Below are 121,896 nucleotides of genomic sequence, written 5' to 3' on the forward strand. Positions count from 1 at the left end.
AAACAGAAGGAGCTTTCCGTACAGAGGATATACTGGAAAATCTATTTCAAGTATATGTGACAATAGAAGATTTGGAACAGAAGAACAAAATGAACTGTCACAAATTTCCAAAACTAAATGTAAAGTACTCACTAGACTTGAAAGAACACACCTCCAAAGTAACTAAATAATTAGTGCAGATGTGCAACCTTAACTCCAGTGTTTACCAAAGCAAGTTTCCAGTATACATGACTGGGTTCCCGTTCTTTTGCCCTGAGTGGGAGACCAGGAAACTAGCTAAGCACTAGTTCTGTTTCCCACTCATTTGCAGTCTGAAAACACTACAAATGAATTCAGTTCACTGTGGGAAAACTTGGAGACTAGAACAGCCACAGCAACAAAGATATGTGAACATCAAATGCCAATGAACCAGACAATTTTATTAAAATAATGATTCTTGCAGTATCTTAGAAAATAACAAATCATGTGAAAAAAATAAACACCCAAAATCAATTATTTGGGTGTTTCGATTTGGCCACCCTCAATCCTGAGATTTAGTTATCCCATTCTCTCACACCTATTGCTTTTGTTATTGGTTCAGATTGAATTAATACTGTGCCTCTTACTTAACTATTAAAATCAATTTAACTGCATTATATTTCTTTTTTTTTTTTTGCATCAATAGGAAGATTTGAATTGTATCACCCATTACTAGAGTTCCAAGATGGAGCTTAGATAGCTTCACAAGTAACTTATGGTTGCAAAGTAATCCGTAGAATGGAATACATGGAAGTGAAGAGAGATAAGGAAGATAAACAGGAATGAAAGAAAGTAGAAATAAAATAAGATACAGGCAGGAAACAAAATGAACTGTCAGAAAGAAGATAATAGTTATTGTTACTGGATACTCAAGAAAAGATCAGAAAATGGAGTGCCACCTTTGCTCACCTAAACTTCAAAACAGCAAAATGGATCACAGAAAAGGAAAAGTTCAAAATACAAATATTTAATTGAGCAAAAGAATGGCAAAAATATTATTAAAAAACGTTAACCCAACTGCAAATTCTATACTTAGTGATCCTGGTGTACTCATTCTTCCTTTAATAGCAGAAGTTTTAATCATATCCTCTCAAACCCATGGAGTTATTAAAAAACAGGAACACGAAGCAGAAGTCCTACCGGTTCCCTTTCTTCAGATAAAATATAATTCACTCTGATTTCAAATCATGTTCAGTACAAATTGGTTATATATTATTAGACTCCACATGAACTGCAAATTATCACTAAAGAGTCAAATTATAAAGGGTAAGCAATCAGTATGATCAGTAGATGATTCACACTTTAAAAAAATCACCAAAACGCAATGAAGTATTTCATGGGGACACAGGAACCATGAAAGGTTATAAGAACAGGAATCAGTCTTGAATACCATAATAAGTTGGACTAGATGATCGCTGTAGTTCACTTCCAACTGAACAATTCTATTCTATTCTAGTCTATTCTACCAAAGAATTATAGATCTTGAAAAACGATCTTGTTAACATTTCTGCCCATGGATTGGCAAGATTTGCAGCCCAACATGGGATTAATGTCGTACCCAATTCCTTTAATTAAGGTACTGCACAGGATAAATTTACTGCAGACGTGCCAATAAGAAGAAAATTTAGAGATCAACCAGAGGGAGTTTTTAGCTGGAATAAAATAATTAAAGACATAAACACTCCTGTACGGGTAAGCAGAGTTGAACACTAATATTATAAAAAAAATTCCAACAACATAATAAAACGGATTAGAAAATTTATTTTAAAAATTTTGCAATACCTGTTTCTGGAGTTGACAAAACACCAGTTAAATGATTGGCTATTTAAACAGAAACTTGTCAAGAAAATGTGATGCAGCAGAGTCATGTATGTATGTCAAACTATATTAAAGGTTTATATGAAGCTCACATTGTCAACAAAACAGGAACTATGTATCTAATACCTGTCATTCTTGCAGACCTAATACCTCTCTTAAGAAGTGAAAGTTAATGTCTTAGCCAAAACTGAAGTTTGATATTTGAAAGGAGTTCTAGGAAAAGCATATGTTTAAGTTGCAGAAGTAAGGTAAGTATTGCTTGTGCCTAGTACGGTGTAAAATATGCAAGTAATTAGTCTTCTTCTGTTGGGTTCTGCTGAAGCTTGCATATAACTATATTTTTAGAAGATTTTAAAGATAAGTAATTTGAAAATTCCCAGAAAGACTTAAAGGGGAACATTTAACCTGCAGTTAATGAATGTGTCCTGTTAAACAACGTGGGACCTATAAAAAAAATACCCAATACCACGGGCTAGGGAATTAAACATTACTTAAGAAGGGAGTCGCAGTCCAGGAAATCCACAATCCAGAACACTCAAGAACATACCAACCACCTGACTAGAGGGACCACTGGATGAACTAATATCTGTTTGCCCAGCTGTGATTCTGGTTCTCTAGACACCACATTGCTCTGTTCAATACTCTCTCTGCTTTGACAGATAGGGTGTTTTTAACCTAGACTCTTAGAAGTTGAAAAAGAAATTATATTTTAAAAAAAGTTTTTGTGTGTCTGAGAATAAGACATTCTATCTTATTATCTCAAGCTGAGAGGAATATACTGGGAGAAACAAATGACTAAGTGAGCTAACATCAAGAACATCTACTTCCACCTCCTCAAGCTTCAGTGTATGAGATATGCAGGTTGTCTGTGCTTTTTATCTGAGCTCTGCTCTACAACAAAGAAAATATGAACAGGCTTAATTTCCACTTTAAATCACATTAGCAAATACAATTTCCTTGATAACTACAAACCCACTAGACACTGAAAGAAAAAAAAATAAACTACTTGTACATATACTGGAGAAGCAATCAAATACATTTACTGAGAATGTAAGAAAGAAACCTCTTCTCAATATCTGCAGTTGCTCAAAAGCTTAAGCAAAAACAAAGCGTAAGAATTAGAATGGAAGGTAGTATTATCAGTGTTCATAGGGACAACAGAACCAAAGGCGTATCTATACTAGTAATACTGATTTCAGTTCTAAGAATCATGTATTTAAAAAGAAGAAAATGGGAAGAATGCAGAAATAACTGAAAGGAATTCAGACAAAAAATTTCAAAAATAATGTTAAAAATATAAGGAAAGGTATAGAAAAAACTACCATATGAAAGGGAGAAAAAAATCCTGGACTCTGTAATTTAGAAAAGTGATGACTATGTAGGCTTATAAAACAACAAAGGATAAAATGAAAATAAACTGGGTTGCTATTAGTCAGAAACTGAAAAACGGTAGATTCAAAACTGACAAAAAGAAATGCTTAACCCTCTCCTTTTCTCAGCCTTGTGGTTCTTGTCTTGTTTACTATTAGGTGCTGAACATGCAGCTCTTCAGATATCACATAGGTCTCTTATCACAGTTACCTAATAAGCTGTGTATCAGGAAATGTAATTAACATCAACTGATATCCCCAAAGCCCCTTCCTTCCCTTTACAATACATCCAAAGTTGTCACTACACTCATGACAGACACAATTATATCCTCTCCTTGAAATTGTATCCCAAATTTTACACAACTTCTCCATTCTTGTTCAGGCTGTAGCCATCAAATATTGACTATTCAGAAGACACAGTCAGCTACTTGTGTAACTGCCAGTCTCTGGGTCTCTTTTCCGTCTATCAGTCTTTCTCACTGTTATCCTTTACCCAGCAGCACTAAGAAGTAACTTTTACCTTTCCTTCATTTTCTCCATCCAACTCAACACAGCAAAGTCTTTGCATATAAATCAAGCCTCACAAGCAGTCACTGGGAGAACCTAACATGAAATTTTCTTTATTAAGCTGATTATTCTGTAAATGCAACAGATTCTTGCCTTTTTCTCTGAAGAATGGGTGATCAACTCCAACCATAGGCTGAATATCAGAAAAACTAAACACAGCTTTGATCCAGTACAGCCATTTCTATGCTCTTGTGTCTGAAAGGACTTACGTACCTCCTAAGGAAGCACAACAGTTTTGTGTTAGCAACCATGTGCCTCAGTATAAATCCTGAGCAACAAGCACTGAAATAATAATCTGCTTGGATGTGGGCCTGTTAATACCCTTAAAAACCAGAACTGGTAATACAATGTTAGGATTGCAGACTGGAAATAGAGACACCAAAGAATGTCAGCAGATCAGCTGAACCTGTTTTCTCCATTTTTCTATTAATAATTTTCTGGATTTGGTTCCATCACATCTAAAACATTAAACTGTAACACTTGTGCTTTAAATAGAAGTAGTAATGAAAAATATGCATGTTTTGCATTGCTTCAATAAATTATCTGGAAAAGTGCACAACACTTATCAAGAGATCAAAAAACCCAATAGGCATTGAGGCTTCCCTAAAGATCCTCTTTCCTTAGGCATTTGACAATGAAACAGTGAGGTAGTAAGTTGTGCATTGCTGGAAAGTATTACACAGCTTCCACAAGTATTAAGCCAAACTACTTTGATTCTGAAATGAAACATGTTCCCTATTTACAGACAGAAGACAGCTCTGAGAGCCATTCTTCAGTCTCCTCCAGTGTAGAGCTACAACTTCACAGTTTTGTACCTCTGCAGCAGCCTCCTTGGTCTCTGAGCTAAGATGTGAACAGGCACAGGAGAGGGCACTCAGCTGCTACTCACTACTTGAAAGCCATTTGCTGTCCCCTGGAAGATGCAGAGAGCCATAGGGGAGCATCCTTAAGCACAGCCCAGCTTGTCTGCTGCTTGTTGGATCACAGTACACCTCAGTAAAATAATCTTAAATACGATTAACTACTGCTGCTGCCAAACAATTTGAACCTAGGAAGGATATGGATTCAAACATAGTGATAACAGTCTTACGATTGAAGTTTAGTTTGGTTCTCCATCTAAGTTTAAACTGGGTTGTAAATTGAAAATCCGTGTGTAAACCATATACACTTGAACAAAAAAGACACTCACAGTTAACTGATTTTTAAAAATATGCATAGATCTTAAAGCCTATAACTGGCTGTTTTTCTCTTTGCTTGATTACTTTTGTATACAAAAGTAATTAAGTACTTTTGTATGCTAAATGTATATAAATACTAAAGGAGCAAACAAAAATAAAGGTGCAGTCAAGTATGCAGAGAAATACAAAAATATTGATGTAACCATTTCTCATATAAGAAATGTCAAGTAGTTTCAAGAAAACAGGGCAAGCAATTTGCAAAAGCATAAGGTTTTTGGCTAGTTGTTAAGAGTAGTAGCCTTGATTTCTGTAAGGATTATCTATTGCTACCTACCATTGCAGCAATACAAAGATACATACTACAAATGTCTTTAGTTGCCCTGTACATGGATAGCTACTATGGCTGACAGTCTTTGACTTAAAACTGATGGGTGACAGCATATTGCTATATGTTATATTGTCAAGAAATCACACATCTGTTGATTAACATATGTACCAAAAAGTCTTGATTTCATAACATGAAAAAGTGTGTTCAAGTTTGAATCAAAACCTGTTCAAAAAGTGTTTTATGGCTACTAACTTACCTTCATGAGAAACTTAATTTTAAATGTATGAATCAGATCAGAAGTCTAAAGGTAAATTTGAAAAAAAAAATCTGATGTACAGATTTTTATGTACGTGTTATGAACAGTGCACCAAATTCAAAATATTATAATACAGTGCAAAACCAATACAATCCAGTTTATTGCTATAAATACACAATCTCTTAAAAACAATGGGATTAATGCACCATAATCTAAGGGGATATAATTCACAGGCAAAAGATGCAAGAATAACATAGGACTAAACTAGTTTGACTTGCACATTACACTTTATTTTAGTTAAAACTACAGTTGTCTTTTCAGCCCTCTGACAATAGCAGCCTAAACACTTGAGGTCTTCCACAGCCTCATTTTTTTTCTGGAGTTTTGTTGTCAATGCTAAACGTATGCCAAGTATTAACATTTTGATTCAGTAAAACTATTATTCCATTTTACAACACTGTAGATAAAAGATGAAGAAAAATTATACATATGTAGAGTACTGTAGGTCTAGTTCTGGTTTTCTCCATACTGATATTACAGAATTAATCTGATTTCACAGTAATATGTTTCCAATAACTACTCCTGAATTCATGTCTGAATTTGACCAAATAAATTAAATCTCCTTGGTACAAGGCATTTAGAACAGACAGACCAAAGATAGACCAATAATTTAAAATGGAATGAGAAAATCATATTTGCCAGCATTTCACAAGGAAGAAAAGAGATCTACTACAAAACCTGGAACACCTGGGCACGTGATTCTGGGACGTGCACAGATAGCTTGCCGTAAATTACAACATCCGAAATATCTTAAGATTTTTTATGCACACACAGATCGGTTGCACAGCACATGAACAGGAGGGATGACATCTCCTGGATGCATCTAGCTCACTCCATAAGCAGTGAAAGGCTGATCTGCACATTTGTCTACAAATGACCCAACTGCAGAGACTGTTGCTGCTCTGCCTGTTGTTCAGGATGGCAGATTATCCCAGAAAGTGGCAGGGTAGGAATTAACTTGCAGTAATTTAGCAGCACACTATTAAAGTAGTTAGTTGGCTTAAAGAAAAAAAAAAGTTGGATTCTACTGCTTGCTCCCTAAATTAGTGGTAACTGGTCAAGGTTATTCACATTAGTGAGCTTCAGATTAAATATTAAATTTAATTCACATCAAACTCCTTATCGAATCCAGACTATTTCACAAAAGCATGTATTTTACTGATTAAAAAGCTAAGAAAAATGACCATAAAGCTACAGATAGAAGTTGGAGAGAGAATAAACACAGATTTCTTTGTACAAAATCTGGAAAGATGCAAGGAGGGGAAAAACATCAAGACATAGACAATAAATTAGGAAAAATATCCAGCTCTGTACCTGACCTTCAGAGTAACTACTAGACACATAAGGAATAAACAGAAGCATGAGAAGATGAAATCACATGTAATACTAAAGGGACTAAATATGATAGTAGTACAAAACCACCTGAAAATTGAAAGTAAAAACTTAATAAGGAAAGAAGGAATAGGCATGAAAAACTTTTGGGAAGGCGCAACACATTTCCTAATCCTTTTATTTTGAATACTAATACTCTGTTTCTCTAAGCCTATTTGGATCATAGTGGACTTTTCTCCAAGGACTTACGTCACAGCTTTTTAAGTTAACTGCTGCATGTATTCCAACAACTTCAATGTTGTTATCCTCTTAAATATTTAAGCATTAAATATGGTCTAATCTCTAACTTTTCTATTGCACATTTTACACAGTTAATTAACGGACATCATATTCAGCTCGCAGAAGTGGCCAAGACTTCCCTGTCCTCTGCTTCATTTATTTCCTTGATGTTCTAACAGAAAATGTTATCAGGAGAGTAGCAGCTCTCAAAAATGAAGGAATGAAATCAGGTCAATTTCAAGTGGTTTATAATGGTCTTAAACATAGTGCAAAATGTCTGAACTCGCTTTAATAGGAAACATACATAGAAATTTTGTGTAACTTAGATGAAATGGTAAAAATAGCAATTCTGGAAAAAAAATAGCTATTTTAAATAATCAGATATGAAAAAAGAAAGATGAAGAAGCACAGAAAAAAAGGAGTGGAATGTCAGAAAAGAATAATAAAAATCTGACAAAATGCACTAGCTTTGGCAGGTTTAGATTGGCCTCTGTAGGAAAAAAAAAAAACACCAAGAAAGAAAATAAATCACAGGATAATGTTAGAAGCAAAATCGCTATGATAATGAGATGTGTCTCATTTCACAGTTTGCTTCAGTTTTTCCCTTCTGTGTACAAGACACCGGACAGTATCACTATCGAAAAAGGTTCATCTGGCATTATCTGCAGATAAACTAACATTATTTTTTTTTTTTAATGGGCATGTAACACCATAAGTGATACTGAAACAAGAAAAATGCAACGCTTAATACATCCAGATGAAACATTAAAACATAGTGCTAATTAAGAAGGACACTGAATCACCTTTGACGTTACATGACAATATAAAAAGAAAACCACAATAAACACTGGAGATTCTGCCAAAGCATGTAAAATGTAGTTGTTTGTTCATTCATTCTTACTTATTATGAAGCTTCAACTAATGTGTAACATTCTATTTTTCTTTAGAAACAAAATGGAAAAGTATTTTAAAATTTAAGCAGAAAACAACTAACTTCTGATAGCAATTTAAACAACTTTTTAACTTCCTTCCCCACCCAGCAAAAAAACAATTAGGCATTTTTTTCTTGCACTTATTTATCTCAGTTCTATTTGGATTTTGATTCTTTAAATACAAAAAATTGGGATGAAATAACACGCATATGTTGGAGCGTGAGTTTACTTCAGGGACACAGGTATTAATTATTTTAACTAAAGAAGAACACCGTGCTTGAAACTATTGACAACTATTCTGCATCTCAGTGTTCTATAAACTTTGTTTCTTATCACTGGGAAATTAATGTATTTTTTTTTATAGTAGCATACTTGTGTGTGAATTTTAGCCTGATTATAAGCTATAACAAAGATCAAAAAGACTTCCAGAGTTCATCAAACTTCAATTATCTCTTCGTCATTTCATACCTTACAGAAAAACATGTCACATTACTTTCTTTTCTATTATTTGATTTTATTTTATATAAATGTTTTACTTACACAAATGGAGTCTTTTAATCCATCTAACTAGGAAGTGCATTCACTGGTTAGAATAATCCAGGTTTGACATTTAAATCGGGTATTCTGACTGTACGCATTTGCCTGTGCATATCTCCTTCACTCCTGAGGGACACCTGCACAGTGAAGAACAGACAGATCTTGTTGATCCCTGATAAGGTCACAGAGGCTCAGCTATAATATAGCCTTGCTTAATCCTCATTGGTTTTGCCTACGGAGCACAAGGCTGTTTCCTTGACAACACAGCTGCAGTTGCCACAGCATCCAGAGCCACATGTGATGTCCAGGTTTAGGGTATGGCCCAGCTGAATGCTGTAATTCTAATAGCATTATTCAAAGCTATTTTCTACAAGTGATTGTAAGCTAAAAATAAAATCTGTGAAAATCTTCCACACATTCTATTTATTCTGTTAATATGAAGCTCTTTGCTATTACTTACTTACAAAGGCATTTCCTATATGAGATGGACACCTCTGAAACTTAGAAGGCATGACAATCCTTGTCTTGGTGAGCACACAGTCTAAGGTTATCCTTTATTCCAGGCATGTCATTTATAAGTGATATGCAAGTAAGAATTAACCATTAGCTTGTGATATAAGAAGACAGACAGAACTAGGAAACATACATAAAAATGCAGTAATAATCTGGAAAGTGGAAATATGACGAATGACATCACAAACAGAGAGAGAATTTTACTTTTTTCCACTTTTTGAAACGTTTTTTCAAAAAGGGACTGGCATACATTATATCCAGTGAACTAGTTTTGAAGTTGAGAATCATGCAAGATCATGCAAAGCCTATAATATTTTTTAAGCCTCACCTCACATCTTAACTAAGATAGTCAACTGTCTATCCTGTTGATCTAATGAGAGATTTGTCATCTAACAGTATCACTATAATGACTTGATATTAAGATAATTTATCAGCTTTTTTTTTGGCTGAAATGCTAATGCATTAGGAGAAGTGACCCAGAGAAGTTCCTTTCTGTTGTTTTATTATTACTGAATTGGAGAGAAGTTACTGGATTTATAAATGCTCACAGTGTGTTTATCAGTTACATGACATAGTAACCTTGACTAACTTGTGCTTTCGTTTACTGAATTCCAAATATTCCTGGAGGTCCTACCCATGACTGTAATCCATCCAGATTTAAGTACTTCCTGGAAATTTCAGAGATGAGATGGAAATGCTAAGTGTATATGTAGGTAACTGCTGAAAACCATCTTGATTAGCCCATGGGAAGTGGATACTGGGCAATGCACAAAGATTTCAAAAGCTGAAGTATGATTAGATCCTCTGGTTAGAAATTGAAGGTAGACAAATTTAGGACAGAAGTAAGGCGCACAAATTAAACATTACTGGCAATTAAGCACTGAAATATCTGCTGAAGGGCTATGTGGCATATTCCATGAATACTGGATGATTTTCTAGGATATACATTCGATTTTAAAAAACAATATATGCATGGAAGTTCTACAGCCCCGTATCCACAGAAAAGCTGATTCACTGATGATAGTATAATTCATTACGGGGGAACAGAAGTGTTAAGAATAAATTAATATACAGTAATCTTTTACACTGGCAGTTTTAAAGATACCCATATTATTGAGTTTCACAGAAATAGAGCACACTAGCCCAAGAACTATACACACAAGGTTCCAGTGATCAGCTAAATTAGATGTACTTTGTTTCCGTTAAATGCAAGGACACCTAAGATCTGTCTTCCACTGAGTTCTGAGCTTGGCAAGACATATAAAACTTGGTATGCAGAGGTTATAGCTGTACTCATAACTTAACTGTGCCCAGTACCACTGTTTGGCACCAAGACTAACTGCCCTAGAAGAAAAAAAGTCCACATTATTAAACTCGTTGTCTGCAAGCAAACTGCCAACTGGGAATGACCCACAGCCTGTACAAATTCCTAAACTTTGGAAACTTTCAGCAACGTCCTGCACAAAACTCTACTCCCCTGTACAGCTAATAAACCAGTATGGACATCAGACCTCCAGTGAGGGGAGAAATTCACTCGGACTATGGAATTTACTAATATTCACATAACCAAGGAGGTGAGACCTCATGTGGCAAAAACCTGACCTCAGAGCTTGCGAAGTTGTTGTGAGCCTGTATTCGCCTGTCAATAAAGCAATATCTTACCATTGCGAACAGCAGGACCAACCAACTTCTACTGAATTTAGAACTAATATGAAATCTAGCCTCTTTCAAGCATCAGAAAGAATAATAGTGGACTATGGTGTTTAGTTCCATCTAGAAACCCCAGAACAAAATGCATCTAATGGAATTTAAAATTGAGGAACAAATAAAAATTTTAAACCTAGAAACGCATTATTTGCGCGAATAGAAGCCAGAAATCCTCCATTATTTCAGAAGTCATATGTCCAAATTAGTGCCCTAAGTTATGATTAATCAGTTGAATCAGCTCTAGTAAAACAAGCAGAGGATTCTGAATTAGCTTGGAATATGAACATTTCACAGGAATTACTTTTTTTTTTTTCCTGAGTAGAAGCAATACTGCTACTGTAAATCAACAGAGCTACTGAGCCTCTTATATTTATCCTAAAAATATTTCAGAATGAGTATGAAATGCGGGTCAGCAAAAAGTAGCTGAGATTGTGACAGCTGTTCTCTAAAGCTATTTGTAATACCTGAAAATATACGGCTGGGAATAATAAATGAAATATATCAAATAAAGAACAACAGGAAAAGGTAGAAAAATAACACTTAATGCCTGACAAGTCACAGGAATAGACTACTAACTGACAAGCACAAGATGTTGCAGGCTGTAATTTATAATGTTCTGTCAGTTTCTGCTGACTTAATAAATTTCAGGTCTTCTCTGGGTACAGGATTTGTTCCAAATTATTAGATCTAGGTATTTGGATTAAAATTCTAGTTTCCCATTAAAAAAGAGCAAAACTACCATGAGAGATTAGAAACGGATATAGACAGGTGAGGAAGAAGGAAACAATGAATATAGTGATAAGTAATATAGGCTGCAACCTCAGCAAAACCTTGATCTAACCATTATGAACTCTGCACAGCTGGCAGAGCAAAAGTGATAGTAAGAAGCCATAGTATGTAAGGGGATTACTGAACATTTACATAAATTCCGATCAAGTGGGAAAGACAATATGAGAGAAAGAAAAAAAAATCACAATTTAAAAATATAACAAGTGGGCAATAATGTCTGGCATGGAAAGGGAAGGAAGGAGCATTAGGGGTCCAAAGTGAAAGGTTTAAGAACAGGATTAAAGGTGGATATAGAAACGAGAGGGTGACAAACTACACAATGCAGCAGGTAGAAAAATACCCATGGAATAAGGCTAAGTTTTTCAAACTTCAGAAAAATGATTTTACAATAATTAACATAAATGGTGAAATAAGAGAAAACCAATGTAACAGTTCTGTAGTTGTATAAGGAAGGTGTTCTTTTACAAATACTCTTCAGTAAGTTTAGACAAAAGAAAACATATAGTAAATCTAGCTGGATAACTTCTTGTACTTACCAAAGTTACATAGCACTACAATGCATAGAATAGATACTACACAAAACTACTTTATTGATTTAAATTTGTTCAAACAATGCTGACAGGGTAACTTTGTTTTGGCAGATTTTTATCAGACCACATATCAACTAACCTAATATATAAACAAAAAGTTGTTACAAATCTTTTCTTGTATGCACTTGCTAATTTGGCAGAAATGTGCGCCCACATGTTCTAACCCAACTTGCACTGGGCAAAGTCAATACTAATGACTGTGGAACAAGAATGGGCTGCAGATGGCATCCAGGCTCCAGTACCACATGACAGATGCATTGCAAGGATCAATGAAGCAATGAAGGCAAGAAACACGAGATGGGCATAAGTCTGAAGAAACAGGAAAATATTTGTTTTGCCCCCTGTTGAACTGTAACTTTATACTAGATGTTCACGGAAAGGTGTCTGAGTGATTTTAGTTTAGATGGAGCAAGACTGAAGTAAGTAAAGAAGCAGATAATAGTTTGACCTCATGGCTGATGGATTTGAGATGTCCAAGTCTGAATAAGGCATTGCAATGTACCTTGTGGTAAAAACACTCAGAAGAGAAAGATTTAATCAATTGAGAAAACAGCAGTTTGTTTCTTAGCAACACAGGTCACAAATAATACATCACTCCACTCATATAATTGTTTCCTATTGCATATGGTTCAATTTAACTTTTCAGTTTTTCCTTTCAAATATCTCAAGTGTACAAGTTTACATGACAGAAAAGATCAAGTTAGCACACTGTGAACACAACCTCCCATGACAATGTCCTTCCACCTTCAAGCACAGTGGAGCTGAAAATGTAAAGAAAATTATTGTGGGGTTTGGGGGGTCTTTGTTCAACATACAACTTTCTCAATATACAATAGAAAGTGTTCTTCATCTGTCCGGCTCACATTTGTCAATTTAGCCCTGGGAAGTCAGAAAAACTGCAAATTCTATGGTTTCAGAAGAAGATGTAGAATGTAAAAGCTGACTTATTTTTTTACAGGCTACATATTTAATAAGTAACTACTGAAGAAAATTGGGACCTTTGAAAGGATATAGTAAGAAAGACAACATGACAACAATATTTTGCCTTAGTCTTCACTGGCAACCTCTCCTCCCACACCTCTCAAGTGGACGGACTGCAAGACAGGGACTAGGGGAGTAACGTCCGTCCCAGCGAAAGAGAAGATCCGGTTCAAGACCACTTGAGCAACCTGACACATCTCATCAGGTCTATAAGACCTGGCAAGACGCATCCCACAGTCCTGAGGGAACTGGTTGATGTAGTTGCCAAGCCACTCTCCATGATATTTGAAAAGTCATGGCAGTCAGGTGAAGTCCCTGGTGACAGCAAAAAGGGAAGCATTGCACCCTTTTATAAAAAGGGTAAAAAGGAGGATCCTGAGATCCTCATTTTGTAATTTTTTCAAAACAACTCTTCTGTACTAAATTAACTTCAATTTTAAAAGAAAATGAAAATTTTCATCCTTATTGGTAGGGAATTTAATCAAAACAAAGCATTCCTAAAAATACAGAAAATAGTAAATTTTCATCACCTACAAAGGAAAAAACAGCAATAAAATGGTTAAATGACTTACATCATGTTACCCAGTCAGGAGCTTGGGCAGGAGAAGGACTTCACACTTCTTGTTTCAAAAACTCTATGGATTCTTTCAGCCTCCCCTATCTGAAAGGACAAGTTAAAAGGGGAGTAGTAATACAGGCACTAAAATCAGGCAGAAAATTCTTCATTTCCTAAAAACTGATGTAGCTTTCAGCATTACAGAATGAATTTTTTAATGGGATGGTGATAGATTTTTCTTTTTGTCATATTTAATGATGCCTTGTCAAGTGTGTTCAGGTAATTATCATAAGTCTAATAGCAAAATGAAACAACCCAAATTGCCATCATCTCTGTGTATCTGTCACACAAGTTTTCAATCACTGTAGCTCCAATTTCAATTTCTGTATCATAATTATCCTTCATTATAGCAACAACATTAAGACAAGTAATTTCCACTGATCTTAATTGTCTTACAGTACTAATTAATCTTAACTACCTGCTTGTCTCTGTATTTCTTGTGTATACTTTTCCTACATGACAACATTTTTTGGATTGCATAGTTATAAAGACATTGCATAATTGGTCTCTTTTCATTACAAGAATGATGTTTAAGATGTGGCCAGTACATCACACAAGGAAACACAAACATCTAGTGATATCTTTGACCTCACCTTTCTCCCAGTAAAGTAAGTTTTCTAAAAACTGTGCTCAAACTCTTCAGTGATGGCATATGCCATTTAAAATTTGTAAAATTTCAGCATCCTTCTAGAGGCAAATGGAAAAATAAAATATACACAAAGTCTTACACAGTCTGTAAAGTGTGGCAGACCAAGCAACTGTCTCTGGTTCTGATGGAATTAATCATTTTAGAAAGCAGTACTAACTTAGAATAATTCAACTGATTTCAAAAATATTCTGTATACAATGAACGCATTTCAACACTAATCTATTACAATTTCCTATTAAGAAATGAGAATGCTTCAGCAGTATTAAATACTTTTATCTTTTATTTTTCAGAACTAATCCACAAAGAAATTTCAAGCCAGAAAATTTATCTTATTTAACTTAACAAATAAGTTATATTGAGATTGTTAGTTAAACAGTATCAAATGTTTAGAAAGCCCAGGAATGTAATGTCATATCTATCAACCAACTCTCTTTACCAGGCAGTACATTATTACCTGAATACACTCAAAGAATCATTAGTCACAACAAATTTGTGGATAAAGTCTGCCAAAATTATAATTAGTAAAAGAAAGAAAGAGAGAAAGAGAGAAAGAAAGAAACAAAAGAAAAGAATGTGGTTTTTTTCCTTTTCATTCTATAAATGCGAAGCCAAAATAGCTAGTAGCTTGATAATTATTTGCTAATCACTTAATATGAGTTTCCTGGTGAGAAGCTTTCACATTGGTTTCAATGAGAAATAAGATACATCACCAAGAATGAAAAATATTTTAAAAGCCATTTCAGATGACATCCTGATCATTTTCCAGAATTCTTAAGACTCTGGTAAACCAGCATATTAACTGCACACCACATTACACAGTCCAGCTTTGCAACATGCAGTGACATCTGATGCAACTCAGTAGTCATTCACTTCCATCTAATAACCAACAACCAACAACTTGTTTATCTAGTTTTTTGTATATTTCTATTTTCTTATTTATTATTGCCATCTAGGTTCATAATTCTGATGTTACTTCCCTTTGAGTCTTTCAGAAATTATGAAGTTTTCATTAACAGTTTACAGGAGTAGTTCAATGACCTGAAATCGTGTAAAAGACCTCCTAACGAAAAATGCAAGTCTATATGAATGATTAAAAAAAAAAAAAAAAAGACAAACAGGTTTTTTTTTTCCCTATTTTGCTGCGTGTGTAGCAACTGGATTTTCTGTAATCTTGATGTTCTTACTGACTGTAAAATTCCAGAAGTGATAGGATCAGAAATACTGGAGCTAATATATCTTCCAACAATACATTTGTTTTCTGCTTCAGTCTTCTGAATGTTATTAGACATAGATGATCACCCCTTCCTAAGAAGAGGGATAAAAATATTTATAGCTGGTCAGTAACTATCTCATCTATAAGAAGCTGGGTGGGCCTAAAGGTAAGACACACCGTGATAAATTACACAATGTAATAAGAAATTGCAGTTTTCTCATCACGATGAAAAAAAATAAATTTTATAGGGATTTAGGAAAAGGAAAATCTTATTATGCTCTTAAGTTAATTACAACAGGCATCATAAGAAAATACATTATTTTCACAGTCTCTTTGGCTAGGCTGTTCTATTTCAATATCCACAACCAATATAAATCTGTTTCTTACCCCCTTTTCCCCGTTCTTCCACCTCAGTTATTGTTGTCTACACCCGTTCACTCTGTCTAGCAAACCCTAGCTTCTCTATTCTTCCAACTTTTATCAGTGCTGACACTCTCTGAAACCAAGTGACTCTACTATCCTCTGGCTTCCTCCTCGTTGTTTCCTGCCCCCTGCACAGCTCCTAGTCCTACCCTCCTCATTCACTCTTTTCTTGACTATAAAATCACCATCACAATTGCATGGAACCGTTTTTTTTAGCAGACAGAAATGCTACACTTTTAATGGAAAGTGGCTTAACTTTCACTTTTTAACTATAAAGCGGCAGGATACCTCCTGCCTTGTACAATAAGTTTAGTATGTGCAATACATATATTGTACTGTCTCAGCACAGGTCCTTTTCATATATTTTCTTTTTAATTTAACAGTAAGAAGTGAAGAAGTTAAGTTTTTAGCAGGCCTGAATTTTGCAAAGGTTTGCAACAATGTCCAAGTTAACAAAATTGCACTTCCAGAAGTATGCAAAGACATGGCTTCCCTGTCACGGGGATCATTTTACTGGAATAAGTACCAACTACCTTGAAAGAAGGAAGGAAAATGTTAACAGAAAAGGATACATTAATGGAAAAACCCAATGAAGAAGCATGAAAGGAAGAAGTTGCTCCTCAGATCCCTTCTTTGTGAAGGGTACAGAATAGCACATTTGCCATGTTGCTGAAGTAAGTATTTAACAATTTTTCATATCAACTGGCTAGAACATATCATGGGGCTTCTATTGCCTTGGGAAAGAAAATTTTGACTCAATCAGCTTTAAGACTGACCACATTACTTAAGCCATGTAATTCTGACAGCTATCAGCCAAATTTCTATCCCAATTACATACATGGAAGTGTAACGATGATCAATCTGCTGTGCAATTCACCCACAAACTGTCACTATTTGGTTTATCTATTGTGATGTGATACGAATGCAAATCGTATTATCTGATAAAGATGCACAATTTTTCTCATTCCTGTCTCAAGGACAGTACAAGCTTAAGCAACCTAGAATTCAATTGACAACAACTAATTAAAGATTTAGTGCTCACATGTGCAAAACTTTTGGTTACTCAAGCTGGTGCAGAAAATCTTTGCTGCACCTCAAGATTCAGTTGCTGGCACAGCTAAAGTAGCTTCCCTTCTTTGAACCATACACTAGTGTCATCAGCTCTCTGAGGAAACAATACAGGGATTTGAAGCATATCCACCCAACCATGCTTCGTATGAATTGTATTTTCTGTATCTATAACATCAGCTTCCAAACAACCACATTCACCAGTCTGGTAGATGAACAGCTTATCTGTGTTTGCGGCCAAACAACAACAAAATTTTAAGCAATTCTGCTGCCTTGCAGTTCAGTTCTCTGTAACTCCTCCATTAAAAAAAAAGACAATGTAAATGTAAATTTCCAAGAAAATCTTATTATCTCACACAAGCTTCCTTTTTAGTTCCCTATGTTTGGGCCTGTATTTGTAGTCAATTTCATAAGCTCTCAAAACTTCATGTTAAATATTCTCAATATTCTTTAAAAATACTGTCCAGATTATATCTATCAGTGACTGGTTACAGAAGTTTCAATTGTACTCAAATTAACTCATTTGTTGCAACCTTATTAAGAATACTGCTGGCAAATTATATGTGTTCTTTTGTTTGAGATATTACAATTAATTTCTACCATCTTGAAGCAACACAGGCAAGCCAAATGGGTTACTGCAAAAAGTAATGAAAAGAATAATGTCATTAATGTAGTTAGATGAAAAGCTGCACTAGACTGACAAAAAAACTCTGAAAAAATTAACCAGGTGCAAAGTAAGATATAGAATACAGCCAAGACAAGCTAAGTTGAAAAATACTTTGTAGAGACAGAAAGAAGCTTAATCCTTTCGAATGGCAGACTACCAGAGCCGACGGAAAAAGTGCAGCTGTTTGTTTCATAAGGAAATCTATAATCAAATGGAATTAAGGATTTGAACTAATATGAATCAGTTCTAATATTAACTGTCACAAAGCTTTAGCCTAATTAGTATCTGAAGAGCAATTGCAATCATCTACAGAGCACTATTGATATGATTAGCATACCAATAATTTGTACTAAAATTGCTAGAGGGGATTATTTAAATTATACAATTGCTCCATATTCCCTTTTTGGTTCTGTTGTTACTCCAAGTGGATTTGAAGAAGGCAAAAGGAAGGAGTTGAATTTAGGAAGAAAGCTATGGTTGTACAAAGTAAACCGTATGTGTTACACAGAATGTGCATCATAGATATCAAAATCATTGTTGGTTTTACACACACCTATTAAGGCTTTCAGTGTTTCTGAAATAACTCTTTCTTGGTACATTGAGTTGATCATCTAGATGACACTCCATAATGCTTTGTAAGTCTTCCGAGGCAGCTGCTCAAGACATAGTCTATCCATATTTTGATACGTCTCTTTAAAATCCAGATCAAATACTTCAGCAACTGAGGTTGTCATCATGATGCTTTCCTATTTTCAAGTTTGGTTTTGACTTCACAATTGCAAAGATAAGTTCTTCAGCTCACTGAATCTCAGCTGATTGCAAGAACAAATTCTGACTCATCACACACCGTGAACAGTTGGAAGTGCAGCAGCAAAACTTCTCTTACCGGTCAGTACTTTATTCACACACCCAGACCTGGCTATTCATGCTCTATTATCAGTCATAAAAAAGCCAGTCTTAATCCTGACCAGAACTTGCACTTTAACTCATATCACAGGCCACCAACTGCTCTGTAAACAAAACAGCTCAAAGCCATTTAGACCTGACCATAGAGTTTCATGTTACCATCTACTTTGTTCATGTGGACATGGAGTGAGGGGGGTCAAAATAAATTCCTTGTATTGACTTATATTTCTGTAGTTTATCTTTACATTTTGAGATTGTATGGCTTTGTATGTCTAACAGGAATATTACTTCCAATGATTGGAGGAGAGTGGGCTTGGAGGGTAGGAAATAGAAACTTTGCTTAGAGTGCAGGAAGTACTAATTATGCCTTTCAGGCTCAGAGGAGGGTAATCCAATAGTCTTAGAGGTATACTATTCCTTATGCATTTAGAAAAGGGTCATTTTTTATGGCTGTGTCTGCAGCAAGGTTTACATGATTTCAAAATCATTTATCCCTTTTCAGAAAAAAAAATCATCAACAGAGAGCATCAATTATCACAAAGTTCACACCATTTCTTAGAGCAGATTACTGTTCCTCATACCCAGTTAAATTACACAACACCAAGCTTACTAACTTAAGTTAAAATATTTAAATGACAGTAGAGGACATTATTTCTTTCCTATATCAATACGGTATTATTAAAAAAACAAGTTGGAAAATAAACAGACTTTTTATGCCAGTTCAAAATGTCTTCCCCCTCCACTTTTATTGCTCTTTCCTCTGTTGACAATGACTACTGTTAAAGTGAAGATAAAGATTTTGCATAATGTCAATCCCATTTTCATTTTTTAAAATTTATATTTTGAAGTATGTCTTTCTTATGCACTATGCAAAAGCCATTAAATAAGGTAGCAATGGTGAACGTTTTAGTATAATTCTATGGTACACATTTATAAAGAGATAGCTTCATATAGAAGGGGTAATACTATATATGTATATATGAGAGTTACATATGTTTACATACATATATACACACACATTAAAACAGATATAGTCACTATACACTGAAATATATGAAAAAAAATCCTGTATGTGATCTGTCAATGTTTTAAAAAACCCCACAATAATGCAAATACACATTTACCTTTACAATCATATCACCTGCTTCCAAAATTTAAAGTTATGTATTCAAAAAGTCCATATTCTTGAAGGAACCAGATAGTTCATGTACTTCCCATGCCAGAAAACCAAACAAAAAACAAACACAAACCCCATACAAAGAATATGTAAAAATATGTCCATTCATAATAACATTGAATTTAGCACTTAACATAAAAACATTCAAAGGAAATTCAGAAACCTAAGGTAACTACAATAACTAGTTTAACTGCAAAGTACAGGTAATACGTTAAAAGCTGTATAACTAAACAATTCTCTTTCAGACTGACTGCTCTGGAATCAAAGTGAGAAATAGATAATACAGAAGAAGGGACAGAACAGGAGAGCACTAGACTGATAATTTCTCTTATCGTTCAATTTCTTTTAAAAGAACATGTTAGAGTCTAACACAGAATTATAGAATAGATAATTCTTGCCCAGAGAGGTGGTGGAAGCCCCATCCCTGGAAACGTTCAAGGCCAGGTTGGACAGGGCTCAGAGCAACCTGATCTGGTTGGAGATGTCCTTGCTCCTTGCAGGGGGGTTGGACTAGACGGCTTTTAAAGGTCCCCTCCAACTTGAACCATTCTATGATTCCATGACTCTAATATTGCTTTAAAAGTCTGCACCACCAGGTCCACTTTCAATGCCTATTAAATATCAAATATTTAGAAGACATGCCTGAATTAAAAAAAACTTGTCATTCACTGTCTCTATCAGAAAGGACAAAGTATTTTGATGAAATGATAACAAACATATTAAAATTAAGACTAAAGAAAACGTTGTTGGTCAACAGTAAGACCTGCAAATTAGCACAGTTTAGGTAGCAACGAATATGGTCTACATCTCCTAGTTTAAGCTGTGGTGACTTCCAGAGATTGTCCCTCAATTAAATGATAGACTCCACCATATTTTCATAGCGACAATAAAGTAAGTGGATAGCACAGTATCCAGCTGTGGATAGCACATGGAGAATTAGTCCCGAGTTATATTGACAGGTGAGCTGCTAAAAATAAAACACGTTTAAAGTCAAATGCTAAACTAACACAGAAAGAGAGAAAAGTCCCAATCTAGAAAACGTATTTTTAATGTTCACCTTTTACATGTTCTCAAGCACCATCATCTCTTGTGTTTAAATCCTATCATAAATGGATTTCTGAATCATGGTGAGGCAATAAACTGTAATTACTGGAAATAACTATTAATTACAACGTATAATTTTCTACTCCATTTAAACATACAGTCCGCCTGTACAAGCCATCAAAGGACACACCTGCCACAAATGAGATCCAGTATATTGATCATAATGTCAAGCCAGACTGGTTCCTAATGATTTAGCAGGCTGGCGTGTTGTTATGAGGACTAGTGCTTTGTGTCCCAGAATTTTATTTTATTAAAAAAATACCTGAAACTGTTAAAAACATTCCCTAAAAGGCACTGCTGAACAGAGGTTCCCAAGGCAGCTAATCACAGGAAGCAAGCTGCAGAATTCCAGAAACTGAATTACATGTATCTTAGATTCCACATATCACAGTAAGCAGTAAATAATTACATTTTATTTGTATGGCCTATACATATAAATGAGAGTAATTTGACACTGTATAAGCAGTAAAGTCTGTTCCGTATACTTACTTCTTGTATATACCTAGACTAACACTACTTCAAACTCAGTGAGGTTTCAGAAGAGGCAGGAATAGAATGATGCATTCTGGATACTGTTAATGATTCAGTCTGACAAATGCCACTGCTGTGCCACTAAAAAGAAACTTGTCATTGATTTTTTTGGGGAGCACTCATTCTCCTTAAAAAGTTAAACACACTGATGACTAGCTGATCCTAGGTGAGCAAGCACCTTTTGAAACCCAAAGGCAGAAAAAGATGTGCCAGACTTCGAACATAAATTGTGTAAAATAAATTAGAACTTTTATCATACATTCAGAATAAGGCACAATATACAAATGAACACAGGCATAATAATGCAAATTTGAAGATACGTGATCAATGGGTTCCCAAGATACCTGGGAAACAGATATTCTCTCTAGTCTTAGTCTTTTTTTTTTTTAAGCTGGCATATTCACTTGTGCACATCTGACAGTCCAACCATGATTTTGCTTGGTTTTAACTTTAAATCTCATTCATAGAACAATTCTCTGGGATGCAGTAGGACATCTACCATCTTTCTGGGGAAGGAATTTCAAAACTGTAATATGCAAAAACACTAAGCTGTCTAGATAGGCATGTGCCAAACATCCATATACCAAGCAGCTTACAAAATACTCGTACAAAAGGAACAGCTGAAGGGTTTTTTGGCCTACCACTCTTCACCTGACTCAAACAGCCAAAAGGGACAAACTCTTGCCATTGAACCTAAAAAGTAATTCTAACAGTTTCTACCATCTCTCTGGAGACTGAGGAGAAAAGAGAATAATCAGACTTGTTACAGTAAAAATTTGACATAACACATATTCAGAATGTGTATAAATGACTTTGAAAACAAAATGCACATCTGAGCCTTGGTAGGAAAGAAGGATTAGGGCAGTAGATGAAAATAAGAAGAAAGATACATAGCCAAAGACCTGAGGAATATGAAGAAGGAAATAAGTGGAAATACATGGGTAAGAATAATTCTGATTGCAGGAGAGAATAAGAATCAATGGAACAAAAAGAGCTGGAATTGAGAATAAGTGGTAGGATAGCTGAAGAAAATCAGAGGCAGAGTAGCACACTGTTTTGTAGTCTTACTACTGGTTTGAACATACAGCATTCTGCGTTGTTATGGGATTTGAAGTGATCCATCGGTAACAGTAAGGCAGTCATTGCTCCACCATGCAAGTTCCTAACAGTTATAATTTCCACTATTATTTTAAAACCCTTATTCATGCCACAACTTAAAGCATTAATATTTGGACAGCTTTTTTGCATCTTTCCCTAGTGCCTGTGTTCAGTCATTCTATATTAAGGGCAGATCATGCCTGATGAATTTGGTGGCCTTCTATGACGGGGTTACAGCATCAGTAACTGATGTCACCTACCTGGACTTGTGCAAGGCATTTGACACTGTCCTGCACGACATCCTTCTCTTGAAACAGGAGAGACATGGGTTTGACAGACAGACCACTCGGTGGAGAAAGAACTAGCTGGATGGCTGCACTCAGAGGGTGGTGGTCCACAGCCCAATGTCCAGGTAGAGACCGGTGTCGAGTGGCGTGCCAAGCTGTGTGGTGCCGTCAACATGCTGGAGGGAAGGGATGCCATCCAAAGGGACCTTGACAGGCTGGAGAGGTGGGCCTGTGCAAACCTCATGAAGTTCAACCAGGCCAAGTGCAAGGTCCTGCACATGCGTCACGGCAATCCCAGGCACAAATACAGGCTGGGCAGAGAATGGATCGAGAGCAGCCCTAAGGAGAGGGACTTGGGAGTGCTGATGGACGAGAAGCTCAACATGATCCGGAAAAGTATGCTTGCAGCCCAGAAAGCCAAACGCATCCTGGGCTGCATGAAAAGAAGCGTGGCCAGCAGGTCAAGGGAGGTGATTCTGCCCCTCTACTCTGGCCTGGCGAGACCCCACCTGGAGTACTGCGTCCAGTACTGGAGCCCCCAACATAAGAAGGACATGGACCACTTGGAGAGAGTCCAGAGGAGGGCCACAAAGATGATAAGAGGGCTGCAGCACCTCTTCTATGAGGACAGGCTGAGAGAGTTGGGGCTGTTCAGCCTGGAGAAGAGAAGGCTCCAGGGAGACCCAACAGTGCCCTTCCAGTACCTAAAGGGGGCCTACAGGGAAGAATGGGAAAAACTCTTCAGTAGGGCCTGTTGTAATAAAACAAGGGGTAATGGTTCTAAAATAGAGGGAGGTAGATTCAGATCAGACATTAGGAAATTTTTTTTTACAATGACTGTGGTAGAGCACTGGAACAGGCTGCCCAGAGAGGTGGATGATGCCCCATCCCTGGAAACATTCAAGGCCAGGTTGGATGAGGCTCTGAGCAACCTGATCTGGTTGGAGAAGTCCCTGCTCCTTGCAACTTTTAAAATGACCTTTAAAATTACCTTTAAAGGTCCCTTCCAACTGTAATGATTCTATGATTAAATTAAACTCTTTTACAGAATTTCACTTATTTTAAGGCAGACTGTTCATTCACCTTTAAATCTTCTAGTCAGATTGCATGTAGTCAAAAAAGAAACTGTTTATGAATAAGACAATGATATTGTTATATAAAATTGTATTTCAGTAGCCATTAAGCACAAGCCCAACGCTATCCCTATCATTATGAGCAACTCTTACGTCCAAGAAGAAAAGAAAACATCTACTAGAGTCAGCCTAAGAACAAATTTGTTCTGGCGTAAGATGAAAGAAATGTGCAACTTGAAAGATAAATTATTACTCTGAAAAACAAAGTCTACTCATTTCTTCTCCTTATAAAATTCAATTCTGTTTACTAACATTATCATGCCATGATTTATCATGAATTTATTGTTAAAAGGAGCAAGTGAGCATGTTAGCCCATCGTCCCTCCTTAGTCTAGCCACATCAACATCACTTTAATTTTTTTAACTATTTACATAATCAGTTTTACTCTAATTAGCTAACAACTGTGGATTAAACAACTATTGCAAAAGCCTGATGTTCTACCAAGAACATTTCCAGTGTACAGTATGCTTGATCAATGTTCTCATTCAACATAATGAGAAAGAACAACTATACACAGCTTTTAAGCGCTGGCATTAGCTGCAAGGATGCTAGCCAAATTCCAGATCACTTAGTTACACTACGCTTGCTTGCACTGCCTCTCCACTCCAGACCAGACACATAATTCTTCATTTCATAACTGAAAAATATAATTGAACAGAATGATTAGTGCACAATAGCCGTTCTATTTCTAAAAGAAAAAGCCATTGCATTTCAGTAACAGCCAAAAAGATCCTAGTTACATTACATACATTCTTAAACACAAGACAAAAGCTACAGTGAAAGAACGTAAGACAAATGGTGCACACTTAATGAGCACTTATTGAACGACAAAGATAAAATACTAACTGATGAGGCCCTGTGAGTATTCCAAATAGTATTCAAAATACATGAGGCCATTGTACAGAAAGTAATGCATCCATAAAATTATAAACTCACATTTTGTAACTGTCTGGAAGAGTCTAGTTTTATTAACTTCATTTCTATCTCACAGAAACACTATGCCAGAGACTGAATTCAACTGTGCATGACAAAAGCGAACCATCTGAACTTTCATTACTACTTAGCTGTCTTCTTTTTTTTTTAACAATCAACTGGAGAGAACTTTTCCTTCATCCACACCAAGCACACAACCATTCTGTCTAAAAGAATAACTACAAGTAAAATATTAATGTAATTGAAGATCTAACTGTATTATGACACAGACCTGCATGTGGATGTGGGCAAATACGGGGATTGACTGAAAACATCCTTTGACAGTATGTCTTACATACAATTTCCTAAGGTAGAGAAATAGTGAGTCAGAATTTCAAGGCTCTGTTCCAATTATAGAACTAAGGTGATTTGTGTCACCCTGATCCCCTTTGTCCCAGGCCTAATGGAATCCTCTTCTTGGCTAGCTATCTGTACCAGTCGCATTCCTTGACAAATCTTTATCCAATTCCAGTCTCAAATATTCAACCTCCACCCGTTGCCTACTGCCTTTCCCAACTACTCCAAGTGAATGTCCCACTAAGGGGTCACAGCCTGTATCCCTGAAACTCCACCTTTCTGATGGAAAAAATTTACCATACAGATATTAAAGGAAATAAATAGTTAATAAAAATGAAAATAAACTATTAAGAAGAATGAAATGCTTTAAAATGGGTAATCAATTCAGTGGCATCACAGTGACCTCTTTAAAATAAAAACGTCCTTAATTCCTTTGTTTTACACACTTGCTTAAAGCTGTACCTACATGTACTGCTAATTTCCCTGTAATTTACTGTGTCCTTAAGACATACGTGTACTGATTATTCAGATAAGTTCTAAGGAGCTTTCTACTTCCTTTTATTTTGCTTATGTGAATTTTGTCATAGTTCAACCCTGATCGGGACCAGACTACGCAGTCTCTCTCTCGCTCCCCCCACCCTGCGAGAGAATAGGAGGAGATGATATAAGGAAAACGGCTCGAGGTTTAAGACAAGGACGGGGAGAAATCCTTAAAGTTACCGTTATGGGCAAAACAGACTCAACTTGGGGAAAAACATTTATTTATTTCTAAAACTAGCAGGAGAATGAGACAGGGAACAAGATAACCTCCCCCCACCCCTCCCTCTTCCCGGGCTTAACATTATCTATACTACCTCCCCTCCCGAGTGGCACGGAGGGGGGGAAAGGGAATGGGGGTCGCGGTCAGTTCATCACGCGTTGTTTTACACCGCTGTATCATTGTCAGGGGAAGAACTCCTCACATTCCTCCTCTGCTCCAGCGTGGGGTCCCTCCCACGGGCCACAGTCCTTCGTGAAACTGCTCCGGCGTGGATCATCTCTTCCACGGGGTGCAGTCCCTCTAGAACAGCTGTCCCAGCGGGCCCTCCACGGGCCACAGCCTCCTTCAGGCCTCTACCTGCTCCGGTGTGGGGTCCTCCACAGGCTGCAGGTGGATCTCTGCCCCTCCGTGGACCTCCATGGGCTGCAGAGGGACAACCCGCTCCACCATGGTCTTCACCACAAGTTGCAGAGGAATCTTGGCCAGGAGCCGCATTACTCCTCCCCCTCCTTCTTCACTGACCTTGGGGTCTGCAGCCGTTCCTTACAACAGGCTGGCAGACGCCTCTCAGGATCCTTTTTACATCTTGTTCACTTCTCATCTCCTCTCCACTTCTTGCAGTTGGGCTGGGCCGAGTTGGGCCCAGTCAGCTGCCCAGCAGGAGGCCAGAGGGTGAGGCCTGCAAGGCCCACAAGGCTCGCGCCTCCCCCTCTCTGCCCCCCGCTCAGCTGCTTCACATCTCTCTGTTTTTTTTCTGTTTTCCCCTACTTAAATACATTATCGCAGAGGCGTTATCACGGGACATTCTGCTACCAATTGGCTTGGCCTTGGCCAGCAGCGGGTCCGCCCTAGGCCTGGCCGAGTCCACTGAACAAAGGGGAGCAATTTCTAGCAGTTTCCTACAGAAGCCACCACCTTAGGCCCCCCCTCACTAACAAAACCAGAACAATTTTCATACTGTTAGGCAGTTTGTTTTTTTATTTCCATCACTTAGACTCAGCTTTTACTGTTTTCATGCTTTCTGTATGAAGTGCTCCTTTGCTTATGAAACGGTTAGGAAACTCTTGCTACATTAAAGCCACAGAATCTCCTCCAGAACTTTCAATGAAAGTCAGTAATTCTATACACTTAAAAAAAAAAAAAAGCTAAAAAAAAAGCTGCTTTAGTAAGTCTCTAAGTATTCTTACAAATGAAACAAAGCAGTATCACATCACACTGGATACACTGAATTCTCACCTGAAGCTGAAAAATTCTTCAGACCTTGGCTTAAATGTGCAAGTGCTATAACTGAACTAAACTGAACCATATTGTCTTAGGTACAACAAGCGACTTGTGGTTCTGTGCAATAGGTTAAACTATCTTCTTCCTGAGTTGGTTACCAGTATGGAAAACATCAGTCAGCCACAACACTACACTTGTTCCTCATACTGGGAATATTTTGGTCTGTTTCTTCTTCATAGTGTCAGAACTTCTCTGCAGTTCTCTCACCTTAATCTTGTCCAGTAATTTACTAAGATTTATTCAAGTTGAACCTACATGCTAATACTCCACTTTGCAGTACAGAAAAAAATGCACCCAGTTACAATATTTTCCTACACATAGCATACCTGTAATTTTCCAGAGTGCACCATACAATCTTATCAGTATTTGAACACAGGTGACAGATTTGTTTAAGATATAAAGAGGCTACTTAAGCAGTAACTGCAGTTCTTGGATATATATTGTACGTAGGCACACTAGAGTTGCCAAGTGTTTATTCTAGAACTACTTAAACTGGAGGACTTTTTTTTTACAGTATTTACACAGTACACTCACATCTTAGCATTCTTCATGCAAATAATAAAAAGAGCAGAATATGCCATAGGAACCACAGTTCCTTTCCAGAGACACAGCCCCCCAACCCCAAAACAGGGAAGGAGAGAGAATAAAGTACAGTAAACGTACATAGAAAATACATCTATTATACAACTATTGAAGCAAGATACGCTTGAAATATCAGTTCAACATGCAAGTCAGATGCCTAATGTTCTTGTTCAAAAATAACAGAACTACTAGAGCACTGAAAGCAATGAGCAGAGAATGCAGCTTCAAAATACACAAAATGTTGTACTTCATATAAAGAAGAGTAATGTAATTTGTTCATATACAGCTAGGTTAAGCTACGGAACTCCTTACTACAGGCCACTGTCAATGTTAAACATTTACACAGATTCAAAACTGTGTGCACTGGTTCATGGAAGGAAAAGTTAATTGTAGTAGCTTATGTGGATGCAGAAAGTCCTTAGTCCTTTACCACAATGAACGGTGGCTGGGAGACTGTTCTGTAAGATATCTTAGTACATGCTAACAGGTCTTAGTATATGCTTTTCTTCCTCAGAATTTGTAATTTATCATTGTCAGAGGCAGGAGACTGGACTAGACAAACATGTGGTCTGAATCAATGCAGCCATTGTATTGCGGCAAAAAGAGAAAACCAAAGCAGAAGTCAGGACAGAGATCCTGAGTCATGATGTTCTAAATGTCAGTATGAGCAATGGAACTGAGAGACGTAGCTAGCAAACAGCTGTGGAAATATGTGATGAGCAAAAACCTCAAGATCATGGGGTTCTGTCCTCAGTGCAGACATAAGGATCCAGGTGAGAGGAATGTATCTGTGCAGGATTAATACAGTTGAAGCTAAGTTTCAAAGAGAATGTGATCGTTTGATCATGCCAGAGGGAATAAATAACATTAAGTAAAATGAATAATCAGACTAGAGAGGGAAACGTGGAAAAGCAGCCCTATGAGAAGTGGAGGCTATTTAGCGTCTTTGTAACCTCCCAGGAAAGAGACAAGGCAAGCAAACAATAAAGAACATAAGAGTACATCAATAATCTTAGCGATGCAGCAACAAATTCTGGTGCAAAAAAAAACCAAAAATGCTGTATCAATTTAGTGCTACTACTGTCTGCACAGTTTCAATCTAAATGCAATTTAATTTAACAATTCAGGTGCTTATACATTTGACTCTTCTTAATCTTGGTTGTATTAAGACAAAATCATTCCTCCTAATTAATTCCCCCTTCAGTTTAGTATCTTGAACATTTAGAAGTATTTTAATTGCCCTTTTGTGATAAAAGCTTATGTTTTTTGATAACAACTTTAAAAACTGGATTTTGCCCTTTTATTCTCTGTGCATACCACTATTACGTCCATGGTATTCATAACTAATATACACAAAAGGTGTAGGCGTGATTATGTCATAAGCTCATTTTTGTTCTTCATACATGCAGTTTCCTTCAGGAGGGCAAAAAGAATGAAATGTAACAGGTAATCCCTGGCACTCCAGTTTCTGTGCTCAACAGATTGCTGTTTGATATCTTCTATTCCTTTGACCACTATAAATACTATATAGACAATTCCCTCCTCTTTCAAAGCAAGTCCACAGGAAGATGCATGAAGTTTAAAATAAAAACAGAATTTTAGGTGAAAAATTCAGATGCATTCCACAGCCCACTATTAGTGTCTAAAAGCCACATTACCCAAAGGACAGTATCCTGTGGAAAACCAGTTTGGAATTTCCAGGACATTACCACTGGCATTTCTACTGGAGAAGTAAGACATTAACAGAACATAGAATAAATAACCTTATTACTTAAAAATACTGGTGTTTTAGGCCAGGGTAGAATTAGGGAAACAGTTACCTTATTTGTTGTCTGCAAGTATTTTCCTTCAAACACTCTCTGGACTCAGCTATCACAGTGCAGAACACAGACATTTTTCCAAGTTCTTAAATTCAGGAAAAGAATGAAGTAAAAATTGATTACTGCATTATTTCACCACTAGTCAGAATTCTGTAAGAAAGCTACATTAATTTGTTAAGAGCTAAGATGGATGAAACAGCTAACCACTACTGAATTTAAATATGAGAGAAATTCCACATCTTCTTCACAATTCTAGCTTGTCTGAGTAAGATTTTATTATGTCCATCTCACCAGACAAAACAAGAAATGTTATTTTTAAACAAAATTAACTGTTTAGAAATCCATTGAATATGATAATGAATTTGAAGGCATACATTCCATTAAAAATTGTAAAGATACAGGAAGTATCAGCTTTTCAAAGTCAGGGGTGATACGGAAAGAAGATCTAAACTTAATATAAATCAGGTATGGTTTACATTTTTTAAATCAACATAAACTTCTGTTAATGACTACTTACAGCAACATTTATCCATATACGAACATAAATACACATACATTGATTTCTGGAGCTGAGGAAAAAATTCCACTATGAAGCTAAAACAGGTTTGTTCTTTGCCCTCTGACATAGCAGAAATACACTCTAATGGTAGATACTCCCACTGCAAACATTTGCATTTTAAAAAAATACCCCTGAACTGTGGGTATTTTTGTAACTTAACCTATAGACAAAAATTTATATTCTTAAAAAGAGATAAATATTAATTTAAACATCTGCCCTAAAAGTACTTTCCATCTCTTGAAATTTCCTGTTACTTGATTCATTCATGTGCCACTAATTCCACAACGACCTTCTCAAGATATAAATGACTGGCCAGTTATACATTTACTCTTACAAAAGTCAGTAATTTACTTCAGTTTAAAGCAGACTCTTTGTAAAAGCACAGAGATTTAATCTGAAGACTTCCAGAGGAACAGAATCCATAATATTCCAAGTTGTTTAAGTCAACTGTTAATCATTGTCACTTTTGAAAACTGTGGTTAGTTTGTTGTCTGCCTGTCATTAACCACTAGAACCTCTTGTTCCTGTCTTTTCTAGATTAGATAATCCATAAGGATTTTGTATTGCACTGAAAGGTACTTGAAAACCTAATTTCCAGGAAAATAAACTGGCCAGTTTAAATTCCCATGGCGTACATTGTATTTTCGTGATGTAGTTCTCTTCTCTATGGTCTACATTTTTGCAACACACTCTTCAAAACGGGGGCACGAAAACTATGCATGATTATTTCAGCGTGATTCTAAACCAAAGATGACCTAACACAAACAAAAGCTGAGCAAAAACCAGTATCAGTGAGGCTTATTTCAAACCAAGCTCGGATCCCCACACTGCCTTACTGCAGGGCCACACGACCAGCTGTACTGGCACTCAAATGCTTCTGAGACTTTTTACACAAACACTGCTGTTGAGAAACATCCCTGCAAATGTGCAGCAAGCATTTAAACTGACAAAGCTTTTTTTTTTTTTTTTTTTGCTGTCCCCTACCCCTTTCATACGGTGCTAACACAGTGATTTGTGCAGTTATGTGAACTGATTTGGGGAAAAATATGCAGGATTAATTTTCTTCTCTTTTTTCTTTTTCCTGCCAGATTGTTCTTCAGGCTGAGGGTCCTCTGCTCTACACCACCTCCACTAGCACGAGAGCAAATTCCACAATGAGCTGCGTACGCTGGGGGTGGAAGGGGGAAGTAGTGATTTAAGCACACACCAAACGAGCAGCGGTGGGGCGGGCAGCTCCCCCACCGCCAGCCGACGCGGGGAGACCTGACAGACAAGGGCAGAGGGTGATCGAGCAGCGGGCTGAACGGCGGGTGGCACCGACCACGTGTGGCCAGAAGGACCCTGTCGCCCCCCGCCACATCCACGAGCTCCCTCGTGCTCAGCCGCCCGGTCCTCAGCCCACGGGCAGCCCGGCCCTCGCCCCCTCAACGCCTGACGGCCCCGCCGCACAGGCTGTTGGGTCGGACAACGGGCCGGTGCGCGCCGCCGCCGCCACGGGCACGCGCCCCTCCCCGCGGCGGGCTCACCTTCCTCCTCGCCTCCCCGCCCCGGCCACACCCGCGACCCCGCCCCCCACCTGCGGCGCATGCGCAGCCCCCTCGGGGCGGCGGGCGCTCGTGGGGGGGTTGGCCGCTGGGGCGAAGGGGGGAGCGCTTTCCCCCCTCCTCATCGCGCATGCGCCGGGCCCCGTCGTCGTGGCAACAGGACGCGGTGTCAGGCGGTTGGGAAGGCCAGGGCCACCGCACCGCCGCCGCCTGCCATGTCGGAGATTTTGTGCGAGTGGCTGAACGAGGAGGTGAAGCTCTCCCGGAGAGTGGGTGAGTGGCGGCCCTGCTGCACTGGGAGGGGACATCGGCTCGCGGGGCTGCGGGCTTGGCTGTCAGCGCGGGGGTCTGCGTCGGGGTCAGGCCCTCGTCCCCCCGAACGGTCGCGGGGGACCCCCGGGGCGAACTCCCGCTGACCTACCGACCCGAACCCTCCCGCTTCCTCGCGTCCAGGCACAACGCCTCCTCGGGTCCATTTTCAATCTTCCTGTGCGAGACAGTGATTTTCGAGGTGAAGTTGATTTTCCTCAAAGCACAAGTGCTCTCAGGAGGTATGAGGCACTCAAGCTTCACCTGCTAATAAGGACTCCGGAGGATAAAAATATTTTAATATGTTTGCAAAGCAGGGCTTTGCTGTGGGTAGCAGGTGGCATGCTAGCTTTGGAGAAGCATTTGTTCTGCAAGAAGGGAGCAACTTTCCATGGAAGAGAAGCACATGAGATCTAGCTTTGTTTACATTTGCTTTTTTTTTTTTTACAGAAAATTTAGTAATTATCATTTACAGATATCGCCATGATCTTAAAGACAATTATGACAATGTTTACTTTTATCACTGAAAATGAGAATTAAATGACTACCTGAATCTTATGTTGCAAAATAACTACATTGAAAGATTTATTTGTGACTTGAAAACTAGTTCCTGCTAGATTAATCTCCTAAAATTTCTTTGAATTATTTAATAAAGTTTGGACTTAATTTTGTTATAAAAATAATAATGAGTTGCATTAGTTGTATTAATCCTTTTAATTATTTATTTTTTTTAAACAAACAACAAAAACCCCAACTTAGTTCCAGGGTCATTTTCGGAAGAATTTTCTACTGGCTACCTCCTAGGAGAACTTCTACACAAACACGGTCTTCAGGATGACTTTAATCAATTTTCACAGAGCAGGTTAGTACATATGGATATCAAGTCAACAAGTCTCTTACAGAAATTAGACAAAATAATTATTTTTCAGTTAGGATTTGCTAATGCAGAGTGGGAAAGATCTAGACCTTATCAAGATCTGATACATTTATCAATAAGTCAAAAGCTACTTGTATTTGACGCACAGATTAGCTTTATATTTTCAGAGAGATTGATCATACTGCTTCTGGAAAATTATGCATTTGGGTTGTAACTAAGGTAGTTACAGTAGCAGGCTAGACCAAAAGTCCAACAAGCCCTTCAAGGATGTCTCTCGTACTGGAATACTGACACTGTCCCTGTGGGCTGGGTAAAGCCAGGAATCCAGAGGGCTGGTGTGGTAGTGACCAATCCATTTTCACTAAAATGAAAATGGTAGAGATGCACTGTGTGGCTCTGAGTTAAGTTCTGGTGGAATACCCCAGTTTACCTGTAAACTGAGGTAATATCCACAATGAAGAAGAAAAAAAAAACAAGGAAGTTGAAAAATCTACAGATTTTATGATGCAATTCATGGGGTTCCTTGGCTTACCCTCCATTTTGACAACAGGTAGGCCTCACTGCACGTGTGAATCAAGTGTGCCAAGCTGTACATCCTCTTCCTGTTTCTTCTGAACCTCTTTTTCATGTTCTTTGCACTTCTTATTTATTTATACTCTTTCTTCAATTCTGGTGGTAAAGTGGAAGGGCTCAATAGGGAGTGGATAGATTCTACAGGTCAACAAGTGGTTGTGCGGCTGCTGGCTACAGAAAAGATTTGGTTTTTACAGTCATGGGATCTTCTTTGAAGAAAGAGGACTGCTAGGAAGAGATGGGATCCACCTGACTAAGTTGGGTAAAAGGATCTTTGCCAACAGGCTACTGAAACTGATGAGGATAGTTTTTGGAATGATGGGATGGGGAGATCATGACTCTCAAACAAGTGAGGAAGTGATGGCCTAGACTGGCAAGCAAGAGGTGAAGGTGATGTGAATAAGAGAGACAAAACAATGTAGAAGGCTGCCCCCCCAAATGTATGTACACAATTAAGGAAATGCTGAAAACACAGCATTATGGGAGAGGCACTTGCACTCTTTTCTGGGAAATCAACACAACTGGCTGCCTCTCTGAGGTGCTTGTATATGGAGAACAAAGAGGAGGAAGGAGAGGCTTGTGTGCAGTTGCAGAACTATGTTATCATTGGAATCACCGAGAGGCAGTGGGATAGCTCGCACAACTGGAGTGCTGCCATGGCTGGATATAGGCTCTTTAGGAAGGACAGGCCAGGAAGGCGAGGAGAAGGAGTTGCCCTTAATGTGAGAGAGCAGAGAAAATGCATGGAGCTCCTCCTTGGGATGAATCATTAATTAGTTAAGATCTTATGGGTTAAGATGAGAGGAAAGACTAACCTGTGATGTTGTGGTGACTGTTTGCCACAGACTGCTTGAGCAGGAAAAAGTATATAAGGTTTTCTTGAGACAACTGGAAGAATTCTCATTTTCACATACCTCAGCCTGAATGGGAAACATTAACCAGGTTGGTATTTGCTGGAAGAGCAAAACCACCAGGTACAAACAATCTAGGAGGTTACTGAAGTGCATTGATCATAGCTTCCTGAGACACGCGATTGAGAACCTGAAGAAGGGAGATGTTCTGCTAAACCTAGTACGTACAAACAAGGAAGGTCGGAGGCAACATTGACTGCACTGAGCATGAGATGGTAGAGTTCATGATCTTGACAGGAATGAACAAGCTCAACAGCAGCATCACAACTTCAGAAGAGGAAATTTTGGCTTGTTCAGGGATCTGCTTGGAAGAATCTTATGTAAAATGATCCTGGAGAGAAGGTGCAGGAGAGCTGATTTTTTTTTTTTTTTTTTTTTTCCTCAACGATCACCTCCACCAAGCTCAAGAATATTCCATCTCAATGTGTTGACGTGGAAGTAACGGACACTGCTGACGACCAATATGATCAAGCAAATGCCGATTTATTGTTGATACATCCCGGTTAATATAGCCCTTCTAATTCCGTATCATGCGCAAGCTCTCTACTAATTGGTTAACTATATCATGCACGCGCTCCTAGCTAAAATATGATTGGTTAAGTCTCTTTGTTCACGCGCACGGCTCTCTCCACCTGCACCCTGTATCACGTTCAGCCCCCAGTCACGTATGCCAGCTGTTTTCCTTCTTCTCAAGGTTGCTTCGTTTACTTTCTCACAGGAAGCTTCATTACTTTCTCACAGGCGGCCTCATTATTTTCTCACAGGTGGCTTCAGTACTTTCTTACAGGCAGCTTCAGTACTTTCTCACAAGCGGCTTCAGTGATGTCCTTGAGGCCTGCTGCTCACAAACATAACAATTCCATTCGGTCTGGATTGTTCACTAAGTGCCCCTGGTACTCCAGGTATCCAACATCAATGTGATGCCTGAGCACAGGCAGCAGGAGGTGTGAATGGATGGATAAGGTGCTACTGACAAAATTCAAACACAAAAAGGAAGCATAGAAGATGTGGAAGCAGGGTCAGGTGACCCAGGAGGAACACAGAGACACTGAGTGTGCAGGGATGGCTTTATGAAAGCCAGCGCCCATTCAGAGTCAAAACTGGTGAGGGACATAGAGGGAAATTGTAAGAGCTTTTCAGGAATCTCCATGGCAAAAGGAAGGCTAAAGAAAACATGAACATACTGGTGACTGGAGCAGAGGACCCAGTGAAAAAAAACCCATGCAAAAGGATGAAGTACTTAGTGCCTTCCCAGTCTTGCTCTCTACTGGTAAAACTTGCACTCAGGAATCCAAAGCCCTTGAGACTAGCAGAAAAGTCTGCAGCAAGAAAAGCTTAGCCCTGGTGGAGAAGGATCAGCTTCAGGAATATTTAAATAAACCAGAAATACACAAGTTTGTGGGACCTGATGGCATATACCCACACATGCTGAGGCAGCTGGCCAATGTCATTGCTAGGCCACTCTCAATAATCTTTGAAAGGTCACAGTGACTGGGGAGATTCCCTGGGATTGGAAGAATGCAACTGTGTCGTAGTTCAGCTCCGCTCAGGACAAAGCTACACAGTCTCTCACTCACTCTCCCCACCCTCTGAGAGAACAGGGGAGAGAAAATAAAACAAAAAGCTCCAGGTTTGAGATAAGGACAGGGAGAAATCATTCAAGTTCCTGTTATGGGCAAAACAGACTTGATTTGGTGAAAACTGTTTCCATTTATTAATAACAAAACCAAAGCAGGATTATGAGAGAGAAAAAGAAATCAACTCAACTTTTCCTCTCACCCCTCCCCTTTTCCCAGGCTTGACTTCATTCTGAGTTATCTCCACCTTCTTTCCTCCCCAAGCAACACAGGCCGGAATAGGGAATGGGGCTGTGGTCAGTTCATCACATGTTGTTTTCTGCCACTCCTTCCTTGGATGAAGAATTCCTTACATTCTTCCCCTGCTCCAGTGTGGGGTCCCTCCCATGGGCTACAGTCCTTCACAAACTGCCCCAAAGCTGGCCCTCCACGGGCCACAGCCTCCTTCAGGCATCCACCTGCCCTGGCGTGGGGTCCTCCCCGGGCTGCAGGTGGATCTCTGCTCCTCCGTGGGCCTCCATGGGCTGCAGGGGCACAGCCGGCCTCACCATGGGCTGCACCACGGGCTGCAGGGGAATCTCTGCCGGGAGCAGCGTTACTGCTGTCCCTCCTTCTGCACTGACCTTGGCGTCTGCAGCCGTTCCTCTCACCAGAAATTCTTCACAATGGGCTCAGGCAGACGCCTCTCAGGTTCTCTTCACATCTCCTCTCCTCTCCACTTCTTGCAGCCGGACTGAGTTGGCCCCAGATGGCTGCCTGGCGGGAGGCCAGAGGGTGAGGCCTGCAAGGCCCACAGGGCTCATGCCTCCCCGTCTCTGCCCTCACTTCTACTTCTTCTTTATTTTATTTTCCTCTTCTTAAATATATTACCACAGAGGCACTATCACTGTTGCCAGTCAGCTTGGCCCTGTCCAGTGGTGGGTCTGCCCTAGACCTGGCCAGGTACACTGGACAAAGGAGAAACTTCTAGCAGCTTCTTGCAGAAGCTGACACTGTAGCCCATCCCCGCTACACAAAACCAGCACAAACTGTCATTCGTCTCTTCAAGGAAAAGCAAGAAGCAGGAACTGGTGATGTACAAGCCCATCAGCCTCACCTCAGTCCCTAGGAACTGATGGAGCAAACAAGCATGGAAACCGTCTCCAAGCATATTAAGGGCAAGATGATGACTGGGAGTTGTCAGCATGAATTTAGGAAGGGGAAATCATGCCTGGCTAACCTGACAGCCTTCTACAACAAGGTGGCAGGCTCAATGGTTAAGAGAAGATCAGCATATTCTGTTTGTCTTGATTTTGGATGCTGTCTTCCTTAACATCTTCATAGACAAACTGATCAAGTACAGAGAAGGTAAGTGTACACTGATATGGACTGAAATCTGGCTTAACTGCCAGACTGAAGGGGTTCTGATCAACAGTGTGAAGTGCAGCTGAGAGCCAGTGATTAGTGGTGTAGCCCCAGGGCTGACTCTCAGGCCATTTCTGTTTAACATCTTCGTTAATGATCTGCTTGGTGAGACAAAATACAACCCTCAGCAAGTCTGCAGACAGTGCAAAACTGGAAGGAGTGGTTGATACACAAACAGTTGTGCTGCCATTCAGAGGCTCCTTGATGGGCTGAAGAAGAGGGCTGACAAGAATCTCATGAATTTCAGCAAAGAGAAATGCAAAATTCTGCATCTGCAGAGAAAAACCCTATACCTTAGTACTAGCCAACCAACTATCTTGACAGCAGCTTTGCAGAGAAGGGCTTGGAGGCCCTGGAGAACAAGTTGACCATGAGCCAACAGTGTGCCCTTCCAGCAAAGAAGGTCAAGAGCATCCTGGACTACGTTAAGAAGATATGGCCCTGGTGAGACTGTATCTAGGCTGCTGTGTCCAGTTCAGGACTCCCTGAAAGAATGTGGATGTGGATGTATTGGAGCAGGTACAGAGAAAGGCCCTGATGAATACTCAGGTCTTCGAGTATCTGACATATGAGAGGGAGGGGGACTGTACATGGTATTCTTTACCATGGCACTCCATGGCTTTGTAAAGAGAATTTGATGTTTTCAGCTTTCTTCATTATTTCCTGTTCTAATAATTACTGACATTAATCCTTTGAAAACTATTGAGAATTGATGCAATATTTTCTCAATTCAAAGGTGTTTCTCCTGCACATTAAAAACAATTGTTACAGTGCAATAGGCATTGTACAGTTCTGGAATCCCTCAAGAACCTGTGCCTGCCTAATCTTAATATCTATAAAGTAATACTTTTAAAATTTGGAATGTGCTATTAAGGAAAATTCTGTTATTCACAGATCATTTGGTAAGGTGGAGTCACTTTAATGTGTTTTAGCACAGCCCAAAGCAAGATCATGCCTGTTGGCGTGATGGTGGGAGAAATGTAGATTCCTTTTTTTTTTGGATGAGTAACTGTAATCTAGAAGACACTAACAGAAAAGAATGTGGAATCATTGTGACTAACTAGTCAAGACCTACTTAGCTATATTAGCTGCTTATGTTACACAGCTGGACATGTAAGCAAGGGAATAATTGAGAAAGTGATACTATTTTAAAAGGAATACAACTGGAAAAGTTTTTCCAGTTTCGCTGTCCATACATGACAAATGAAATATTCTAATTTTCCCTGAACTCTTACAATGATCTTGAAATAAGATTTACATTTTTGGATTATGAGGCAGGTTTAAGAAATTCCATCTGATTTTAATACAGAATAAAAAGTTAAGTTAAGGTGTTATCACTGCAGTTTCTCCATGCATGTGAGGTGATTTCTGACAATAGGACTCACCTTAATCTTGAATCAATGGCATAAAAGTGTTCATTAGTTGTAAGCTGCAGTAGTGTATAATTGTGTAAGAAACAAGGCATCAGAAATTATAGTAAGAATAACGAGCTCCTGGACAGTTTCAACTAGGAATAAGGTGAACACTGTCACCAGAAGGTCTTAAGTTAAAATTGGACATTTTTGTAGAAATGATGTAGCTTGGCTGATCTCAGAAGCTTATTGGTTCATGTGAAGGAACTGTTGTGAACTCAAGTGATAGAGCAGTATAGAAAGCATGACATTCTGACTTAGCTTGAAGTTATGGATTTATTGGATGAAATTTGATGTGTTAATCGTGATACATTGATAATTTATTGTTATTAGTGCTTTGCCTGTATGTCTACAGATCTTGAATGCTTCTACAGGAGAATCTATGTATCAAGAGTAACATTAATCTGCAATATGCTAATTCAGTTTTGAACGTGAATTTTGCTCATTGAGAGCACAGTCTTTGTTTTCAACACTACTCCAACCCATGCATTCATTTCTTTTTACTGGGAAAAAATATGACAAGGTGTTGTGAGGGTTAATAGATTGTATAGGCTTTTAAAATAATATCCTATATTTTGGCTGGTTAGAGCTCAAATGGATTGATACAGCCAATATAGAAACTTCATTTTAATTCTTTGAACTTTTTGTGGATGGTATATGATTACCTGTAATTGAGGATAAGCTTTTACTGTCAGGTGCACTTTATGTGTGCATGTATCAAGATTTATATAACCCAGTGTGGTCTCTGTTTTTCGCAAAAGTTGTGCCTGGTAGACCAATGCACCTACATGCACTGCAGTGTAAAACCTAAGCCAAAGTGTGTACCACATTACTTTAAGGAAGTTCTCTGTGTTTCTTTTCATGCTTGTATCTTGGTATGAGATAAATGTCATGACCATGCTTATTGCAGCAAGTTGGAATTGAAAATAAGTTTATGTTCTGATTTGTTGTTGTTTTTAATCATATAGGGCTGCAAATGCAAAACTTAACAATTTTACTCGCCTGGAGCCCACACTTCACCTCCTTGGTGTACAGTTTAATGAGAATGTGGCCCAAGACATAATGACAGGACAGCATGGGGCTGCAACGAAGCTTTTATATGAATTGTATATTGCTTTAGGAAAAAAGAGAAAAGCAAAGCTCACTGGAGTAGCCATGGAAACAATGAGACCTCCAGCAACTGCAAAGCTTCAGTCTATTGAAAGTGTTTTGTATCGAGAGGTAAATAGCTATATCCATTTTGTATAAATACATAAGAAAAAAGGTAGCATACCTGCACATCTCAAGCATGTCACATACTTCCCCTCCCAACTTTTTAATCTCTTATTCAAAATCCAATACTTCTGTGGAAAAGGAGCAGTCATGTGCTATGTCTTAGGCATAGACAATAAGATTACAGTATTTATCTGTGACTCATGAGGATCATGATCATCTGTGATTAGCGTTCCTTTGTTTTAGCTCATTCTGTGTCACCTCTCCTATTTTTAAACTTTGTCCAGACTTCAAATACATATAGAAACAAAGGCTAGTAGTTGTTCAGCAATTGCCATCTTACTCATTTGGTCAGTACAGATTGCAGACTGCATTGCAGTCTAGGTATCAACCTAGACTGATTTCCCCTCCAGGAAACTTACTTAAAACTGTGTTGAGCTTTATGCCATAGTGGTTTGATTCCTTCTGTTGCATATCTCTCCATATATTTATACTACGCTCCAGCCTACAATAACCATATGCTGAATAATCCGAAGAGGAAAAATCAAAGAGGAAGTCAGTATTGATGTAGTAGATTGTGTTAAGGATATTCTTCTTGTCTTCGGCAGAAACTTTCAGCATGTGCAGGCCATAATTATATCAGGCTGAACAATCTTTAAGAAGCTATGTATCGTGAATCAAATTGAGCTGGGTGAAATTTCACATTTTTTTCTGGCATGCTTTCTGAAAAATAGTCTACAAGCAGAACGTTTACGAACAAGAGCAAGGGTAGTACCAAACAGTTGAAAAATCCTTTCACCTATATATGGATAGCTTAAAGAAGATAAAGCAACTAAGAGTAGCTCCTGTCAATAAATATATTCAGAATGACATTTGAATTGTACAATAGTTGAGGTTGAAAGTGGCCTCTGGAAGTTATTTAATCCATACCCCTGCTCTAAGCAAAGTCAGCTAGGGCAAGTTGCTCAGGACCTTGTTCAGTTGGGTTTTGAATATCTCCAAAGACTGAAACTTCACAGCCTGTCTGGGCAAATTATCACCCTTTCAGTAATTATCTATTGTTATATTTAAGTGGAATTACCTGCATTTTGGTTTGAATATAATAGAATAGTTCAGTTGGAAGGGACCTACGAGGATCATCTAGTCCAACTGTCTGAGCACTTCAGGGCTGAGCAAAAGTTAAAGCGTATAAATAAGGGCCTTTTCCAAATGCCTCTTGAACACTGTTAGGCATGGGGCACTGACTGCCTCTCTAGGAAGCCTTTTCCAGTGTTTGACCAAGCTCTTGGTAAAGAAATGTTTCCTAATGTTAAGTTTGAACCTCCACTGACACAACTTTGAATCATTCCCACATGTCCTGTCACTGAATATCAGGGAGAAGAGCTCAGCACCTCCCTCTCTACTTTCCCTCCCTAGGAAGCTGTAGAGAGCAATGAGGTCGCCCCTCAGCCTCCTTCTCTCCAAACTAAATAAAGTTTGGCATTGTTTGAATTCAAACCTGCATGTTCTTTTCGATGAAGCTAGTCTTGTTTTTCTGAAAAAATACTCCACTATGTTTAGATCTTGTTCTGTGTACATTAACACAGAAAACAGAGTTTTAAATTATTATTACAAAATAACCATATTTAAATATGTTTCTTACTGTTTCTGACTCTTCATTGCGTGATGTTTAATTTTAGCGTTTGAAAACTTTAACACCACGTCAGGTTGATTTGCAACTACAGCAGATTTCAGAGCATTTTGAAAAAAAATCTAAGGCAATAGAAGATAAAATTGCTCGTATACGTATTGCAGAACAACAGAAAGTTCAGAAGCTCCAAGAGAGACAAAGAGCCCAAGACATTGAAAAGGTGAGTATTTACTTTTTATAGACTTCTGAAGAAGTATTTTCTTAACATCGTGTACATAATGACTTAGTTAAAGCCAGTGTGAATGCTTGTTAATTCTGTACTATACAGTCATGTTTATACAAAAACAAAGAGAAGCAGTATGCATGGCAATCATTAATATGTAGATATAAAGCCAGTATACTGTTATAAGACCCTTAAAAACATTTATATTTAAAAATCATTTAATATTACATTAAGAGTATTTCCATATTGCCGTGCATGGAAAATATTTATGATTTGAAGACAAGGTGTATATTTTACAACTGTAGATGTTTAAGTGTCCTTGTAAAAGAGGTTTGTGACATTCTTCATTTGTGAAGAAAAGATGAAGCATTGTTCAAAAGCAGGAAAAAGACATAAGGAAGGAGACTATAGTGGGTGTGGCTTCAGAGCATCTTGTAGCTCTGTATAGCTGTTCTGATAAAGTAAAAAAGAGGAACTAATTTCTTAAGATATGAGAACACTCATCCAAAGTGCAGCCTGTAGTTTATATAGAGGAACTGGCCACCTATCCAAGGGGTGTTGAACCATAATGAAAATTAAGTTGGCTAGTTTGAGATGCTTTTTGTATGGCTAATTAAGGGGAGAGAGTCTTCTTGCGGTTATTTAGCCGTTCTATTGCCACAGCATGAACAAGAATGAAAAAAAAAAAACCCTTCATGTATCTAGAAAAGAAAATACAAGCAGTACCTAAAATATTTTCAAAATAAAATTGTAAAATACAATTTTTTATGTCTTATTTGATATCTACATATTTATTTTTACATTTTCTTTGACTCTCTGTAAAAAAAAAACCCTTTTTTTCCACTCAATTCCACCTTTGACTGCATGTATCTGTAGTGTACTTTAACTAATGTAATTTAAATGTTTGTTACTTCTTGATCATCTGAGACTCATTGTCCAGTGCTAATAGTACCTATCAGTATTCTCAATTTCCGTACCAGGAAACTGGTATTCTCAGTTTCTGTGCTGAATTCTGACCTGAAACAGGTACCATACTAGAGCTAGAATGTAATACAAGCCCTGAACTGCCTATTAGGCACTGAACACAAATTGTTTTTCTTTACAGATGTGCTTCTATTGCACACTATTTGTTAATGTGGGCATAGCGTATATAGACGTACCATTTTCTGATAATGGTACTGAAAAAAAATATTTCTTCATCCTCAAATATTGAGAACATACATTAGCATATTGCTAAGCTGTCCAACTATTCAGAATGTAGAATGATACTTTAATTTCAAGTGCATTTTACAACATCTATTTCTTGTTATTAAAATGGTAATTTATGATACAGTGGCTGAGAATATTCTTAAGACAAGGTTTAATTGTGAAGAAAAGACAAATAATTTTTTGCTTTCATGGTGTTTTAGTGATCCACTTTAAAAAAAGTCATTTGCTCAAGCCTGGAGCCCGATATGCTCTTTTACTTTCTTCCCAGAAGATCTTTATCCTTGTGGCTTAATTATATTTACTTCATAGATGTATAGGTAGTATATTAGGATCATGTGGTGTACTTTGTTTCAACTCAAGTATCTGAACACATGATGTTGAATATTCAGCATCGCATAGGAAGAAGGAGACAAAATGAAATAATGGCCAGGATTCAAGCAGCCGTTGTACAGGTTCCAAAGCCACCACCAAGCCGCACCATAAAAGCTATTGAAGCGAGAACATTCTTAAAGAAGAAAAGAGAAGCAGAGGTAACTATCACCTGTATTATTTTGTTAATTATATGAACTTGCAAAACATAGGATGTTCTGGAAGCATTTACACTTACAAATACTGTACTTGTGCCATCAAAAATTTGCTGATGTAACTATTAAAATGATACAGCGGACTCAACCAGTGAAAGTTTGGCTAAGTATTATTATGATTCTGCATTTATTACTTAGGAAAAAATTGTTTTGACATAAGAGAAAGTTCTTATTGAATAAATATAATAGGTAGGTACTAATTTAATTGCTGACAGTATTCTAGCTTCTAGTCTACTGAGTAGAATATGTGAAATGAAACCATTAGTATTTCGTACTCGTTTGTGCACAATGAAGTTTTGCACCATAATGTATGAACTCTTCTGTAACACACTATAAAACTGTCTGCTTTATCAAAAATGTTAGTAACAGCTGAAACTGACGGTAGTCTCAAATCAAGTCAAGAGATGGTCGTAATACAGCAGTCAAAAAAAAGTATTCCATATTATCTGGTGCTGAAGAGTACTTGGATTGTAATCTTACAGTTCATGGATCGTATTGTCATCAGGAGTCCAAATATTACCACTTTTTTCAACTGTACAACTGAGGTAGATGCTTTTAAAGGTAGAGTGTAGGAACACAGTTGCTTCAGTAACTATAAGGAATGAATTCAACCTAGTAAATCTAAAGCAGGTCATAGCCCAGAATATGTTTTTTTTCATATCCCTGAATGGTGGGATGCTAGAGTCCTATGTAAAATAAGAATTATCCTGCAGAATGAACAGCTGCAAAAATGTAGGATTTTCTGTCTGGTGGACATAGGTACAGCGAAGAAAAGGAGGGAGGGAAGGAAATGAAGGGTAGAAGAAGGATATAGTCTTGCTTTTTTTATTGATCTATCTGATGCTTAATATATTTTCTGTTATATTAACATGACATAAAAATAATTCCTTAACACTTACTTTGTTGAAGCTTCTTTATGATGCTTTGTGAAGAGGAAAGAAATACTAAATTTTATGTTATTCTTTCAGGACACATACAAGGCGATTAAAAAGTTTGAGAATTCTATGGCAGGAAATGCCTCCGAAGTACACAGCCAAGTCACTGACAGGTAATATTTGGACATTAGATTGTTAAGCTTAGGCAGGATCCTACCTTAGGTGCCTACCATCTATGTAGACATCTAGTTGAAGAAAATGTTATAGCTTGTTTAGCTTAAACTGTGATTTTTCTTTGAGTGACTGCCCCACAAGGACTGCAAATATGCCAGCTATCCTACAGGGTTTTTTTTACCTTACCTATAGTTGTAGAAGGATGACTCAAGCTTCCTTCTCTCCTTTTTGCTGTATATGCAGCAACAAAGGCCACAAAGGGCATCTCTTCTCTGTTCATTTCAGCCATTAAGTCTGTAGGCTCAGTTAGACTTGCAGAGAGGAGAGAATGGTTGTGGTTGTACATACACAGTAACACATTTCAAATAAAATAGAGAGAATTAACCTTTCCCCTTAGAGTTATGTTATCTGTATGTTGATTTATTTGTGAATAATTTTAAGTTATAGCCATTCTATCCCCTTTATATACATGTATATGTATTCCATACTCAGAAGAGGTGGCACTCATGCTTACTACTATGGATACTTCTGTGTATAAAAAACCTGTGATTCAGAAGAGGCGGCACTCACACATACTACTACTTCTGTGTGTAAACAACCTGTGATTAATAATTCTGCAAAACTGCACTCAGAGTGTATGGATAGATTGAAGAGTAGCTCATTTTTCTTTCATATTCTGTAAGCCATCTTAATTTCCTGTTTCTGCAGAATTTGCCTTCCTATTAGCAAATTAACTAATTGACAGTTGGCTCAAGTCAGTGCTAAGGCCCCTCTCTGGACTTAGTGGTGATTATGGAGCACAAGGACATCAAGAAGTAGCCACAGTGCCTACAAAGAGTACTGGCCAAATTAATTCTGTTCTGCATTGGTCAGACTTGCACATTACTACACAGGGAAAACACTTTGAAGAACGAAAGTTTCTCTAAAGTCAGTAATCTTTTTTTGTTTAATCTTTTCAATCAGTGGTGTACAAGAATCATTGCAAACACAAAAATTGCAAGCACTAAGTCTAGAAACTACGGCACAGACAGCAACTGAACTGTTAAATATTTATTCAGATGATGAATATATAAGAAAAATTAAAAAACGTTTGGAGGAAGATACATTTGCTAGAGAACAACGAGAAAAAAGACGGCGAAAAGTGCTAATGGAACAGTTAATAGCACATGAAGCACAAGAGGTGAGAAAATGTATGCTGAATTGTATAACCTGTGCACAATAGGTAATCTAAAAATGTACTTACAAATATAAAAGAACAGTATTTTTGGAAGATTGAATAAAATTTGGAAGGGATAAAGGAGGTATATACACTTATATCTGAAAAGAACTTTTATGCCAACCATTGTGTTTCCTTGAAAAATATTGTGTTTCCTTGAAAAACATGGAAGATTGTCTGTTCTTTCTAGCCACCTTTATGTCATACTTCATCCTTATAAATCAGAAAAGATAAAATGAAGGCAGCAGAGCTAGGATTATTAAAAATCAGTTGAAGACCAGCCTTCTATTTCCTACCCTGCCCTCTGCCCCACCCAAAATGAACTTTAAACTAGAAAAAGATTTACTGGTTCTGAAGAAGGTATTCATTAAAAAACAGCAAGCATGACATTCCTCGGATGAAAACCTATATTTACAAATGTATCCCATAAAGTTTCTAATCTGGACTGGATGAATTGTGAAATGATTGTGCTTGGTGATATGAAGAAGCAAAACACTTACTTTGCAGATCAGAGCTTTGATTTTTGATATATTATGGAACAGAAGATGTATCTCGGGAGGATGTCTGTGTTATGTCCAAAAATAGATGTTGCAGGTTACTTGATTTGAATCCTGTCCTGTAAAGCACAAGTCTTTTCAGATCCCTTCTCAGACACTCCTCATTTGAAAAGCAACTCTTAGATTACTGACTTCACAGATCTTCTATTTAGTAATGATTGCATCAAACAGAACCTTGTAACTTACTAGGGTGCTGTGATTTCTAATTATCTTTTATCTTAGTATTGCACTGTGAGTCCTTAGCTTAGATCATATGTGTTGAATCTGGTATAGCTGAGCCTGTCTCCACTGCTGTTGCATGGTAATAACACTTAAGATGTGTGGCACCTCTGCAAAGGAAAAGTATGAAATTTTATATATATATATATATATATATACACGCATACAGAATTTTAAGCATTGGCATGTAATGTCTGGATATGTTTTTGGAGTTATTGAGAAAAAACTAGATTTATTGGGGTAAGCATCTAGAAATTAGATGACTTCCCAATATCTATTCCAGACCTATATTCTATGAAAAACTAAGAACACTTGTCTATCCACACCTGAACAGATGGCTTAGACCAAGAGTCCATCTATCCATGTAAGCTGTCTCTGAGCTCTCACTAAAAGAGATTCTGTGTAATGTTCTTGTTGATACTCATAGGCCATGAAGAAGTTATACAACCCAGTTGTCTGAAATCACTGTAGTACCAACGCTTACTCTTTGCCTGCTATCAGCTGTTGCAACCCCATCATAACCCCAGCAGCCTCGACTAGTGGTTCCAATAGACATGGCTATCAGCTGGCTATCAGCTGATGGCCATATGGCCAGTAGCAATCACTGGGGCACTAATTAAGCTCTAATACAAGTCGGAGCATGGGAGAAAAAATACTTTAAAATTATGTGATGCTCCTCTATGTGGAGGCCAGTCAGATTTTCACAGGAACAAGTTGACAGTGTTTGACAATAACATGGCTTCCTCCCAACTGAATCTTTGATTGCCACCATTTCAATAAAGTATTTGTTTTAAGTACTTGTTATTTTTAAATGCTCTGTTCAGATTTTATCTCTCTAAATTAAAAAAGTTGTCAGGAAAACATTATTGTCAGTAATAAATTGAGAAGATGAAAATGGGAAGGGAAATGAATTGTTACTAGATTATTACTTGTCAACCAAATAGATTTATGTATGCTAAGCTGTAAGTTTTGGTCATAAAGCTTAATGACTACACAACAGAACAGAATTGTTTCTTTTGTACTTAAATTAAATAAGGAAGTATAAAATAGAAAACTGTGATATAGTAATTATGTATGAATTACATAAAACATAAACACATTAGTGCTTGGCCACTGGATGCCACTGTTGTCTCAAGTAGGGAAACTGAAAAAAAAGTGTGTATTATGCTTTCTCAGTAGTAATTTTTCAAATTATTACTAAGATGTCCCATTTACGATATTTATGATTTCTTCAAACACTTCACAGTCCTTTGTGAAGGAGCTGATGTAAAATGTTAGGTTAAAAAATTATACTACCATTTTTGTTTTGTATCCTAGTATGACTAGAAGTTTCAAAACTTTTCAATGTTAGGTTTTAGTGCTTCATCCATTCCTGTTTGTATGAAAGGTTGTTACTGATGCTTTGCTCCTCTTTTCCATAAGCACCTGTTTTGAAATGATGTTTAGTGTTCTGAGTCCTAATTTATCCATTGAGGGGCTCTGAGTTAATTGCCTTTTCAGATATTCTTGTTTCTCAGAAATTGTGTGCTTGGTCTTTTTAGTCTTACTCACTGTGTCCAAATTTGACTACCTAGAGCATTGGAGTTCTCTACCCTTCAGTTAACAAAGAAAAGGTCTCTTTTGGGTGCTCTGAAATGTTCAAAAAGAGCATTTTCCTATTTCCTTGATAAAGAGTGCATTCACCTAGATAAGGTACCTCGATTAGTGTACTTTAAGTACTTCTCACTAAGCCAACTATTTGCACGATACAGTTGTTAGTTTGAGTATGATGACCAGTTTGTTAGGGTGGCTCCTTCAATGCTCTGTGAATTAGGATTTAAAGATCCATTTTTCCTCTGGTGGAATACTTCTTGTACTAATCCATGGTTGGGGATAAGCAGTTGCAACTAAAGAAAACAATGGGTGTTTACTTGTAATAGGGAAGCAAAGTCTGTGCTTCTACTGTTCTTTGAAATCTTAATGAAATACTGAGTCCAAAGAAACAGTAGATAGAACTGAGGCAGAAAAGGGCATCATGTCTCCTTTTATTGTCTTGATTTCATGAGTGTAAGAGACATGTGGACACATTAACTCTTCAGTAGGCAGTGCTATTGGAAAATTTTGTCACCTGAACTATATAAAATAACACATAGCATTAATATGAAAATATGCATATGAAATTTTTACTATTGCATTGTTTTCCATTTCAGTTGCACACATGATGATAATTCTGTGGACAGCAAAACAATGTGCAAAAAGTACACTACAAGTAGAGTACAAAAAACACATTTAAAATTAGATCCTCATTTTGTGATAAGCTTTGTAGGGAAACAGTATTGCGTGCAAGTGAAGCACTCTGGCATTAAAGCCTGAGATGATTGCATCTTTGCCATGAGAACTATCATGCAGTGTCATAAGATTCAGTGCTAGGAAAGGGGAGTGCCAAGCTCACATTTTGGCTAAAATAAGCAAAATATTGAGATTTTTTTGCATCAGCTTAGTCTTTTCAAGTAATCAGTATTTAACTGGAATGTATTTCACTCTTAGCAGTTGTAAAGGCAAAGGAACTTAAAAATACAGAAAGAGTTTTCTTTGAAAAATATTTTCTTTTCCTAACACCAACATTAAATATCTAAATTTATTAGAAAGATGTTCTTATTGCAATTAAAATAGCCATGCTTTGCAGCTCTCTGTTAGAAAACGTAGATGTCTTGATTGCATTGTGTAGCACAGATCCAGACCTCTTTGTAGAATTCTTTCATTCATATTAGTAGGATAATATGTAATAAAGTTTGATTTTTCATTTGTAGTTGAATTTATGTAATGTGTTCTACCCTGTCTCAGTCACAGGCAGCTGACGGAAAATAAATCAGATTGAAAGAAAATAGAAGTGATACTTTATTTTGGTTTGGTTGTCATACTAGTACTAACTGGCTTTACCTGTTCATCTCTTCTTAGGAAAATGAATTTGAACACTTCACATCAGTTCCCAGTTTAGGTCCTTAATTTGAGCTTACATTTCATAGCAGTTTTGCTACACCTGAAACAAATGTCCAGGGAATCAGAAGTTTCCTCTAAAATTCATCTGTACAAGTAATATTTGGCAATGGGCTCGAAAGGCAAGCTGAAGCTTCTGCTTAGAACTCAGAAGTATTGGACTGTGAAAGCAGTGAGGCAAAACTTTAGGTTAGGTTAAGCATTAGTTTAGTTACCAAGAACAGTATAGAAAAGTGTAGTAGTGAGAAGATACTATTGTGTTTTGTCAAGTACCTTGAAAAGTAGCAGTCCACAGCCTTCAAAGTGTCTGTGCACACTAGCTGTGCTTCAAGCAATAGCTCAAAATGGTTTTCTTACCGTACTGAATAGGTGATTCTATTCATGTCATAGTGAGAACACTAGAATTGTTATCTAGAAGTCCTGTATTTTCCTCTTCTGAATGCTTCCCCGTATTCCCAGTCTCCTGAATGAGAGAAATAATTACCCAAATCCCAAGAAAGAAGGAAAAAGTTCAAACCTGTAGGAGACTAAACTGATCAAGGATCCAGCAGAGTATGGCTCAGAATGGGGACAAGTGGAGAGCAGGGATAAGTAAGGGAAATTATGACTGTTTAATGATTTGAGGAAAAGGTATATCTTTCCTTTCAGAAGCAATTATTTGAAATATGCTGCAGTTTCTTTGCACACAGGAAATATCCAAGTTGAAATTGAGTTTATCTGAACAAGTGTATTTTCACCGAATATCTCAGTGAAGACATATTTACAGTTCACTTCCATAGTTCTAGAATTCTTGTATAGTTTACAAAAACAGTACGCATAAAGAGATATGTTGTTCTGGGTTTATGTATCAAATGAAAAGGTAAATGCTGTTATATGACTCCCTTCATATTTCTCATATGAGACACTGATTATTTGTCTATGCAATAGACAAGTTTGTTGTCTGTTTGTTGGAGCGGGTTCAGAGGAGGGCCACAAAAATGATGAGAGGGCTGGAGCACCTCTCCTATGAGGACAGGCTGAGAGAGTTGGGGCTGTTCAGTCTGGAGAAGAGGAGGCTCCAGGGAGACCTGATAGCGGCCTTCCAGTACCTAAAGGGGGCCTACAAGAAAGATGAGGAGATAGTCTTTATCAGGACCTGTTGTGATAGGACAGGGGGAAATGGTTTTAAAACAGAAGGAAGCAGATTCAGACTCGATATAAGGAAAACAGTTTTTACAATGAGGTAAGTTAGTGGAACACTGGAACAGGTTGCCCAGAGAAGGTGGTGGATGCCTTGTCCCTGGAAACATTCAAGGCCAGGTTGGACGGGGCTCTGAGCAACCTGATCTGGTTTCAGATGTCCCTGCTCCTTGCAGGGGGGTTGGACTGGATGGGCTTTAAAGGTCCCTTCCAAACCAAATGATTCCACGATTCTATGATTCTGTGAAACAGCTTATAAACTGTGCCTAATACTATGAATTTTTATCTTTTAGGAGGCTTACCGGGAGGAGCAACTTATTTACAGACTAATGAGACAATCTCAGCAGGAGCGGAGGATTGCTGTTCAACTCATGCATGTTCGACATGAAAAAGATGTGTTAAGGCAAAACAGAATTTTCAGGGAAAAACAATATGAAGAAAGACGACTGAAAGAGTTCCAGGAAGCTCTTGATAGAGAAGCGGTAAAAGATTATTCGCTCCATGAATTGCTGTAGGGCTGTTACACTACCTTTGTGTTATAAAATGGAATTTGTGTTGTAAACTGTTAGAATTAGGGACTTTTCTAGGGACAGAGTGATTTAACGAGGAATATATTGCATTTAGCTAGGTTCAAAGTTACAGTTAAGTTACTAAGGGATAAAACTGAGCAACTTAAAATCTAATTTTCATCTTTTCTTCCAAACTAATTTTAGTTTTGTAGGGAAGCATCTCTGTGTGCTGAGGTTAAAAGGCACAGTCTTTTGCAAGAGGCAAAATGACAAAAGACAATGAAATAAAATCTTGTTTCAAGAATATTATTTTTTCACATCCTTTAGATGTAATCTTTTAACATCCATTTTTGACAACTGCTGGAGGAGTTTCATTCATGAGCACTAATTTCTACCTGGGAGCTTGGAGTTGATTAATAAATCAACAGAATTCGTAATCCTGTTGGAAACTGCCAAGTGCTATGCCTGTAGTAGGCCATAATGTGATGCCAGCTATCTTACTTTGCTCCTGCCAAAAACAATTAGCAGCTCCAAATCTTCCAACACAGCTGGACTCCTATGTAATCAGATGGTACAGTTATTGATTACAATATCTCTTTCAGTACAATTTTGGCCAAAAGGAACACAACATCACAGGAAGTACTGATAACTTTCTACGAATGACCAGAGATTTTTTTGAGAAAGATCAGATAGCATCAATAATATCAAATTATTTACAGATCAGAATCTTAAAAGTTAAATTACTTGTAATGTATTCTAAATGAGCATTCCATTGTGGCTTCCAGTGGAACTAAGCCTTTGCCAATGCATCTACATCTGTTCCTCGGGAAGAGTAGATAGCATCATTTCACATTTCCCTGCCCTCCAAGCATTGAATATGTTCTTAATCTGGTTTTCATGAAAATAGTAATATATTTCTCCTTTATTTAATTACATATTAGCAGTTTGAAAGCAAACAAACTGAAACTTATAGAATGAATATAAATTTTTAGATTTTTGTATGTGTTAATCTGCTTGCTGGCTATCCAACTCTGGTGATAATCTAGCTGTTTTGATTTCCTGAGTTAAATGAGCAAGTTCATTTTTTTTTTTCCCCAGGACTGTGTACTTCTGCACTTTCATTTTCTTTGCAATCTCAAATTTACTCTTTAAAAAAAATTCTAGGCTCTGGCAAAACAAGAAAAAATTGATTATGAAGAAGATACTCTCAAAGAAAGAGAACGTCATGAGAAAATTGCTGTTGAAAGAGCTCAGGCTCGTTATAAAAAGCATTATTCTATATGTTGGGAAGTGATCGACCAAATCATTGATTTGTCAACAAAAGTAGGAGAATATCGTATACTGACAAACAAGTGAGTATGGTAGTTGTTAGACAAAACTAACATCTGTTAGGCAGCTGTTAGACTTCATTATTCAGACTGATTTAAGCACCAGAAACATCTTATTCTCAGATATCTTACAGGACAGCTCCAATTTGTTTGCGTGGGAAAATGATATTACTTTCATGTGAGGATTCACTGATGTGTAGTATAGAGTGAACTAATGCTAAAGCCTTAGCATGATTTCTTGAAAACTCAACAAAGTTTAATCCTTCGGAGACCAAAATGCACTAGTTCTACCAGTTGTGGAACTACTGACTTCCTTTTTTTTGTGACCAAATTCCTTAGTTTAACAGTTAAAAGCCAAGTGGTGCTCATCTCATTCTAGATTGTTCCACTAGCTGAACACTTCCTCAGTGTGATAAATTTGCTAAGACACATAAACATGCCTGGACTGTCCTAAGAGCAACAACTCAGACCAAAATCTTCCAAGCCTTACATGCTGTGATTCTCTCTTCCAATGTGCCCTAATTGCACAGTGTTTCTGAGAAGGTCCTAAAAGACAGCAGCTTCCAAGCGCCTGTGCTGTAGGAGTGTTTCCAAAATACAGAGTGGGGCATTGCTGCTGTTGTTCCTTTCACTAGTATTCAATGATTAGAGTATAGCATTAGAAAGTATGCCAAAATCTTCATTGCCTTTTAGTGTAACTGAGGGTGAAAATATTAAAACTGCAACTATATGAAATACATATGATTATATTTTATGGAAATTATATAAATTTAGGCCCAGTAGGTACTTGATAAAGTAGTCGACCTAGACACAGTTTAGTGATGACTAAATGATGATTTCGTACACAGTCATAGTTCCAGTGTAAGCTAGTGTCATGTTGGCTTGTACTGAGTGGTGCACAACAATGTGTACAGATACCTGAAATATCTTTCCAAAATACGTGTATCAAGGTTGTATCTGCATTTACTGCCACTACAGGTATGTTTTTGTGTGTGTTTCTGTGCACTTGGTTGTGCAGGATGCATACGATGTCTATTCAATTTTGAACAGCATGTGCTGACTTTACTTAAGGCTATAACACTCAACTGTCTACAGTCATTGCTAAAAAAAAGAAAGTCCAAATTGATGTAATCTTAAGAAATAAAAGAAACTTTCATTTTGAGCATATTTAGCAGCCATGGTATTTTAGTGTGAGTTATATCAGCATCCTGTTTGCATTTAGCTTGCTACTGTATGCAGTTTGTCTTGTTTCATGTGAATATTTTTCCTTCCTAAATGAAAAAAAAAAAGTTTTATTACTCATATAATCCTGAATTAATTTTAGCTTCCAGGAAAAAATTGTATAGATATTTGTTGAGGGGAGGCCTTACGCCACAAAAGGGAAGAATATTTTGAAGCAGGGAAAAAGAGCTGTAGCGAAACCATTACTACACAGCTCTGCCAGCCAAATACTGTGAAATTACACATTTGTGAAAATACTGAAGCCTACAAGTGCTCACTGCTGTTGTATAAGTAACCAAATGCTTATAAAAAGCTATAATAATTACAGAAAGCATTATAAACTCTGTCTACTTTAGCATATGCTTTTGTCATGATTGTGATTGTGAGTCTGCTGTTCTCAAATATCTAACTCCTTTAATTTTTCTTTGTTGAAACTCATTTTTTTTTCTTCTGCAGCAAAATTCCATTTAAACTGATGTGTGATTGGAAGGAATTCTTTTTTACCGGAAAACCAATATATGAACAAGCCTCAATTCAGCCTCTGCCAGATGAACCAAGCCCAGAACAACTTGTAGAGCTGAATAAAATGAATCTGTTGGATGAAAAAGATTATGATGAATACAAGGTACAGCAAACTGATCAGACATAATGGAAGATAATACACCTTGATTTTTCATAACCATAAACATTTTGTTGTGATGTTTCATTTTTTTGTTTTACTGATTTCTGGTGTCAGAATTTTATATGCATTTTCTTTTCATTGCACGAGGTTCTACATTTTATGTTAGTAGCACTGGAGAGCTGGTGAAATTTTAAAACTGTTACAGTTTCATCTTTGTATATAAATTGATTGTAGTTTTTTCGAGTTTGTAGGACCAACATTTAAATTGCCATACAATTAACTTTTAGCTGGCTGGAATTTCAAAGTGTAGTTAATGCTACCACATATGAAAATGCAGCAGAAAGTAGCCAGCAAAAGCAAGTAAAATTAAATACTGCATTTGTTACAACACCTGATAGTCTTAATTTCAACAATTTCAAGTGGAAGCTTTCTCACAAGATTTATTGGTTTGGGTGTTCCATTGATTTTAAGATAGCAACATTTGTTAAAATTATTTAAAATGGCTGACATTTTTGTTATCCTTCTGTCAGAATACAAGTAACTATTTTTCGTAGTGTATTAAATCTTTTCTTTGATTTTACAGTACATTATGTAATTTCTCACATGAAAGATGAAGATACATGTTTCCCTGTTAAAATGTATTGTACAATTTTTTACAAATTACATTAATTATGTTTTTCTTTGTGGGGAAAAAAAAAACCAACCTGCTATGTATTTAGTCTTTTAAAATAATCTGTTTAACTAGAATATAGCAAAATCATTGCAAATAACATGTCTTTGACTTGTTGGGAAATTGTAACTACGATATACACATACTTTTGTTACACTTTATTTTGCAATGAGTATAAACTTTGTTACGAGTTTCTCTGATCAATGCCTGACAGCTCAATTTACTTTGGTTTCAATCTTAACTTTTGTTTTTCTGATTTATCTATCTATAAGGTCCTTGTTCAGACCATATCAACTCATGTAATGAATTTCATGATCACTTTCTTTAGGTGAAAAAAGGCAAACAGGACAGACAGACAGGAAACAGTTACTGGGGAGCACTAATGAAAAAGTTTTTCAGTCATATTGCTGTTTTTATTACAGAAACACAGTAGTCTTCTCTTGGTATAGGGGCACTGAAGGCTGTAAACAGTTAATGACACATTTAAAGCCTTTTTCGTTACCAGTCTTTTTCAAATGCACATTCACATAATTAAACTTTTCCAGATGTTGTTAGTCATGCCTTTCTGCATCAATATTCATCAAAAGCTTGTGTCATATGGTGTGTAAAATTTGAGGCAAAAATTCATAGTTATGTCTTCTAAAAAACAAAGTGAGCAACTACTACCTTTGAAGTATTGCTTCTAGATAAAAGTGTATTGGTAGGACTTTCTGGCAAAGTTTATGCTGATTTTCTTAGCCCTGGAGAAAAAAAACGCTCAGCACAGCCAATTTAGCATCTCTCCAGAATAAGAAGTTTACATCAGGAACACTGACTAAAAGTGTCAAATATATTTTACAAAATACAAGAACAAAATGCAGTGCTATCAGTCCGTTTTACATTCCACATCAGATTGAGCTTGAAAATATTTGGAGTCTACCACATCATCAGTTGTAGCTAATCACATAAAAAATTAATGGAATCACCCAAAACAAGCATAACAGCGGGCATCAAATAATTTCAAGTTTCTGAGATCAAGAGTGTTGACCAGGAATTATGTAACTCTGAAATGGATACCTGAAAACTTGTTTCTGACAGGTAAGCAACTTTTAACCCAAGTAAGTACAGTCTAGGAATCTTCTGATTGAAAGGGCAAGAAGGGTGAGTACTTTGAGTGGGGAGCCCATTCCATTTGGAATTCATTTTTCTTACAGGTCTGACATAATTTGAAACAGCTGATTCATCTCTAATTATATGTTTAAGGAAGAATGGTTCAGATAGGACAACGATTTGATTTTTTTTAACTGTGTCTTTTCAATTACATAATAAGAATTATCTTTTCTTAGATATATTAGAGACAGGATATTGTGCAACTCAAAAATGTTTTTGTTTGGTTTTACTGATTAAAACTAGATAATGTTTTAATTTAGAGTGATAATAAATTACATTATGTTAGTCTATCTAATGCACATGTATTCAAAATCAACACTGATCAAGTTAAGTAGAATGTATGCTGTGGAGATACATCATTCATGACAGTAAGGTCTGAAAAAGATTGCATATTCTACCTGGAACATGAATTCAAAGCATTATTCTTCAGTAGAACTTAGAATGAAACTGATTGCTTCTGTTGACAATAAATAAATGTTTAATTTATAGAATGATACAACTGTTTAGGTTGAAAGGGATGTGGAGGCCATTTAGTTCAACCTCTTTGCTCAAAGCAGGGTCAACTTATGAGTCAGATAAGGTTGCTCAGCACCTCAGACATTTCCATTATTTCCAAGGATAAAGAGCCCACAGACTCTCTGTGCAACCTGTTCCTGTGCTTAACCACTCTCATTGTAAACATTTTTTTCCTTCATTTTTTTTCCTTGTTGGCATTTCTCTTGCTGAAACATTTGGTTTTGCCTCTCAACACTTTATTGTGCTCCTCAATGAGATGAGCATGAGATGACAGGCTAGAGCATGATTGGAATATTACTACTCCACGTATCTTCTACACAGCTATATAGTAGCCTGATACCAAATAATAAGTAATACAGGACTAGTGTTATCCTGCATACCAAAATGTTCTTGTTTAGCTTCTCATAGCATAAACTCTACATCAGGACTTTCCTAGTGTTAAAAGATCCAATACTGGTAGAGTATATATTAGAGTGGCAAAAGCACACTTTTGTTCAGTTCTGACTACATCCTTCCGTGTTCATCTTTCTCCCAATGTGATTGTAAGTAGGAGTATCTTTACTAGCAAAACCTCATTAAGCTGGTAACTCATACCACTGATAAATTTATATTGATCTCAGAGTAGATTAACTGGAAATTTCTACTCAGTATTTACTTCCCTTAGAATTTCTTGAATTATATGGTGGTTGATTTGGTTTTGGTTTGGTTTTTGTTGCTGGTGTTTGTTTTTCTTTTCTATTGAATGCATGTTAGGTAGACATATTTATTTGAAGTCTTTATCTGTAAAAATTTTCAAAGATTTGTGTGGGATACTGGGCAATAATTTTGCCTGGTTTTTAGAATACTGAATGCTAGGGGAGTGGGCCCCTATTCAAAAAATCTACTACTGATTCATTCTGTGGTACTAGTGAAATTACTTTTCATGTTTATGGAATTAAAATAATTATTTTAGCACCCTATGAAAGCAGTTGTAGGAGTACTTGTCTCTCCCAATAAAGTATTCCTGAATATCAATAAATGCTTAATTATTATGACATAATTATAACTTCTAACAAGAATCTATTCTAAAAAAATATTTTATTATTTAGTACTATTCAGGTTTGGTTATTGTATGTGTATTTATGTATAAATAGCTACATCTAAAAAGATGAAAGACAAGACATATTGACAAATTATTTGGTAATTTGTCATTTATACAGAGTATGACAGGGGAATGGTGCCCAGCTGAAGACAACAGTGAAAGCAAACCTCCTCTTAATAATAACATATTGGATCATGTGCTTCATAGACTGATGGAGATTTTCTATCCTCCAAAACCCAAATCTTCACCACCTGTATTTCCTGCATTTCCTATCAAGGGATGTATTTTGGGGAAACTTTTTAGTGGAAAAACTACCTGTTTAAAGTTTCTTGAAAAAGGTAGATATATTTCTTTCCCCTAAAATTCTTGAAAATGCTTATTTTTGTTTAAATCCCACTCTTACAATGAAAATCATTTGGACAAATCATTGCTTTACTAGTCCTTGAACATCAGATGCATCTGTATTTTTCAGGGGTTGGTTGCAAGTCATTAATTCATTATCCAAATAAGATTAAAATCACTTGAACTTGAATCGAATGTTAATATAGTATTACTTCTGCATTGAGAATTTAAAAATGCTTTTGCCAAACTTCTCTGAGCATGTTTGTTATAGCAGAGACTAGCAAGATAGCTATGTGATTGTGGATACACACTGTGCAGTGGTTACAGAGAAGAGAGAATGGAAACAACTTACATCGAAATCCCAAACGAAAGGAATGGTGCATTGCTTTACATGTAATAATGCTGTCTTGCCATCATTAATTGCCAGTAATAGTCTCTTTATATGTATGCTCTGCTCAAACTGTAAAGTTATCTAACTTCTTTTGTGTATTAGTTTGCAATATTCAGGTACTATCTATTGATACACTGGTTCAGGAGGCCATCCAAGCTTCTCTTAAAAATGAAATGGAAATTGAACACCATGTGATTCCACAGGAAGCAGAGAGTTCTGGGAAGCAAAATGAGGTAAGCATTTTTGTTAATTTGGGTTTTGGCTGCCACTGGGAGATAAGAGTGAAATATTTAAGGAAGAAAGCCTAATTATTTCAATTGTGTACTCGATTTCAAACGTAATTTTAAGTTTTGACTTACAAGACTTCAAGAGTCAGCTTCAATTGACAGGCTTGATTTTCCTGTAATACATAGTTTCCTTTTTAATTAATTTCCTTTCCTAATTGATACAAGCTCCAGAACAACATATCAGAAACAGCACTGGAAGTTCTAAAGGAACTCCAAGCAGAAACATCTACAAATGGAACCAATGGTGTGTATATATTTTATTTATATATGTGTATATATATTTATAAAATTTAATTTTAATTCTTATCTTTTTAGATTGAAATGGCAGTTCCTCTTTCTCTTGTACCTGAGTTTTCAGAGTAGTTTCCATTATGAATTTTCTGTTTCCACAAATTCCTAGTGTCAAGAAGCAGCAAGTGCAGGCTGCTCCATGAAGGAAGGTAAGCTAGGCGACGAGGGCAGTAGCAGAGCAGGAAGCGCCGACATTCATCAACAAAAAGTGAGGATATTGACTGAAGTCAGGGTCACTATCAGGTTCAGAGACATTGATCAGCATGAGCCTCAGCCTGGTGAAAACCCAGCAGTTCTGCTGATGAAGCAAATCTGAGGTCAAGCCAGGAACTCAGGTCAGCAGCTGCGGATCAGTGTTTGGAATCAAGGAGATAGAATACAGGATGCAGACATGACTGCTGCACAGCTGTAATGTAGTGCAGGCAGAGTACAGGATGAAAGCTTCAGCTTAAAAGTTGCTTCTAAAGGAAGGAAGGAAGGAAGGAAGGGCAAGCCCTCACCTGCCCTCACTTTACCTTTCTTTAGAACAGGTCTAATCAACAAAGGAACTGACCCTGGGCTTAGCCACCTAAACTCAGAATCACAGAATGACTGAGGGTGGAAGGGACCTCTGGAGATCATCTGGCCCAATCCTCCTCCTCAAAACAGGAGCACTACTGCATGTTGTTCAGGATCATGTTCAGTTAGATGCTGAACACCTCGAAGGATGGAGACTCCACAACCTCATTGAGCAACATGTTCCAATATTCTGTAACTCTTACAGTCGAAATTTTTATGTTTAAATGGCATTTCCTGTGGCTTTCTTTGCTGCAGATGTGCATTGTTGGCTCATGGTCAACTTGTCCTCCAGGACCTCCAGGCCTTTCTCTGCAAAGCTGCTTTCAAGACAGTTAGCCCTCAGCTAGTACTGAAGTAATGGAGTCACTGAGCCCGCCACCTCGTTGCAGAAGGGTGTCAGGTTAGGCAGGCATGATTTCCCCTTCCTAAATCCATGCTGACAACTCCCAGTCATCATCTTGCCCTTAATACGCTTGGAGATGGTTTCCATGTTTGTTTGCTCCATCAGTTCCCTGGGACTGAGGTGAGGCTGACAGGCCTGTACATCCCCAATTCCTTCTTCTTGCTTTTCTTGAAGAGAGGAATGACAGTGTGTTCTTCTAGTCCTAGTGATCTCCACAATCACCATGACCTTTCAAAGATTATCGAGAGTGGCCTAGAAATTACATTGCCCAGCTTCTTCAGCGTATGTGGGTATGTACCATGAGGCCTCATAAATTTACATATTTCCAGTTTGTTTAAGTGTTCCTGAAGCAGATCCTTCTCCACCTGCTTTTTGCAAATCAACAGGCCCACATTTTCCCTATCCTTCCTTTTGCTGTGGAGATATCTGTAAAAGCCCTTCTCGTTGCCCTTCTGGCCACACATAAAACAAGGCTTTTTCCCCATGAGAACTATCAAGCATGGAAACAGATTGCCTGGAGAGGTAGTGTAGTGTCCATCCTTGGAGGTTTTCAAGAGCATACTGAGTAAACAACTGAGCAACCCGGTCCACTGATGCCACTTTAAGCAGAAGGTCCAACTTGAACTAGATGACCTCCAGAAGTTGCTTGCAACCTGTATTAATCAATGATCCTGTAATGCTCACAGTTGTGTATACCTTCTGTATTGATTTGTTCAGAGAACAACAATAAGGCATGTACTTTTATAGTAATAAAATTGTCAAACTTTATCGTCTATCTATTTTAGGTAATTGTGCTGTCAAAAAGGATGTATCTGGGCAAGATTTTAAATCAGATGACAGTCAGGATGGCCTATCCAAGGTGTGTAATCCAATTTTATCTTCTACTTTATAAAGATACCTCAGTTAAAATGGTTACATTACTGAAATGGTGATACTCTTTCATCATTCTGAATTTATTTATTGACCTCACTGCAGGCATTTTCTGTATGAAATATGAAGAGTTGATTATTAAAATCTATTGCTATGTTGGTTAGAATAATACAAATTGTTAAAGTTTTATATCTTCTTGTCAAATCTCACATTTATGTAAGATATGCTAATTTCTAAGTCATTTCTGAGTTAGCAAAAATGTATTCCTGATCTTGCTGCTACCAAGCAGATGATTTATCCTATGACAAGGTTTCTTCTCTTTATGCTCAGAAATACTTAATTCTACAATGGTATCTTTGACTTTAGTGCTCTCACTGGAAAATACTTCAAAATCTAAGTTATAAAAGAATCCCTATAGAACTAATGAATTTAAATGTTGCTGTAGGTAGCCGTCAGTGCATTACGAGTAGTGAAAATCAGAATAAGCTTAGAACCAGGACATTTAATTTTTTATTTCTTGGCCTTCATTTCCTTTGTTTCTCAACCTTATTTCTGTCTGACATTTTCATATGTGTAATGATGGAAATCAATTGGAGATTTCAATTAAATTAGGCCTTTTTTTACATCAATTGAAGCTGTTCCTCCTTAATGCATAATAATAAATATTAAATACAAACAAAGAACACAATAAACATTAAATTTAAATATATTATTATATAATATCTAATATAAAATATATACTATATAATTAATATATAATGTGTAAAGTAGAATCATATTTTTTATCAGTATTGTGAACATTGTGAGCATATTAATTTTACACTACACTCTTTCACAGCTATCTGTACGTGCCCAGCTTGGCGCTGCATCACAGAAATTGTTGAAGAGAGGAAAAAGTATTCCTGATGAATTACTAATCGACATCCTGTTGGAAGCTATTAAGTATTAAATTGTTTAGCTCTTTTTCTTCATTATTTAGAACACAGTTATCCAGTTTGTAGTCCAGCTTCAGCCATTTCTCTTTATTGAGATATTTTTTTAACACTGGAGTCTTATACTTTGAAAGTGGAGATAATTGGTGAAGTTAGTTAATGCTCATTTTGTGCTAGCAGTAGAATACTAGCAGTAGAGAATTATGCAGACATTGTTGTACACTACTGAAGGTAAGTAAAAATATACACAACTATCATGGAGTCATTAAATATAACTAATGTCTCTATTTTGTTTACTAGATGGAAGCTATTCAGCATGTCCTAGTATTTCTTCTTTTTTTATTTTGTGAGATGCATAATCCAAGCATTTGTACCTCAGCTTATTTATTTTTATCTACTCTTGTTTGACAGAAAATTGTCTCAACTGCCCTGATGTGCAATTAGCACTTAAGTTCCCACATAAATATAGTTTAAGTTATATTATGCCCATTAGTATATTGTAAAGTTATAAAACTGATTTTGCTGTTTGTTGCTTCAGTGCAAGAGCTGGTAGACAGAATAGTGAAATTACACCTCTGATTGTAGAATCATAGAGTCACTTAAATTGCAGAAGACCTTTAAGGTCATAGAGTCCAACCACAAACCTAAAATTGCCTAGTCCACCACTAAACCATGTCCCTAGCCACCATGTCTGCACCTCTTTTAAATTCCTCCAGGGATGGTATCTCAATCATTTCTCTATGCAGCCTGTTACAATGCTTGATAACCCCTTCAGTGAAGAAATTTTTCCTAATACCCAATCTAAACCTCCCCTGACACAACTTGAGGCCATTTTTTCTTGTCCTGTCACTTGTTACTTGGGAGAAGAGACTGAAACCCACCTCACCACAACCTCCTTTCAGGTAGCTGTAGAGAGTGATAAGGTCTCCCTTCAGCCTCCTTTTCTCCAGCAAACTTATTGAAGGTGCACTTGATCCCCTTGTCCAGATCATTGATAAAGATATTAAAGAGAAATGGCCCCAATACTGAGCCCTGGGGAACACCATTTGTGACTGGCTGCCAACTGGATTTATCTCATAGTCTGTATAGCGATTGGTTTTGAAAATTGTATTTATCAAGGCAGCAAAAATTGTTTTGGTTTTGCTTTTTTTTTTCACTTTTAGTTACGCTTGATGTTATTTTCTTGTTTAAAATCCATTGCTTTACAAATTAAGTTCTAATGGTGTCTGTCATATTCTGAATTCATCAGGATATTTAATATACTCAATTCAGAATGTAAGACTACTAGGGCAAGCTGTTATTAAAAAGATGTTATTATTGTGCTATCAATTCACTGTGTAACTCTGGTTCTTCATTTACTTTTAGCCAAACACCACCAGAGAAAGGATGGATTGTAGATGGGTTTCCAATGACAATTAATCAGGCAAAGCTATTTGAAAAAGCCTATACAGGGATTGATCCAGAAGCAAAAGATGAAAATTCTGGAAAGCTCTCACTTGTTACAGATTCCGGAGTCCCTGACAAGCCTCCTGTTGCCTCACCTGCATTTGATATTTCTGTATTATTGGATATTTCAGACACTATGGTACTGAAAAGGATAGCTAACTTTAAGTGTGAGTTTCCAACTAGTTTTAACAAACTTAAATGAGAAACACATTCTGATGTATGGGGAATGTAAAGATTGTTGTAAGATTGAAATGACTGAATTCTCAGTACTTTGCAACATAATAGCACGTTGCATATTTTAATTAGAAATAATTATACAATATTAATATTTTCCTCTGATAATTATTAAATTTGAAATTTTTTTCAATTTCTTGACAGCTTTCTTCTTCATTTGTAAGGCCCCTTTTAACTTTAGCTGTCTAAAAGTACATGATTAACTATAAGTAACACGTTAATCCCAAACATTATTTACCGAATATACCTGTATGATGTACTTATTGGAGCAAAATAGCAATATTGCACCATTTCTCTACATCTCACAGTATCACATTCATCAATTGTGCATTATCATCTTGAATACTTCCAGATTATTTCAAATACTTTATTTGTTTTGGTCAAATGCAAATCAGAAGTGTGCAAGGGCATATGGATATGCTTTTTTGTATTTATACTGAATTCTTACTGGAGCTGAGATAGCACAGTGGCTGGTGTTAGACATCACATAAAAGAGCAGCTGGAAAAAACACAAGTTACAGCAGATGCAGAAATACATCTCATTACAAATGAGTATGTGTAAATAGTACTTTTCTCTAGGATACGCATTTGGAAAGTGATGAAGGAAAGAATTATCAAAGGAATGTGCCAACATTCATTCCCTGGGAGTGAGAACATTAATTCCCTGTTGATCACTGCCTTTGTCTTTTCTTTAGTTAGTCAGTGAACAATCAGAAATAGTAAATTTTGGTTTATTATCTGTTATTTTTGATGGCCATTTCACTTCCAGACCACACATTTTTCACTGCCCTTACTCACCTTGATGAAACATAAGTTCTTTTCATGAATGTGTCCCATATTGTCCAAATTATGAGGAGATTTCTCTTTGTTGTTTTCACTGCAGCACTTACATGGCACATAGCTTAAATTAAAGTAACACTTACCTTTAGCTTTTATGTATTGCTAGGATTGGGGACAAGGCAAAATCTTTAGACCTTTTGCTAACATTGCAGTGAAGATAAACCTATGACACTTGAAATTCTTGCTAATTTGAAGACTTTGTATTGCCAAAACACTTTGAAAATGTGATAATAAATTCTATAATCTCAGAAATCCAAACAGAATTCATTTCATAAGATGTAAATTGGTGATAGAAAGTCAAAAGAACACTGAAAAAAATCAGAAATCTATAAAAACCTGCTTATTTCTAATCAATTAAAGATTTGTTTTTAATTGAGAGAATACTTAGAGGGAGATAATACCTTATCTTCAGGTGCAGTGGAATATTTGCCCATTTTGAAAAGGGAGATTCAGATTAGACAGGGAAAATGCCTTCTGACTGTTAGAACAGATAAGCCTAAAATAGTCTGCCCACAGGAGCACTCCATCTCTACAACTGGAAATATTTCTGTGACTGCAAAGCACCCATCAGGAAATGTTAGTGCTATAATTGACTCTGCATTTAAACAGAGAAAGAGGCAAGACACTGTCTCCAGGTCCATTCCGGCTTTAATTTATATTTGTATTATTTTCTCTGACTTTTTCTTTCTTTCAGGAAGTTTGGCACCCAATTATTTAAATGAAGACATGTAAGATCAAGGAACATTTAAATTTTTCTTTTAATATTTATCTTATTTAGGGTAAATAACTACCTGCCTAGTTACCTCTTTCAGCATATCCTCATGTATGCTGTTTTCCACACAGCCGATAAATCAAAGTCATCTCAAATTGAACAGGACAACAACCAAAATTCAGATGCTGAAATGCTAGAAGGGAAGATTGATTTAGCCAGGGACCAGGTGCTACATAGGTATGTTATATGAAGTACAAAAGAGTTGCTTCTGCCAGATGTTTAAGCATGTAAATAATCATCTGAATCTCATATGTAGTACTGACATGCCAATGTTAAGTTTTTACTTAAGAGTTTCTCTAATGTGGAGCCTAAATAAGTACTTTCATTTTTGGCACAATATAAATAATCCTAGAAGATAAGACTTTGTGTGTTTTGCTTTTCCAAGGTATTCTTCCAAGGATAATTTCTTCCTCAGATACATATTGCATGAACCATATGTATTTATATATGTATATACCTATATCTATTCATAGATATATCTGAGATATGTCATATATCATGTGACTGCCCTTCAGTCAAATGCGCTTAGTTTGAGTTACAGATTTTCTAAAATGGCATCTTCCACTTTTACATTTATAAAAAGAATTAGTGTCTTTTTTATTGTATCATTAGATGTTTAACTTTATATAAATAGTAAAATCAAGAACAAGTTTTGTTTCTAAATATTTGATACTATTTTAGACTATTATATTATTGACTTATTGTTTTAGTTGTGATTAAGAAAGCACAGGTTTAGCTTATGACAGGAAAGAGTAAGAAATACATAAGACTCATTAATAGTAGGATTTTGAAAATTTTCCCGTGTTGAAAATGAAGGAGGTTGATGTGCATGGGGTATTATTTTGAAAAAAAATACTGTTTGGATTTATTTTAGTATTGAATTAGATATTCTGTTCTTTCTTTTGTTTATTAATTTAGGAAAATGTTTTATTTTCCAGTAGTTAGATTTTAATTTTATACATTAACATGACTTTTGTAGAATTTCAGGCTTTCTAGACACATGGCCAAAATTAGAGAAATGGTTTTCAGTCCATCAAAATATTCTAGTGAAAGTCAATGCAGAGACAGAAGAAAGTCTCCTGTGTGAAACAGTGAAGGAAATTATACTGGAAGAAATTGCCAAAAACCAGAATAGAAGTAAGTTTCCCTGTTCCTACTTTTAACAATTCAGTAAGAAAATACTTTGGGCTTGATAATTATCACAAATAGTGAATTTATAAAACTATATGGAAACACTCATTGTCACTGCCCCCCAAGACTTTGGGAATGTGTTAGTTAGTGAGAACTGCACCAGAACTCTCAACTTTTCTGTTATGTTTTTACCTTTTCAGAAGATATAGACTAACTTCAAATATCTGCAAAAGATAATTTGAGAAAAAATTTAAAATATTTAAAATGAAATGTCAATTGGATATATTAAATTCCTTGAGGTAAAGGATTACTAAATTCAATCCTTTCATCTTGGTTTAAATATTGCAGCTGTTATTTTCATGATATGGGATAGCACAATGGCATAGGAGAGTCTAACTTGCCATTATCAACATATGTTCACTTACCAGCAGCAGCTTAAAAGCGTGGATAACTCTGATTGTTTTAGACATCTGTTTTGGTGCCTGTTTATTCCATTTTTCCTCTTAATCACCCAAAAGGAAAGAATAATTTAAAAATAAAAAATGAAAAATGGTGAAAAATTAAAAAGAAATTATACATTAAGTAAACCAGGATTACTAGACTTGGAAAAAATTCTACCTGATTAGTAGAAAAAATAATAGTTATTTATAATTGTAAGAAGAAACAATTGTGTCTTCTACCAACAATAACAACAAAAAAGTATTCACTTGAAAAGCATGCTTAACAGTAAAAGTTTAGACCACTACTGTTGCACAAGGTTTCAAATTAATGGAAAATTCTTGGAAATATCACACTTGCCAGAAAATTGGAATAAGTGTTTTCAGAGAACTACCTGGTTGAAATGTTTGGGTTTTTTTGTGTGCACTTCATGTAATTCACAGCCCTGCTGGAATCAATGGCAAAATTTCTATTAATGAAAATGCATTTGAGATTTTTCTGGTTAGAATCCAGCTATCCAGTAGAAGTACTGTAAGGACCTTAAAATACTTAAACGGGGCTTATAAGAAAGATGGGAAGAAACTTCTTAGCACGGCCTGTTGTAATAGAACAAAGGGTACTGGCTTTCAAGTAAAAGAGAGTAGATTGAGACTAGATATAACGAAGAAATTTTTTACAATGAGGGTGGTGAATAAATGGTGTAGGTTGCACAGAGAGTTGGTAGATGCCTCATCCCTGGAAATATTCAAGGTCAGGTTGGACGGAGCTCTGAGCAACCTGATCTGGTTGGAAATGTCCCTGCTACATGCAGGGGGGTTGGACTAGATGGCCTTAAAAGGTCCCTTCCAACCCAAACTATTCTGTAATTCTATAAATGTTTACTCCCTCTGGAGAAATAATCCCTGTGGTCAGTTAATAATGTCTAATTTCATATTTATGTTGATAGATTCCAAGCTGTCTTACACGATTAGGTTGATAAGAGCAGAACCAAGGTGTGAGAATGTGTATTAATTTGTCAGACATCAGTAACATTCTAGGAGTGGTATGGCAAAGCAAAATCCAGAGGTTAGTTCTCAAAATATTTATCAGAAGCTGAAGTAGCTGGAGTATTTTTTGGTCAACAGCTTTGTTCTTTTTATAAAGTTAACTCAGGAGAATGATTACAGTTATTCCATTGAAGCACTGAGCAAGACAGTATTTTTCAGAGGCAGACTTGTCACACTTAAAGTAAAACAAAACACATCTATTCTTTAAATGTTAAGATTCTTTCAAACAAAAAGACAAGACTGTTACAACAGTGGTTTAATTCAAGCCTTTTTATTTTCTTTGAGTATTTTCAAATCGATAACAAAGCTGGCCAGAGTGCATACACATGATTCTGAGCAGTTAATTAATGTTAACTAAAAAATCTAGTGGTTGTAGGGTCCTTCTACAGTCACTGAGGAGAAGCTGATTTCTTTCCCGAGGTCAGTTCAGATGCTAGGGTTGAATCATACTCTGAAGCTACTAACTACATTCAGTATTATTTTGCTATACTATAGGTTATCAGGGTTAGTTTTTCACTTCCTTGTTTCTCTACCACATGATCTTTTCTGTCACTTTCTTTTTTCCCATCTGTCATCTTTCATACTTCTCAGCTTCTCCTCAGAGTAAGGTGTGTTTTCCATAGTAGGCCAGATTTAGCTCAATTTATCCGTTTGTTTCTTCTTCAGTGTTTGTTTTTCTTGATTCACTCTTTCCCAAGTCTAGCATGGAAGCTATAATTGTTTACATCTGTTCCTTAACTGAGCAGGGAGTTCTTGAAATCACAGTAGATATAATAAATCTCAGAATTGTATCAACACCACTGTCCTCATATGCATACATACATATATCATACATACATATATGCATACATACATATGCATCATTATATTCCTATTTCTCTCACACTGATGGTTTTAGAAAAGTATCAGTCCTCCAAAATATAAGCTTAACTGGAAAGTGATTTTATAACTATGGCATCACTGATTTGATTAGTGTATATTTTGATGATTGGCACCTAAGTAATGAAATATTGAATCTGTTCCAATATTTTGAACTTGTCAGAGTAGCATACTTCTATTTATTGATATTTAAAATACATTTGAAGGTACTAATTGTACATTCATATGCAAGGGTCTGCTCAAGAAAAATCATCAGGGGAAAAGCTTTTACCAGTTACGCCTCAGGATCCGCTTCCTGCCGTTCCTGAGGCACCACCACCGATTGAACCAGGATCGGATGAATATATTTATGTAGATGAACCACTTCCAAAGGTACATTCATTCATGATTTAAAATCTTAGGTATCAAACTATATATTTTCCTCAGTATTTTGTGCATATTCTGCATAAACCTTTTGTCTCATTGCATGTGTGTACTCTTGAGTATTTTTTAATGAAATATACACTAGCACTGTATTACAACTATCTAAAAAAACACGTAACAGTTTCTACTCAAATATATAAAATAGGGAAACATGCTTTAAAATTTTGTTCATTGATTTTTTCTCAATTCTTCACAATGATGGTGAAGAATAGCAGATGGATGCCAAAATAACAATACTTCTTAATATTATGAAATACAAGCATAGACCTACTGGCTCAGTTTCCTGTCTCTGACAAGGGCCAGTTGTGCATCTTGTAGAAAGAATGTAAGAATGGGAAGAGTGTGCACTGATCTTTCTCCTAGGATAATTTTTTCTAACACATTTTCCCTGAGGATATCTTACTAGCTTATAAGAAAGATGATCTGAAATTCAGGAGTTTCTTGAGATAACTTTATATCTGTATCTTTGTGTTTAGTAGCTCTCAATAAACTTTCCTTCCATGATAATGTCTAGTTGCCTTTTTTGAAGCAATGTACTTTTTCATCTCTGTGATATACCTTGCATGATTATACTCTTTCTGAAAAAAAAAAATTCCTGTCTCTTTGCTTTAAATCTGTTGTTTGCTTGGGTCATTTGATTGCCCTAGTTCTTGAATTGTGAGCTACACTGAATAATAATTCTATAATCACTCTCTGAAGGTATTTAAGATGTGATGGGCATCTATTACATCTCCCTTCTTCATTTTGCTCAATTTTGCTTTGCTTCTCCAATCTGGTCATAATCTGTGTAACTCTTCTCATGTGGAACAGTTCAGTATGTTCAATCACGGTTCTTGCCTTTCTGTTTGTGTTCTAGTTCTAGTGTAGATTTTTTGAGATGGGGACCTGGGACTGCATGCAGTATTTGAGATGTAGATTTGAAGGGTGCATAATAATGCTTTGTATTTTGTTCTGTAATTCCTTTCCTAGTATTTACCAGTTTTGCATTCAGGACTGCAATTATTTTGCATATGCTGTGAATCTTTTTCTGAGTGGCTAAAGACCATAACTCTATATTTTGGGTTTCCTCTGGCCATGAACTTTATTCTACGTTTCATGAGGCTCGATCAGTCAATTGTCACTTTTGCACCACTAAGCAGTCATCTTAGATTTTTTACTACCTTGAACATTTGTGTTCCACCAAATTTTGATACTTAAGTACTCATTCTTCTTCACTTAACTTATGAATATATCAAAACCCACAGATACTGGAGTATTCTGCTGGAATTTCCCATTCATTTGGAGTACTGCCACTTTTTTCCAAAGAAATGCACAGGATGCACAGGATAAGGATAAACTATGTGTTTGTACACTGTCTTTAATCAGGTGTATATAGTAGTAAACCATACAAATACATAGTGAAATAAATCAATAATATGATTGCACGGAATAGTCTTTCTTATATTTGCTAATGCTACAGCTAAATAGGTTACCAATAAATGTGTCAATTAATTTTGATCTTTTTAAAAAATTCATAGGAGATACCTGATTTTTTAGTACCTTACTGGGAAATGGTGGAAAATGCATATGTGAATACAATCAAAACTATACTTAGATGCCTAAGGGATGAACAGCACTCTGTGATTTATTACTTAGCAGATATTAGGTGAGTAGAAATAGTAACTTATTACATTAATATTTTGTCTTTTTCCTGTGGTATCCTATATGTCTTTTAACATCAAAATTATTTTTACCAAAATCCACAGAAAAAAATTCCAAGATTATTTGAAGCGTCCAGATCTTAAGCAGAAATTTGTATCTAGGTGGCAATCAGATTTTAATTCAGTTGCTGATGACATGCGAGAAGATGAGGAAACAAAAGCAGAACTACACCAAAGAGTTACTGTAAGTAAATGGTGAAAGTTATAATATACCCTAAATTGTATACAAACTTGATGTAACATGAATTTTATTATTATTAAATTTATTTTTAATTTTACTATGCTTAAACTATTTCACTTCCTCTTATATATAAAGTGTTTTTCACAGTTATTTCTCTGATATTTAGCCATATCTTTCTTATGTCAAGCTTCTTTTTTTTGGTTATACTGTTGTATTCTGGCACATTGTAAAATAGATATTTCTCTTTCTTTTTCTGTATGTTTTATGGTTTTCAGAGATTTTATTCACAAGTTTGGACATTTCTATCACATTATAACAAATCTTGGCAGTCATTTAGTTTTTCCATAAATTATATATGGTAATATAAGTCTTCTAAAACTGATGCATACAAACAACAAGGGAATTTCTTTGAAATGGTTTGACTCGGGTAGATCTCTGCTAGGTCATACATGTCCTGAGAGCTCTTATTCACAAAAATCCATAAGACTAAGCATCCTAACAAGTTCAGAGTCAGATTTAACGTAGGCAGGAAGTAGAGCTGTCTTTGAATTTATCACATTCCCACTTCAGAACAGATATGATTTTTAGTTGAAATCATATCAGGAAATGCTCCCAGAGAAGGGGAAAAAATGCTGGCAACATTGTAAGTTGAAGAGAACACTGGCAGAATCATGGATGAATTCACTAAGATGCGAAAAGCATTGGACTTCCTCTTCTATAGCATTATTTCAATTGAATGAAATAAAGAACTTAAAAATCATCATCCGTATTCCTAATTTCTACTAAATGGAATTATAAAAAATTGCAATCCCTCTCTGGAGGGGAGCCCTATATTCTACAAATGTAAAATTTTAAATATTTGGCCTTTCAATCATAACAGAAATCCATGTTTGATATTGTACATTTCAAGTTACCTTAGGAGGAGGAGTTAGTCCCATATGATGCAGAGAGACTCACATACTGTGATAAGACTAAGCACAGCAAGTAAAGGCAGTTTGGAGTAAATATATGACTTCCAGGATTTCTGTTTCTGAATGACCTATTCTAGTTCTTGTGGATCCCAAACCTGTGGGTGAATGTGAAGTTGATAATTCCCCTATGCTTTTAAGCGCTGCCCATTGTACTTCCCTGAATGTGAGAATCATGCATCCTTCATGCATCCTTCCTTGGTGCTAGAAAAGGAGAGAGAGTAATAATCTGCAGAATCTGTGGAATATTTTTCCTCAAACATTTCAGCTTTCCCAGACTGTTCAAATCTGTCTTCTCAGCTGGACCCTTTCTGAGATACTGTCCACACTGGAAGCTGCCAAGCTATGAAATCTGAAAATCATATTTATCTGATATCAACTGGAAAATATACATTCCACCCAGTTTTGCAATGGGTGAAAAATCCTTCAAAGGCCTAAAGCCCAAAAGGCAGCCAAGGCTTTGGAGTCCTAAGATCCAAACTTGTAATAGAATCACTGTGGATAACATCTGCTTCAGCAGCCCATCTCTGTCACTCTGTCTTTCAGCAATTTCTCCAGCTTCCCTCTCATTCCATCACTATCATCAAACATGGTCTGTGGCTTGGTCTCATTACCTCTCTTGTTCTAGACAGGAGAGGACTTAGCGCATACATCCATTTTTCTTTATTCACCCACTTGAAAACAAGGAAAGGGAGAGAGAAGCTACATGACTTTGAAAAAAGGAAGAGTGATGAGAGAGAAAAAGAAAAGAGCTGCATAAAACATGCTTTTAGCTTCTTCCAGAGGAAGATACCTCACTGTGTCCCTCTCCAGCTATTTCTACTGCTTACAGTAAATCAAAACTGTAACTTGAATAACATGAGGACAAAGAAGAAAATCCTCCTCCTTACATGTCTCAGGAAGGTACTAGAAAGAGCTGTACATCAGTTTGTACAAAACATCAGTTTGTTTTGTTTGTATTGTATTAGGTTTGTGTGTCAGGATTTTGGTAGCAGAGAGGCTGCACAGGTGACTTCTATGAGAAGACACCAGGGACTGCCCCCATGTTGGGCAGAGCAACTGCCAGCCAGCTCCAAGACAGACCCACTGCTGGCCAAAGCCAAACCAATCAGTGATGCTGCTGGTGCCTCTGTGATAACACATTTAAGAAAAGGGTAAAAAATGCTGCGTGCCAGCTGTGAAAGAGGAGTGAGAAAACGTGAGAGAAACAGCTCTGCAGACACAGAGGTCAGTGAAGGAGGAGGAGGTGTTCCAGGTGCCAGTGCAGAGATTGCCCTGAGGCTCATGGAGAAGACCATGATGAGGCAGGCTGTCCCCTCGCAGCCCATGGTGAATCATAGTGAAACAGATATCCACACTGCAGCCTCTGGAGGACCCCACATCGGAGCAGGTGGATATGCTCCTGGCAGGAAGTGTGGGCTGTAGAGAGGAGCCTAACCAAGAGCACGTGTTCTGGCAGGACCTGTGGCCCATGAGTGACCCACGCTGAAGCAGTCTCTCGCTGAAGGATGGGGTAGAAAGAAGCCATACTGGACCAGTTCATGAAGAACTGCAGCCCATGGAAAGGACCCATGTTGGAGAATTTAATGAAAGATTGCATCCCATGGGAGTAACCCCTCAGTGGAGCAGGGGAAGAGTGTGAGGAAGAAGGAGCAGCAGAGATAAAGCATTATGAACTGGCTGCAACCTCCCTGCACTGCTTAGGGAGGGGAAGAAGTAGAAGTGTTAGGAGTGAAGTTGAGCCTAGGAAGAAGAGGGAGTGGTGGAAGTTTTGTTTTATTTCTCACTATTCTACTTTGTTATTAATTGACAATAAATTAAATTAATTTCCCTAAGCCAGGTCTATTTTGCTTATGATGGTAATGGGTGAGTGATCTCACCATCATTATCCAGACTCACAAGATTTTCCATCATATTTTCTAACCCTGTCCAGTTGAGAAGGTAGAGTGATAGAGCAGCCTGATGGGCACCTGGCAGTCAGCCAAGGTCAAACCACCACTGCAAAACAGATAAATTGTATGCTTATATCTTTTTTATTCAGTAGTGTATCCTTATGTGAATATCCTACAGTGTGAGACAACTGTGAATATCTGATAGCCTTCACGCTGACTACCTTCTGTGCCATCACTGATGTGTTAGGTAGCCAAGGACTACTCATTTGTGAGCTTCCCTGTGACTCTTGTCCAATAGAGGACAACTGGGTTTGTCTGAAGTCTTTGGACAGGGAGGAGAGAAACGGGATCTGACATACTAGGCTGAGACTAAGACCTGGTGAATACGGAATCACTTGTCTCCTGAAGCCTAAGCTCCTCATTGCAAGGCTAGTAGTCTGGAACACTTTTTCTCTTTATCCCAAACAGGTCAGGTGGGTTAGAACTGCTTGGAGGCCAAGAGACAGCTCATCTGAGCCTACCTTAGCTCTGTATTTAATAGCACTCTTCCTATCTCCTTTTATCACATAGAGGCCTGTCATGCTACTTCCTTGCAGAGATCACAAAGGGAAACAGAAGGTTTACATGCATGTTGTATGTTTAGTAGGTCCTCAGTGCTGTCAGTGAGCCACATAGCGCTGCTGTTAGATGAAAAGCCCTTAGATACAAAGAAGCATCCACTTTAAAGAAAAATTGAATGGAGCTATGCCAATTGGAAGAATAGTTGAACTCTGACATAGTTTCCTCAGAATTTTTCATATTGCATATTCCCTTAGAGTATTCTTTTTGTAAGTGTATTAGCAAACCATTCAAGTGGAAATTGTTGGTGCAATTGGGAGCTTAGGTATTCATACTCTCATGTCTTTGTCTAGCTTAGATCTCTCTGCCTGGGGAAAGCAAGGCAGCCTAGTGTTGTCCTCTTCCTACGCGTTCATCTCTTATCTTTGGATTCTTCTATCTGGCACATTTATTAAGCTACTTTCTGTTAGCTCCCTTTAAGTGCGTAACTCATTGACCAAGCTTTGACATTTACAAAAATAAAGAAAAAGTCCCAAATGGGAAGGTGCCCTATGCACAGGCAAGCAAAACCTACAATTTTTAATAATAAATATTAAAATATATTTAAATTTCCTTTCATAGTTCTTTCTCATATTTAATTTTGTGGTTTAGGACCTAAGAGATCTTCTTTGGGATATCTGTGATAACAGAAGGGAAGAAGCAGAGCAGGAACGAACTGATATCATGAATGATGGCTGGTTACCAGATCACAGAGGGATTACTATGAACCATTTCTTTTCACTCATGCAGGTATGGTCCTACCAGCACTTATCCATAAGTTAAGGTTGGTATAGTAAGGAAATTATTAACTGTGTTTTCCAAGAGTCTAAATAATGCCCTAAATAAAGACTTAAGACAACCAACTCAAAAGAGAGGTCTAAATACATTTGGACTATATTTATATTGGACTTGATGCAAGTTGGACTCCATGATCCTTATGGGTCCTTTCCAATATTTTATGATTCTATGATAAATATCAAATGACTGCTGACTAGCTGAACAACATTCATCCTGTAATTAGGATATTTATATGACTGTGTATTTTTTAAAATACATCTTATATTGTATGCATAAGGGAGCTAAATTACAGTAATATTATGGAACGTAAATCTTGTATTTATTTCCTTTTGTATTCAGTTATAACTTTGCAACCCTAATTGTCTTCTAGCAGAATTTCATGGATATGTGTGAAGGCATCCAGAGGAAATTCACTATGAATCTAATTTGACCTACCTTATGTGGATAGGCAGAATAGCCATTTAAAATTACAAATACATCTATGACCCATAAATAAAGCTTTTTTTTTCCTAATGAAAGACGCAACATTTTTCCTTTCTTTACTTAGTATATAATGCCCCAAATAAATGAATTATTAATGCTAAAACTACAGAACTAAAAATATAAATACTGTATCTTTATGTTATGGCTTTGTTTGAGAAAGCCAAAAATAGGCTTCTTTGGTCTTGAGCTCTTTGTCTGTGGTTTTTTTCTGTGGGAAGTTACATATATTCCCCAGGTGTTTCTGTTACTGTATAAACATATAGATTTGATTAAATACCGTTTATCAGATTTCTTTCCACCTTTCTGTGTAAACACTGTTATACTAGAAGATATTTTCTCCTTAACTTATGGATAAGTGCTGGTTTACACCACAAGGGCTTTATCCTTTGTTTTGTGAATGTGGTTTTGTGCATTTTCCCATGAATATTTAGTACTGTTTTGTCAGTTAGAAACTAGCACCGTTCTGTATCAATAACTCAAAACATGACAGGTGTTAAATGTTTTTTGAATCATATTTAGTCTCTTCCAAGACCATTCACACAAAAAGATACTTAGATGTGTAAAGTCTGTTGATTTCTTTGGACCATAAAAAACTATATGGCTTTTAAAATTTTCTCCATCACTCATTTATTTTATGCTATTAAGGAACTGAATTATTTTGAACAAAAAGATCCCTATAATTTGTTGGTACTGGTATACTTGCTAGTATAGAAATACATATATATCAAAGCATATTGTAATGAGATTTAATGCATCAAACATTCCTATTCTAACAACTAATAATTTTATTAAACCTTAGAAATACTTGTGTGAAGACATTAAAAATGCAAGTAGAAGTATGCGTTAAATAAGCTATAAATTTTCAAACAAATATGGTTATGTTTGTTGTTCTCCTCAAACTATTAGAATTTAGAATTTTTATTTAAAAATAAAACAGACATTTGTTTTGTCCTGTTTTCAATTGCAATCTCTGTCCTTTCTTCTTGAGGTTGAAGTGGATCGTTTCCAAGATACAAAGAGACTTCTTCATGACTATTATAGGGCAATGGAAGGAAAAATTCCATCAGATGACAGTCAAGATTTTACTAGAATCCCATTGTTAGATATTGTTGATGTAGAGCAGAAAGAAGATCTAAACAAATCAAGAAGGTAGAAACATGTTATTAAATTGTACAAATATCAACAAATACAATGCACTGAGAGCTTTGTGGGTGTACTTGAGAATATATGTGTGTATATTTTAAAGGACAGGGAAATAAGAATTTTTAACTACCAGTTATAGTAAGATAATAATTCTGAGTCATCTTATAGGTTTAATTTGTCCCTAATTTTCCTATATAATTTTCACTAATGCATCTCTGAATTATAAAACATTTTAAAAGCTGCCTTAGATTGAAATCTGCTATAGAAATGTTTCCTACTTCCCTCTGTGTCGCTAACAGTTTCCAGCACAATCCTCACATAACTAAGGTAAATATTATTATGGAACATTAACAGGTTTAAAATTTGCACAGACAAACATAATTAAATGAGTTATATAATCACAAGTATAAGTCAAAGCAGCCTAGAAAGACACAGAACTCAATGCCATATTAAAGGAAAGAGATGCCATCAAATAATTTCAGAATATCAAATATATCAATAATGACAGCTGGTTTTTTTAATACTTATAGTTCATTTAGAAACCATCTGAGTAATCAGGCTGTTCTTCTACCTGTGTGGAATGTTTCAGCAGATCACAGAGTCATGTAACTTAGCTTTAACCATCTATTATTATTCCTTAGCTTCTCTAGTTAAACTAGCTGATTTTCTTGTCATCCACACATTTTACCAGTTTTGGTCGTAAAGTTCATCCATTTCGTGTTGCTATGGTAAATTTTGAAAATAGCACTCTCATTCTCTTAGTATATTCTCCAATATAGTTAAAAATTAACACTTTTTGCAAGGAGATGTGTGAATGATGCTTTATATTTTATTTTTAAGGATTCCTCTAGTTTCTTGGAAACTGCCTTCCCCAGAAATAAATATTACCAAGTCAAAAAGCAGTGGAACTCTACAGGAAAGTGGTAAGGATGAGAATTCTCCTGAAAATGGAATGTCCACATTTGGAAAAGATGAAAATCTTATTACTGATACATGGCAAACAGCAGTAACAGCAATATCAAATATGGTAAGGAATGTTTTGTTTTCTTAAACATTTCTTGATCGGACAGTCAAAGCCTTGCATTCGGTATGCAGCAAAAATGCACTGCCTTAACGCTGTGTATCTCAATTCCCTGTCTCTTGCTCTGTCTGTGTTTCTATGAGGAAAATGTTGGCATCTGTGTATTATCAGATCTCCAGCACCTCTGTATTTACAGCTGACCTCTTTATTCCATTACTGAGACAAATACTTTGAATGTTGACTCTATATAGAATCATAGAATAGTTTCGGTTGGAAGGGACCTTAAAAGGTCATGTAGTCCAACCCCCCTGGCAAGGAGCAGGGACATCTTCAGCTAGATCAAGTTGTTCAGAGCCCCATCCAACCTGGCCTTGATCATTTTCAGGGATGGGAAATCTACCACCTCTCCAGGAAACCCGTTCCAGTGTTCCACCACCCTCATAATGAAAAATGTCTTCCTTCTATCTAGTCTAAATCTACGTCGCAACAGGCCCTGCTGAAAAGTTTCTCCTCATCTTCCCTGTAGGCCCCCTTGAGGTACTGGAAGGCTACTAAAAGGTCTCCCTGTAGGCTTCTCTTCTCCAGGCTGAACAGCCCCAACTCTCTCAGCTTGTCTTCGTATCTACTTCTTCCACGATTAACTCTCCCCTTATCCCAAAACAGAAGTGTGAGAAGAGAGACAAGTTTTATCCTGTGATGCAATGTTTGCTCAAAACTTGAATAACCTAAAAATTTATGGTTACATTCTTTTTTGTAAATATCTAAAACAAACTAGGTGAGCTTTTCAAATTGTTAGTTTGTAAGTTCTCTTTTTCTTTTCTTTCCTATCATTTTAAAATAGGTTAATTTCTGTATCCTTACAGTGTAAGGCGCATACTGTTTATTCTTAGATTTCTCACTTTCTCCTAGACTACCTGTAATGGGTTACAGGAACTAAAATCACTATTTCCTTGTCTTACATTTTTGCTGTAGAGTTTTTTTTTTTATAAAGAATCAAAATGTAATCAATTTAATTAGTTAAAATATCTCCTTTCTTTTATCTATGCATGTATATTTCAGCAAGTACTTTCAGTACATATAGTCTATTTAAACAGTAGTTGCACAGTCTTGATATTAAGTACTTTACTATGTATGATTATGATTTCAAGGTAACTGCTGAAATACAGTCTAAAGAAATGGAGGAAGAAGAAGAACGTCGGCAGCTAGAACAGAAAGAAGAAAATCTGAAATCTTCACGGACAATGTCAGGCAAAGCTACTAGGAAAGACGCCAAAGATAAGAAAAAGCTTACTTCCAAATCAGCTAAGAAGAAAGGTATTTGAAATGCAGACTTTGTTTTAGCAGTGCTTGAAATTATTGAAATGTAAATATATCAGTAATACAGAAAAGAGTAAGCAAAGACTTAATTTGGATTTAATTTCTCCTTTAAAATGTCAAAATTGAAAAGATGGTAGTGATAAAGGGGTGCAGAGGCTTTTGAATGGCAATTGCAGTTATTTAATCATATGTGGTGTTACTATGTAGGAATAAATATGCTAAATAGAATTTAGAAATTAAATATGAATTTTTCTCCATGAGCTGTTTTAGAATTGAAGACTGAGAACTAGCTTATCAAATCAAATTAAACAAAATTTCATTGAAATCCTCCTACTTTCCAGCAACAAGTCAAAATATTTTAAATATTGAAATAAAAGTACTGTAATAGAACAGATAAGTTATCAAATACCCTAAGATATTTTGGAATTAATTTATCAACCATATAGTAGCATGGATCTATCAAGGTCTATCATTTTTACACGTAACTGTAACATTGTGTAAATAAAGCACATAACATCTAATGGCATACATAGTCCTAAAAAAGAGCAGACTCCCATTGAGGTAGACCTTGCACATGGGCCTGGCAAGAATTTGTCCAACCAGGTGAGAATGAAAAATTTATTTGCAAAAGAGACAGACCTAAAAAACCCTATTTCTTTAGCATAGCAATTCAGTCAGTCTGCTGGGAGGAATGCTGGCATGCAATGCTGTTTATATGCTTTTTCATAAATACTTCCTTGAGCAGGTGGTGGTTTAAGTAACTTACACTTCTTTCTGTAAAATGTCATAGCTTGAGCAGGAAGTAGCATAAATCTTGTCTTTTTTTTGTAAAGACATTCTATATAGTAAGAGAGGGACTAAAGCACTGCAGGTGTGAGGGTAGCCTGCAATTCAGGTATTGCATTTCCAAGTGAGAAAGCTGTAACCGCAGAGTTATTATGCATGAAGCAGCTGAGTTTTTTTTCTTTGACAGAGATTTTATTTGCACTGTCGTCAATGCTCTCTCTCTGGTTGATTGTGCTCATAGTACAGTGAATAAGCACAGACCTGCAAATACTTAGCCACATTGACACCTAATAGGAAACCTTAGATGTGTGCTCAGTTCCTCAATCCAGCCAAGACAGTAGTAGATTTTCAGATTTCTGGAAAAGCTTTTGTGATAAAAAATCAGCAGCTATCACCTATCATACGCTAAGTAGCTAGGTTGGTGTTTGTGCCTTGCTTCTTAGAACTAATTTTTTTTGTTCAGATCTGGTACTAGATGAGTTACCTGAAATCACAAATGGTGGAACTGATGTATCTGTAACTGAAGTATCAATATTGATTTCAGGCCAAATACAGTGTTACTGTAGTGCTCCAGCAAGAGAAGAATTCCCTAAGATACACCTGCAAAACGGTTTAGAAAGGCGTAAAATAACATACCTTTTTTTTTCTTCTGACATATTATGATTTTTTAAAAATAGCATTATTCTTTTAATTGCTTTGATGATAAGCAATGTTAGTTACTAACATAGCATTTTTACTACAGTTTGCTAAACTTGCATTTGCTCCAAAATGAACCATTATAATTCAAAAGAGATTCATGTGCTAATTGTCATAAATTGGTAAAGGCTAATTTCAAAGAGGACATTTTGATCATCTAAGATCACAATAGAGGCACACCTATTCAGTCATGATTTTCTGTTCAGAAATACATTTTAGGATGTTATTTAACCAATTTTAATACAATTGTATATACTGCAGTAATTTTATGCTGTGTTAATTTTAGCATGTCTTGCAAATGTAAGTCACATTTGAAGAAATCTAAATGTGTTATATTTACATAAGACACCTGAGTATTCTTATAAATGGTCACATCAAGTAAGTTGGAAAGTGATATTTTTCACTTAAAAAGATGTGCTGTCTTGTGAGTGCCTGTGTACGCACACACAAACTGACTAGCAAAGTCCAAAGACTGTGGGGGGTCTACTTTCCTGCAGGACCACCCTCTGCTCCTTCAGTGGCTGAAGTCGATCCAGATGCTATAAACCCAGAAGAATTAAAGAAACGAGAACTAATGCTTAAAATAAAGCAAGAATATTTCAGTGCCTTGAAACATGAAGGTATGTTACTATTTGATTACATATATTGGAGGATGATTGTTATTTCTAATATAGGTAATGTAATAGTCAAAACTAGCCAGAAACTCTTCCTGGGAAAATGGATAGATAAGTAAGAAAAGGTGAGGAGAGAAAGGAGTGTCTGTAGAAATTAGAAATTTTTTTAGGGTTGTAGTCATCAGTGATTTTGTAGTAAATACACTTAAAATAGAAATGTTTTTCATTCTTCTTTTTGTTCTCTTCTGTTTCATTTAATTTCATTTATTTTTCATGACTAAGCAAGTATTCATTATGAGAGTTTAAGTTTCACACAAGTGTTTAGCCACTCTTCAGTATTCATAGAATCATAGAATACTTTGGGTTGGAAGGGACCTTTAAAGATCATCCAGTCCAATACACTGCAAGGAGCAGGGACATCTCCAACCAGATCAGGTTGCTCAGAGCCCCGTCCAACCTGGCTTTCAATGTTTCCAGGGATGGGGCATCCACCACCTCTCTAGGCAACCCGTTCCAGTGTTCCACCACCCTCATCAAGAAAAATGTCTTCCTTCTATCTAGTCTAAATCTACGCTCTTTTCATTTAAAACCATTACCCTTTGTCCTATCACTACAGACCCTGCTAAAGAGTTTCTCCTCATCTTATAAGCCCCCTTTAAGTACTGGGAGGCCGCTGTAAGGTCTCCCTTGAGCCTTCTCTTCTCCAGGTTGAACAGCCCCAACTCTCTCAGCCTGTCCTTATGGGAGAGGTGCTTCAGCCCTCTGATCACCTTTGTGGCCCTCCTCTGGACTTGATCTAACAGGTCCATTCAATTGAATCAAATTCAGTCTTTGAAATTATTTGATCTAGGAAAGAATTTGCTGGCAATTATATATTTCTTTGATACTCTTCTGAATCCCTCTTCCTCAAGCTGTATCAAATTAAAGTAGCAAGACACATATTTTGTGTTTATTCTTCTAAACTGGTTTCCAGACATCTTTCCAAAACCTATGTATTGTTCAGTGCTTCAGTCTCTATGTCTTTCTTACCCAATAACTTCCAAGCCAACCAATCAATTTCAGCCAAAAGTAGATATCTGAAAAATCAAAGTCCCAAATTGAAAATGGGTTGAATTTTTTTTTTTTTTTTTTAAGATAGGTTTAAACTAGAAGAAAAAGACCTCTTCTCACTACAGGGAACATAGAACTTAGCTGTTAGAGATTCTGTTTGGCAACAGCTGGCAATCCCATCATGATGTATGTTACCTCCTTGACAGGACTAACTTTTGCATAATATTTATTATGAAAAGTAGAGGGCATATAGCAGTTAATGAATGAAACACAAATTCATAAGGCTTCTTTAGGTCCACAACAGACCAAATGCTTGTACATCTACCACTTTCAACATGGTTTAATCCAAAAGCAGTTTAGGAATCAGTACTCTAAGATTTTGGCATAAAAAGAGAGGAACGGTAGTAACTTTGAAGATCTTAATAGCATGAAGACAAACTTCAGTGATTCATTGACAAGTTTGGTCTTCCTGAGATTGCTTAATTTTCATGTTATGTTTAGCAAAAAGCCAAGACAAGAATCTAAGGAAGACTAAATATGTCGAGCTATATTTTCTAATGGCACAGGTGCATAGCTGGTACATTTAAGGATCATCGTTTCACTTGCAGCTGTAGTAACTGGATGCTTGTGCTTTTGGTTATACAGATACATATTTAGATACCTGCAAAGTCACTAGCGGTGGACAGTTTTTCAGTTTTTAATGTTCATTTCATATTCCATTTATCAGTTCAATCAATGTGCCTTGCTTTTTACTCTGCAACTGTTAAGAGAGCAGCTTTACCAGTGGACTGTGCACTACCTGCTTCTGAAAATGCAGGGAGACAAACATTGTCATACATTTATCTTTGTAACATACTGAGAGCAGCTACTCAAAGAAAATGCAGAGAAGTCACAAATAAAGCAGCCTTAAACTGTATTAAAGAAAGGTGACTAGATAGGCACAAAACATCCTCTAAGATACTTTCAGTGGCATAGAACCTTTATGTTATATCTTTGCCATCCGCCGTAGTTTAGTCCCACTCGGGACCAAGCTATGCAGTCTCTCCTTCACTCCCCTCACCCTCTGAGGGAATGAGGGAGAGATAAATATAACAAAAAGGCTTGAGGTTTGAGAGAAGGACAGGGAGAGATCTTTGAAGTTACCACTGTGCGCAAAACGGACTCGACTTGGGCAAACTATTAATTTATTATTATTAATAAAACCAAAGCAGGATAATGAGGAAGAGAACAAAAACAACTCCCCTCCACCCCTCCCTCTTCCCAGGCTTAACTTCATTTCAATTATCTCTACCTCCTTCCCCTCCCCAAGCAGCACGGGGGAAAACAGGGAATGGGGGTTATGGTCAGTTCATCACTTGTCACTTTCCTTTGCTCCTTCCTCCTGACATTCCTCCCCTGCTCCAGCATGGGGTCCCTCCCACAGGCTGCAGTCCTTCGTGAACTTCTCCAGTGTGTGTTGTTTTTCCACAGAGTGCAGTCCTTCCAGAACAGCTGCCCCAGCGGGCCCTCCACGGGCCACAGCCTCCTTCAGGCACCCGCCTGCCCCGGCGTGGGGTCCTCCCCGGGCTGCAGGGGGATCTCTGCTCCTCCGTGGGCCTCCATGGGCTGCAGGGGCACAGCCGGCCTCACCATGGGCTGCACCACGGGCTGCAGGGGAATATCTGCCGGGAGCAGCGTTACTGCTCCCCTTCCTTCTGCACTGACCTTGGCGTCTGCAGCCGTTCCTCTCACCAGAAATTCTTCATAACCAGCTCAGGCAGACGCCTCTCAGGTTCTCTTCACATCTCCTCTCCTCTCCACTTCTTGCAGCCGGGCCGGGCCGAGTCAGGCCCAGTCAGCCGCCCGGCGGGAGGCCAGAGGGTGAGGGCGGCAAGGCACCTCCCCGTCTCTGCCCCCACTTCTGCTTCTTCATGTCTTCATTCTTTTCATTTTTCCCCTTCTTAAATATGTTATCACACAGGTGTTACTACTGAACATTCTGCTACCAAGTGGCTTGGCCCTGGCCAGTAGTAGGTCCGCCCTAGGCCCGTACAAGTACACCAGACAAAGGCGGAACTTCTAGCAGCTTCTTACAGAAGCTGCCACTGCAGCCTCCCTCACTAAACAAAACCAACACGCCATCAAATAAAATAACCTTCTGTGAGACCCAAGTCCATTTTATGTTCAAAATTTTGAATGTCAACTCTTTCTGTACAGTGTTGCATTATATTCTGCCTGAGAAATAACATTAAAAGGACATGCCTTGTATTTTTCAGGATCTATCTTTCTACATTGGTTGGCTAAAGAAAGTTTCAGCCTCAAACCTAAGTATTTTGAAAACTTAGAAGTGTATAGAAGAAGGATTATAATGTAAATAATTTTACAGTATTAACTTCTAATTCACTGTACCAGTTACTATACAATATTAATTATTTAAAAGATTCTGTACTATAGAAGGTTAAATATGAAGAAAAATCAACTTGAATGCTGAATTTGCTTTCAGGATTGTAAATAATCCCTTGCTACTGATCCTCTTTTTTTTTACTTTTCTTTTGTAAGGCTCTGATTGTCTTTCAGTGCATTCAATATATTACCTTAGATGTATTTTCATCCAGTTGTCATCCTTTTCACTTTGGACATTGCTAACATGTTCCCATTTCTTGTCCTTTTACCTCCTTATTTTAAAGTATTAGCTTCTCAATGAGAGACTGATTATTTTTAAATTTGGTTTACTCTATGCATAATTTTGGTAGAGGTGAATTATTTTCGTAGTGCTCACTAACCAAACTCTTTCCTAATGCAGCCTGAGTTTTAAGGTATAAAATAATCATATGTAGGAAGCAAAGCCAATGAGGTTAATTTTAAAGGGCTGGAGATTAGAAACAGAAAAGCAAACTTTTATTATGATTAACATACATAATGATTTAGTTGTATTTTCTTTAAAATTTATCCATAACAGGGTACTCGCTTTTGCATCATTAAGGTTCTAAGTCTGTTGTGTAGTGTTAATTTAGTTCTGTGTTACTATCTATTTAAACATCCCCTGCACTTTTGTATTAGTTTTATTGAGATATTTTTTACCTTGTGAATTCCGGTGCTTATAGAATACACAGTTTTTAAAAACACATGGTACAATAGGGGTGATTCTGAAAAATAATTTGTTCAAGAATATGAGAAATTAAATAAATATTTTACAACCTAAGTACAGGTTAACATGTTAAACTTCAGGCAGTTTAGACTGAGAATTTTCCTCAAATTTTATAAATATTAATTATTACGACATTACTGTTTAAACAGAGGTAGCCACGAAATCTCGACTAGAGCTTATAAAAGAAAAAGCTTTAGCTTTTGTTGAAGAGCTAACAAGGAAAGCAGAAGAGGCTTATAAAGATATGGAAAAGTGGCTTGGATCCAGGTTCCTGGCAGAAATGTCCAGGTAATGTATATCCAATTCTAAACAGGAACTTTTTTTTTCACTATTCCCAGTAGTTATTTATATAGAAGCAAATAATTGGGGAAAAAAATGTAGAAAATAGAATTTCATTTCATGAACTGGAATTTAATTTTATCTTAAATACTTGAATGGAAATAACTAATTTCTTGGATGATTAGGTCTGCTGGAAATAGTAGAGGTAATAATCAGTTTTGCTGTTTTTCTGGACTACAGATGTAGCAGATTTATGAGCATCAGCAGTATTTCCATTTCCAACCTGTTGCTCCATTTAGTAGAAGCCTTTGTATTGTTTCAGTGGCCTCTGTAACTTTGGCTTGTGGGGGTTATTTTATTTCCTGTGTTTTACACATGCTGCAAAATTCCACCTACTGTTACTATCACCATCAAAATTATTTCAATTTCCATTTAAAAAAAAAGTTATCTGCTGTTTTTCTGTTCTAGTAAATAAAATGTGCTTGGGACCACTCTATGATGCTTAGGCCATCTGGCATAGAATGGCCTATGTCCATATCATTAGAGTATTACTCTCCAAAAGAATGGGGTCGCTGCCTTTTGGAAAATGTTTCTGGCTTTTACTAACTTTTGAAGCATACCTGGGACAGTGCTAGTTGGACCATGTTAGGCAAGTCCAAGACAAGAGACATGAATGTAGGATGTGAAGGCTCTTAACAGACAGTAGCTCAAAGAGGCTGAGCTCTGCCTGCCAGCCAGTTTTATTTGTTCTCCTAACAGTAACAACAGGTACAAAAGACACAACATTTACAGAACATCATGTCCTTTGACCTAACACCTCAGGCTAAACCTGGGTCTAGTTGAACATCAAGGACAGCAAACTTCTTTCCCTGTGTAAATTGTACTCCTTACGCTTGAAACAGGAGTTTGTATGCCCTTCCACAATGCTACTCTAGAAAGTGCTTTGTACATCTAGGATTTAGGGGCAAAGCAAAAGACAAGGCATTGAGATAGGCTACAGGATTATTACTGATGGAACATGTGTGCCCTATAAAATCTATGTGTCCCCTATAAAATTTATGGAATAAAGAAAGTCTTACTCTTTCATATTTTTCCATCAGGTATCTTCTGTGGGTTAGATCTGCCTTTATGTACATTTCTTACCACAGTGAAAAGATTTCTTGCTGCTGGAAGAGGAGTACATATCATAATGATTTTGCTGAGTACAGAATTCACACGGAGGATTTGTAATTCTTACTTCAGGAAAGCTCTTAGAGTTTAAACAAATTAAAATTTGAATCTAAGTTATTAATATTGTGTATTAAAAGTATTCAGTTTTTTTGCACTTACACTTTCACAGTGTTGAAAAGCTGATTGAGGTTGCACGACACCACATTGAGAGTTCTAGCAAAATTCAATATGAAATTACTTTAGAAGAAACAGATTTCTTCATCGGCAGTGATGTGAAAGTGATTCCTGACCCTCTTCCTTCACCGCCAGTTCCAAATGTAGAGACCTCTGGAAGTGATACTCTAACTATTTCACAAATTACAGCACTTCATAAGCAGTTTCTACGGGTGGCACCTAAAGGTAAGAATTTTTTTTCTTTTTAATTCCTGAAGGACTGTCAGTTACCAACTTAAAATTTAAAGTAACTGCTGGGAGCTACTAAACATTAGTTACATACATTGTTAAAGATCATACTACAATTAAAGATCGTGCTAGATACAAAAGCAATGTCATAGTGCATAGTATTAAAAATGTGGAATACCAGGCTACTTGAAAGGTTTTAGTCTCTTTGCTATGGGCTTTATATCCTCAAGACCTTGTACTTAATATTCCTCTAACAGGTGTTTCTGTAACTGTAAGAGTGGTAAGTATAATGCTTATTTTGCTTAAAGATAATTTCACATGCAAGTCTTTAACTCATTTACTAATGCAGAGCTCAGCAAACACCGAAGCCATATTATTTTAAAACACATTTTAAAAGAAATCAGTATTTTCATGAAACTGTTATATAGGGTCTATTATAACTATTAACCATTATATTCTACAAGTCAATGTGTGGCAGTTGTTTTCAGTGATTTACCAGTGTTAGCTCAGAGGTGTTTTTTTTTCCTTTGTACATGTGTTTATTATGTACCGACCCTCTAATTACGGGAACCTTAGGCTTAGGATGCTTGAAAAGACTTTCTTGCAAAAATTAATACTGCTGTATAAATGTTATAAAATAATTCAGGTAGGGCAGTCTTAAGCTGTGATGGAAAGCAGTTAAACACATATTGGCAGAGGGTTTCATTACTACCAATGTTTCATATTATAATTATAATTTTAGTATGATTGCCACTAAGATTGTGAAAGTCAATGTGTAAGCACATCTTTACAATTTTGGATCCAACTCTTCCAACATAATAAGACCACAAAGGCACAATTAAGTTGAATTTAATTCTTTATTCAGAAATACTTTTCATGTATATTTATGGAGAAATTCCACTTTGGTTTTGAGCATCAACTTGTTTTAGGCAGAAAGATGTTTACAGTGTTCCTTTAGAGAGATGCTTATCATCTTACATTTAGTGTAAGAGCATAGGGGTGTGTGTGAGCACTCCAAACTTTCTATAGAGATTGAAGTAGCAGATAGTATTGCATATATAATGCCATGTGAAACTAGAAATCTGTACATTTGTAATCATTAGATAGTGCCATAGAGGTGAAACACAGACACCAGCTTAACTAGTCATTCTACTTAAAACATTTTCTTTTGGTTTTAAGTCATTTATTCATTACAATATTTATAACTAAAAAATTTTGTCTAGTACAAACTCTAATATTCTTCATGTGTTTAAGACAGAACAACTAGTTTCCTTGTACATTTGAAATAACTAGCTAAAATAAAATAAAATCTTTATCTTTCTACAATACTATCTTCTTGAAAATATTATATTCACTAAAATAATCCAAGATGACTTCCGCAGGTATTCAAAAAGTATCTTGACTTAACAGTTACCAGACAGTAGAAGTTCTTTTGGGACCTTATTTTTGTAGAATCACAGAATGGTTTAGTGTTAGAAGGGACCTTCAAAGGTCATCTAGTCCAATCCCCCTGCAAGGAGCAGGGACATCTCCAATCAGATCAGGTTGCTCAGAGCCTCATCCAACTGACCTCGAATGTTTCCAGGGATGGGGCATCCACCATCTCTCCAGGAAACCTGTCCAGTGCTTCACTACTCTCATTGTAAAATATATCTTTCTTCTATCTAGTCAAATTTTACCCTCTTTTAGTTTAAAACCATTACCCTTTGTTCTGTCAGTACAGGCACTGCTAAAAAGTTTCTCCACATGTTTCTTATAAGCTAGTAAGATATCCTCAGGGAAAATGTGTTAGAAAAAATTATCCTAGGAGAAAGATCAGTGCACACTCTTCCCATTCTTACATTCTTTCTACAAGATGCACAACTGGCCCTTGTCAGAGACAGGAAACTGAGCCAGTACGTCTATGCTTGTATTTCATAATATTAAGAAGTATTGTTATTTTGGCATCCATCTGCTATTCTTCACCATCACTGTGAAGAATTGAAAAAAAATCAATGAACAAAATTTTAAAGCGTGTTTCCCTATTTTATATATTTGAGTAGAAACTGTTACGTGTTTTTTTAGATAGTTGTAATACAGTGCTAGTGTATATTTCATTAAAAAATACTCAAGAGTACACACATGCAATGAGACAAAAGGTTTATGCAGAATATGCACAAAATACTGAGGAAAATATATAGTTTGATACCTAAGATTTTAAATCATGAATGAATGTACCTTTGGAAGTGGTTCATCTACATAAATATATTCATCCGATCCTGGTTCAATCGGTGGTGGTGCCTCAGGAACGGCAGGAAGCGGATCTTGAGGCGTAACTGGTAAAAGCTTTTCCCCTGATGATTTTTCTTGAGCAGACCCTTGCATATGAATGTACAATTAGTACCTTCAAATGTATTTTAAATATCAATAAATAGAAGTATGCTACTCTGACAAGTTCAAAATATTGGAACAGATTCAATATTTCATTACTTAGGTGCCAATCATCAAAATATACACTAATCAAATCAGTGATGCCGTAGTTATAAAATCACTTTCCAGTTAAGCTTATATTTTGGAGGACTGATACTTTTCTAAAACCATCAGTGTGAGAGAAATAGGAATATAAAGAATTAGTATGTATGCATATGAGGACAGTGGTGTTGATACAATTCTGAGATTTATTATATCTACTGTGATTTCAAGAACTCCCTGCTCAGTTAAGGAACAGATGTAAACAATTATAGCTTCCATGCGAGACTTGGGAAAGAGTGAATCAAGAAAAACAAACACTGAAGAAGAAACAAACGGATAAATTGAGCTAAATCTGGCCTACTATGGAAAACACACCTTACTCTGAGGAGAAGCTGAGAAGTATGAAAGATGACAGATGGGAAAAAAGAAAGTGACAGAAAAGATCATGTGGTAGAGAAACAAGGAAGTGAAAAACTAACCCTGATAACCTATAGTATAGCAAAATAATACTGAATGTAGTTAGTAGCTTCAGAGTATGATTCAACCCTAGCATCTGAACTGACCTCGGGAAAGAAATCAGCTTCTCCTCAGTGACTGTAGAAGGACCCTACAACCACTAGATTTTTTAGTTAACATTAATTAACTGCTCAGAATCATGTGTATGCACTCTGGCCAGCTTTGTTATCGATTTGAAAATACTCAAAGAAAATAAAAAGGCTTGAATTAAACCACTGTTGTAACAGTCTTGTCTTTTTGTTTGAAAGAATCTTAACATTTAAAGAATAGATGTGTTTTGTTTTACTTTAAGTGTGTCACTTAAGTGTGACAAGTCTGCCTCTGAAAAATACTGTCTTGCTCAGTGCTTCAATGGAATAACTGTAATCATTCTCCTGAGTTAACTTTATAAAAAGAACAAAGCTGTTGACCAAAAAATACTCTAGCTACTTCAGCTTCTGATAAATATTTTGAGAACTAACCTCTGGATTTTGCTTTGCCATACCACTCCTAGAATGTTACTGATGTCTGACAAATTAATACACATTCTCACACCTTGGTTCTGCTCTTATCAACCTAATCGTGTAAGACAGCTTGGAATCTATCAACATAAATATGAAATTAGACATTATTAACTGACCACAGGGATTATTTCTCCAGAGGGAGTAAACATTTATAGAATTACAGAATAGTTTGGGTTGGAAGGGACCTTTTAAGGCCATCTAGTCCAACCCCCCCTGCATGTAGCAGGGACATTTCCAACCAGATCAGGTTGCTCAGAGCTCCGTCCAACCTGACCTTGAATATTTCCAGGGATGAGGCATCTACCAACTCTCTATGCAACCTACACCATTTGTTCACCACCCTCATTGTAAAAATTTCTTCATTTTATCTAGTCTCAATCTACTCTCTTTTACTTGAAACCATTATCCCTTGTCCGATTACAATAGGCCGTGCTAAGAAGTTTCTCCCCATCTTTCTTATAAGCCCCCTTTAAGTACTGGAAGGCCACAATAAGGCCTCCCTGGAGCGTTCTCTTCTCCAGGCTGAACAGTCCCAACTCTCTCAGTCTGTCCTCATAGGAGAGGTGCTCCAGCCTTCTGATGATCTTTGTGGCCCTCCTCTGGACTTGCTCTGACAGGTCCACGCCCTTCTTATGTTGGGGGCTCCTGAGCTGGATGCAATACTGCAGGTGGCGTCTCACCAGAGCAGAATAGAGGGGCAGAATCACCTCCTTTGGCCTGCTGGCCGCACTTCTTTTGATGCAGCCCAGGATACAATTGGCCTTCAGGACTGCAAGCAGACATTGACAGCTCGTGCTTTTCATCCACCAGTACCCCAAAGTCTTTCTCGGCAGTGCTGCTCTCAATCCCTCCATGCTCCAGCCTGTATTCATACCAGGGGTTGCCCCAATCCGTGTGCAGGACCTTGCACTTGGCCTTGTTGAACCTCAGGAATTTCACATGAGCCCACTTCTCGAGTTTGTTCATGTCCCTCTAGATGGCATCCCATCCCTCAGAGTTGTCGACTGCACCACTCAGCTTGGTGTTGTCTGCAAACTTTCTGAAGGTGCACTTGATTCTACTGTCTATGTAATTGATGAATATGTTAAACAGTACTTGTCCCAGTACAGACCCTTGTCACCGACCTCCATCTGGACATTGAGACATTGACCACTACCCTCTAGATGCAACCATCCAACCAATTCCTCATCCACCAAACAGTCCACCCATCAAATCCATATCTCTCCAACTTAGAGAGAAGGATGTTGTGTGAGACCATGTCAAAGATCTCACAGAAGACCAGCTAGATTACATCCATAGGTCTTCCCTTGTCCACTGATGTAGTCACTCCATCCTAGAAGGCCACTAGGGTGATCAAACAGTACTTGCCCCTCATTAAGCAATGCTGGCTATCTTGAACCACCTTCGTGTCCTCCATGTGCCTCAGCACAGCTTCTAGGAGGATCTGTTCCATGATCTTCCCAGGCACAGAGGTGAGGCTAACAGGTCAGTAATTCCCTGGATCCTCCTTTTTACCCTTTTAAAAAATGGGTGCAATGCTTCCGTTTTCCTTACCATTGTCCCAGAGAACATGCAACAGCATTATTCTACTGTCTGGTGACTATTAAGTCAAGACATTTGCCTTTTTGGATAGCCAAATTAGGATGGGAAGCACAAGCTATGCGAGTGATCTTTAAAATACTTATCCCATTTTCTTACACACTTTAAAACTGTATGAATCACAACTCAGACTTCCTAAGGCAACCATTCCTCTTCATTTTAGAGACTCTACAGGAAGAGTTAAATCTCTCCTCTCCTAAAACATCAGGCAAATTTTTTCACATCCTTCTGTCTCTCTTTTCTATAGAATGCTCAACAGAAAATGCATGCCTCCTCAGTCATCAGTCTCTTACTGAACAAAAGGAAAAACACTAAAGCACCCAGCACACTGGCAGTAAAACTGTTGGATAGCTGCTCCAAAGGAGATTTAAAAAAAAAAAAAAAACTAATCCCTGTCTTGGAGAATCTCTAAACAGATCTAGATTTGTTGCCAGACATCTTAGTCTTCTAATTCTTACTCACTTGACCAGTCCTCTGAGCATTCATAATGGAAATCTACTCATACAAGCACATGAGGCATAGATTATAAGCCATATTCTATTTAAATAGGATAAATCTTCCAATCTTCTGTAATCTTCTGTACTATGTGAATAGCAAAATTCCTGTTCTGAAAATTGAATATTTGGCTTATTTTCTATAGCATTATTGAGATTGCATGATGAAGAATTTTACCCAGTAACCCAAGCAAAACAAAAAGTAACAAAGAAGAAATTATTATGTTGGAAAAAATAAACGTCTAAACAGTTTTCTCAAAGGGTATTTGGCTAATGTCAAAAGATTGTCTTTTCAAGCTATGTTTAACAAATTGCCAAAATGAAAGCAAAAATGGAAGTACCAACATACTTCAAAATTATTTGGTATTCGCAAAAGAAATCTTATAAATACTGCAAACAGCTTTGTGTTTCCTAGGAATATAAAGTATTCAAGAACTGCTGATTCATCATAGACAACTTTGTTCTATCCTGCACGCTTGGTTCCTGATGGAAACACATTACTCACCATTATAAGCACCAATGGACAGAAAATATGACCTGTGCTGGACCTTCCTACCTACTGACACAGTCTTTCATTTGATAAGGAAATATTTAAATTATTAATTTTTTATTCTCCCAAGTGCCATTGCCAGAACTCAAGGTGGCTCTGCAGTATTTAACTTCACTAACTCCTTTGATCAATTTGTTAGCAGTGCTTTAATATATTATGTCAGGAATGTGCCTGTTTTTCATAAAAGGAACCATGGCAAATGGAATTACTAACACTTTTTTTTTCTTTTCTCTTCTACAGTATCTTTGGATGTGTTCTGTTCTTATCCACAAAAGTAAATTAACCATCAGTTAGATCTCATCCCCTTTGATTCCCTTTAGCACTATATTCTTCCTGTCTCCACATCTGTTATCAATTCAATTAGCATACATCTGGAATTTCTCCATTTTCTTCTAAAGATGCTTCAGAGAATGCAATTTTGGTAATCTTTTGGACTACCAAACAAATCAAAACAGATTCAATCCCAGACTTTTGTTCTCCATCTTATGACTGAATTACACACGGGAATTTTAAATTTTATTAATTTTTTTCACAGTTGTGATTCTCGTGAACCATTTCAATTTGAATTATAAAATTGATTATTAATCAGAAAAAACTTTAGTCATGCTTTAAAGATTTCTATATTCAATATCCAAAAAATGTTTAAAATGCATATTTAAAAAACTGTAAAATTGTCTGCCTAGATATGAACTATCCACAGTAATTTTGCCTAATCTCATTTCAGATTTGGCAAACATAGAGAACAGCCAATGACCAAATTGAATTGCTGTTTCTTTTTATAAGAGTCAATTGAGTTTTACTGTGTTGCTAGATTTGGAACAGATAGGCATATTAAAGTGTGCATCTAGTTCAGCTGAAATTTTTTCTTTTTAATAGAACATTTTGTTGACTGCAACAGTCAGAATTATATGTTGACCTTTGAATAGTGTCTATAGGTTATGTTATCTCTTCACAAGAACTTCTGTAGAAATAATTCAAAAGCTTACAATAGTAACTCACATGATCTGACTTTGATGTGAATAGGGAGTGAAGTTCTTATGTGAGTGTAGAAATAAATTTGTCATCTTTAACTTTTGTCTTTTCTAAGACTCAATTTCATTCCAATGTGCTTTTTTCAAAACTGGAAAATAACAAAGACTATGTTTGTAGACAGATGAAGTATCTTATACTAGACAAACGATATAGATAGAAGACACCAAACTTTTAGGATATAAAGCCCTGAATCAGAGATCCAGAATCATAGAATGGTTAGGGTTGGAAGGGACCTTCAAAGGTCATCTAGTCCAACCCCCTGAATAGATACAATAGCTCTTCCTACAGATAGTGGAAAATTTGGTAATTCTGCTGACTTAGTTTCACTTACACCTCCTGTTAAGTCTCTTACTAAATAATGTATGTTATTTAATTTTAGAAACCTGTAACTGCCTACAGTGTTTAAAATTTGTTTATCCAATTACTTCTATGAAACATTTAACATGTTTGGATATATTTCTGTGCACTTGAGTATATATATCCAAGTATTAAGATCTCGATCAACATGAAGAGGAACTCTTCTTTCGCCTCATTGAATGACCATTGTGAGCACAAGTTGGGAGAATAATATTGAGAACAATCTCAATGCTTTAAGAATGTTTCCATTTTGAGAACAAAATGTGAAGCTTATACAGTTCCTCTTTCTCTGATAAAATCATTCTGCAGATAAATATCTTTTTAAGAAGACCAGGTCAGCTACGTATGCTGTAGAATATCTTACGCATTCTGTGAAGGTATTTGATTATATTTTTACAGACTTGCTCCAAATTAACTTTTCTGTTAGGTGTAATGGGCATCATAATAGGTTTGTGACCTCAGTAGTATCGTCTGGAAACATTTTGCCTGAAAGGCCATTCTGAATTCCACTCTCTAACTCTGTTTTTCTCTTGTTTCAAAAATGTATACTGCTGCACTTTACTGGTAACACATTTTGACAAACTTCTGATTGTTAAAAGGAAATTGGACCAAAACTGAAAATTTCTTACAATGGTCCTGAATAGCCTCCCAGTGATTTAAGAGGAGATGTCAGTATTCCTTGTTCTCTTTCATGGCTGTTTATTTCAAGTCAATAGTCTAGTCCCAAATTAACAAAATAAATATAGACCAAAGAAAGAAAATATACAATTGATAATTTATGAAATAAAAAGCTATTTTGTATTTAGTTGTTTCTTTTTAAATTATAGCCATAAGAGCACTGAAGCAATTTAAAAGCAAGAGTAATTCTTCTAGCAAGCGAGAAGGTGGTGACGCAGGGAAAGAGAAGAAAGATTTGGAACATCAGAGAACAAAGAGAAATCGACAGTTTCCAAAAATATGGCTAACAAAATATTCTTGGTTAAAATATGATGATGAAAGGGGAATAATGTTTTGTGCACCATGTCGTAAGCATAATGTAGATTTGGGGGAAAACATTCATAATTTTTGTTCTGGCACTGATGACTTCAAACTTGAATTTATAAATACACACCAGAGCAGTGAAGCTCATGCCTGGGCTACCTGCATGGAAGCTGCCAGTACTGCTTCAACAGATACAGCTTCTGCTGAGCAGATGCTGAAGAGCATGAACTCCATAGGATTAGGAAAAGTAGAAAATATTTTTAGGACATACCATGCTGTTGCTAAATCTGGCTGTCCCTTTACAGACCTTGACTGGATGTTCAAACTAGAAAATATGAAAGGAGTGGATATTGGTTCTGTATTTGGAAATGACAAGTCAGCAAGAATGTTTATACATTTTATTGCTGAGGCAGAAAGAAGAGCTTTGAAAAAGAAACTGGAGAAATGTAAATTCTTTTCTGTCATTAGTGATGGAGTCACAAACAGTATCTTCAAAGCAGCTGCAGTTGTCTACATACGCTTTGCAAATGAAGGAAAAGTCCATTGCCAGATTGTTGGGATTCAACCTGTTCACAAAACTGATGCGTCAACTATAAAAAATGCAATTGAGGAAACATTACAAGTAAATCTTCAGCTGAATCTGGCTAGCCAAGACTGGTCAAGAAAATTAGTTGGGTTTGGAAGCGATGGGACAGATGCCATGGTAGGAGAAAACAGTGGGGTAGCTAAACTTCTGAGGGATGTTCAGCCTTGTGTACAGTCTGTGCATTGTTTTGCTCATCGCCTAAAGCTGACTTACAAAGGAGCACTGAAAAATATTCAGTTGTACAAAATCTTAAGCAATGTCTTGAGAAATATGTATTACTTTTATCATAACTCACCTCTAAATAAGAATAATCTCAAAGCCACATATGAAGCCATTAAGTTACGCCCAGCTATTCCTTCTCGCATTGGAGGCTCCCAGTGGCTTCCTCGTCTACAAACAGCTCTACAAATTCTCGTTAAAGGTTATCCTGCAATTGTTCTACATCTGAGTAAGGTAAATTATTTTAAATTTGCATGTAACTTCAGGAAAAATTAATTGCTATGGCTAATTTTGATCCACACACCTGATGCTTCCTTTTTCTATATTAATTTCCAGACTGAAAGACATTCAAGAGGCTCAAACCGTCAGAAAGTCAAAGGTCTTTTACACCTCCTTCTGAAAATGGAGATAGTCAAGTTTTCACACTTCTTGTTGGATGTCATCAATGTCCTCAGCATTCTGTCATGTGTTACTCTGGATCAGAATTCCTCCATTGCAGATATATTTGTAACCGTGCAGTCAACGCTGGAAACATTCCACATGTATCGAACAAGGTCTGGCATTTCTAACAACTCAGCCATGATCTCTTAGAATATAATAAAATAATATTATATATTATTTTGTATTCTGTGTCTTTCAGACGTGGTCCAAAGGAAGGCCTCATGGAGACCATTCAGCACCTTCATGGTTACCAGCTTGTTGGAAATGGAAATATTTCAGCAGTACGAGCCAAAGTACTAAGTAATTTGGTGAAGAGGCTACGTCATTGCTTTTGTGATGCAAGTCAAGATGTTTTGAGAGCAACTAATATTGGAAGTTTTAAACTATGGCCTGACAAAATGAAACAAGGTATAGAACTATGATAGTGGCTCCTTGAAGTGCACATTCTAAATTTTTATAAGCATAAAAATGTTTTTGTTTTGCCTCCATTATAGAATTTGGTGAAAAGGAAGTGTCTGTCTTGACTAAACATTATGAAGTCGTACTAGAAGCTGCTAGTGTGAAAATAGATCAAGTAGAAACGGAATGGAGCATGTTGAAATTAGAGCTATATAACAGGTAATAAGAAAACTGCATTTGTTTCTGTTTATTGATTTACTGAAAAGGATTATGGAAATACATTCAGTGATAGTTATGATTATACTTTTTACCATGCTTTTTAGATTTCAGAACATCCAGACCTTGACATGGGATTCAGTGAACTCAGATTATTCTAAGAAGTATCCCAACATCCTGATGTTGGTAGATTTGATCCTGACTCTGCCAGCAAGTTCAGCTGAAACAGAGCGAGGCTTCAGTCAAATGAAACTCACCATGATGCATTTGCACTCTAAACTAATGTCTGAAAGTGTGACGGATCTTATGATAATTCAGATGAGCTCTCCAGATATAAAAAAATTTGACCCTCAGAAAGCTATTCATTTGTGGAATGCTACTTGGCTGAGAAACAGAAGACTACAGGGAGGTGATATGATGACAAGTGGAAGATCAGATTACTCCTCTGAGTTTGATTTGTAGAGTCTCTGTGGAAGTGATTGGATGAAAATTGGTAGCTTTTACTTCACAATCTTCTTGTATCATACACGGACACTTTAACAGAATACCTTGCAGAGTTAATATGTGCAATTTTTTTTTCATAATGTATTACAATGTTAAAATATGTCTTTTCTTTCTATTCACTGCTGAATCACCAGTAGATGTTTACATTTACCTTTCTATACCTGACTTCTACAAATCTGAAGACAATGAACAAAAATAATGGAGTACATTGTTGTCTTGATGACGTGTGGACAGAGGGATGGCTCACAACTTCTATCTGGTAGTTTATTGCATTTAATTGAGTCATAATACATTATAACCACTGGAGTTAACTGTCATCTTTAATATTAGTCTTTAATAGTTCAAGAAGCTTCATTGATTCTGAAACTCTGATTTTCTTTTGATAAATGTGTGGAAAATCAGAGTATGTATCTGTCAAATGACTGCTTGACTTATGTAGCCTATGGATTTTGGGTCATACCTTCTCTCCATATCTGTCTTTGTTGCTACTTTTTTTTTCTCGTCTGGATAAGGTTTAATATGGCCTTTCACAGATTTTTGTCAAACTTGTTCTTCAGAAGACTTTCCTACAGGGGCAGAACAGATCAGTTTTCCATTGCTGATTAATAATTGCACAAATCAGTCTTCCCATAGCAAATACACGTACAGCCAGAATATAACTAATATACTTCACAGCCGGAACACTATTATTTCCTGTAAAAACGTTTCAGTGAGGGTTGCAATAATGCAGCCCTCTTGATTTTTAATTTAGGAGCTGAGAATAAGAATTGTTCAGAGAAGTTTCTGATTTCATAATTTCATAATTCTAAATGTTCTAAATGTAACTTTCTACTTGATAATTTCCAATGAAGGAAAAGCATACCGGCAGAATATATTTCTACCATCAAGCAAAAGCAATGACTTATATTAAAAGAAAGCTAAAGTGACATCATTAATGACCCTTCTTAGTTCTTCCAACAGTGATGAAGATGAACTAGAAATAACTTGGGAGAAAAGAATTAGAGCTCATTCACCTTTAAATCAACCCTTTCCCAAAATGATGATCAATTCTCTACTTTCAATTTAAAACATGTCTTGTAATTGCAGAAAGTATACTGTATATATATATATACACACACAATATGCAGGTGCACACACACACATATTTATAGTCTTTTTTAAAATGTCTTGAATATATATTTATGCTACTTCTAGGTCTAAGTAGTAGGTCAGAAATAGAGTAGGTTTTGAATGCATGCCTCATTAAGGGATGTTAGTCCACTCAAGTAGAGTTAATCTGTAGGAATCAGAAAAAGACATCAGTGCTGTGCTTTATATGGTTGACTATAAATATCCATTATTGAAATGTCTTCATTAGCTATTTCTCACATAACAAAGAGGTTTAGTTATACTTCACCTAATAAGCACCAGGATACATGTTATACAGAGTACCTTATTAGATATGCAGCATTGCTAATTCTAAGAATTTTCTGTTAAGTCTTGTAATACCAAATTTTTCTGCCTCAAAGTTTTCAAATGGGAAGATTTTAACTATGATGAGGCCTGCATGGTGGACCAACTGAAAAACAAAAAGGAGGCCTATAGAGGGTGGAAGCAACAACAGGTGGTCTGGGAGGATTACAGAGGGGTTGTCCGAGCAGCCAGGGATCAGAAGGTAAGGACGGTTAAAGCCCTGACAGAATTAGATCTGGCCAAGGATGTCAAGGGCAACAAGAAAATCTTTAGGTATATCAGGGATCAAAGGAAGACAAAGGAGAATGTAGGCTCTCTCTAGAAGGAGGAGACCAGACTACCATGGACATGGAGAAGGCTGAAGTACTCAATCTTCACCAGCGAGGGCTCTAACCATGCCACCCAAATCACAGAAGGCAAAAGCAGGGATTGGGAGAATGAAGAACTGCCCACTGTAGCAGAAGAGCAGGTTCGAGACCATGTATGGAACCTGAAGGTGCACAAGTCCATGAGACCTCATGAGATGCATCTGCAGGTCCTGGGGCAACTGTCAGATGAAGTTGCTAAGCCACTGTCCATCATATTTAAAAAGTCGTGGCAGTCCAGTGAGCTTCCAACTCAAAGGGGTAACATAATCCCCATTTTTGAAAAGGGAAATAAGGAAGACCCAGGAAACTACAGGCCAGTCAGTCTTCCCTCTGTGCCTTGCGAGATCATGGAGTGGATCCTCCTGGAAACCATGCTACAGCACATGGAAAATAAGGGGGTGATTGGTGACAGCCAACACAGCTTCACTAAGGGCAAATCATGCTTGACCAATTTGGTGGCCTTCTGTGATGGGGTTACAGCATTGATGGATAAGGGAAGACCAATTGATGTCATCTACCTGGACTTGTGCAAAGTATTTGACACTGTCCCACATGACATCCTTGTCTCTAAAATGGAGAGACATGGATTTGATGGATGGACCACTTGGTGGATAAGGAATTGGCTGGATGGCCACACTCAAAGAGTTGTGATCAATGGCTCAATGTCCCAAGTGGAGACTGGTGATGAGTGGCATTCCTCAGAGGTCCTGTATTGGGATCACTGCTGTTCAACATTTTTGGACAGTGGGATAGAGTGCAGTCTCAGCAAGTTTGCCAATGACATCAAGCTGTGTGGTACAGCCAACGCACTGGAGGGAAGGGATGCCATCCAGAGGGACCTTGACAGGCTTGAGGGGTGCAAGATCCTGCACATGGGTCAGGGCAATCCCAAGCACAAATACAGGCTGGGCAGAGAATGGAACGTGAGCAGCCCTAAAGAGAAGGACTTGGGTGTGCTAGTGGATGAGGAGCTCAAAATGGGCTGTCAATGTGCACTTGCAGCCCAGAAAGCCAGCCGCATCCTGGGCTGCAACAAAAGGCGAATGGCGAGCAGGTCAAAGGAGGTGATTCTCCCCCTCTACTCTGCTCTCGTGAGACCCCACCTGCAGTGCTGCATCCAGCTCTGGAGCCCTCAACATAAGGAGGACATGGACCTGTTGGAGGGAGTCCAGAGGAGGGCCACAAAGATGAGTGGGCTGTAGCACCTCTCCTGTGAGGACAGGCTGAGACAGTTGGGGTTGTTCAGCCTGGAGAAGAGGAGGCTCCACGGAAACCTTATTGTGGCCTTTCAATACTTAAAGGGGGCTTATAAGAAAGATGGGGAGAAACTTTTTAGCATGGCCTGTAGCAACAGGACAAAGGGTAATTGTTTTAAACTGAAAGAGAGTAGATTTAGACTAGATAGAAGGAAGACATTTTTTTACAATGAGGGTAGTGAAGCACTGGAACAGGTTTCCTGGAGAGGTGATTGATGCCTCATCTCTGGAGACATTCAAGACCAGGTTGTGCTGGGCTCTGAGCAACCTGATCCAGTTGAAGATGTCCCTGCTCCTTGCACAGGAGTTGGACTAGATGGACTAGATGACCTTCAAACCCAAACCATTCTATGATTCTATGAGATTAGAAGTTTGAAAATGTATCCCCAGAATGTCCAACAGGAGAAAACAAAAACCAAAGTATGAAACAAAAATATATTTTTAATCTATAGCTTTGAAGTAATTTCCATGGTACACAGGAGCACCATCACATTTTTAGTATTAGAACTGAAGATTTTCTACAGAAATTTTATTTTGACAGAAAGATTCTGATTATGACATTTATGCACTTTATTATTCCAGCCCAGTATGGCACTTGACATTTATTCCTATTGGATAACACCCTTTTTATCCCATACCCTATCTCCAATTTGTAAACTTCACTTTGAATTCTATCCTGTTCTCCAACGTGCTTGAAGTCCTTTCCTGATTGGTTTTATCTGCAATGTAATAAATGTATTAATTTGTGCAGTTTGTTTCCTCAAAGCACTTGATCTGTTTTTGATAAAATTTACTAACTGATCTTGACCATCTCTCCAGATTTTCAAAATCTTTTGGAATTCTGTTTCTTCTTCAAAAATGCTTGCTATCTCTTCTAATTAAAATGTTTCTACACATTTGTTAGTTGCTCTTCTACATCATTCTACAAAAATCTGAAGGGTTTGGTGTTTTGGAGTTTTTTGGACTTAACAAGAAGATTTTGTGAAAAGCCATACCTGTTTTGAAACCAGCCTTGCTGGGTCGAGAAATCCGATTCTGGGAATTGTTTTCTCATTCTTTCCCAGAGGACCTTATTTCCTCGCACTTGCAGAGCCCCATTTGCCGACACTAGTATTATTTTCTGAGCACCATCTGGGTGGCTGCCCACCTATAGCTTCTCTCCATGATTATAAAGCAGTTCTGTGGCATTGGCAACCACTGAATTTATCTGTTGAATCACCTTTTGTCTTGTATTGAATCTGATATTCTTGATTTGACTCTGATGTGCAAAAGAGGTTCCATATTCCATAATATTAAAACAAATACATTAAATCTAGGTAAAATATCTAAAAATACATTGAGGGAAGTTATTTGCTATCTTTCTTATATGCTTATGATATGTCATGAGGAAGAATTAGGTCACAATACATTTGAAGTTTTTGAACTACTCTAACTTTTTGAAGACACTTTGGAATGCCCCGCATCAGATGTTTCAGGAGAAGGTAATAAAGGAAGAGAAATTACCCTACAGCACATCAGCAATTCTATAACTAATAGATAGAAAGTAGCTTAGCTGTGAATGAAAGAGTGCATTGTTTCTTCACATTTACCAGAGTAAGAAAAATCAGTAGACACTGCAGATCACCTGACAGTGTTTAAATATCTAACAATAATTAATATTTTCCATTAGCTTACATGAGCCAGTGTCAAATTTACCTGAAAACTATGTTCTAGCATGTTCTACAATGTAATCAAATTTCTATAAATAGTGATTAATGTTTTAGACTCCAATCTTTTAATCCCATTTCAGGCATTATCTCCTGATTCAACATCTTTAATTTCCTTGCCCCTCAAATACTTTTTTGGTATGTTTCTGAAGTCATGTAGCCTCACAAAAAGTACTTGAGGATATTAGTATCCTTTTAGAATTTTGTGCAGAAAAAAACCAAATTCAGTTAGGTTTTAGAAATTAAGAAACTTGTAGGAAATGCCAGAACAACATTTTTATAGTCATATATCACAATATGAATTGAACAGTTTAAACCATAAGATAATGTGAAAGAAAGAAGGTAAATTGCCAGAGTACTAGGGATCACATGTGGAAAGGGAAATTATTAGTAAAATATGAACTAAAAATAATGATAGCTGGGCTTTTCCTGGTAAAGAAATAGGAAATCTGAGACTGCAAATAAGATGTAAAAACTTTTCCTGTTATTTTAATATAAAGTATTCACTGACTCTTTAGTGGACCATAGCCTATCAGACTGCCAATATTTTTTCCCAGCTTTTGCTTTCATGCTGAAATTTATTGTAGAACATAAGGCTTCAAGTCTAGATGTTTCTCCCTTCCTTCTTCCTGTCCCAACAGACTTAAAGCTTCCCAGATCTATTTTTTAACTCTGCTTTCCAGTCTTACATATGTATACAGTCTCTCTGCTGTATTAAGGTGTGCTGAGGGCATTACTCCTCTTTTCCTGATTGGAGGCAAACAAGTCTACAGAGATTGTATATCTATTAATTCAAATTGGCAATTTGATTTTGAATGCTGAAATTATTATATTAATATTCAAACACACTTTTAGTATTCCTAACACTTAAATCTTTCTTCATAAACTTAATGAATTTCACTTTTCCACTTCAAAAAGTTTCTTAGCCTTAGAATGTGCACAACTGTGCCTTTTCAAAACGACAGGAAGTTTGGCTGTTGAGAGTGGTGGAACACTGGAACAGGTTGCCCAGAGAGGTGGCTGATGCCCCATCCCTGGAAACGTTCAAGGCCAGGTTGGATGGGGCTCTGAGCAACCTGATCTGGTTGGAGATGTTCCTGCTTCTTGCAGGGGGGTTGGACAAGATGACCTTTAAAGGTCCCTCCCAATAGAAAACTATTTGATGATTTGCAGAGGTTTTGCAGTGAATTCTCACTGTGCCAGCAAAGTCCATTTCTGAATGGACAGAGTCATATCTATCTGTGGTTTTTTACTGTACAGGAAGTTTGAAATTTCTGTTTGCTTATAAGCAAATCCATGCCTGTTTAAAAAAAAAATAAAAATAGGTTCTGTTGCACTTCTTTATTTTTTGCTTATGATTTATTTAAAATAAAATTGATGGAGCTATTTATAACTCCCAGAAATCAATTCTGAGAAGCTCTTAAAGCAATTCTATTTTGTTTCAAACTTTAACAGACAGTGGTCTGTGTTTTCCATCCTATTCTCTAACACACACTTGCTTTCAAGAGTAGAGCTACATTTACGGTTGAATAAAACAGAGCAGAGTGAAAGAGAAGGTTTGCAGGTATTCAATACATATAATTTGTGTGTGACTGGTATTTGTGAACTCTCATTAACTGTTAGTGTAGACTATATCAGAATGGATTAGTGACACAGAAAATTTTATGTTTGACTTGAAAGATATTACCACTTTCAGTAGTACATAACAGCAAAATCAGTTATTTTCTCATATGGCTATTGAAAGAAAAAATTTTTCGCCTTCAATGATATAAGTCTCTTTAAAATGGTAAATTTAATTCTTAATATATTAACTTTTTATATTAGGTTTTATCCAAAAGAAAATATTTATTGATGTTTTTATGGACTTGCTGAATTTGAATCTTGGAAAAAATTGCCTTCCTGATGCATGGATGAACTTAACACTTCCAGATGTAAGTTAATCCAATTTTCATTTCAACTGAAGTATTGGATTGTCCAGAAGATGCTGCATTGTCCTTACTATGACAAATTCAAGAGAATAACTGTAATAAGGCATATCAGTTTTTCCTTAGAATTCTTCAGTTTAACTAGAGGAAGATTCTGGAAGTCACTGTGCTGGAAATTAAATCCTTATGTAAGCACTATATTTATTTACGATTTTCAAATTATATCAGTTCCTTAGACACCATTGAAAATTCACTTCCAGGACTTAAAGCAAGTCTGTCTATGTTCTTTGTTCCAAGACAGGAGAATAAAATTTAGAGCTGTATAACCTTAAACTTATTTATCCAAGATTTTCAGACTTAGAAACATTAAAAATTAGAATTCGGTCTTTCCAAATCTTCCATCACTGAATTATCTGATTAATTTTACTTTCAGATGTTGCTGGTAAGCCTATGGGATGGAAAGGTTTACTTGTTTTAGTATACTTTGATAATTATTTCTGACAGCTATGATTCATGTTAAGATTTTAATTGGATTTTACATGAGGGAAAAGGCTGTATTCAAGTATTCTTCACAGAGATTAATTCCATGAGTAAACCATTTTAAAGTTCATGAATGATGGATTTCCACTGAGTTTAGTGAAAACTAGGCACAGGTGTAATCATCAGTATATAAAAATCTAATCTTACCACAGGAAATTCATTATATAGGGAAAACTATGAGTCAAACATTCATTTTATTAGTGGAGCACATGTGCATGTGTATCCCATGTTCTTTATTCTTTGAGAACTTTTAGTGCTTTTAAGTACTATTTTTATTTTAATAACAGAATTTCCTTTCCTTAAAAGCACCATTTTAAAATGAGACTTTTAAATTTATAGGGAAAACAACATACAAAAGGAAATGCATGAAGCATAAACTAAGAAATACCTTTGTTCTGCACAAGCTATTCTGAACTGCATTCACCATTTCCTCTTTCCTTTCAGTCAGTTAATAGAATTTCAAATAAGTTTTCAAATTATAGTAAGCGGTACTGTACCTGCCAATGTTAGGGCAGATGACATCTACAACATTATCAAATTGTCTCACTCTGTGTTGCCACAGGCCCTTATTCCATTAACACATGCCTTCCTTCTCAAACTTCAATCTGGAGCAATCTAGGCACTTCTCTTGACATGGAGATCTGGATATGGGACAGAAGATAGTGTAGAGGTACCTAATAGGTTCTCACCACATCAGCAGTGCAGAAAAGAACTGTGCCAATTTTGTTCCCTCCATCTGATATAGTCTTCCCAATGCTGTGTCAGGAGATCTTACGTATATTCCCCTGCTTGTGTTCCATACCCCACCCTACTGTTCACATACTGCATCTTCAGTGGTAAAAAAGCACATGCAACAAGTTGAACACCTATAAAAGTAAGCAAAATGGGGCAAGGCACAGGCCCAAGCATTTACTGGACTTTTTCCTCATGTGGCTAAATTGTCAGTTCAGTTCCTAGCACTCTCCCAGATGGAGTGTGGTTCAGGGGTTAGCTCATACTAAGGACTGTTATCTCTTAGGCAGCATAGATATAGACCCCTGTTTAGGGAATCAGTGTATTTGCTGAGATGGATACCAACTGCAGGTGTCAACTGGCCTCTGTGACAGACAGTGGTCTGTGGCCTGTTGCACTTAATGACATATGTCCTTTACACGTCTTTGAAATCTCACCGTAGAACCTTGTCCATCCCAAAGAGGAAAAAGATCTAAGGATACAGACTATGTAGAAAGTGTATCTTGATGCATGCATATTTGACAATATTTTTTATTTTATTTTTATAGTTACAAAATCTTGCATCTGCATTCACAGTGAAATCAGACCTTACCGACTGGCGCAGATTCTTACTAGCAGCAGCGCAGCCTTGGCCAGTGCCATCTTTGACACAACTTCTTAAAACTCTACATAGTTTCAAGTCTGTTGATGTAACTGGATCAGGCTTTGTTACACAGGAAGACTATATGCAGGTGATAATTCTTTTCTCTTTTGAATACTCTTTTGTTAAACTCTGTGAATTGAATGATATATGGGCTTATTCACATTCAGAAATTCAGTCTGAATTTTTAAAATTTTGCTTTTTGTGGGTGCTTTCTAATGAAGAGTGTCTTCAGAAAATTGAAGGCCTAATATCTGTCTTATTCATAGTTCCACAAATCAGACCAATTGAGCTTACTTTTTACTTCCATTTCCCAATTTCCTCCTAAATTAATTTCAAGTGAAAATCTTTCCTGTTCTGAAGAAACTATTCTGTGAGCACTTTGACTACTATTAACTTATTTGACACTGCATCTATGAGACAAAATTTTTTTCCCCAAACACAAATCAGTATTTTAGTTTGGCCTCACCAGCTCCACTTTAATTAAATATTTCCACAACTTTTTGAATAAGGAATTTTTGTAAATGATGATAGGGTTTTGGGCCATGAATACATGGAAAATTATAAAAGTCTTTAATTCATTCTTTTCTCTAAAGATATCTTCTATTTAAACTGTCACATAGTTCAGCAAGGTTTTTCAGGAAGCAAATTTCATGAAAGGATATTAAGAATATATTTTTATTCTTTTAGCAAAGTTCTTCTAATTCTACTTATTAAATTTTAACTTACTTTTACTTTAGATTCTTAATCTGCTTAGGATGACTGCTGGTTCACTCTTTTAATGTGTACTATGTATATGTAGATATATACGTCTATGCATGTATACACAAAAGTTCTACAGTTGTCAGTTTGTATATGTTTGGTGATGCTAACATAATTTTCAAACTGTTTTAAATAAATTTCATAGAAGCTTTTTGCAGTTGGTTTTCAAATCACCTAATATTAGTTTCCTTAAAAAAATAAATAAAGACTGTTTTTCCAGAAGCCTGTCAGTTTCAGAACTACTTTGATTAATTTAAAACTTCCATCAGTGCCTGTCAACCCGTACCCCACCCCAAACTTGTGAAGAAACAAATTCTGCAAAGCCAGAAAACCCACAAAATGTGCAGGTCTATTGCATCTCTTTGTGTATTGATGTGGTAAATTTTACTGAAGTGTGAGAGTTTGAAAATAAACTAACAGTTACAAGACACACAGACTGTGAATGTACATTTATAACACAGGATCCTAGTTCAAATACAATATTAACTGAGTAATTAATTTACTCACTTCAGGATTGGTACTGGCTCACATTCAGTCAATGACAGTAAATATGCAATGGTGTAGACTTGTTTGTTTACAGACTTACTCCCTGTTAGTTTTTCCAAACTTCCATGGCAGTGTTGACTCTGAAGATACAGTCTCATGTGATTGCTTAAAGACTGAAAAGGACTCAAAAGTTCAGCTGAAGCTCCTTATTCAAAAGAGAACTATATAGGCAGACACATAAATTAGATGCTCAAGAGAATGTTATGCAAACCTCCATAGGCTATCCAAAGCAACTCAGTTCAGCAGACTGCATTGCTCTGAAGATTTTGCTCTACAACAAATTCATATTGCAAATAAAAGTTCCAGTGTCTGTCACCTCTATTTCATGTTTGAAAACATGGCCAAAAATTTCTTCCTGCAAAAACCTCATGAAAGCTCTGTGTATGTGCTGTGTATGAGGTCCTACAGGTCATGGTACTGACAGTACTGTGGTTTGGAATTTTTGCATATATGAGAAGAACAGGAATAGAATTTTTCAGACTTAAGTAAAATTTAGTCCTCCAATTTCAAATTTATTGATGAGAAACATCTGAATTGTTTTTATTGCAATTTTTGTTGTATGCTTTTAAAGCAATTTATGGCAACTTTTATGAGTTCAGTACTTGTTTCATTTCTTTCTTATTAATTTCTTTCTTGAAAAAATAATGACTCATGTTCTGTGGAATTAGGACAAAAGCTATGGGGTAGCAAAGGATACCCTAACAGGAAGAAATCAGAACACACAGAAGATCTGCATCATATTCTGCTTCTTGGGCAGTGTAGTTTTACAACTACCTAGTTCATTTTCACGTTTTTCAAGAATATACAGTCACCTCATAGGGGTAATTGTTTCAAAATAGAGGGAGATAGATTTAGATGAGATGCTAGGAAGAATTTTTTTACAATGAGAGTGGTGGAACAGTGGAACAGGTTGCTCAGAGAGGTGGTGGATGCCCCATCCCTGGAAACGTTCAAGGCCAGGTTGGACGGGGCTCTGAGCAACCTGATCTGGTCAAAGATGTCCCTACTCCTTGCAGGGGGGTTGGACTAGATGACCCTTGGAGGTCCCTTCCAACCCTAACCATTCTATGATTCTATGATTCCATGATTCTGTGATTCATATCCTACTTCATTTTCAGTAAATCCCAAAGTACCTGTTACAAACAACTACTTAATTATTCTGATGTCACTGTATATGAATGACAAATTCAGCTTGATTAAATCTAGGAATTAAGCTCTTAGTAATTTATCTGTTCAGCAATTACAGAGCATAAAGACCACTTTATTTTAATTTGTGAAAATAAATTACTTTGTTTTTCTTTTTTATCAGGTTGGCTTATGGTTTAATGGAAATGAAGATGTAAGCATAACAGAAAGTTGCACAGAGCCTTTGCCTTTAGATAGGCTAGGGCATCTCAGAAAGGTAACTTTAAAAACATAGGTGTTTTGAAGAGATTCTTACTATTCCAACCTGAGAGGTCTCATTCTAAAGTTTCTTGAGTCTCTTTTTTTTCCAAAACTGCTGCTATGTTTCTATGGGTTTTGAGGTCAGGGTGTGCTTCAAAATGTTCCATGTATAAAAGTCGCAAAGTTAGAAATAACATGGAAAGGAACCTTCAGTATTTTAAACCATACTCTACTGAGAAAGACTTAATTATTTATTTCTCCTTTGAGCTGTATTAATTTTGCTACACAGTTACCACCTTTGTAAAGTATGGGAGGCAAGTGCTCCTTGCATCTAAGTTCATGGAAGTCTCCATGGAATAAGGAAATAATAGTGTGATCTGAATAAAAGAAAATGTTTTGGACTTGTTTGTCATGATATAAGGTTTTATGAATTTCTCCTTGTTCTGTGAAAGTCCTCACTCTAGGAAAAAAAAAAATCCTACAATTTCTGTTTCCTTGCATGACTCAGACACATTTCTGATTTGTCTTGATTTACACAGCCTCAACACATTTTTAAAGATAATATCACTTATCAGCAGTGATTACTTTGTTTCATCCCTTTCTCTACGGCATTGATTTGTATTTGATTAAATGCCACTTTTAGCAATTAATTCACATATTTTTGTCCTTTTGTAGTTTTTCTTCAGTTTATTTGCTGATACCAGAAAAGATCCTGCTCTGCTCAACTATACCGAGATGCTACTTTATTTTGCCTCCCACTCTGATCCTGTTGAAGGTGTTTACAGAGCTCTTAGCATTGCTACTGGAACATATATTCATCCGAAAAAAGAAGCTTCGCTTCCATGTGGGGTAAAATTTCACAGTACAATATTGGGGCATAGGATCTGTGCTTGCAAATTTCAAATTAGCTATATTGTTGGTTATTTTCTTATTCTGGGTAGCTCCAATCCTTACAAGTAGTCCCACTGACTTCATGGGAACTCTGCAAATAGTTCCACTGACTTTCTTAATAATTCTCGAAGTATTCTTCAAAAAGTCTGAAAAATTGCTTGCCTATAGTAATGAAAGTTTAAGATATTTTCTGGTAACTACTCCTTGTACAGTTGTACAGATGAATGGAAGACATTTTTTTACCTAATCTAATTAGGCACAGGTAGTATTTTCATCTGTCCTCCCAGTCAAAGGGAAGGGACCTGAAAGAGCCAGTCGAATGTGGCAAGTCAACAAATGGCTACAGGAATGGTGGTACAGCCAGGGCTTTGGCTACTTAGACCATGGGACTTGCTTTGAGAAGTCTGGTCTACTAGGGGCTGCAGGGGTTCACCTGACAGAGGGGGAAAAGCGTCTTTGGCCAAAGGCTTGCCAGACTGGCAAAGAGGGCAGTAAACAAATGTTGCCAGTGGAGGGGAATCACAGTCCATCCCACTACTGTCAGTATGGCACCAGCATTAGCAACAGGTGCCTAGAACTTGAGGAAGGATCACAGGTAAGTATGAGAGCACCTAAAGTGCAGCTCAAGGGAATTCCAGCTGCTTCAGCCACCAAGTCAGCTTCACCTCAGCTTAAGTGCCTGTATGCTAATGCATGTAGCAGGGACAACAAATAAGAAGAGTTAGAGAAATGTGCACACCTGTGGGGCTGTGACCTTGTTGGCATCATGAAGATGTGGTGGGATGGCTCCTATGACTGGAGTGTTGGAATGGACGGACACCCTCCCTTTAGGAAGGACAGGCAGGGCAGACAAGGAGGAGGTGGTGCACTCTATGTCAATGACCAGCTGGAGTGCATGGAGCTCCACCTGGGGATGGATGAGGAGCTGACAGAGAGCTTATGGGTCAGGATTAAAGGGAGGGCAGGGACAGGTGACATTATAGAATATATGATTCTATGAATCTAATAAGACCAAAATTTACCAGTCAGATTAGTCTAATCTAGTCAAGTTGTTCACCTATGTGAGGGTTTTTCTTATATTTGTGCTCACAAATCTCTATAGTGGATTTTTTTTTCTCTTTCGCTATCTCTAATATCACCATAAAGATACCTCATTTCTTGTTTATACTAAACTTCAATTTTTTTTTTTCTGCTTAAGCCCTTTCTCATCTTTATCTGTGGAAAGCTAGTGAGCCTATGGTAACTGTTAGCCAAAATAAAGCTATTGCAGTAACTCTTTGATTTGGACTAGAAAATTAATCTTTTTCATGTGAACATCCAGTATTACCAGGGTTACTCCCTATACAAACATAAAGTTCTTGGTAGAGTATTGTAATTTGTAACTATTAAGTATTTTTATGTTTTATTGCTGAGAAGTATATTACTTTCTCAGTGGAATGCTGGCTACATTCCTGGAAAAAGTTTTTTATTAAATTTCTGCTAACACCAACACTATGAATATTTCTGGACTCTCAGAATCCATTCCTTCATCCTGTAGATCAGTAGCTAATTTTGTGTGAGTTGATGGTTTTTCTTTTGTAAGAACTGAAGTTAAGTAGTATAATCTACTGATGCTTAATCATAGAAACGTAGAATCATAGAATAGTTTGGGTTGGAAGGGACCTTTAGAGGTCATCTAGTCCAACGCCCCCCTTCCAAGAGCAGGAACGTCTCCAACCAGATCAGGTTGCTCAGAGCCCCATCCAACTTGCCCTTGAATGTTTCCAGGGGTGGGGCATCTACCACCTCTCTGAGCAACCCGTTCCAGTGTTCCACCATCCTCATGGTAAAAAATTTCTTCCTATTATCTGTTCTAAATCTACCTCCCTCTATTTTGAGACCATTAGTCCTCATTCAGTCACAACAGGCCCTGCTAAAGGGTTTCTCCCCATGCATCTTTCTTATAAGCCCTCTTTAAGTATTGCAAGGCCACTATAAGGTGTCCTTAGAGCCTTCTCTTCTCCAGGCTGAACAGCCCCAACTCTCTCAGCCTGTCCTCATAGAAGAGGTGCTCCAGCCCTCTGATCATCTTCATGGCCTCCGCTGGACTTGCTCCAACAGGCCCATGTCCTTATGTTGGAGGCTTCAGAACTGGGCACAGTACTGCAGGTGGGGTCTCAACAAGAGCAGAATAGAGGCACAGAATCCCCTCCCTCAACCTGCTGGCCACGATTCTTTTGATGCATGTCAATGCATCAAAAAATTTAATGAATGTCTAACTGAAACAGATGACCTACTGATGGACTATTTATCACCAAGTATTATACCTATGCTTTATTTTCTTAGATTTTTCCTTATACCAACGTAGTGCCAAATAAGAAAACTTTAATAGAAGAAGATGAAAAGGAAGTCTTGAATTACATGGATAAAGGAATCATTTCAGTGGCAACTCTACGCAAGGTGCTTCATACTGGAGGAAGTAAAGACGAAGATAATAATAGATATAGTAACCTGGAGAAGGAAGACGGCTATGATAAGGTATGCTGATTGATTCAAAGAAAGTTCTGTATGTGGCATTATATGTTAAATAAATACCTGCTGTGATCTTTGCTTTTCCCCAGATTTTTTTTAATACTCAATAAATTGAGCATATATTATTTTTTTTTCTTGAAGCATTTCGCCAAAATATACAAAGGATTAGGCACTGAAAAACTGACACCCATTCCAGTTGCACTCCTTTTGAAACATCCTTTCATTCAAGACTTGATCAGCACCTGTGAAGAATACAAGCTTCCTGTAAGTATTGCTTTTTGCACCAGGAAATTTGTAAGTATACTTACTGAAATTTGTATTATCCCAGAAAAGTAATTGTAATTAATTTAGATACTGCCAATTTGCAGTGTGGACCAGGTAGATATACAGCATAGCAGATTGTAGATTACATCAGTTATTTTATTTTCCCTGAAAACTCCACCCATCAGATACTGCGCTGCTTTCTGACATATTTTTTTATACTTGTCTTACTCACCCATAGCTGCCTACAGGTTCTGTACTGCCTTGTCACACGTGGCATTCCCTTTCCCCGCACCCATAGGAAGGAGCCTGCTTGAATTACCTTCCCAAAAGGATCTTTCTGCAAGACACTATGAGCTATGTGATAGAACACATTCCATCCCAGGCCAATCAGACTGCAGAAAAGGGCATTTAGAGGTAGTACAGGTTTAAATGTTCTTCCCTGCCATTTTCTAGACCTTCCTTGTTACTGGCACTTAAGTTTAAATGTGCATTACAACAGCTGCACATAAAGCAAGTTTGAGGCACAGTATCAACCTATGAAATGGGTGGAACTATGGCAAAAATATGTGATAGATATCAAGTGTAAGAAAATGTTGTGTGAAAAGATGCAAGGATGCTTGCATTTGCATGTCCAAAGATCAAACATAAACAGTCATCACAAGTTTGTGATGATCACCACCAGGGGCACATAGTGTCCCGCAATCTGTAAATCTGAGTAAGATACATGATACTCCAAGAGTAACTTGCTATTTCTTCATTATATTAATCACCTGTAAGAAATTAAGTGCCCAGCATTTATTATAGCACTCATAATCATTGTTAGTAAAAGACAAGATATAAGAATAAAAGAATGTATTTACTCTGTCAAAGTAAGGGTTAAAAATTATTTCCTATAGTAGGAAGACATACAAAAGAAAAATGTTAGACAAAGACAACACAAAACTGAAGATTGTAACTTCATTCGTTATCTGTCATGGCTATGTTAATATCTCAACCAATTTGGGAAGACAGACACCACAGAATGTTAGGTCATTCCTCGCCTCCCTTCCCTTCCCTTCCCCCATGCTTTCTTCCTGACCCTTTTTATTTAATCAAATACTGCATTTCCTAATTTGAACATTTTTTCCAACTTCATTGAATTCCTGTAGACCACAGCATCTGTTAAACTGGCTCTGTTTTCTATACGTGATCCATCTCAAGAACCACTCTTTACACAAACACCTCACTGACTTTGCAACATTCAACATAATGCAAGCTCCCCATGAAGACCATGAAGATGCAACCTAAAGTAACACTTAACTAGGGTGTAAACTGAGTAATGCCATATGTAAATAGCAGTGTCTATTCTTAATCAAAATTTCTAATCTTCCAGTACCACTTTCAGGAGAAACTGTTATATAGCTTAAATCATAGATTGTGGTTTATGTTTAAAAAGTATTAGTTATCATCAGTCACCTGTCTTATTTGTGGCTGGTAGGATACCTTCAAGACAGCACAGTTATAATAATTGTCAGTCTATGAGAAAAGGTGTAGGTGAGAAACTCTTGTATATGAATCTGGGCAGTAGCTGAGAATCATAGAATGGCTAGGGTTGGAAGGGACCTTCAAAGGTCATCTAGTCCAACCCCCCTGCGAGAAGCAGGGACATCCCCAACTAGATCAGGTTGCTCAGAGCCTCATCCAGCCTGGCCTTGAACATTTCCAGGGATGGGGCTTCCACCACCTTTCTGGGCAACCTGTTCCAGTATTCTATAACTCGCATTGTAAAAAATTTTTTCCTAATTTCCAATCTAAATCTACCCCCCACTATTTTAAAACCATTACTCCTTGTCCTATTGCAACAGGCCCTACTGAAAAGCCTCTCCCCATCTTTCTTACAGGCCCCCTTGAGGTACTGGAACACTGCTATAAGGTCTCCCAGGAGCCTCCTCTTCTCCAGGCTGAACAGCCCCAACTCTCTCAGCCTGTCCTCATAAGAGAGGTGCTCCAGCCCTCTTATCATCTTTGTGGCCCTCCTCTGGACCTTCTCCAACTGGTCCATGTCCTTCTTGTGTTGGGGGCTCCAGAACTGGACACAGTACTCCAGGTGGGGTCTCACCAGGGCAGAGTAGAGGGGGAGAATCACCTCCCTCGACCTGCTGGCCACGCTTCTCTTGATGCAGCCCGGGACGCGGTTGGCCTTCTGGGCCGCAAGGGCACATTGCCTGCTCATGTTAAGCTTCTCGTCCACCAGCATTCCCAAGTCCTTCTCCTCAGGGCTGCTCTCAATCCATTCTCTGCCCAGCCTGTATTTGTGCCTGGGATTGCCATGACCCAGATGCAGGACCTTGCACTTGGCCTGGTTGAATTTCATGAGGTTGGCACGGACCCACCTCTCCAGCCTGCCAAGGTCGCTCTGGATGGCATCCCTCCCTTCCAGCGTGTTGACGGCACCACAAAACTTGGTGTCGTCGGCGAACTTGCTGAGGGTGCACTCTATCCCCCTGTCCATGTCGCCGACAAAGATGTTGAACAAGGCCAGGCCCAGCACGGACCCCTGAGGGATGCCACTCATGACCGGACTCCACATGGACATTGAGCCGTTAACCACCACTCTCTGAGTGCGGCCATCCAGCCAACTCCTTATCCACTGAGTGGTCTGTCCATCAAACCCATGTCTCTCTAGTTTAGAGAGAAGGATGTCATGCGGGACAGTGTCAAAAGCACATACAGTTTCCACAGTTTGTCTACCAAAGACCTGTTGGTACAATTATTTGTCAGATTCATTTCATGCCTGTATCTCCTGACTTGACAGTTAGATGATACAGAGCTTCAGTTTTCATTTGCAATACTTAGAATTTCCTCTTGCAAGGGCGTATACTGACCATATCTCAAATATAGTCCTCTATGGTTTCTATACTTAAAAAGACAAGGTTATATTCTTTGGCTGTGCTGTTAAGTACAAATGGCTGTTTTCTGCATGAAAGCAACACTTTACAGTCTTACTTTCAAATTCTGCCTAAGTGGGGAAGAACTAAGACCACAAGTTCTTATGCAATTTTATGGCAAATTATTATATTCACTGGCAAACATGCATATAGACCCAGTGGCCATTGTTTTATGTAGGTAAGGATTCTGGTCAAAAGGATATGTAGTCCTGGAACAGTTTTCTTCTGACAGTTCTTCAAAGAACTGTATTTGGTGAACAAGTAAACCTCTTTCATCCCCATACATTTCCAAAACCCCTAAACAATAATTTAGCATCAATTATTTTTTCAGAAATTCTCCTGAGACTGTAAAAATCTCTGTAAAAATGAAATTCAACCACAGTGCTGTTATTTTGAGATCTTTTACAAGATAAATATAGCAAGTTAGGGTGTGGTTTCTAAGGTTAAAATGTTTCTGCTACTGCAGTCATAAACAGTGGAAAATAAAATGTTTTGCTGAAAACTATAAATTGAATATCTAGCTTACAATTTTTAAAATTTAAGTTAGGACATCAGATTCCTTTGGCCTCTTCATGACCTGTTCAATTTTAACCAATACTATTTCTGATAAAAATATTATCTCCACGTGAGACATATCCTTATCTTTTGAAGGGAGTTTGTTTTCTCAGTTCATATGCCAGTGGACTGGCAACATCCTACATGATGATCACCCTTCTATTAGCCTCAGTACAAATGCCCACAAATAAATAAGCTTGGAAATTCTATTATTTTTTCATCTGGTCTTTTCTGTCCTCTTTAGAAGTCTTCCTGGTCCTGACTAGAACTTTCAAGCAGTCTGCAATTATCAACACAATTTTTTTCGCTTATCAGATGAAATTTGTTCTTTTAGAATAGTTAGACCACACCTATATGTGAGTATGTGCTTATGAATGCACTTCATTACATTCTGAATGAAATTATCTTTAAATAGATTTAATAATCCATTATATAATATTTTTATTAGATTGATTCAGCTGGAAGAAGCAAGCAGTTCTACTTTTTCCACTGCATATGTTGGTCTATTAAGGTTGAACTGTTAAGGGGTCTTCTTCAAGCCTGGTATTTCTTGTTACAAATTTTGCCTTCTATCCTGAGACTATCACAGGTACAGTAATACAGAAACAACACATTTTATTAACTCCGCATTTGATGGTGAGGCTCTTTAAATAAAGAGTCTGAGATATATCCTACTTCTATAATTCCTAATGCTTGCATTAATCTTTTGAGTGGACTACATTGTTGTAATTACTGAGAATAACAAGTAGTTTAATAATTAATAATCAGTTTGTTGATATCAAAACTATTATGCGTTTGATAATGTTATGTTGCATTTTTTATCCTGCTTTCAAGTCCTGAATAATCCTTTTTTTATAAACACTAGTTTTGAAGCTATGGATATCACATTATATTTCTAAATGTCTGTGTTTTGAATACATTTAACATAGGCCCTTGCATCAAGATTGTTCCCTCTAAATTAATTGTCATATTATTGCTGCTGTTGTTGTTGTTGGTTCTGTTAATCATTTCAGTAATGTTACTCAGATATTCATTTGAATTGGAGTTCCACTGAGAAAGGATTTCTAATAACGTCTTAACATGTCTTTATCAAAAACATGTATTAGTTTGTTGAACAATTTATACTGTTTATACTCACAGCAGCCATTTAACATTACACAACTCAACAAACATTCAAAACTCCATATATTATTTAACAAAGTAAAAATACTTTCTATCTAGAGAAAGTTCATACAGATTCTTTTCAGTAAGGCTTATGAGGTGGACCATATAGTTCATAGTCAAAACTTGATGTTTTGGCAGGAAAAAGCACTGCTGAATCACTGTCTACTCATAGGCAGTAGTTGTAATACTTATGAAACTTGAGAAGCCTTTTTCATGTGGTGTTTTAAATGTTCCAGTGTGCAAGAGAAGGAAAATTTAACTCAGTGTTTAAATACCTAGTTTAAAAAAGAGCCCCGTGTTATGCTCCTCTTTATCATGTATTCCATCAGAAAAAAATTAGGATGCAAAGATACATGAAAAGTACTGTTTCTTACATTAAAAATAAAAAAATATCCATTCATTGTATTCATGTAACATAAATATTATTTGCTTCATTAAACACAGACATAGTAAATCTGTTGGCGTACTATTTCTCCAGTGTTTTGAGGTTATTTAGTTTTCGTTTCCTTTGCAAAACTAGAAGAGGAAACTTTTTTTTCATTCTTAACACATTCTTAAATGCTGTTCTGTCACTCTCTTCTGCATCCAACTGTAATTTTCAATCACACCATTCTTGCTTTTAGACTGATATTTGCAATATATTTCTGTGACATTGCTAGAGCACTTCCCACACACACGAACACAATGACAGTGTTGGACGTGTCTCCATATATAATTTGCTCCACATTGATCAGCAGTAGTTTTCTCAAACTTATTTTTTACAGGAAGTTAGATTTGTACTTTATATTTAGAACTTTCACAATAAAATTCATATTCTGTCATGCCAGAAGCACTAGAGTTTACTGAGATCCTCATCTGCTTTGTGTGGTAATGATAAGTACTGATAATGAACTTGCTGAAGGTTCCATTTGCTAACATTTACTTTTGTCAAACCGGAATTGAAACTTCTTTTTCTGACTCACTGTGCTGAAAAAGGCCTCCTTAAACTGAAGTATTTCTTAGAGTCAAAGATAAATGTTAGCACTACATTCTAAAACAAACGACTAGTAAAATTATCTTTTAACATCATTCTTCTGTATTCATTGAAATGCTGTTGATATTTTGCAAAGCACGTGAGGCATCATTACATACAGACGGTTTCTGCTTTTGAAGAGATGTTCTATCTTCAAAATATGCACAAAATATATATTGGAGTATGTATTTGAATTTAAACTAATTTATTTAATAAAAATTCTGATGATTATTCTTCTAAAGGAAAAATGAGTTTATTAATGATATTAGAAAATGCTAGAAAGTTAAATTAGTATTTATCTTTGTATTAAACATTCAGCACACTAGTTTTTTAAATCACAAATTCCTTATTCATCCTACTTACACAATGCATAGTATTGCTGAGTTGGAAATAGACAATATTGTCTTAATGCAAAATTATTGAAAAGTAACAAATCAAACTGTGTTGTAAAGAATGCAGAACAGGAAAAAAAAATAACTCTATCATGTCTAAATACAGGTATCTATTATTCCAAATGTTACAGATATTTTATTTTATTTCCATTTGCTTGAAGTGTTTAATTTCAACCTGAAATATGACATATAGAAAAATGAACTTTATTGAAGAATTTGTCTCTGTATGTTCTGAATAATATTTACTGTTTTAACACTGTTATTACCTCTCTTTACTGGTAAGTTTAAGCAGCTGCTTAAGATCTCTGCTTGCTTTAAGAATTGCATTATAACACACTGCAGTTTTGTAAAACCACTGAAGGCAATGAGGTTGTGTGGATAACATGCAAACATCATCTTGGTGATGGTAGTGATGCATCAATAACTCTTCTAGAATTGGCCATGAAGAATGTGCTTTCTGCATTTGTCACTGTATGTTTATGCTTTCATTAGTGTGCTGAACATAAATAGTGCTTAAGCTGAATGACAGCATTGTTTTCAGTGCCTTTCTGGAAGATATCTTATGTAACGTAGGGAAAGTGTGATTTGTAGTAATATATCTCCACTGAAGTTAGCTTTTCATCAGACTTTTCTAGTTACTAGCTAGAAAGCTCATCCCATGGAAGGACAGACATTATTATTACAAGTTTTAAGGTAGATTAGGCTGCTACATTAAATGACCTTTTAACTTTCTGTTTTCCTTTTCATAGGATATTAAAATGTTTCTCCAAAGAGCTGAACAACCACAGTCAACTAATGGAGAAAACACCACATGTAAAGACACCAATCTATGAAAAATTTTAGTTCATGAACAGTAATATTTTTTTTTAAAATTTGTTAAAGTTTAAAGAAATATGTCTTAGATCTCCAGTTCTCCCTTCTGTGGGAAAGGATTGTTTGTTTAATGTTGCAAGAGCAAAACCCCATGGTAAAAATTTCTGTTACTTTAAATTAAAAAAAAAAAAGAAGAAAAGAAAAGAAACAAAACCAGAGAAAGATATGGTTAGTTTGTGTTGAATAATCTTATGATACTTCTAAATAAAATGCAACTGATTTCTGTACTTAAATAGAGCTGATAGTGTGTTCATTAATAATCGGTTTAAGAACAGAGTATGTCTAATTCTTGTAAGTCAGCTAAGATATAACTGGGCACCTTTTGTTAATGTATAGTTCTGTATAGTTTATACTTGACTAGTTTTTTATTAATTAAATGTAATTAATTAATTTGTAAAAACATGTTGCAATCTATAGCTAATAAAATAAGTAAATGAAAACACTTTTTTTTCTCTAAGGTCAGGGTAAACTACCAAAAGGACACCATGTACCTGGAAATGGCGTGCTTGTTGGCAGTGGATGTCATGAATCTTTGTTATCCAACCTTTCTATTTCTAACCTTCCATTAAAGTTCAACCCCGCTACCACCCGCTAAAGATCTGCAGGCTCTTTCTCCAGCGCAGCACCACACAAAGCCCACGGGCGTGGGTGGCACGGGGTGCTCCCCAGTGACCTCCCCTCCCATGGTGCCCACACGAAGCTGTGAGGCGCTGTACCCTTTGTGGTCCCACTGCTAGTTCTGCACATAGCGTCAGTCATCACTGGAATTTACGGTGGGGTTCCACACGATTGTTTTCAGTAATGGACTTTTTAGCCCCCTTTTAGTAGGCACAGAGTGTTAAGGGACACCACGTAGCCCACGTCGCAGGTTTCCACGGATGAAGCGTGTTTGTACCAAAGTCTCTTTGGCACAGATGACACCTAGCGGATGTTGCCTTCTGTGGCAGATTAAGCAGAGTCTTGGTGAAACACTCTCCTTATTTACTGCAGAAGTTGCTGTTTCTTTTTCCATATCCAGTCTGACTCTTACTGGCTTTCCTAGAATTTGTTGTGAAATAGTTTTCATAGAAATTTTCTTGTTATTAAGAAGTTTGTGTTTCCTTGCAGTTTTATTCAACTTTTCCATTCTCTTGTGGCTAGTGATGGCTAACTCTAAGATGATAGGAACTGTATTTTCTCATGGAACTTTTTAACATAAATTTTAGGATGCTTTTTATAATTAATTTCTCTGGAATTCAACATTGACGTGTCTAATAAATCCTCCATTTTCAGTGGTTCTCCTTCTTCTGATCTACAGTTTCAGGCTTTCTGAGGACTAGACACAGCGTGTCGGTATCTGTCATTATCTGAACTCAGCATCCCTTCTAATTTGCATTCTGTCAGCTGTCCAAGAGGTTAACAAACCTTGTGTATTCTACATTGTCTTACTAGCTTAGCAACACAATTTAAAAGTAAGTACTTCCAAAATGCCTACTCATAGCCGA

General features: G+C 36.9%; 1 protein-coding gene across 1 annotated transcript; it reads left to right on the forward strand.

Annotated features, from left to right (window-relative positions):
- Positions 1-32,107: 32,107 nt before the first annotated feature.
- Positions 32,108-120,372, forward strand: SPEF2 (sperm flagellar and cilia associated 2). The gene is made up of 35 exons (XM_086770466.1): positions 32,108-32,215; positions 33,011-33,113; positions 39,974-40,211; positions 42,089-42,100; positions 43,669-43,809; positions 44,832-44,911; positions 45,876-46,092; positions 51,353-51,541; positions 52,733-52,920; positions 54,574-54,742; positions 58,274-58,493; positions 58,991-59,121; positions 59,341-59,419; positions 61,213-61,286; positions 62,136-62,239; positions 63,595-63,842; positions 65,593-65,698; positions 66,501-66,658; positions 69,248-69,387; positions 70,956-71,083; positions 71,184-71,322; positions 75,389-75,526; positions 77,046-77,206; positions 78,041-78,227; positions 79,370-79,535; positions 81,539-81,640; positions 85,961-86,099; positions 87,430-87,659; positions 105,117-105,223; positions 107,038-107,220; positions 109,747-109,839; positions 110,499-110,672; positions 113,040-113,231; positions 113,367-113,489; positions 120,289-120,372. The coding sequence occupies exons 1-35, from the start codon at positions 32,158-32,160 to the stop codon at positions 120,370-120,372; spliced, it is 5,001 nt and encodes a 1,666-aa protein (XP_086626592.1). The 5' UTR covers positions 32,108-32,157.
- Positions 120,373-121,896: the final 1,524 nt, after the last annotated feature.

Source organism: Chlamydotis macqueenii, chromosome Z (genome assembly GCF_036417535.1).
Source record: "Chlamydotis macqueenii isolate bChlMac1 chromosome Z, bChlMac1.mat, whole genome shotgun sequence".
Classification (NCBI taxonomy): Eukaryota; Metazoa; Chordata; class Aves; order Otidiformes; family Otididae; genus Chlamydotis; species Chlamydotis macqueenii.

Bases quoted from the DNA above. Each gene is read 5' to 3' on its own strand.
- SPEF2 (XM_086770466.1), top strand. From the start codon at position 32,158: ATGTCGGAGATTTTGTGCGAGTGGCTGAACGAGGAGGTGAAGCTCTCC. The intron at 33,114-39,973 runs GTTAGTACATAT...TTAATCATATAG, and splicing joins AATCAATTTTCACAGAGCAG to GGCTGCAAATGCAAAACTTA. The intron at 71,084-71,183 runs GTGAGTAGAAAT...CAAAATCCACAG, and splicing joins TATTACTTAGCAGATATTAG to AAAAAAATTCCAAGATTATT.